Source organism: Mus caroli, unplaced genomic scaffold (assembly GCF_978045245.1).
Source record: "Mus caroli unplaced genomic scaffold, Mus_caroli_1 scaffold_17, whole genome shotgun sequence".
Taxonomy (NCBI): Eukaryota; Metazoa; Chordata; class Mammalia; order Rodentia; family Muridae; genus Mus; species Mus caroli.
In genome coordinates, this window is record NW_028227272.1 from 28,999,062 (window position 1) to 29,127,888 (window position 128,827).

At 43.4% G+C, this 128,827-nt stretch overlaps 3 protein-coding genes, 1 non-coding gene and 1 pseudogene across 9 annotated transcripts; 3 read left to right on the top strand and 2 right to left on the bottom strand.

The window, feature by feature from the left end:
* Nucleotides 1-790: 790 nt before the first annotated feature.
* Nucleotides 791-65,650, bottom strand: Pak2 (p21 (RAC1) activated kinase 2). 5 transcript variants are annotated; one of them, XM_021184745.2, is made up of 15 exons: nt 65,403-65,650; nt 33,879-34,086; nt 25,382-25,482; nt 22,674-22,821; nt 21,922-21,953; nt 20,529-20,636; nt 18,881-19,013; nt 16,363-16,426; nt 14,023-14,071; nt 12,921-13,033; nt 11,131-11,248; nt 6,885-6,984; nt 6,067-6,263; nt 4,580-4,717; nt 791-3,219 (listed from the first exon to the last, which is right to left on the bottom strand). In XM_021184745.2, the coding sequence occupies exons 2-15, from the start codon at nt 34,063-34,065 to the stop codon at nt 3,133-3,135; spliced, it is 1,575 nt and encodes a 524-aa protein (XP_021040404.1). In that variant the 5' UTR covers nt 34,066-34,086; nt 65,403-65,650; the 3' UTR covers nt 791-3,132. The 5 variants fall into 5 exon arrangements, with proteins under 5 accessions (XP_021040404.1, XP_029326325.1, XP_029326323.1 ...); XM_029470465.2 differs by lacking the exon at nt 65,403-65,650 and adding an exon at nt 65,148-65,282; XM_029470463.2 differs by lacking the exon at nt 65,403-65,650 and adding an exon at nt 64,942-65,037.
* Nucleotides 50,451-50,582, top strand: LOC115029642 (small nucleolar RNA SNORA17). The gene has a single exon (XR_003835207.1). It is a non-coding gene; the product is annotated as a small nucleolar RNA SNORA17 (small nucleolar RNA).
* Nucleotides 65,651-71,584: 5,934 nt separating the features above from the next.
* Pigx (phosphatidylinositol glycan anchor biosynthesis class X) lies at nt 71,585-88,258 on the bottom strand. Its single transcript, XM_085832490.1, has 7 exons — nt 88,141-88,258; nt 87,588-87,761; nt 85,110-85,173; nt 80,091-80,232; nt 74,803-75,016; nt 72,405-72,505; nt 71,585-71,806 (listed from the first exon to the last, which is right to left on the bottom strand). Exons 1-7 carry the CDS (start codon nt 88,256-88,258, stop codon nt 71,663-71,665), a joined length of 957 nt encoding a protein of 318 aa, XP_085688616.1. The 3' UTR covers nt 71,585-71,662.
* Nucleotides 87,843-95,917, top strand: Cep19 (centrosomal protein 19). 2 transcript variants are annotated; one of them, XM_021185080.3, is made up of 4 exons: nt 87,843-88,325; nt 90,974-91,051; nt 91,990-92,153; nt 94,760-95,917. In XM_021185080.3, the coding sequence occupies exons 3-4, from the start codon at nt 92,024-92,026 to the stop codon at nt 95,119-95,121; spliced, it is 492 nt and encodes a 163-aa protein (XP_021040739.1). In that variant the 5' UTR covers nt 87,843-88,325; nt 90,974-91,051; nt 91,990-92,023; the 3' UTR covers nt 95,122-95,917. The 2 variants fall into 2 exon arrangements, with proteins under 2 accessions (XP_021040739.1, XP_021040738.1); XM_021185079.3 differs by having other exon boundaries at nt 87,843-88,225.
* A 14,768-nt stretch (nt 95,918-110,685) lies between these two features.
* On the top strand, nt 110,686-110,993 carry LOC110311996 (large ribosomal subunit protein eL39 pseudogene; annotated as a pseudogene).
* Nucleotides 110,994-128,827: the final 17,834 nt, after the last annotated feature.

Here is a 128,827-nt window from a genome sequence, read left to right on the forward strand (position 1 = left end):
TGCCATTATTCCACTACTGGACAGCAGAGGCAGGTAGATAGCTGTGGGTTCCAAGCTAGACTCGTCTAAGCTAACCAGGACTATACAGCAAGACCCTGTCTCAGAAAAGAAGAAAACATTGTGTTATTTATGATAACCATGTGGGGGCGGGGGGGAAGTGTCCGCTGAGGTCAGACGCCAACGAGAAGGAATCCCTTCTCCTGATCTAGTGGCTAGGTTAAGCAGACACTACCCTTGCCCAATGCTCATGGGGCCCATACATTCTGACAATTTAATGATTGCAGATCTCAGTATGCTTCTAAGATTTTCATATTCAAAACTGGATGCAGCCTGTTTCAACACCTATCTTCTAATTCTAACCATGGTCTGATAAGGTATAAAGCATGCAGGTAAGAACACAGTGCATACACATGAGCTCATGAAGAGATATTTCTTGGCAGCTTTAAGCTGCCTGTCAAGGCACAGCACGTTTAGGACTGGTGGTCACTGGACAGACAGATGTCTGTTGAAGGGAACTCAATGCGTGCAGACAGAGCTGTGTGGCCATGGTGCAGCACGCTGCACTCACGCTCCTTCTAACTGCTGTGGGTGCTCTGCTATGGTGCTCTGTAAACAGTGCAACAGAAGAAGGAGAGAAGATGCCATTTCGGCCACCACAAAGTCTGCAAGGTAATAAATAAGTGGTAGGGCAAACAGTTCCTAAGGACACAAGAGGACTAAGGGAGGCTCCGATGGGGATTCTTACTCTAAGAGATGGCAAAAGAGGGAATACAGAGGCAAGTCTTAAAAAAAAAAAAAAAAAAAGAATCTCAATTCATACAATTGTCTTTCAACAGGATCTCAAAATTTTAATTTAAAATTAACTAATAAATCACAATTCTATATTGCTTTAAAGATTATTTTGTTTAAAAATGACACATCTCAAAATTACCCCTTACTATTCACTATTCCAGGTTAGTTTATCCAGGTCAGGAGAGAATAAACCACAGTGCAGCTCCCTTAACCTTGGAGTCAGGTTTGAATGACAGAGTCCGTCGCCAGCAATGGACATGCAAATAACCATCCAAGAAATTCTAAGTACAAACCCCAGACTGCTTCTGTTGTGGACAAGCCGGTGTGGAGTCACAGCCTAAGGAGGGGCAGCGGCCTGTGCCCCCGGTGCTCTCTGGGACTGAGGACGGAGCACCTTCTTAAGCAGTGCCACCATGTAGCTGGCTTTCTTCTATGCTGGCAGCACTGTCTCACAATCTATCCAGACAGCGGCTCACAAACAACGCTCACAGCCAGAACTCAAGAGGCAGCCTAGCTTCCCACCACAAAGAAACCACTTTGTTCCTGTAATTTAGTGACAGCTGTAGGAAAATACAGTCCAGAGGAAAAGGAGCTCACAAGGAAAACAGGCCAGTAAGTACTCTAGATGTTGACTTTCGCTGAAAGCCCCTAGTGATCTCTTCTTATCCCGTATTCTAATGGGAACAACAGGAAATGAAACCCTGCCCCTTCCCCAACCCAAAGAGTAAACTTACTCATTTATGATTTGTACTCTGCAGAATGGCAGGGTGAGTATGTGTCACATTCTTTGAAAGGGGATGGTGGGAACAAACCTGAACCAACCACAGGGATTTTCTTTTCTATGGCTGCGGGACTGTAGGATAGACAGCAATACCTCCTCACAGGCAAAACAACAAAGCAATACAGAGAAGCAGAGAAGAGGAAAGACAGGAGTGGGGAGAGGGCAGCTAACAGCTACTACTACAGGTCACAGACCTTTTATTAAATCTTTAAAATAAAAGTATTACTAACAATACGAACACTGCAGTTTTCTTTCTCCAGTTTGTTTTTGTTTTTTACAATGAATACCCTACTCATTTGGAAAAACAAACACTAAAGTACCCAACACCTCAAATGATCCATCAAGTACTGCGCTATTTCATCTGTCATAACCAGTAAAGCATTGATAATGGGTCAGGAACACTGTAGATTCGATGAGTCTTTACAGTTTACTTTCAGAAACTTCACCTCTACAATATTGACATTTCATTATTACAACTAGCCTAGAACTCACCAAGGTTCAAATCTCACCTGGTTTCTGCTAGTCCCAAATATTTTTCCTTTTAAATAGGAAAAATCTTTTAAATTTTAAATTCTGAAAATTCAATGGTTATTTCTTGCTCTAGAGGGTGGAGGGGGTGTATGTGAAATAAGGGTTGATTCAAAACTGACACCTAAAATCACAACATATACAGACACTTATTTCCAAGGAAACACAGGGAAGGGAGTGGCACCAAAGTCATACAGCCTGTGTCAACAAGCACAAATCACTTTGGTTCCTAAAGCCAAATATGAGGAGAAACAGGCAGAAAAGACTACAAAATAGTGAGAATATACAGTCAGTGGGATTTTTCTTCTCTGTATCAATGATTTAGTTATAAATATAGATTATTAGTCCTCTTTCTATACATGTAACAAATGTCAAACTTACTACCACAAAATTTCTAAAGCTGACTCTTTCACATTTGTTAAAAAAGGTAAAAAAATCACATACTTTCCCCCTTTCAGTTTAGGCTCTGAACTGAAACACTCCGTACACCAGCGGTCCTGACTTCTATAGGAAGCTAAGCATGCCAAGCTCCTTTCCCAATGTAAAGAGCTACATCAATCATTTTATCACATCTGCCTTGGATATAGGCATAAGAAAAACTCAGAAGTGACAACTTAGAAGGAATGGGTTAGAGGAAGGGAAGGTTACGAAGGAGAGAAGACCAGCAGATGAAATACTCGGAAAAACTCGAATCTGACATTCAAGTATGGGAAATCCCCCAGGGGAGACATGAACAGGATCTGCCATACTAAGAGTCATCACACAGTATGCGAATGTCAAGCGCGGTCTGCGGGACATGTAAGGCTAGTGATGCAGTCCACCGTTCCTCTTGGACCCTAAAGCAGGGGCTCGTTTCAAAGTCATAGCTCTCTTACTGCAATTTTCTCTTGGTCATCTTTAGAAAATAATAGTTTTTTTTTTCCTCCATGTGATGCAGACTGTCTCTTTAAACCCCTCAGAGTAACAATTTCATGTATTAAAAGACTTCTTTTAGAAAATGGATAAGGGAATAGGAGGCCTCGGTGACGATGTTAGCGGTTACTCTTCATTGCTTCTTTAGCTGCCAGGATCAGTGGCGTCAAGCTAGACAATGGTTTGGCCAGTTTCAGGAAAGGATGCTGCCAAATGGAAGGGAGAGAGAAAGCTTAGAGGTGTTTCTCATTTAGAAACTCTAGCCCCCAAATTACCTCTGGATCATTTAACAAACTAAAGCCCTCACACGCGGCACATCACTTTTGCAGCCCCAGGAGGGGAGAACCAGAGGTCAATGTCAGGAGCTCTCCTCTGTCACTCGTCCCCTTATTCCCTGACAGTTACTGAACCTGGTGCCCACTGATTGTTTAGGCTGACCAAACAAACAAGCCCCAGGGGTCTGTCTATTCCCTCAGCACTAGGGTTTATAGACATATATAGCCACACTTAGCTTCTTATGTGGGTGCTAGGGATGGAAACTCAAGTCCTCAAGTGTGTAGCAGGCACTTGGTCAACCAAGACATCTCCCAGCCCTGGTTTTGGCTGTCTGAGCTAAGTGTATATAGCTTATCCTGGCCTCTAACTCACAGCAATCTTCTTGCTTATTACCTAAGAAATTACCCCCACTTTTCTCCCTCCTTCTCCTCCTGTTCTTCCTCCTCCTCCCTCCCTCCCTCTCTTTCTACTTGTCCATTTTTTGAGACAAGTTTTCTCTGTGTAGCTCTGGCTGTCCTTTTTATTTTCTTCAATTACATTTATTTAGTGTGCAACTGTGTTTGTGTGTGTGTGGGGAGCAGGTTCTAGGGATCAGGCTTAGTGGCAAGTAATTTTACCCAGAGAACCATTTAACTAATACCAAGTAAGCGGCTAACTGCTTACCATCTACAGACTTAAGGGGCCGGAGAGATCCCTCAGAAGGCAGAGCACGTGCCTTATCTGCATAGAGCCCTAGGCTCAATCCCTAGCACTGCATAGGCAGGACGCTCAAGATCATTCCCTAGCTTTAAGCACACAGTGAGCTGTAGGCCAGCTGGGGCCACATATAAAGAAATGAATAAAGAAACAAAAATTAGTTCTTCAGAGTTAATAGTCATAAGTATACTCATGATAGAAATGAACAGGTCCAAGAGTGATTAATTACAGAAACTTACTACTATGATAAAAACAAATTATGGAATTAAACATGCCTTTTTAAGGGCCAAAGAGATGGTTCAGCAGATAAAGGCACTCACTAACAAGTCTGATGACCTGCATCCCTGAGACCTACGTGCTGGAAGGAGAGCACCAACTCTTGCAAGTCTCCTTCATGCAACTCTCCTCCTTCATGTGCGTGTGCACACACACACACACACACACACACACACAGAGACAGAGTTAAATTCTGAAACAAACTTTACTAACATAAGTGAAAGCCTGAAATGCAGTAGCTGTTGGGCTCCTGGCAGGTAAACAGGGAGACATCAGCCCCACCAAGGGCCTCCCCAAAGCCACCGTCACCAAGCTGACCTGTAACAGTTCCTTGGCAGAACCCCTTTTCTCCACATCCATTTCCAAACACCGATTTAAGAAATCCCGAAATATTGGGGAAAGTTTTTCTGGATTCTGAAGTTCAGGAGTTCCATTTGTTGCTATCAGGTATAATGCCTAAAAATAGAACATTTTGGCATATTAAGTTCTCTCACAAAATGACAGTGAATCAAGACTCACCCTCTGGCCTCTCTAAGCCTGTCCTCTCCAGTGGCAGTTTTGTATTTCCGTATGTAGGGACCAGAGGCCAAGGGCTTTAGCTCCTCACTGATCGTTGAGACCTTCAGCACCCACCTAACTCACGTGCCCAACAGCATATGGCTTTCTTCTTATTTCAGTGCAGGCGACCCTTTCTCACTCCATCACAAGAGCTCGTTGCGCTGGGATCTCTAATGCTACTCGTGTCCCAATCTGTGGTAATTTCAGCAGCTACAGAGAAGCAGTCACATTCCCGACTGACACTGGTAGCTGCAGTAACAGGTGCACTCCAGAGCTCATCCTTTGCTCTGTGGTGCCGCAACATCAGCAGCTATGGGACCCTTATCCTCCCAGGAAGGAGTGGTAGACTCTCATCCTCTCAGCTGCTGGAATACTCAGGTCAATCTACTCTCTGGTGTGAAAACTGGCTTTAACATTACCATTTAGGCATCTTATCTCAAGGATCTAACCTTTCCTCTGTCCTTGGAATATAGCAGCCAAGGTTCATCTGTGAGACCCTTTTTAGGTACACAGGTACCTAAATGTGTAGGAAAAGGCATCAAATGGGCTGGTATGTGACTAAATCAAGGGCTCTTCATTTAGCACTCATGATGCCGTGGGGTCAGCTCTCAGCACCACATACAACTGTGTGGTACACACATCTATAGATCCAGAACGTGGGAAGCAGAGGTAGGAAAATCAGAAATTCAAGGTCATTTACAGCTACAAAGCACCCACATACACTGTAACCAAAAAGAAAAAAAGAAAAAGCAATACAACACTTAAATACAGAAAAAGAAAGAGATTAGATTTTATCAGCCATATATAGTCAAAATTCTGGTACAGTAGTTGACACAAGCAAGTGCAAAGTATGCTTTTTTGGGGGGGGGGGAGGGGGGCTTCCGAGAGAGGGTTTCTCTATGTAGCCCTGGCTGTCCTGGAACTCACTCTGTAGATCAGGCTGGCCTCGAACTCAGAAATCCGCCTGCCTCTACCTCCCAAGTGCTGGGATTAAAGGTGTGTGCCACCATGCCCGGCTGCAAAGTATGTTTTGAAGAGAACTTTTTCTGGGTCCTGAGTGATGGCTGCCAAGTGGGACAACTTGAGTTAAATCCAAGAACTCACAAGGTAAAGGGGGAAAGCCATCCTCACACGCTGGCCTCTGGCCTCCATGTATGTGCCATGACAAACACATATGCAAAACATTCTTTTAACGAAGAAACCAACCTATGTTCCTTACAGGCAGGCTAGTGTTTTATTAGTCTTACCCGCAGAGGATTTTCGTTGAGGTATGGAGGCTCTCCTTCAACCATCTCGATAGCCATGATGCCCAGAGACCATATGTCAACTTTGGGACCATAGGCTTTCCGTGTCACCACCTCTGGTGCCATCCAGTACGGTGTTCCAACCATAGTACTGCGTTTGCTCTGTTCAGGAGTGATCTGGGCACAGAAGCCGAAGTCAGCTACAGAAAAGTAAAGTAGAGGATTAATGGTGTCAAGGAGAGCTCCACATATCCTCTCCAGAATACAGCAAAGCACCAGGGTTAGCTGAAGTGTCCACATATCCACCTCAGTAGACACGGCTGCGCTGCCACCATTCAACCTCTTCTCTGTAAAGAATGTAAAAATAGGGCTGGAGAGATGGCTCAGTGGTTAAGAGCACTGTCTGCTCTGTCTGCTCTTCCAGAGGTCCTGAGTTCAAATTCCAACAACCACATGGTGGCTCACAACCATCTGTAATGGGATCTGTTGCCCTCTTCTGGTGTGTCTGAAGACAGCTACAGTGTACTCCCATACATGGCATAAATAAATAAATCATTAAAAAAAAAAAAAAAAGAGCCAGGCATGGTGGCTTTGTTTTAATCTCAAAAATAATTCCCAACATTATTATTCTCCTTATTGTACATCTGCAGAAACAGACAAAAAGAAATCAAGTGACTTGCTCAGAATATTCATCAAGTAGTAACAGCTTTGCTAGGAACACAAGTTGCCCAGCTCGAACACAACACACATTTAACAAGCCGCCCACCTTCACACAGTCAATCACAGATATATTAATCAAACATCCCTTCATTGCTACTCACTAAGTTTAACTGAGCCTTCCATTCCCAAAAGCACATTGTCACTTTTGATGTCTCTGTGGATCACTTGATTAGCATGTAAAAACTCCAACGCCTGCAAACACTGAACAGAAAAAACAGCTATCAATGAAACAACCCAACAAGTCTAAGCGAGGTCACACAGAGCTGCAATGGCCTGAGTACTGCTCTTTCTAGTAGGAGACCCTCTTTTTTTTTTTTTTTTGTTTGGTTGGTTTTTTTTTTGAGACAGAGTTTCTCTGTGTAGCCCTGGTTGTCCTGGAACTCACTCTGTAGACCCGGCTGGCCTCAAACTCAGAAATCCGCCTGCCTCTGCCTCCCAAGTGCTAGGATTAAAGGCGTGAGCCACCAAGCCCGGCAGTAGGAGACCCTCTTAAGATTTAACATTTGTAGAGAAAAGATATTCTCTCATCTGCAAAGTTAAGAAATACAAACAAGTCACAACTTTGTGTGCACGTGATGCAACATGATTATGATCTAAGCACTGAGGCTCCAGGGCTGTACAAAGCATCACCATTAAAAAATAGCCTCGCCGGGCATGTGGTGCATGCCTTTAATCTCAGCACTTGGGAGGCAGAGGCAGGCGGATCTCTGAGTTCAAGGCCAGCCTGGTCTACAAAGTGAGTTCCAGGACAGCCAAGGCTACACAGAGAAACCCTGTCTCAAAAAACCAAAAAAAAAAAAACAAAAAAAAGTCTCAAAACCAACATTTTCTTCTATTGTCTGACCTTGAACTTTACTGTGTAGCAAAGGATGATCAGAACTCCTGATCCTCCTGCTTCAACTACCACAACGCTGGTATTACAGGGATGGGCTACTACACCAGGCTTATTAAATAATAATGCCTCATTCATTTTCTTGGTTTTGGAGGGTTGTGGGAGGTAAGGTTTTGTCCGATACCCTAAGCTGGCTTGAAGAGCCTGTAATCCTGTTGCTTCAGTCTCACAAAATACGAGGACTACTAGTATACTAATACTAGTACAGGTCACTGCACGTGGAGATGGGTTCCCCACCCAGTAAAAACAACATTTTATTTTACATTAGGTGTGGGAAGGGTAGTTTTGCACGAGTTCACTGCTTTCAGAGGTCAGAAGAGGAAATGGGATCCACTGTAGCTGGAATTACAGGGAGTTGAAAATAGCCAGATGTGGGTGCTGGGAACCAAACTCTGGTCCTCTGAAGAGCAGGAAGCAGTTTTAACCACTGAGCCATCTTTACAAGCTCCACTCCCACTGACTTTTAAAACTTAGTTTTCAGTGGCTTCACTTATAAACTGCTGACTGGGCTTATTCAACCTCTACGTCTTTTCAGGTTGAAATGACTAAAGCCACACTAAAGCATTTGGTAAGTATACACAGGTTCTTGAGAAATTATGTCAACCTAAAGTGCACTTGTGGTCAGGCATAAGGTAGGTATATATCTTTAATCCCACCACTCAGGAGACACAAGAGGGAACATTTTTGTGAGGCCAGATAGAGCTACATAGCAGGACCGTGGCACACAGGTACAAGAATGAATTGTGACTTTTCTCATTAGAAACTGAGATACTGCAAAGTCTAATTAGTGTAAGCCATGGAAAAAGTAGCAAAGATTCTGGTGTTTGGCTCAGGCTCAGGGCTTCAACGTGTAAGTTGATGCTCTCATACTTTCACTCTATGCACAGTCTAGACATGAGGGCTGGCAGCAGGGCTCAGTGGCACAGCACTAGCATGTAGAAGGCTCTGGGGCTCACTGCCAGCACAACAAAGACAAGATACGAGCCCTCAGTATAAAAGAGTAACTTTCCCCTGATGCCTCACACCAGAAAGCATCGAGGAAAAAAGACTAGGTCTCTCCCTTCCTTAAATAGAAGGAGATTTTAGGACAACTGGAGAGATGGCTCAAAAGCTAAGAGCATTGGCCACTTTTCCAGGGGATCTATGGTCACAGTGGCTTCACGCCAAGGAGATCCAATGTCCTCTTCTGGCCGCCTAAGGTACTGCATGCACACAGTACACTGGTATACATGCATACAAAATACCCATAAACACAAAATAAATATACATAAAATCTTAACAGAACAAAACTCTTTGGTCCAGTGCTCTTAAATGTGTGAGAAAAGTCAGTTGTATTTTCTTAAAAATTATTCTTATCAGAGTGGAACAAAATCTGTACACCATTTATAACCACTAAAAATCTGGGCTGGAGGGCTGGTGAGGTGGATCAGCTGGGGTAAGAACACTGACTGCTCTTACAGAGGTCCTGAGTTCAAATTCTAGCAACCACATGGTGGCTCACAACCATCTGTAATGAGATCTGATGCCCTCTTCTGGTGTGTCTGAAGACAGACATAGTGTATTTACATATGACAATAAATAATTCTTTAGGCCAGATCGGGGGCAGGGGGCAGCGCGCAGAGCGAACAGGGGTCCAGAGTTCAAGTCCCAGCAACTACATGATGGCTCATAACCATCTGCACTTATATACATAAAATAAATAAATAAACCTTTAAAAAAATCTGAGCTGGAGAGATGACTCAGTGGTTAAGAGCACTGATTGCTCTTCCAGAGGACCTGCAATTCCCAGCAACCACATGGTGGCTCACAACAATCTGTAATGCAGTCTGATGCCCTCTTCTGGTGTGTCTGAAGACAGCTACAGTGAATATATAAAATAAATAAATAAATCTTTAAAAAAAAAAAAACCTAAAAATCTTATTCCAAATACTTAACACCTCACTTAAGTGGAAAAAAACCAGACACCCAGTCAGGTTCTGGGATACAAATGTACAATCTGTTACAGTTCTAAAATGCTGGCAGGTAAAGAAAATCAAAGTGAATGGATGACACCAACTGTTAGAGCAACTGAGAAGAACTGCTGAAAAAACCCTAAACAAATGCTTATATGTTAGCCAGCTTTTAAGTGACCAAACATAAACATGCTCTTGAAGGGCTGTGTGCTGTGTGGAACAGGAAAGAGCTTAGTTGGTAGAGTACTGGCCAAGAACGGAGAAAGTCCAGGGTAAATCTCCAGTACCCTGTCACACTGGGCATGGGGGTAATCCTGTAATCCCAGCACTCGGGGGTGGAAGCCGGAGGACCATATGATCTTCCTCCCGCAGACTGTTTGAGGTCAGCCTGGACTACACGAGGCCTTATCTTACATACTAGTTGGTTAGTATTTTCTAAGAATCATGTTTTAAACAGCTTTAATAAAAGCTGAAAAAGAACAACTTCCTATATGCCATGTTTCCAATTCACACATATGTATTACTGTAGTTGCTGAAAGCTAAAGCCAAATCAGAGAGAGCACAGAATTGTCCTGTGAACTTAGCCCTTTGGCTTAAGCAAACAGTAGACCAGACATTCCCTAGTAAATATGAAGCGCAGGCCAGTGAGGCGGCTCAGCAGTATGTATGGGCTTCCTGCTGCCAAGCCTAACGATCTGAGCTCAGTTCCCCAGACACACATGGTGGAAGGTGAGAACACACTCCCACCAAGTTTTCTTGTGACTTCTATGTATGTGTCATGGTATGCACATGCTCACACATATGCATATACATATAACTAAAAATGTAAAATTTTTAAAATACTTAAGAAAACAACTAGCCTCTTTACTGTCAGTGGTCTTTCCTAAAGCCAAGGGCAATGCACAGGTGCTTCAGCAGACATCTCTTGTTTATCACATTGGCTCTACTTTTCACTACTGAATTACATAGTTTTTTACATATTTTTTTTAAAAAAGATTTATGTATTTATATGAGCACACTGTTGCTGTCTTCAGACACACCAGGAGAGGGCATCGGATCCCATTACAGATGGTTGTGAGCCACTATGTGGTTGCTGGGAATTGAACTCAGGACCTCTGGAAGAGCAGTCAGTGCTTTTAACTGAGCCATCTTTCCAGCTCTGAATTACACATTTTACTTTGGAAAGTATCCTATCTGGATGATATAAACTGTTATCATCATGCTGCTAAAGTCTGCCTGTGACTTCCGTACCTCACCGGACTAAGTCTTGTTCCACTGAAGGAAAGAGCTAAAGTTTTTTTTTGTTTTTCTGGGGACAGGGTCACACTATGTGGTCCTGGCTGGACTCCATGCTGAGCAGGGCTGAAGCTCTTATCTGATAAAATGATAGAGGAAAACCTTCCAGGATACAAAGAAAGACTTTCTGTCCACAAAAAAACCTTCCTTTTTTAAATCCTTGCAAAGCCCACATCTCCCTAATATCCAGAAGGAAGGTAAACCCACCTCTCTGCATACAGCTGCGATCTGCGCTTCGTCCATGCAGGTTTCTGTTACGACATCAGTGAGGGACCCACCAGCGAGGTACTCCATTACCACAAACAACTCATCTCCTACCAGGTAACTGAAAAAGAACACACGAAATACACACAGCTTTTTTTTTTTTTCTAAGTACATGGCTCTCTGCACTGAGGAATTAAAATGCCAAGCACAATAATGATAAAACCAAAGAGCCAACAGTTTGAGAACTAGGAACAGCACTAGACAGGAAGAATAGCACAAATTAAGATGTCCTCAGCTGGGTGTGGTGGCACATGCCTTTAATCCCAGCACTTGGGAGGCCATCGAGGCAGACAGATCTCTGTCAATTTAAGGCCAGCCTGGTCTACACAGTGAGTTCTCCAACAGCCAGAGCTACATAGTGAAACCCTGTCTAGAAAAAGACGAAACAGAATAAAACAACAACAACAACAATAACCCCCAAATTAACATGCTTTCAGCTAGGTGAGGACAACCCCAACATCCAGGAAACAGTTAAGAAGATCACTCTGAATTAGAGACTAGGAGGGCAAGATCCTCGTCTCAAACAAAACAAAACGTTTCAGAATCATTTTAAAGTTATAGTTTACCCACACTGTTTGAGTATATACGTATATATGTGTTATAAGAATAATCCAAGGGGCCAGGCGTGGTGGCGCACGCCTTTAATCCCAGCACTTGGGAGGCAGAGGCAGGCAGATTTCTGAGTTCGAGGCCAGCCTGGTCTACAAAGTGAGTTCTAGGACAGCCAGGGCTATACAGAGAAACCCTGTCTCGAAAAACCAAAAAAAAAAAAAAAAAAAAAAAAAAAAAATCCAAATTAACTTATGTGTTTGAGTGTTTGCCCTGCATATAGCTCTGTGCACCAATTGTGCATGCCAAGTGGCAAGCAGAGAGTACTGGATTCCCTGAGACTGGAAACAGTTGTGAGCCACTTTGTGGGTGATTAGAGTTGAACCCCAGTCCTCTATAAGAGTAGCTAGTGCTCTTTTTTTTTGGCTGCCCCCATGCCCTCCCACCCCCCACCTCAGGCTTACTCCTCTGCACTCTCTTTTAATCGGAAGTGCTATGCCTGCACCAAATAATCAAACAGCACATTTCTGTCCTTTCTAAAAAGACAGTAAGTACTAACAATAAAATTTTGTTTTTTGTTTACACATATGTGTACAGAGCTGAAGGAGGGACCTGGATGCCCTGGAACCACAGTCACAGGCGGGTACGAGCCACCATGTGAGTGCTGGGAACCACCCGTGTCCATTCAAGGGCTGTCAACGCAGCAGCTCTCCAGCCCTGTCGACAGATATTTTCATTTCAGTGTATGTTTGCTTCTTTTGTCATTCTTTATGACTTTTCATGTATATGTTTGCCTCAGAGAGTTTATGTGTACATTTGAGTGTTGGCAGGGCGTGGCTCCCTTGCAGCTGGCTTAGAGGCAGTTGGGAGCTGCCCTGCGAGACCTGACCCTCTCCATCCAGCCTCTCTTTCTCGTTTTTTTTTACATTTTACAATTTAATAAAATTTAAACACTTATGCACATTATATACTTGTAATTATAAAGCATAATGGATACCTTAATTAATCATGAAAAGCATTATAGTGCCAATAAGCCCTATTTTGATTATTCTTTCTCATTTTTAACTTTCATTCATTCTCGTTTTTAAAGACAGGCCCTTATCAGGCCCACCCTGCTCTGCGGTTACAGTGCTATTCACCAATCCTCAGGAGATCTCACCTTTAAAGAAAACACTCATATTTACCTGTCCAAGAAGTTAACTATGTTGGGATTCTTTAACTCTTTCATCACCAGAATTTCATTAATGATCAATTCCTTCTTTGGTTGTTTCTGTAAATTAATCTGCTTGATAGCAACCTGTAATAAACATATTTGAAACATCAAGACAGCATTCCTAATTCTTTAACAAAATTCCAAGCACTGATCAGTTGGTAATTCACAGGTACATCTCACAGAGCAAGGCTGTGCCTTACTCACAGAGATGTTTTACATGCATACAACTGATACACAATGTTTGGTGATACAGAGTCTAAATTATGCTTGAATTTGTATTTAAAACCTTTTAAACTTGATATTCTGTCTGTTTTGCCTGTGTGGGTGTGCATGTGCCAGTGGTGCACATGCTGAAACAGGGAACAAGGTCAGGACAATGAGTGCTCTTTCCCACGGAGCCATCTCATTGACCAACCCTAGATTTATCTTCAAGTTTACTAACTATATAAAAAATTAATTTTTAAAATTCAAAACTGGTACATATTTTAAAAATATTTCTTTTTTTGTGATACTAAACATATTCATTCTTTATTCACCTAACATAATAACTGCTGTGAAGACTTGGCAGATCAATTCTTTTTTTTTTTTTTTAAGACTTATCTATTATTATATCTAAGTACAGTGTAGCTGTCCTCAGACACACCAGAAAAGGGTGTCAGATCTCATTACAGATGGTTGTGAGCCACTACGTGGTTGCTGGGATTTGAACTCGGGACCTTTGGAAGAGCAGTCAGTGATCTTAACTGCTGAGCCATCTCTCCAGCCCCCTGGCAGATCAATTCTTATGCCAGCTCTAGGGCTAGGGAGATAGCTCAGCTGGTAAAGCTCTTCCAACCACTGAGATCTGAGTTCCTTCCACTCCAAACGCTGCTGTGGTGGCATGCACTCATAAAACCAAGGCTAGGGAAGTGCATGCAGGCAGACCCGCTGGCTTCCTGGATAGCCAGCTTCACTTATTTGGTGAAGACAGCCTCTGGTCACTGCACATTCATGTGCATGGAAGCATGCATCGATTCTCCTTTTCCCTATACAAAGAGCCAACATGCAAACATGCAGACTTGCACAGTAGCTACCTCTTGCCCCAGGGCCACATCAGTCGCAGTGAAAACTGTCCCAGAAGCCCTGTAGGAAAAGACAGAATGAAACTCAAGTTCTTAAATGATTGTATTTACACAATTCAAAGCTTTCAGGCTTTGAACAACTAAAGCAAGATTTAACACGTTATAGACTCAAGAGTTATGCAAAACAAAGAGGAAAATTCTTACAGCCAAGCCTTACACATGAAGTATTTCAGACTATAAAAATATAGAAAAAGCAGAACACACTTACAAATCTACTTCTGTGCTTAAGAAAAAAAGAAGTGGTGTGGTGTGGTGGTGCACACCTGTCAGCCCAGCTCTCAGGGGATGGAGACAGGGAATTTCAGGCCAACCTGGTCTATATAGTCTATACAGTGAGTTCCAGGACAGCCAGGGTATGTAGAGAAAGATCGTGTCACACGAAAAAAAAACAAAAACCAAAAAACAACAAAATCCAAAATATCCAAAACAGAAAACAAACCAAAAAAAAATAACCCTTTTTCTAAAAAACAAAGACCTACGGCAGGGTATACGTGCCTAGGACCTGCACAGAGTGTGAGGCAGGAGGGCGATGCTGACTCAGCGCTAGTTTGGATATCAGAGAGTTTGTCTCAAGAAAACAAAACTCAAACCAACCACCAAAATCAAATAATGATAAACCTGAGGGCTGCCTCCTACTCTTGTAACAAGACCCTCTGGTGTATATGTTCTGTGTATATCCTGGGTTTGATGTGTGTAGAAAGAGTATCCATGTCTGTATGGATGTAGCACATAATAATAATAATAATAATAATAATAATAATAATAATAATAATAATAAATTTGCTTAGGCAAGAAATAGAAGGTGGGACATCCTGGAGGAAAAAGAATTCTGGGAGAGAGCCAGGCAGGAGATTCACCTGGGAAGATGTGAGGAGACAGATGCATGGTATCTAAGTATAGGTAGCCAGCCACGTGACAGAATGTAGGTTAAAATAATTGGGTTATCTAAGTTATGATCAAGTCAGAGAAAAGACTAGATAAATGATCAAGGAATTTGTAAATATATTTGGAGTCTGAGTCTCTTTCTGGAAGCATGGGGCTGGGAGGGAGAACCAGACCTAACTTTACAGATGGGTACCATTCCTAGCCTTTTTTTTTTTTTTTTGAACTTCTAATCATAAAAAGACATGGGCATGTTTCTTAAGAAAATATATTTGGCTTTATTTTTAAGCTTCACAATATTTTGTCTCATGAATTTCTCTGCAATTTCAACACTGGATTTATAATTGTCATTCATACACATAAGAATTACTTTTGCTCATTCATCACTATTACTATGTAACTTATCTATTATTTGTAAAAATACAAAGGTTAAAAGAAGCCAGAGAAGTAGTTAAGTAGCAGAGCTCTTGCCTAGACGCATGTAGCTCTCTCTAGGTTTAATCCTCAGCATTGAAAAAAAAGGTGATTTTCATTTTCATTTTTTCTGTTATTAAAACCAGTGCTACAAATGAGACTTGTAGAGAGAATAAAGCAAAAAAAAAAAAAAAAAAAAAACAATACTGCCAAAAGCCTGCAGTAAGTATTTCAATTGTCTTTAAAATATACTATGAGTGTAATTTTTCTATCTATCTGATCCCTCACCACCTATGGGAAATGACATACAGCAAAAAGCAATGAAAACTCCACACAGTGACACAACTGTAGTCACAGCACCAGGGAAGCAAAGGATGGAGGATCACTAAGATTTAACTACACAGTGCATGTGGGGCAGCCTGGGCTACATAGGGAAACCTTATTGAAGAAGAAGATGATGATGATGGAGGAACTGAAAAGGAGGATTAGAATAGGGTCAGGGAAAGAGGGAGACGGGGGAAGAGAGGGCAGACAATGTAAAGCTACCATTAACCAGTGCTGGACTACGCTTATTTTTTTGAGACAGGTCTCACTATGAGCTAAAGCTATTCTCCAACCTGTGGCAATCCCTCAGGTAATGAGTTTGCAAGTGTGTATAATTACAGCCAACTTAGAAGTGCAGTTTTGCCGGGCGTGGTGGCGCACGCCTTTAATCCCAGCACTCGGGAGGCAGAGGCAGGTGGATTTCTGAGTTCGAGGCCAGCCTGGTCTACAGAGTGAGTTCCAGGACAGCCAGAGCTGTACAGAGAAACCCTGTCTCAAAAAACCAACAAAACAAAACAAAAACAAAAGAAGTGCAGTTTTATTTTACTATAAATACATAATATACATCCAACTGTGTTATGTATTTACAATCTCCCAGGCAGAACAGTTCTGTGCTCAGTGTCAGAGGGAGGTGCCATAGTGAATATGATGTCAGAAGAGAGCAACACTTACCCTTGCCCAATTTTTTCATATCTTGTGTATTTTTTCTTTGGGTCCCCTATGCTCACAATAGTTCCTGTTTTAAACAAAAATTAGAAATCAGTCAAGCAAACTTAATGCAAACAAAATTTGACAATTATTCATTTTAATAATCTACACTAATTATAAAAGTGTTTTTCCATACACCAAGCTTCAAAAATAATGTTTTAAATAATCAATACTAAAGACAAATAATTAGGGACTGGAAAAATGTCTCAATGGTTGAAAGCACAGAAACTGGGTCCAGTTCCAAGGACCCACATAGTGGTTCACATTGTCCCAGAACTCCAGTTCCAAGGGATCCCACACCCACCTCTGCCCTCTGCTGGCACCAGGTATGCACTCAGTACACATACATACATACATACACGCATACATACATACATACAACCATACCAAACACACACACACACACACACACACACACACACACGCACGCACAGAAAGGGCTTAATACACAGAATTTTAAAGTTGAGACTTAAGAATAAGAAGCAATAAAAGGTGGTTGCATTTTTCCATCAGTTGGAATGTTTGTTTGTTTGTTTGAGTCAGGGTTTCTCTGTGTAGCCCTAGCTGTCCTGGAACTCCCTCTATAGACCAGGCTGTCCTCAAACTCAGAGATCCACCTGTCTTTTGTTTCCTGAGTGTTGGGATTAAAGGTGTGCGTCACCATCGTTGACAAGGTTAGACTTCTTAATCACTTTCTTAGAAATCATGACATTTTAGTATAACCAATTGCCTTTATAAGCCTAAAACTCATGGGGTCCTCAGAACGGAGTGATATATTACTAATTTAAAAACCAAAACCAAAACAATACACAGCTGAAGATAACCTTGAACTTTTTACCTTCTTGCTTCCAACTCACAAATGCTGGGATGCAAGTATTCAGCGTCCTATCATATTTATGTAATGCTGGGATCTAACATCTCAGTGCATGCTAGGCAAGGACTCTACTGAGTGAGCTCCATCCTCAGCCCTTTTCTTAGACTATTATTTGTTTGAGATAGCTCTGACTGACTCAGAACCTACTTGTAGCCTAGGCTAGCCTTGAAGTCATACCAATACTCTTGGCTCAGTCTCCCAAGTACTGAGATTTCACATAGAGTCTTCATGCCCATCTAGGACTTTGATAAACTGTGAAATTACTTACTAACAGAAATAATAAATGAATAAATAGCAGAGTAACCCATAAGTGGCTGTTCAAATGTTTCTAGTCCATCTTCTACTTTTCTGTATCCTTATAAAAACTAAGTAGGGAGCTGGAGAGGAGGCTCAGCGGGTTAAGAGCACTGACTGTTTTTCCACAGGTCCTGAGTTCAAATCCCAGCAACCATATGGTGGCTCACAACCATCTGTCATAAGATCCAATGCCCTCTTCTGGTGTGTCTGAAGACAGCTACAGTGTACTCACATACATAAAAATAAATAAATCAATAAATCTTTAAAAAAAAAACAAACTTAAGTATACTGAAAAAATCTTTAATGTGCTAAGAGATACTAAATTCAGAAAACTGTGGAAAAGTCGTAATTTAAATTCAGATTTACTATTAGGTCAAATGGGAAAAAAAATGACACAGCGCTGTCACTTGCTCAAGGTAAGACATGAACATGTGACACTAAGTCACAGTAGTCTACAAGTCTGCACCGCAAGCCGGCCACTTCACTCTGAGCTATACGACAAAGTCAAGCCCACAGTAAGACAAAGCTGCAGAGGGAGCCACAGTAAAGAGGACGAGATTCCTGAGCCGTGACTCGATGGCAGTGCCGCTGCCCTGGCTTACTGCTTGAAGTAGCAGCTTTCCCAAGAGAAGGAACGTGATGTATTTTTACAAAAGGCTAGGGTACAAGCAGGTCCACACTTTATAAAGTACTGAAGAATAAAAGCAGTAACTTTATGACTTAAACACTATCTACATGGAGTCTTTCCCTGACCCCCCCTCTTTTTCCTCTTCCTCCTCCTTATTCTCCTCCTCCCCCACCCCCACCACACCAGTGAGTGCTCTTTGGAGCTGCTGGAGATTTACGAGCAGATATTATTGTTACCTTTTAATGTGTGACCTAAGGAAACAACAAAGACCCTACCCACTACAGACTTTATGCTGACGTCCATTACAGAAGGTCACTTCCTTTAGGAAGATTTGTGTGTTTACCGTGTTGTGTACGGAGATCAGAACACAGGGATTGGTTCTCTTCTTTCTACACTTGGATCCTAGGGATGGAGCTCAGGTCGTGAGACTTGGTGTTGTGCCCTTTCCCAGAACTGTCTTGCCAGTCCGTAAGAGACATTTTTATATAAGTTTGTACTGAGAAATTGTAAATGCACATACAAACATACAAAGCCCCTTTGACAGAGTTTCAAATTATGTCCTTTCCATGTGGTTGGCAGGGATCAAAGTTTTGCACACACTAAGCAAGTACTCCCAGATGAGCAACAAATATCCCCAGACCTGGGACAAATGTTTTTACAAAAATGAAGAACAGACTGCATACTTAATTTCTCCATAATCTCTTCATCGGTCATCTTGGCTTTCTTTTTCTGTTTGTCTGAAGACTTGGCACCACTGTCAACATTAGAATCACCAACTGGAGCAGGAATGGGGTCGATGACAGACCGTGTGTAAATCTGCAGAGATATACTTGATGAGACTTAAGGAAAAACATTTTCAGATGATCTTGGTAGCAGAAAATTCCTTGTTTCCTCCTCCCACTGTTTTGAAGAATGGGAACAGTACAGTCACACAAGGAACACACAGCTAACAGGCACAGTGGTGCATGTCTATAAGGCAACAGGTATAATGTGGTACACAGATATACGCATAAAATAAAAATCCTAAAAGAGCAAGCTAGGCATGGTGATACGCACTTGTATTTGGGTGCTTGAGAGGCAGAGGCAGAGGTCAGGAGTTCCAGGCCAGCATCAGCTACATAGTGAGTTTGAAGCCAGCCTAAACTACATGAGACCCTGGCTCAAAATGAACCCCAACATAATCTACTAAGAGAAAAGAATAGGGGTTTTGATATTGAAATAACTGTAACTACCTGCCCTGTAAATTTTACACAAATTCAACATTTCCCTTTCCTTTCAAGCAGCCTGTCCTGAGTCAGAAAGAACAGGCGTGTATCCCTGCACCAGTCAGAGCCGTCTGCTGAGCCTGCTCCGTCCCGCAGCAGCACAAGCATCAGTCAGCATGCCGTCTCACCACACAGCGGGAAGGGCAGTGCTGGAGAGTTCCTTAGTGCATGGAGCCACTCTTAAAATTCTCTTAGTTGGTGAGTTAATTTCTGTCTTAAATAATACCTCTTCATTGGACAGACAGCCTTTTGAGAACAAGATTAAAATATATAATCCAGGGAACAGCAATGATCTAAGTTTTAGATATAATAGTAACCTATATTGAGAAACCTAAAGAAATAAACACTCTTTAGAATGGGGAAAAATGTAGAAAGGAAAGCCTCATGAGTTAAGTAGTTTAACTTCTGAAGAAGCTGTCAATTGTCTTGCCTGTTTGCTATCTGAGAGATGGGGTCCAGCATATTAGTATGCAGCGCTAGCTGGCCTGAAACTCACGGACACTACCTGCCATGCTGGGATTAAAGTTGTACACCACCACACCCACTCAGGACATTATGTTTCAAAGTTGTTTTTATGAATTTTAATTTACTTATTGTGTTTTATGTGTGCACACATGTCCTAATGTGCACGTGGCAGTCAAAGGACAACTTGCAGGAGTGAGTTCTCTCCCTCTACCATATGGGTCCCAAGGATTAGATGCCAGCTGTCAGGCTTGCTGGCTGAGGCATTTCATCAGTTCCAAAAAGCAGGTTCTGAAATATAACTAAGTTTCTCCACAATACAGTATTATTATTATTATTTTTTTTTTTTGGTATTTCAAGACAGAGTTTCTCTGTATAGCCCTGGCTGTCCTGGAACTCACTCTGTAGACCAGGCTGACCTTCAACTCAGAAATCTGCCTGCCTTTGCCTCCCGAGTGCTGGGATTAAAGGCGTGCGCCACCACTGCCCAGCCACAACACAGTATTTTAAACTCAAAGGCCTTTTAACATTTTGACAGCAAGTTCAAGCACACACCAATTATTTCAAAAGACACACAGTTGCGGGTCATCAGCCTGTCACTCACTGATTTTGTATGATCTGGCCGAGGGGCAATGACGGGAGGAGCAGCGTCTTCATCGTCGTCGTCTTCCTCTGTCACTACAGCTGATGTCTCTGACCCCTTCGTGTTCAGCTACATTCATCACAGCAGCAAAAAGAGGATAAACCAGTAACATCAAAGGTTAAAATGGGGCTCCCCTATAAAAACAGTCTTAAAAGTTTATTTCTTCAATAGCTAATATAAAAACTACCGAACACTGGTTCCAATACAACCAATTAAAAAGTAAAGGAATATATACAGTGAGTATCACTTCATTTCAGTGGGAGGGGACTCTGCTAATGACTGATCCTGAGGTCTGTGTATGGTGTGACTGCTCTACCACTGAGTTATGTTCAGAGCTCCCGAGTACTCTGGGGCACTATTCCTGCCCTTTACATAAGCACACACAGTGCTCTGTTAAGTAAGTTATCTTCTTAGGACCAAACTGAAGTTCTCTGGACTCTGTAGATATAAACTCCATTTTGAGGAATTTAAAAGATCCAGATTCACCAGTTAACAAAGCAAGAAAAGGAGCTGACAAGTTTTTGGTTTTTTTTTTAAACTATTTAGAATGTGACACAATTTACCACACTCAGAACGGTACTGGTAGGGGTTATGGGGAGGAGAGACTATGCCATCCAGCTCACCATATTCAGGTTCAGTCTGGAAACAGTGGAAGAGTAATTCAACTGCAGTGGAAGCCATTATAAAGATTAGTTACTTTAAACTGCCCAACAAGCAAATCCTATCTACTTAATATGGTTTCTTCAATTAATCAAATGGCTAACTTAAGAAAGAAAGAAAGAAAGAAAGAAAGAAAGAAAGAAAGAAAGAAAGAAAATAAGAAAGGAAGAAAGAGAGAGAGAGAGAGAGAGAGAGAGAGAGAGAGAGAGAGAGAGAGAGAGAAAACAAAGAGGTATTTCTCTGATGGCTAATTTTACTTTATTTTTGGTTTTTTGAGATATGGTCTTGCTAGTCACCCAGTCCTTCAAATTCCCAGTGATTTTACAACCTTGGCCTCTTGAGAGCTGGGGTTGGAGACATGGCGACCACATTTACAATTGATCATAGCCAAAAGGCCGAGAAGCGATGGCTACCACATTTAACTATTTAAAGATCTATTTATTTTATGTATGAGTACATTGTTGCTATCCTCAGACACACCAGTAGAGGGCAACAGATCCCATTACAGATGGTTGTGAGCCACCATGTCATTGCTGAGAACTGAATTCAGGACCTCTGGAAGAGCAGCCAGTGCCCTTAACTGACGAGCAATCACTCCAGCCCCTTGTTCTTATATATTTACCAAGCAAATAAAAATAGACTTGTTCTAGGCAACCTAAATCAGAACACAAAGTATAATAAATTATTAACTTACTGCTGGTGTTCCAGAAGGGAAGCCATCTTTCTCTGAATGTGAAACAGAAAAGATATTTATTACCAAATTGAGAAAGAAAACTGAACTGGGAAATCACACACATACACACACACACACACACACACACACACACACACACACACACACACACACAAAGCAGCAGACAGGGTTTTATTATGTAGCCCTAGCTGACCTGATATTTGCTATACAGTCCCTGCTAGTTGTTGTTTCTCCCCCTACCCCCATCCGTATTTTAGATTTTATTTATTGCATGTATGGGTTAGGTGTATCCTTGGCTGCTGTGGAGCTAGACATACAGACCAGTATGGCTTTGAACATACAGAGCTGTCTACCTCAGCCTGCTGAGTGATGGGATTAAGGTGTTTTCCAAAACGCCGGATGAACAGCAAAGCACTGTCCTGTGAGAGCTGTGATTTATGTATAGTTAATCACTTCCACTACAGCCTACTCACAACAACCAACTCTAGAATGACCTTGTCTATACATTTAGACGCTTTGCCTTCCATTGCTGGAAGTCATTTAAAAGCATCATAGAGGAAAAGATTAAATAAGCAAAGAGCTCAAACATCCACCAACTCTATTTCTGGCAAAATGATAAGGTTAATATAATCTCCAGACATCAACACTCTCTAAAGGGCAGATTTATGCAGGAGAGAGGAGCGACAACAGCTATACTTCCATTGTTGACTGTCCCAGAAGGAATCTTCTATCCCCACTGTCTGGGGTCTTACCAGGAGGAGTGAAACTCAGGTACTTCTGTTTCACAGTGTTGGAGTCGTAGAACTTCAAGACATCCAGCACTGCCTGAGGGTTCTTCTTCTGCTCCAGTTTGGTAATGTTGGAGGTCTGCAACAGCCGTGCCCACTGTTCTGGCATGCCCTAACCAAAAGGAATCCATAAATGAGTTATGGTTTAATGCTCGAATAAAAACATTTCACAGGCCAATGACAATGCCTGCACAGCAGTGTTAGGGAAGGCTGTGAGCTGCTTCCCAGCTGTGTGGGTGCTGGGAACTGAACCAGGTCTTCTGCAAGAGCAAGTGCTAAGCCAGCTCTAGAGCCAGTACTTCCTTATTTTTGAAACAAAGTTTCAACTATTCCAGCTCAGCCTGGCCTGAAACTCAAAACAGTTGAGTCTCAGTTGCCTTCGTTGCCACAGCCGCCTTAGTGCTGGGATTACAGAAGTACAGTGGTTTTTATTTAGTTTTTCAGACAGGCTTTCTCTGTGTAACCCCAGCTGTTCTGGGACTCACTCACTCTGTAGACCCTGCTGGCCTCAAACTCAGAGATCTGCCCATCTCCCAAGTGCTGGGATTAAAACTGCATGCCACCATGTCCAGCCAAAAGTCTAGGGTTTTTTTTAAGGGACTATGTGGTCAAAGGTCGGACTCTAGTGTGGTCCTCCAGTACCTTCCAAATCTTGTTTGAGACAGGATCTTCTACTGGCCTAAAATGTTACCAAGCAGGTTGGGAGTGAAGGACCTTACCACAGCATTTGGCTTCTTATGTGAGTTTTAAGGAGGTGAATTCAAATCTTTTCATACTTGTGGGATAAGTAAGTATTTTGCCGACTGAGCCATCATTCTATCCCTAAAAGTCCATTTCTCTACGTCTTAGTTAGGGTTTTACTGCTGTGAACAGACTCCATGACCAAGGCAACTCTTTTTTTCTTTTTTAAAAGATTTATCTATTATTATATGTGAGTACACTGTAGCTGTCTTCAGACACACAAGGAGAGAGGGCATCAGATCTCATTATGGATGGTTGTGAGCCACCATGTGGTTGCTGGGATTTGAACTCGGGATCTTTGGAAAAGCAGTCAGTGCTCTTAACCACTGAGTCATCTCTCCTGCCCCCCAAGGTAACCCACGCCCCTCCCCAGACAGGGTTTCTCTGTGTAGCCCTGGCTGTCCTGAACTCACTCTGTAAACCAGGCTGGCCTAGAACTCAGAAATCCACCTGCCTCTGCCTCCCGAGTGCTGGGGTAAAGGCTTGCGCCACCACTCCCGGCAAGGCAACTCTTATAAGGACAACATTTAATTGGGGCTGGCTTACAGGTTCAAAGGTTCAGTCCATTATCATTAAGGCAGTATCCAGGCAGGCACGGAGCAGGAGGAGCTGAGAGTTCTACATCATCATCTGAACGCTGCTAGCAGAATACTCACTTCCATGGAGCTAGGATGAATGCCTTAGAGCCCACACCCACAGTGACACACCTACTCCAACAAGGCCACACCTTCCAATATTGCCACTCCCTGGGCTGAACACCTACACACACACCATCACACCCTGTATCTGTTTTTTGTAACTATAATTGATAGGCTTGGCTCTCAAAAGAGAAAACGGTCATTCAGTGACTAATTTCTTTGAAGGTTATTTCGTGTATGTGACTATTTTGCCTGAATGTATGTGTATGTCCACCTATATGCTTCGTACCCTCTGAGGTCAGAAACAGGTATCAGATACACTGGACCTGGAGTTGTAGATGGTTGTAAGCCACATGCTAGTACTGGAAATGGAACCCAGATCCTCTGCAAGAGCAATAAGTATTCTAAATTTCTGAGCCACCTTTCCAGCCCCAATCACTAATATTTTTATGACAAGCAAAAACCAGTAAGAATTGACAACTAACTCTAATCATGGTAATCAGTGTATAACCCCACACACTCTGATGCCTAAATGCAAGAGGATTCAGCATTCCAGTTTTTACTGGGACTTAGTGAGACTTTGCTTTAAACTATCTTCAACAAAAAAAGAAAAAGAATGATAACCACATAGGATAGAAAAGTTCAACAGCAGTCAGTGACTCCATAGTTATCACCCTAGCACATGGACGGCAGAGACAGGAGGACTAAATGAAGACGAGCCTTAACTACAAAATGACTTTTTGGGAGGCTACATAAAAGTCCTATCTCAAAAAACCAGAGAGAAAAATTGATTTCAAACCTAACATTGAACAAAATGCTTGAGTACCTCTTTTGGTTTCTTATTTTGACTGTGTGCCCATTGTCAGAGGTCAGAGGATCATCTCAGACATGGCTGTCTTCCTCCTTGAGACAGGTCTCCTGCTCTTACTACGTCATCATAACCACAGTAGCTGCCCCATGAGTGTCTTGTCCCCACTACACAGCAGGAGCACTACAACTATTTCATCTGGTTGGGTGCATGCTGGAGATTTGAACTCAGGTCCTCATACTTGCGCAGTAGATATTTCTTTCTCTCCTTCTTTTTGGAGACAGGGCTTCTCCATGAAGTCCTGGAACTATGTAGACCAAACTGGTCCTGAAGTTAGAGATCCACCTGCCTCTGCCTCCCCAGTGCTGGGATTAAAGGCGTGTGCCACCACTGCCCAACCAGTAAGCGCTTCTTTAAACTGAGCTATTCCCCAACCCTTTAGCACTTCTTTAAAGTCATAAACAAACCTCATTAGGTAAACTTACAGTGAACTCTCCCGTAACAGCATCAAAGCCAACATGGATGGTGTGCTCAAAATCAGATGGGGGAGAAATCTCTGGCCGTTCTTTTTCTTTCTTTTTACTTCCTGGGGGATGGGGAGAAAATTATCTCTTTAAACAAGGCTATTTATGGCATTTATTACTGCATTTGTAATGTCCTGAAACCAATTATGAATGAAATTATGATAGGAAACTAATTGATATACACGACATGCACCATGCTGGACACAATTTACGGACGCCTCTTGTGAAAGCGACCATCTTTCCCTCCCTCCTCCTCCAGCCTGCTTTTCTGAGACAGGCCTCATTCTCCAGCCCACACTGGCCTAAAATTCAGGGCAATTCTCCTGTATAGTCTAAGACTATTAAGGTTGAATACATGAGCCACAATACCTGGCTTACACTTTCCTTTTTATTACAGTTTGTAAATATTACATCTTTAAATTACCCAACTCTCCTTAGTTGTACTGTAAAAAAAAAATTGCAACATTCTTACAACATCAGTAACATTTTTTGCACATTCAAACACATCAATTCCTTCTCCTCCTCTAATCTGTAGCTCTTAAAACCAAGGATCTATTTCTGGATGTTCTGCTCTCTTAAGATCATCTGTCTATCATTATGCCAATCCTGTCTTGATTACTGTCATCCTTATAACAAACATTCAAAGTATAGTCTACGTCCTTTTTTTTGTACTTTTTTCAAATCTGCTGGGATTATTTCAGGTCCTCTACATTTCTATATGAAAATAACAATGTTTCACATTTCTACAAAAAGCCTCCTCGGGCTAGGACAGGAATTGCATTAATCTATAAATCAACTTAGAATTTATATACATCTTGCATTCTGATCCATGGCCAACAACAAATTGTGGTTGCTGGGAATTGAACTCAGGACCTCTGGAAAAGCAGTCAGTGCTCTTAACCATTGAGTCATCTTTCCAGCCCCCTGTTCGGTTAATTTTAAATACTCATACCAAGAATTATTACTCATTGTTCTTTGATCACTGTTTTCCTCTGATAATAATTTTTTCTTTTTAAATATTTGTTTGTTTGTTTATTATATGTAAGTTCACTATAGCTGTCTTCAGACACTCCAGAAGAGAGCACCAGATTTTGTTACAGATGGTTGTGAGCCACCATGTGTTTGCTGGGATTTGAACTCAGAACCTTTGGAAGATCAGTCGGCAATCTTAACCGCTGAGCCATCTCACCAGCCCAATAATTCTCTTGTTTCATGAATTTGTCTTCTTTCCTTAAAGGTTATGCTGTGTATACATGTATGTTGGCTGAGTTATTTGGCTTATTGGTTTTCTACTTAAGTGGAATGCTTCTTTTAAATTTCTATTTAATAAAATTATAGATTTTTGGATATAGATTTTTAGCCTTGGCTGGCCTCACAAGCATATGTCATCTGGTACTCCCTGTTGCTCTGGGCTCTTCTGTCTTCACATTTTCTTCAGATGTCTGGTGACTCTTTGCTGTCCACTTTTACAGAAAAACATTACATGATTAACTGGGAGACAAGCTAGATCAAAGATGAGGACAGGGTTCAGTGTGTCAGAAGTACTTTCCCCAGAGAAACCTTCCAATGTCTGCTCTGAGGGTTGGACAGGCAGAAAGTACTCTGAAAGCAAGGCAGACAAAAGTTTTGTGTGATGACATGGACCAAATCTTTACTTTTTATTCTGATGCTTCAACTTTCTAGATTTTCCAATGAGAACATACGTATGGCCTGCTAGTGCAGTGAGATGGTGAATCCTGACACAGGTACTAGATGTAGACTTAAGTACTTCCCCACTCTCCTTCGCTACAGTTTCTAAATCCTGAGCTAGAGAGTCTTAGACAAGAACATGGTTCCCTTCTTGCTCACACTCCACTTTGCAACCACTGTCTATCCACTTAGGCAGGTGTGGTCTTTCTTTCTACTGCAATCTTCTCAGTGCATGCTGAGAATTCCTGGGCCCTGATGCCTCTCTTCCTTTTATTTACCATTACAGTGACTTGAAAAAAAAAATGCCTTATAAACTGTCATTTTAGTTGGGTTTTCAGGTTTGGCATGCACAAGCATGTACACAGAGAGAGAGAGAGAGAGAGGGAGAGAGAGAGAGAGAGAAAGTATTTTAAAATAAAATATTTCAATATCTTAATACCCAAACTTATTTAATTCCACTTGTTTCTCACAAGGACTTGTCCCAGTGGGGAGAGCAAAGTGTTTGATACAGAATCTGAAGAATTAGAAATGTGGCCCATAGGTCAGGTTTAACCAAAAGATTCTACTGCAGTGCTGTCTGAGAGTCTGTACATACGACGGTAATAAACACGCCAGCACATGCTTTTCTCTGCTCACAATGACACTACTCATCTAGCACTCACAGAAAACAATACCACTTTTTGACCAGTAATGACACATTTCTGAAAAATGTCCATACTTCCTCTAGCCCCTCCAGGTACATATATTTATCAACAAGAGATGTGGCAAGAAGGCAGGTTACATCAATTATGGAAAGGAGTAGAGGGAAAGCAATTATTAAGCTTGCAAAAAATTTTGTCTTTACGAAAACACACAATTACACCTTCCCTATGCAACCTTTCATTTTCCACAGACTGACTCGAGTAATCGGAGGCTGGAACTTCTAGTTCTCTTTTTGTCCCTGTACTTACACTCATACTGCAAACAGGAGAAAGTATTTGCTGGCTATACACTAATAGCTTAATTTGTATACCGTTTTTGTAGAAATGACAGAGAAAGAAAACCTTGTGTATTAAGAAAAACATTTAAAAAAAAAAAAAAAAAGACCCTCCTCTGAAGCTTTTCTCCTGTTCTCCTGGGAACTTCCTCACCATTTCCCAATGTATATTACTGGGAAAGATGCTATATGTCCTTGATCATGGGTATCTAGTCCAATGTGGGCATCAACTTCAAGCTATATAAACTACACTGTCCCACACTATCCTAACAGTCCAGCCAGCTGTTTCACAGGGTGACCATCTGAGTTCCAGAAGATCACCATAGTTCTGATGGCCAGGTTATAAATAAGGAAGGCAGCTGGTATGCACAGAATGTTTCATAAATGTTAAGGGCTATAGAAAATGTAACAGGAAAACATGAACGTGACTAAGCAGCCCAGAGATGGACCAAGATACATTAGTCCAATCAAATAAAAATGATAGGCAAGTAAAGTGCCTCGGTGGGTAAAGATCCCTGCTGCCAAGCCTGACGACCTGAGCTTGATCCCCTGGACATGCGTGGTAGGAGGAGAGAACCAACTCTCACAAGGTGTCCTTTCACTTCTACACATGCACCCTGATTCAAAGCCACTTGCATGCACACAGGCTTAATGTAAATTTGTTTGTTTGAAACAGTACCTCTCACAATATCTTGCCCTGGCTGTCTGAGAACTCACAGAGATCTTCCTGCTTCTATCTTTGCTTCCTGAGTGTTGGGAATAAAGCTATGTCTCCACTCCTGGCCTTTTTTTTTTTTTTTTTCTTAAGATATAGTTTCTCTGTATAGTCCTGGCTCCTATGGAATGCTTTCTATAGACCAGGCTGGCCTTAAACTCAGAGATCTGCCTGCCTCTGCCTCCTGAGTGTTGAGATTAAAGGTGTGCACCACCACTGACCAAAAACAAGGAGGAGGAAGAAGAGGGGAGGAGGAGGAAAAAGAGGAAGAGGAAGGAGAGGGGGCTGGAGAGATGACTCAGTGGTTAAGAGCACTGACTGCTCTTTCAGAGGTCCTGAGTTCAGTTCCCAGCAACCACATGGTGGCTTACAACCATCTGTAATGGGATCTGATGCCCTCTTCTGGTATGTCTCATACATAAAATATATAAATAAATCTTTTTTTAAAAAAAGAGAAGCCGGGCGGTGGTGGCACATGCCTTTAGCCTTTAGTCCCAGCACTTGGGAGACAGAGGCAGGTGGATGTCTGAGTTCAAGGCCAGCCTGGTCTACAGAGTGAGTTCCAGGACAGCCAGGGCTACACAGAGGAACCCAGTCTCGAAAAAAACAAAACAAAACGAGAAAAAGAAGAGGAGGAGGAGGAAGAAACCCTAGATTTAGTGAAGAAATATATTCATGTTTAAAAGTATAAGTCCATTTTCCACGTTTGCTTGTCATAGACCATGGAAACTTCTTGAATCACTTCTGAAACCTATTTAATAGCAAAACAGCAGCAGTAGGAAGAGGCAGTAAAATCCCAAGCCATATGTTGACATGAAATCTTAAGGCTGCCTTTTTCTCCATTTCACCTAGCTGAAGTCACTGTGAAGAACAGCCTCATCTGAAGTTGAGCCTAGTGTCTTGCGATCCCAGCACTTGGCAGAATGAGCTGGAAGACCGCTGTGAATTCCAGAACAGGAAAGAGGAAGAAAGAAAACATTCATCTACTTGAACAGAAGACTCTTCTTTTCTTGTGATTTAGAATAGCTTCAAGCGAGAGAAACCAAACTTGTTCCATCACACACAAGGTATTTATTCTCAGGGAAGTAGGTGAAGTATAAACTAGTATTAACATTAATACTGGATTTCTGGGCAAGAAAGATGTTCACACATCATCTTTGTAACTCATCGGATATGAATATGCACACAGGCTGAATTATGGAGTGCAAAACTGCCTCAGTTGATGACTGTCCCACCAACTCAACACCTGCTATCTGACTAAGCTCATTGCCATTTTCATTATTAAAACTACCAAACTGGGCTGGTGAGATGGCTCAGTGGGTAAGAGCACCCAACTGCTCTTCCGAAGGTCCAGAGTTCAAATCCCAGCAACCACATGGTGGCTCACAACCACCCGTAACGAGATCTGGCGCCCTCTTCTGGAGTGTCTGAAGACAGCTACAGTGTGCTTACATAAAATAAATAAATAAATCTTTAAAAAAAAAAAAAAAACTACCAAACTGGTTGAGGGCTCCTGCAAAGCCGGACAGTTTCAAGGCAGTCAGTCTTAGACCTTGTTTCTGTATGGCTATTACCAGTACCTCAAATAGAAATGTGGTCAGTTCTCTTGTCCTGATTGAAATTCTGCAATGATTCCCCAGGGAAAAAAAATCTTAACTCCATACCACAGAATACCAGGCCCTTTGTGACCAAATCGTTCCCACCTTTTCTGCTGTGTGCAGTTCTGTGTGAATATCACACGTGTCTGTCATTATCAGGTGCCCTGCTGTTAAGTCACATTAGCCTGCAGTAAGTTCCATGAGTGCACATGCTCTTATGGCCTGGCCACTCTTCTCTAGGCACAGAACACACTTGGAATGCTGCTTCATTCCCACTCTTTAGTCTCAAGCTGTTTTCATTTCTGTAGGAAATACTCAAACTAGTCAGGCACCTTACACTAGCACTGCGGCACTTTTCATAGCTCACAATTACAAGCTACAACATCTGCCCACCTTGCTGAAATGAACGTAGGGTCTCACCATATGCTAGGCACTATGTTAACCCATGGGTTCTATAGTCCTAGCTCCACTAGCTTTTGGGCTAGAATCATAAGGGTAGGGACCATCTGCTGTGCTTATCATTTTACTCCTAGTGACTCAAACAGAGTATGCAAACATTAGTAGACAACCAAAAAGGATCCCTTCATGAACTGTTATAAAAAGTGTAATTCCATGGGGTTGTGTCAAACTGACAAGCTTTTCTTTTTGTTTTTTGTTTTTCGAGACAGGGTTTCTTTGTGTAGCCCTGGCGGTCCTGGAACTCACTTTGTAGACCAGGCTGGCCTTGAACTCAGAAATCCGCCTGCCCCTGCAGGCATGCAGCACTTTAATCCCAAATGCTGGGATTAAAGGCATGAGCCACAACCTCCCGGCACAAGCTTTTCTAATACAACTTAAAGAGTCAACTGAGTGAAACAACAACCTGGTGAGAGGAAATGTTCTATTTCATCAACAAGGGACCAATATCCAGAGTCGATGAGGAATTCAATAAGCAAAACAAACATCCTGAGGAAAAAAAGGATAAGTGACCTGAACAGATTCTTTTCTTTTTTGGGGGAGACAGGGTCTTACTCTGAAGCCTTGGCTGGCTAGTCTGAAACTCAAGAGACCTGCTTGCCTCTTCCAAGGTGTGTGTCACTACTCTCAGCCCTGACTGTTTGTTTGTTTGTTTGTTTTTTTGTTTTTTTTTTTTTTTTTCGAGACAGGGTTTCTCTGTGTAGCCCTAGCTGTCCTGGAACTCACTTTGTAGACCAGGCTGGCCTCGAACTCAGAAATCCGCCTGCCTCTGCCTCCTGAGTGCTGGGATTAAAGGCGTGCGCCACCACGCCCGGCTGTTTGTTTGTTTTTGAGACAAGGTTTCTCTGCATATCCCTGGCTATCCTGGAACTCACTGTGTATATCAGGCTGATCTTGAACTTAATAGAACTGCCTGCCTCTGCCTCTGCCAGTTCTTAAAAGAAGACATGTTGAAGCTGCATCAATCCATTCTGACTCTGACAGGTTATAGGATCAAATGTTATATTACCACTGAAGAATATGAACAATTCTTAATTTCTAATCCCAACTAATGTCGGATTTCAGAAGACTGCAGCCCCTATACTGTAATTTTTGATGTGTATGCTTAAGTAAGAGGACTATTTGTGGGAGCTGGTTCACTTTCATTATGTGTGTGCTGAGACTTGAACTCAGGCTTCATTCGTCTTGCCATCCTTCTATCAGCAGTGTCTTGGTCTCACTCTCTCTCACTGTCACACTGCACCTGCAATCAGGAACCTAGAAAGATGAATGCTCCTTCCCTTCACTCAGCTCCCCTTCCCCACTTCGACTGTCCAGGCCTGCAGCAAGGAGATATGCCACCCACAGCAAGGCAGGTGTTCCCACCTTGATTATAGATAAAGCTGACAACTGAGGTTAACCATTATAAGCAGGTACCCTCAAATATCACTGCTATAACTTAGTTATGGCTTGTTCTCTAATGGTTCACATCCTGCAGGCTTGATCCTCAGTCTGCAGTATAAAAAGAGTAAGGCACAGTTCTTTGTGCCTGGAATCCTTCATGTTCTTTGAGAGGTGGAAGCAGGAAGGCCAGCAGCCAGAAGACCTGTCTCAGCTACATACAGAGATTGATGCCAGCCTCAGCAATAGGAGACTGTCTAAACAAAACAAAACAAAAAAACCCCACAACAACAATAGACAGTATAGAAAGGTGGCTGGAACTTTAAGGGGAAGGACCTCACAGAAGGTACCTGGGTCATGACCACCTTCAGGATGAATTAATGTTGTGTCAGAGAGCACAATGACTTCTGAGTGAGCACATTCCCACAAAAGCTTGCTTCTGGATTTGAACACTCTCACAGCTTCCTCTTCTGAATCTTTACCATGCTGTGACACTGTTCTCATCTGACACTAGGGCTATGCTGATTGCAGTTTCTAGTTTCTACCCACCAGAAGCACAGATCAAATGAACAACAACCCCTTTTGGGGGAGTGGAGTAAGGGTTGAGACAGGGTTTCACTTACAAAGTCTTGGATGACCTGGAGCTTAATATGTAAAACAAGCTGGTCTAGAACTCATGAAGATCCAACTGCCTCTGCCTTCTGAGTGCTGGGATTTAACGTGTACACCACCACACCTGCATAAAGTACCCAGTCTTACTTTGTTAAAGCCACTCAGAATAGACTAGGGAAGTCAAAATGAAGGGCAGAAAATCACCATCTGCAGCAAGCACATTAAGCACAGTTTGATAAGGTAATCTTGCTATTGCCGGGTGTGGTGGCGCACGCCTTTAATCCCAGCACTTGGGAAGCAGAGGCAGACGGATTTCTGAGTTCGAGGCCAGCCTGGTCTACAGAGTGAGTTCCAGGACAGCCAGGGCTACAGAGAAATCCTGTCTCAATAAACCAACAACAACAAAAAAAAAAAAAAAAAAAAAGGTACTCTTGCTAGGTATGGCGGCACATACCCACAGCCAGGAGGATCAACAGCTTGGGCTAGACGGCAAGACTCTGAATGAATGAATTTGTTTGTTTTTGTTTTTTTTAAAAGACCAGATAACTCTAAATACTTCTAGGCTGGCTTTAAATTCCTGAGCTCAAATGATCCTCCTGTCTCAGTCTTTCAAGTTGGAGTTGAGAGTATGCCATCAAGCCCATGAGATTCTGTTAACAGAGCCTATTATCATCAAAGTGTTTTCATTCTTTCTTTATTTTAAAGATTTGTTTATTTTTACTTTGTATGAGTGTATGCCAGCATGTATGTATGTGCACCAGGTGCATGCCTGGTGTAGGTGGAGCCTATAGAAGCCAAAAAAGGGTGTTGGGTCCCCTGTAACTGCAGTTACAGACTGGTAAACTGTCCTGTGGGTGCTGGGGATCAAACCTAGGTCATTGCTGCAAGAGCAGCAAGTGCTCTCAACTGCTGCCATCTCTCCAGCCCTCACGTTTTCTTATTCTCATCTGAATTCACCATGAAGATATCAAGATGGGCAACAAACGTATCATAAGCCAATGTGAGACTTCTGAAATTATTGCAGCTGTTTACCTTTTTCTGTGCCAGAGAATATGGAGATGATTTTGTTCCTGGGTTTTTTTTCCTCTGGAACAGAAGGCAAAGGTTTCAAACTGTGATTGGCTGATAAAGGATCTTTTCCTCCGGTGCTAAAAATGGTACTGCTCATCCGCACTGGAGGTGCTGGGGGCTTGTCTTCTAGCTCTCCGTTATCAGACATGATTCAGAATTATGAAACAGCCTGAAAGAGACAACCCCAAAGCAGTCAATTAATCACAAGGTTAAAGACAGCATAGACAGCAATTCCCCCACCACAACTGCAAATTATAAAAAATGGGATCCAGTTACTGACATTTGCAAAATTTGGATAAAAGATCAAAGATAAAACAAATTTCATAAAACCAATCTCCACTAAATCGCCACAGAAACGTTTGAAGAACATGCTCACACTAACTCATTACAAGCAATTTACCTAAAGACTCTGAGATGATTCCAAAATACAGAAGAAATGTTTGTGTGCTGCCTCATTTTCGTCACCATGATACAAACTGAAATCACCTGGGAAGAACCTTTAGCTGAGAAACTGCCAACATCAGACTGGCCTGTGGATAAATCTGTGAGTGGTTTCTTAGCTAATGACTGATGTGGGAGGGCCCAGCTCACTGCTGGCAGTGCCCCCCTTGGGTGGGTCCTGGGTCACATAAGAAAGCAAGCTGTGCGAGGCACAGGGAAGGAACAAACTAATGAGTAGCATTTCTGCTTCAAGCTCGTGCCTCGGCTTTCCCTGATAACAGACTGCAATCTGTAAGCCAAATTAATATTCTCCTTCCCCAGGTTGGTTTTAGTCAGCATTTTTTATTTGTTTTAAATTTTTCATGTAATATGAGTGTTTCAACACAGCATTAGAGAAACAAATTACAACAGTTTGGATTTTTTATGATTTATTTTTACTGTATGTGCTATGTTTTGCCTGTGTGTGTGTGTGTGTGTACATGTGTGTGCTTATGTGCCCACGTACCAGAAGAGGAGGGTGTCAGATCTCCTGGAACTGGAGTTGCAGGCAGCTGTGAACTGCCATCTCCCCATATGCAGTTCTTTAGCTTATTATGTATTTTTAGAGCACTGATTGGTGTTTTGCCTGCATGTATGTCTGTGTGAGGGATACAAACTAACTATGTGGGTGCTGAGAATTTTCTGGAAGAGCAGCCAGTGCTCTTAACCTCTGACCCTTGAGACATCTCCCTAGCCCCCAGTTCCCTAGCTCTTAAACCTGCCAATCAACACTTCAATCTGAATGCACAAGAGCCTTGTGACTGATTTTGGTCTTTCGCATGAACTTTCCTAAAAGAATGTGTCACTAATCAAGACTGATGAAATGGAAATGAAAATACAAAGAATCAATGAAATGAAAATTTGGTTGTTCTCTGAAAAGAGTAAGATGATCAACAAACTCTTAGCCAAAATAAACAAAACAAAACACCCCAACAAAGAGAAGTTTAAAATTAAGAGACAAAGAGACATTATAACAAAGATCAATGAAATTCAGAAAATCATAAGGACATATCTTAAAAACTTACATTCCACTAAATTGTAAAATCTAATAGAAATGACCAATTTCTAGTTGTAGATAGCCTACTATATAATTAAACCGATAAGATAAATAAGTGAAGTAGATCTGTAATAAACAATAATATTGGGACAATTAAAAGAACAACTAAACCCTCCTAAGCAAAGTTCACACCCAGATCAGAGCTAAAGACATCCTCTTTCTCTGCTCTAATTTCTTTTTTTATTTTTTTTATTTATTTATTATATGTAAGTACACTGTAGCTGTCTTCAGACACTCCAGAAGAGGGCGCAAGATCTCATTATGGATGGTTGTTAGCCACCATGTGGTTGCTGGGATTTGAACTCTGGACCTTCGGAAGAGCAGTCGGGTGCTCTTACCCACTGAGCCATCTCACCAGCCCTAATTTCTTTTTTTAAAAAAAGATTTATTTATTATTATATCTAAGTACACTGTAGCTGTCTTCAGACGCACCAGAAGAGGGCCTCAGATCTTCTTAAGGATAGTTGTGAGCTACCATGTGGTTGCTGGGATTTGAACTCAAGACCTTTGGAAAAGCAGTCAGTGCTCTCACCCACTGAGCCACCTCTCCAGCCCTCTGCTCTAATTTCAATAGCACTTCAAGTCGTAGCTAGAGACAAGAGATCAGTAGTTTTCCTACACATTGACAGTAAACATTCTGAGAAAGCAGGGAAATAACCCCACAACTGTATACTGCCTCAAAACCAAAACAAAACAGTGGGATAAATCCAACCAAAAGAAGTAATAGACCTCTAAAATGAAACCTTTAAAACATCAAAGAAATTGAAGACACTAGAAGATGGAAAAAACCTACCACACTTTTGGATTAGTACAAGTAACATAAAATAGCCACCTGCCGGGTGTGGTGGCACACGCCTTTAATCCCAGCACTTGAGAGGCAGAGGCAGGTGCATTTCTGAGTTTGAGGCCAGCCTGGTCTACAGAGTGAGCTCCAGGACAGCCAGGGCTATACAGAGAAACCCTGTCTCGAAAAACCAAAAACCAAAAACCAAAAAAAAAAAAAAAAAAAGAAGCCAGCAAAAGCAATCTGTTGATTCACGGCAATCATCACATTTCTAATGCCACTCCTAACAGAAATAGGAGAATGAATTTTAAAGTTAAGAAAGAAGCACAAAAGACCTAGGGAACCAATGCAATCCTTAGCAAAAATAAGACTGCTAGAGGTAACACCATACCTGACGACTTCAGTTTACCAAGCCATGGTAACAACAACAGCATAGTACTGGCACAAAAACCAGAAATCCAGACCAGCTGAACAGAACTCAGATATGAAACTCCACAGCTACAAAACCTGGGGTTTTTAAGTCTCTTTTTTAAATTTTACTTTATTTATATAAGTACACTGTAGCTATCTTCAGACACACCAGAAGAGGGCATCAGATCCCATTACAGATGGTTGTGAGCCGGGTTGTGAGCAACCATGTGGTTGCTGGGAATTGAACTCAGGATCTCTGGAAGAGCAGTCAGTGCTCTTAACTGCTGAGCCATCTCTCCAGCCCCCAAAACATGATATTTATTTATTTATTTATTTATTTATTTATTTATTTATTTATTTATTTATTTTTGGTTTTTCGAGACAGGGTTTCTCTGTGTAGCCTTGGCTGTCCTGGAACTCACTCTGTACACCAGACTGGCCTCGAACTCAGAGATCCGCCTGCCTCTGCCTCCCAAGTGCTGGGATTAAAGGTGTGCGCCACTACACCCGGCTCCAAAACATGATTTTTTTTTATTATTATTATTTATTTATTTTATTATATGTAAGTACACTGTAACTGTCTTCAGACACTCCAGAAGAGGGCGCCAGATCTCGTTACGGATGGTTGTGAGCCACCATGTGGTTGCTGGGATTTGAACTCTGGACCTTTGGAAGAGCAGTCGGGTGCTCTTACCCACTGAGCCATCTCACCAGCCCCAAAACATGATTTTTGACAAAGATGTTAAGAATACACATTGGAGAAAAGACAGCCTCTTCAACAATCTGTGCTAGGAGAACTGATGTCCATATGGAGAAGAATTAGATCCCTGTGTCTCACCAAATCAACCTGAAATGGATCAAAGATCTTAATGTAAATTCTGAAACTGCTAGAGGGAAAACATTTAAGACACAGGCAAGGCACGGAGGCTCTGAACAGGACCCTTAAATTCTGAAACTGCTAAAGGAAAACTAGGGCAAACACTCAACACTGTTCTGAGTGAACTCTCACTCAGGAAATAAGGTCAACAAACGACAAACGGGACATCATGAAATGACAGCTTCTGTACAACAGAGGAAACAGTTAATCAAGTGAGAGGCAGCCCAGGTAATGAGGGGGAACTCATCCAGCTCGCTCTCTCTCTCTCTCTCTCTCAAGGTATATATGTCTCATAGAGGTTCAATAAAGTATATTCAGCCTTGGCTACTGCAACACAGTATCATCTATAAACTAAACAACTAAATCGCACACATACAAAAAAACCAAAAACTAATTTAATATTTTGGTTTGGGTCTCTTTCTATCCATGTGGCCCATGAACTGCAGGCTGGACATACCTGACAGAATATACAAAGAACAAAAACAAAAAAAAACCTAAATAACAACAACAACAACAACAAAACCAAACAGCACAATCAATTAATGGGCTAATGAAAATAACAGACAGTTGTCAAAAAATAAGGACCAGGGCTGGAGAAATGGCTCAGCGGTTAAGAGCACTGGCTGTTCTTCCAGAGGTCCTGAGTTCAATTCCCAGCAACCACATGGTGGCTCACAACCATCTGTAATGGGATCCGATGCCCTTTTCTGGTGTGTCTGAAGACAGCTACAGTGTACTCATATACATAAATAAACAAACAAACAAAAAAAAAATAAGGACCAGAGGGGGTGGCTCAGTAGCTAGTGGTGCTTACATTCAGGCCTGACAAACACTTTGATAGACTCCTATAAGGTGACAGGAAGAGAACTGAATTCCAACTTTGTCCTCTGGTACTGTGGCATTCGCAAACACATGGGCACAAAACAAATCTGAAATACAAACAGCAATAAACACATAAAGAATGTCCAGTCTCAAGACACCATCAGGAAAATGCAAATCAAGGCTAGGCTGAGATTCCAGCTTACCAGGAGTGAGAATGGCAGTCAACTAAGGGAACAAATAAATAAATACTATTAAGTAGTCCAAAGAAAATGCTTTTTTTTTAAAAATCTGAATTTGTTAACATTTAAAAACATATTTTGAGTAAACAGACTTACATCACATTCTTCTTTCCCTTTTGTACCCCAACTCCTCCCAGAGAGCCCCCTTCAAAACCTGCAATACCTTTTTTTATCATATTCTTTAAAATTTATAAAATATTATAACAATAAAAATGAGTATTATAAAAGTTGTTTGATATAAAACAACAATCAATTGAACAGTCTCATGTAGATGTTTGTCTACAGTAACTGAAAATACATGTTTTTCTCAATATGAATTTTAAATAACTCCAAATATACTAACTATATGACATTTTAAAATAATATACCACTATTAGTTTTTTAAATGAACATAAATAGATAAAAAGTCTTTTTGTTTGTTTTGTTTTAAGTAGAGCTTGAAATCTTGGCTCTTACTGTGGTACAAACACAAAATAACAGTTTTTGGACATTGGAGTTCATTTTAATAAGGCTGTACTTGAATGTCCCTTATATCACCAAAGGATTTTACCTCCATAGTAGATAAGCTAAGAATTGACAGTTCTGCTGTGCCAAGGAATGAATTGTAGGCATGATTTTTAGATACAGATTTCCTGCTACGGTCAAAGCTATTTGACTTGAGTGACTGTTGTCATTCTCAGCCCGCAAGGAACAGGTTACATTTATTTAAGAAATGGTGTGTGTATTAAGATGGTCTATCCATGAAGTCATTCATCAACTGTTTCAATGAACAATGGTTTTGCTTGGAGGGTGGCACAGATGTTAGGGTGAGGGTAAGATTCTGGTTCATTGGCTGTGGTGATTTTGAAAAGCATTCATCTCAGGATAGGAGTAACTTATGAGGTCCTCTTCTTCAAAATTGATACAATAATTATAAATATCAAGCAAAACCTTCAGTCTCACTCTTTGCTGTTCTCTTACAAGCTACCTCCCAAATTAATTGTCTACATTTCTTTTAACTGTATAAATAATTTTGAAATATGTAAGGTGTTCTGAAAACCATGGTATAGTGTAAAAACATCAAATAAACAATCCTACTAGTAGAGAGGCTGAGTTAGGAGAAGCAGGATTTCAAGGCCATTATGTGGCACACAGCAAGACCCTGTCATGTACAAACAAGCAGAAAGTGTATATGGATTGTACAATATTGAATGTATTTTTCTCATTACCAAATTAGAGAGACCACGGAATGACAGCTGGCAAGTTTCTAACTCCTCTGATTTTTGAATTTCAATCGATTAGGATATGTTGGTAATATTAATTTTCATATTAAGATATTAAAGAAAAGTGATTGTTACTTCCTGTTAATTTTCTTGTTAGAGGTGGAATTATGTTTGTGTGGGTTTGTTTACTTTCTTGTTTCTTCTAGGGTGTAGTTTCACTCCATGTGTTGGTGTTTTCCATCTATTATCCTTTGTAGGGCTGGATTTGTGGAAAGATACTGTGTAAATTTGGTTTTGTCTTGTTTTCTCCGTCTATGGTAATTGAGAGTATTGCTGGGTATAGTAGCCTGGGCTAGCATTTGTGTTCTCTTAGGGTCTGCATGACATCTACCAAGGATCTTCTAGCTTTCATAGTCTCTGGTGAGAAGTCTGGTGTAATTCTGATAGGTTTGACTTTATATGTTACTTGACCTTTTTCCCTTACTGCTTTTAATATTCTTTCTTTGTTTAGTGCATTTGGTGTTTTGATTATTATGTGACAGGAGGAATTTCATTTCTGGTGGAGTCTATTTGGAATCAAAGAGAATGCTTAAGCATTGCTGGTGGGAGTGTAAACTAGTTCACCTATTATGAAAGTAGTGGTGGAGGTTCCCCAAAACACTAAAACAAGAACTTCTGTAAGTCCCAGCCAGCTGTATCATTGATCGTTTTGCCAACAGACTCCATGTCAACATGTCACAGAGGCAATAGAAAGCCAGTGCTCACTGCAGCACTATTCAAAGGAACTACAGCATGGCATGGACCATAGGCATCCAACAAGAGGATCAGGAAAATCCGAGCTAGCTGACTCCAAGTATGAGTGTATAAAGGGACAAAAGGAACCAGCAGGAAAAGCAAGGAAGAGAGAGAGTACAAGGTATTATGGGGAGTCAAAGACTGAAATACAACAATGTACTTGCACTAAAACTTACAGGATGTGCTATGGATATTAAGAGTCAGCCTCTGAAAATCTGAAACAGGAAACCTGACTGGTCTGAGTAAGTTGATAAAGTAAAATGTAAGCATGCCCAAGAATCAGGGTGGCTGTAATGCCAAGACTGTCTGTCACCTTTTAATGCTCTGCTCAGATAGACAGGTGACATCTCTCACATAGCTATCTTGGTGGACATTTTAACTCTACTTGCATACATGTATAGATATATATTTTGTCTTTTAGATTTAAAAAAAAAATGTGTGTGTGTGCTTGTGTGAGTTTTGCCTGTGTGGGGTTGCCCGAGGTAGCCAAAACAAGACATCTGATCCACTGGAGTTGGAGTTACTGGAGGCTGTGAGTCACCTGATGTAGGTGCCAATAACTGAACTTTGTCCTCTGGAAGATAACTGCTAAGCTATCTCTCTAGTCCCCTTGTCTTTGTTATTTAATCTTCTTGAGAATGTGTATGCACACATTTGGAGGTCAAACGGTAACTTCATGGATAAGCCCTTGCTTTCCATGTTTTGAGCCAGGATCTCATTTACCGCTGTGCATGCCAGGCTATCTGGCTCATGAGTTTCTGAGGAATCCTCCCGTTTCCATCTCTCTTCTTGTTATAGGAACAGCAGGAATATGTGCCTCTATAGCTGGCTTTACATGGGTTTTGGGGATCCAAACTAAGGCCCTGACACTAGTTTGACGTGTTTTACCCACCAAACCATCTCTCCAGACCTATTTTTGCTTTTAAATCATCCATCCATCCATCCATCCATCCATCCATCCATCCATCCATCCAGGATGCACATGAAGGAGTACGTGTAGGCCAGCAAACAACCTGAAACAGTGAATTTGCTTCTTTCTGTGTGGGCCCTGAGGATCATCAGACTCAGGTCATGAGGCTTGGAGACAGCTACCCTGACCATCTGAGCTCTCATCCATCTTATAAAAACTGTGGAGGACAGCAGTGGAAGATCCCTACTTTACATAAATTCTGATGTAAAAACTTGTATGTTAGAAAACCAAACAACTCCTCAGTAAACAAGGTATTGAACGGTAATTGGATTTTGATCTTTTGTGAGAAAACTTTTATCTACAATAAAAATGAGGCCAACTAAATCCACACAAAATTTAAAATAAACTTTATTTCTTCAAGTTAGCTCAAATTCTAGGACTTAGAGAAAAGCAGCTATGACCTGAGCACCGAGAGACGCGAACATTCTTAACTACCCTCTGAGTCCCGCAGCTCTTCTTTCCTTCACACTCGCTCCTTGCTCTGGGGCATTACTTTGACACACGTTACCTGCCACATTTCATCGGCGAGTATCAAAAAGTAAGAGACTTACCTAAAACATGACACAGATCTAATCCTAGTACCAGACCCCAAGCCTTATAAAAACCGTGGAGTACAGCAGTAGAAGATCCCTACCTTACATAAATTCTGATATAAAATTATGTTAGAAAACCAACATTCCTCATGCTTTTTTCTATACTAATCCAGTGTGCTGGATGACTTCCGGAACTGAATTATAACTATGACAATTAGTCAATAACTTATGTCACTTTTCTCCCCCAAGTTCACTCAGCCCAAAGGGCAAGGACTGTGCATACCTTAGACAGGACTGCTGACTGACTCTGTTGACCATGCTCTGTCCCCCAGTGAAGCCTATCCTTCCTGAATGTAGCAGTCATTTTCTCACACAGCAGTTCACTAGACACAGAGAAAGCATGCCATATGAACAGGATTACCTTTGAAAAGCTTTGTACTTGCCCCTCACTGCTGACTTATGACCTTAGTCTCTTTCCCACAAAGCAGCTTTTTGTGCACTGCTTCTACAGACAGTGTTAAGTGCCTAAAAAGTGCCTAATAAGGTCCCAATAAAAGTCTTTAACCTTATATTTTAGACGAGTACAACAGACACAAAAACAACGCACAGGACTAGAGATGTAGCTTAGTTGGTAAAGAGTGCCTGCTTAGTGGTAGTCAATCCCTAGTACTGTACAAAACCAGACAAGGGGTGCATGCATCCTACCACAGAGAAGTTGGAGGCAAGAAGTTCAAAGTCATTCTTGGATGCAGAAAGAGTTGAACACAGGGCTGGAGAGCTGGCTCAGCAGTTAAGAGCACCAACTGCTCTTCAAAAAGTCCCAGCAACCACACAGTGGCTCACAGCCATCTGTGAAGAGGCATCTGATGGCTTCTTCTGATGTGTCTGAAGACAGCATAGTCTGTATACATACTGTATATATAGTACAGTATACTCATATTCATAAAAATGAATGAATGAATAAATAAATAAATCTTTAAGAAAAAATAATTGGCCGGGCGTGGTGGCGCACGCCTTTAATCCCAGCACTCGGGAGGCAGAGGCAGGCAGATTTCTGAGTTCGAGGCCAGCCTGGTCTACAAAGTGAGTTCCAGGACAGCCAGGGCTATACAGAGAAACCCTGTCTCGAAAAACCAAAAAAAAAAAAAAAAAAAAAAAATTGAACACAGCCTAAGATACATGACATCCTGTCCCCAAACAAAGTCAAACACACTTCATAATAAAATGATAATATAGCCTATATTGTTTTACCACTACTCAAAAATGCTGTATGAAAAAAAAAAAAAAAGCAAGTAAGTAAGTAGTGCCTCTCTCCAATCCTTTCACTTTTTGATACTTTTCAGTAACAAACAAGTAGGCAAAACAAAAAGTGTGCCAAAGCACACTGTACTCTCTAAGAGGCCCATTGTTTAACTGTGATGAGCCTCAACACAATTCCTCAATTGTGTTCTGAAGAAGACCAGAAGTAGCTAAATACATGACAGAAATAAGGAAGTGATGTCTGGACTCAGTCAGTCTAACTAGTGGAAATGAATTTATATTATCTACTGGGATCAGCTATGGCACAGAAGTGAAAAACACATTACCAGAAAACATGGTTCATGATTCAAAATTTTACTTGAATTTATGTTTTCAGGAGCTTACTAATATAATAACACTGACCAGAACTCTAACCATTCTTTCTACGCTGACACCATGGCATCCCAAACCGTAAGAAGCTCTGTGAGCCTAATTACTGATGAGAACAAGCCCCGACTACCTGCAGGTGTGGCCACACACTGAGTCAGAGGCTCCCACACTGGAAAGGAAGTGCGCACCAGAGAGTATGCCAGTCAGAACATCAGGCCAAGATGGCAAAGCTCCAAAGCAAAGACTTGATGCACAGAGGTGTAGAAACGCAGAGAGGACTTGTAAGGAACTCAGACAAACACAAGTTCATGGGACTAATCGAAAGATTTATTTCATGGGGCCAGGGAGATGGCTCTATGGGCAAAGATACTTTCTGCCAAGCCTGGTTCTTTCCATCTCCAGAATCTACATGGTGGAAGGAATGCCTACACCTACCTACAGATTTCTCCTCTGGCCTCCACACACATACATACACAAATCAAATAAATGTAAAAGTAAAAGTTTTAAAATTTTAGTATACAAACAAATGCTAGTAAATAAAACAAGATTTTAGTGAATCCAAAAACAAACTGAAAATAGATAAGAGTGAGTGGGCCATTTATTACAGCCCACTAATTCTCAACCTACTACATTGGGAGCCTACCTACTTTGGGAATTGAATATTTAGGACATCTGCTCATTCCAGTCAATCGTGCTTGCTCCGGTCAACTCTACTCGCCCAGTCCCTGCTCACTCCGGCCCAAAGATTTACTTATTATTATATATAAGTACACTGTGGCTATCTTCTGACACACCAGAAGAGGGTGTCAGATTTCATTATGGGTGGTTGTGAGCCACCATGTGGTTGCTAGGATTTGAACTCAGGACCTTCGGAAGAGCAGTCAGTGCTCTTACCCGCTGAGCCATCTCACTAGTCCCAAACTTCTGTCTTTCTGCCTTTATCTTCTAAGTGCCAGGATTACAGGTATGCTTGACCATGCTACTTTTTAAGGTTTATTTTCTATGTACAAATATTTGCCTGCATGTATATGTATATGTGAGTGAGTGTGCACCCCATACATGCCTAGTGCTGGTGGAAGTCGGCGGGGGTGGGGTTGCAGGGGGTCAGATTGCCTGGATCTGTAGTTACAGACTGTTGTGAGCTGCCAGATGACCAGAATTCACTGAGTAGTGACTGCTACTCATCTTGTCTTTACACATTCAATGGTAACTACAATGGGAATTTTCTGCATTGCATATTAAACATACTGACCAAATTATGGCACTGCCATTACATTACCTAATATGATGTATTTTATTCCTCTTCTGAGCTCTCTACTCCTGTGGGGAAGACACTAACTTTATAGATTTGCAGAGGGGGGGATAGAAAGGCTCCCAACATAGTCCAGGGTGGACCTGAACTTTCCACCTGCCTGCCCCAGCCTACAGATTGCTGGGATCACATGTGTACCACCATGTCTGGCATATCTTTTTTGCATTATCTAAAAGTACATAGCAAGGTATTACACGGACAACAAAACCTGAAAATGTTTTTCAAATAAACAATGCTAGCCAATTTAAGCAAACTGCTACCATTCATTCAAGTTGTATCCTTGAAAACAAAGTGAACCTTTCTGTTCAGACCCTTCCTTCAGTCACCAGGAAACTGATAACACTGTGACTTGCCTACTCTTTCACAAAGGTAGGGTGGGGGACGGCAGATATGCAAAGTATTTTGAAGTTTCACCAGCTACTTTTCTTGTTGCTGTAATAAAATACCAAACAAAAACAGCTTACAGAACGGTTTGCTGTGGCTCAGAGTTTGAATGTACAGTCCACCATGGTGGGGAGGGCATGATGGCAGGAAATGAGGCTGCTGGCCACATCACAGTCACATTCAGGAGGCAGAGACAAAGCGCAGTTCTCAGCTTCTTTTTATTCAGTCTAGGATCCTAGCCTATGGAATGGGATCCAGAGTTAGGATGGTTCTCCCCACAACACACCTAATCCAGACACCCCTCACACGTGCACAGAGTTTTGTTTTCATGGTTATTATAAATCCTGTTAGGGTCACAACCAATGTTAACTACCACACCATCTAAATTTCTATTACCAAATTCTTTTGTCTCCAAATAAGTATAATTATCACAAACAATTGCCTATAAAATTCAAGTAAAGGTTAAAGACGATCATTGATTGTCTCCCCCACACCCTCTTCCAAGACAGGGTTTCTCTGTGTAGCCCTGGCTGTCCTGGAACTCATTGTTAACCAGGCTAGCCTTGAACTCAGAGATCCATCTTTCTCCACTCCCTGGTGTGCACCAGCACCACCTGGCTGAGACTAGCTTGACTGAAACTACCATTTATAATTAATACCATTAAAAGCAGAAAGTTCCTAGGACACATTCTCAGTTCACTGTGTCCCTCAAATCTCAGAGTAATTACTGCATGGTACCCAACACCAAAAAAAAATGTCTAACCATGCCATCTCTTTATTGAACTGGTTGAAACAATTTGATTTGCCATTCATGTCTTTAGAAGGTAGAATTTGGGGCTGGAGAGATGGCTCAGCGGTTAAGAGCACTGACTGCTCTTCCGAAGGTCCTGAGTTCAAATCCCAGCAACCACATGGTGGCTCACAACCATCCGTCATGAGATCTGGCGCCCTCTTCTGGAGTGTCTGAAGACAGCTACAGTGTATTTAAAGCATACAATAAATAAATAAAAATCTTAAAAAAAAAAAAAAGAAAAAAAGGTAGAATTTATCTGAAAACATACTACATGTACATTGAGAGGAAAGGATACTTTGAATGGGAAACATTATTCAATGCACACTGCAAGTTTCAAGCCCCTGACTTACCCACCCTGACTGTCATCAGGCCAGCCCAACAGCCACTTCACTAAGCTGGACATCAAATACCTTACAACCCCAAGTTGAAGCTAGTTTTCCTGGAACTAGAAGACTGCTGAGACCAGTACATTTTGTTCATTGTTTAACTTAAAATCTAAGAACACTCCATGGAGCCTATGAATGCAGTGGGGGTACCTTGGAGTGTACACATAGCTTGGGAACTGTGGGCTTACAACATGTCTAAAAGGGGGAAATGTACTGAAAGATATTAAAGCCCTAGGTGGAAAGAAATATTAATGTTTATGAATTTACTCAAAATTGTACAGAATCAACATCCCTCAAACTGATCTAAAGATTCATTACAGTCTTCATCAATTCTATTCTTTGTGAGACAATGGGACCAATTCTAAAACATATAGGAGACCAAGGGAAGACCCAGTATGCCTTGGAGGAAAAATTATACAGATATGTAATTATGTTTAGCTCATCCTAATAGGAAAACGTTTTGTATTGTAAAGTTAGTTTCTGATATCGCATTACTTGTAGCTTTTCAGATTCTCTGGGCTCAGCTTGCTCAAGTTACTACCCCAGCAAACAGCTTTTTGTTGAGGTCAGGCACAGCACAGTAAGCAACAATTCACAATTCTGCCATGTTATGTTGCACCCACATAAACTGACTCTGGCAGCACACGCTGTGTTGGCTGGGACAATGCAGGAGCTACTGGTTACACTGCCCTTTAGCGGCTAATATGCACGCCTTCCAGGCCTCACTTCCCCTTCCTCACACTCCTGTTCTCGGGAATCTACTTCCTAATAAGGGAAACTTACATAAGCCCTCTGTCTCATCCTTTGCTAAGAGGGATCAGGCAAAGGAACAGGTCTACATCTACATACACACAAACACACTATCTAGCTATACTTCAAGCTAAAGACTGATGTGACAGTCAAAATTCTTTAAATGATTATAGAATACCTTTACATTAGAGACTGTCTTATGACACAGAAAGCACTTCCTAGAAAATTAATGTACAGTCTCCACAAGTGAATCAATGCAACAAGCTGGTTGATATTTAAAAGAAAGATTTTTAAAATGTACTTTGGATTAAAGAGAGAGAGAGAGAGAGAAAGAGAGAGAGAGAGAGAGAGAGAGAGAGAGAGAGAGAGAGAGAGAGAGAGAGAGAGAGAGAGAGAAGACAAAGAATCTAAGAAGTGGGGCTGGAGAAACCTGAGCAATGGCTCAGCAGTAAGAACACTGGGTATGATTCCCAGCACCCACTTGGTAGCTCACAACTACCTGTGACTCCAACTTCAAGGCATCCAGTTCCTCCCTCCTCTGGCCTTCTAGGGCATCAGGCACACACATGGTACTCACACACACATGCAGGAATTCAACAGACATATAAAAGAAAAATAAATCTTAGTAAGAACCCAATAAATAATAAACAAGTAAATGTGACCAACAGTTATTATAGAACTATAAATAGGCCCCCAGCAGATACTACTTCATGCTGTCAATACTGGCGAGAGCAAGAAGACTAACCAAGCCAGAATGGTGGCATTGCTTCTAACTCTGCCAGTTGGTAAGTGGAGGCAGGAGCATCAGAAGTGAAGGCCTAGGGCATCAGGCACACACATGGTACTCACACACACATGCAGGAATTCAACAGACATATAAAAGAAAAATAAATCTTAGTAAGAACCCAATAAATAATAAACAAGTAAATGTGACCAACAGTTATTATAGAACTATAAATAGGCCCCCAGCAGATACTACTTCATGCTGTCAATACTGGCGAGAGCAAGAAGACTAACCAAGCCAGAATGGTGGCATTGCTTCTAACTCTGCCAGTTGGTAAGTGGAGGCAGGAGCATCAGAAGTGAAGGCCAACTTCAGCTACACAGCAAGCTGAAAGACAATACAAGACACCAGGAATAGGAGTCTGCTTAAGGCCGAGGAGGGGAAATCTCAGTAAATTCAAGGCCAGCCTGATCTACATAGTCAGTTTCAGCACAGCCAGAGCTACATAGTGAGACCCTGTCTCAAAAGAAAAAACAACAACAACACTGAGACATAATGGTGGTAAATTGATGAACGACATTTTGAGGCACTTTCTACCTCTGGTGTTCATACAACATATTTTGTATAACTTCACTGACAGATTCTCATATAGACAAACCTAGACAGTATTTTTATCTTCTTCAGATGACCATTACATTTCTAAAGCAAGGCACAGGAGCATGCCTGTAACGCCAGCTGCTTCAGAAGCTAAAGCAGGGGGACTTCAAGTTCCTGGTCAGCAATGAGTCACTGCAATGAACATTTGCAAGTGAAAGTGTATGGACAGGGGGTATACCATGGGACATATTATAGCTTCTACGACGAGATGTTTTCTGTTTGTTTTGTTTTATCTATGTGTGTATGTGTGTTATTTCAGGGGGAAAGTAGCCAGAGCAGAGGGCTGATATGAGGGGACAGAAGGGATGAGTGGGACTGGGGTATATAATGTGAAACTCACAAAACAAGATAAAAGCAAGCAAACAGAAACAAAAACCTCCAAAAAAAAACAAGTTTCAGGTCAGCATGAGCTACACAGTGATACACCTGTTTTCATTTTGACATTTATTTAATTTTATTTCTTTGCCCAAAGCTATGTGCCACCATACCTGGAATAATAATAATATAGAAGAGGGCTAGGAAGATAGCTGAGTGGTTAAGAGCACAAGAGATCAAGAAGAACGAAGACCAAAGTGTGGACACTTTGCCGCTTCTTAAATTGGGAACAAAACACCCATGGAAGGAATTACAGAGACAAAGTTTGGAGCTGAGATAAAAAGATGGACCATCTAGAAACTGCCATATCTGGGGATCCATCCCATAGTCAGCTTCCAAACGCTGACACCATTGCATACATACACTAGCAAGATTTTGCTAAAAGGACCCAGATATAGCTGTCTCTTGTGAGACTATGCCGGGGCCTGGCAAACACAGAAGTGGATGCTCACAGTCAGCTATTGGATGGATCACAGGGCCCCCAATGGAGGAGCTAGGGAAAGTACTCAAGGAGTTGAAGGGATCAGCAATCCTATAGGTGGAACAATATGAACTAACCAGTACCCCCCGGAGCTAGTGTCTCTAGCTGCATATGAATCAGAAGATGGCCTAGTCGGCCATCAGTGGAAAGAGAGGCCCATTGGTCGTGCAAACTTTATATGCCTCAGTACAGGGGAACACCAGGGCCAAGAAGTGGGAGTGGGTGGGGGAGCGTGTGGGGGACTTTTGGGATAGCATTGGAAATATAATTGAAATAAATACCCAATTAAAAAAATATGGGCCGGGCGTGGTGGCGCACGCCTTTAATCCCAGCACTCGGGAGGCAGAGGCAGGCGGATTTCTGAGTTCGAGGCCAGCCTGGTCTACAAAGTGAGTTCCAGGACAGCCAGGCTGTACAGAGAAACCCTGTCTCGAAAAACCAAAAAAAAAAAAAAAAAAAATGGAAAAAAAAAGCACCAGAGAGGTTGATTCAAGTCCCCCCCCATCCACATGAGAAACTCCAGTTTTAGGGGATCACATGCCCCTCCTCTGGTCTCCATGGGCACAGCAATGCACAGACACCTATGCAGTTAAATCACTACACATAAAATAAAAATTTCTTTTAATTTATGAAAAAATAACTAGGCTCTGCAGAATAAACCAGTGTTTCTACAACAATTTGAAAAAGTTCGCAGCCGGGCGTGGTGGCACACGCCTTTAATCCCAGCACTCGGGAGGCAGAGGCAGGCGGATTTCTGAGTTCGAGGCCAGCCTGGTCTACAGAGTGAGTTCCAGGACAGCCAGGGCTACACAGAGAAACCCTGTCTCGAAAAACCAAAAAAAAAAAAGAAAAAGAAAAGAAAAAGTCCTAACTCTGCCCCTAGAGGTGTGCAGGTGTGACTGCTGTGTGGATGTGCATTTGTAGGTAGGTGGCAGAGAGGAGAGGCTGTGTCTACTCTCAGTGTTCTGACCTATAATCATCTGAATCATTAGTAGCCTAACATTTCCTGAAAAAACTGAGCCTGAGATGACCATCCTGTGCCAGGGGGACATGGACAGGGAGCTTGCCTGAGATGACCTCTAATCCAGTGCTGGGCAGGCCGTGGGAGGCCAGGCCATATCCAAGATAATCCCTGTTTGCTACCAGTACATGAGCAGGGCATAGCACTTCTGAGATAAACCCAGACACTCAGAGACCCCAAGCACCACCAAAAGGAGCAAGTAGGTTGGTGGAGAAATGAAGAGAAAGAGAAACAGAAGGATGTGGGCACAAAGGAGAGAGGCAGAACTGGAGACTGGAGGGGAATGAGGAACAGCCTGCCATTGAGTAGCTGGTGAGAGCATAGTGGGGGCCTGGCCTATGCTGTCACTAGGGGCCATGCCTGGGTGCATGGCCCTGCAGCAGCAGAAGTCTGTTCCCACCAAAAGCCAGGCTGATGTCCCTGCTCTGGGTTGCTGCTTGAGGACATGCTGATGTCTGAAGGCTGGGCAGAATTGGCCCCACCCCTCATCTGGGTATCATGGGAGAGTTGGCTCTAGGGGCATGAGAACAGAAGAGGTGACCCTGTCTCTAGCCAGCTGTAGTACTAGGGAGAGCAGGCTCTGAACATTTTAGGAGTTGGAGGTGGGCTGACTCAGGATATGAGCATGGGAGAACTGGCCTGGCCACTGGTCTCCCATGTGATGGCATGGACAAGGGAGATACCCTCCTACCATCTCACCCCTTACCACCTGCAGCAGGTGGGAGACCTGACCCTGGTATCATCAGAGCAGGCCCTGCCCTCAAGTCTGATGTGTTTAGGAGGAACAAAGGCAAGCTGGCCAGAGGGCATGAGTGTAGAAGAACTAGCTCCACCACTTGTCTGCAGTGTGGTGACATGGGCAAGGGAGAGATGACCCCCCCCACACCCCTTGCCACCTAAGGTTGCTTGTTAGAAGAAGTCATCAGAGCAGGAGAGCTGTCCCTGTCCTCCACCTACTGCAGCACTGAGAAGAGCACTCGAGAGGTGCAGTCCCTGCACCTTGCCTGAGTAGCACAGTAGAGCTGGGCCTGGATGTGGAGATTATAGGTGAACTGGCCCTGAGGGTAGGAGAGCAGGAGAACCAGTCCTACTGCTTGTCTGCTTGGTGGTGGTGCAGATGAGGGAGAGATGCCTCTCTTCCCCTCCATCATCCCTTGCATCATATGGCAAAAGGGAGAACTGGCCATTGCCCTTATGGACTGTAACATTCATGAATGGGCCCTGTACCTCACCTGGGCAGCAGGGTAGAGTTGGTTCTGGTTGGGGGAGGGGATGCGCTAGTGAGCCTGCCTGCAGGGGAGCAGACCCAGATCCAGTGCTTTGAATTGGCCCACCCCAACATCTGCCCCATTGAATAACTGCTGGAATATATGAAGGGGCCGACCCTACAGACCCAAAACTACAGGATCTCCATGATACAGGACAACAAACAACAGGATATCCTTGAGGACTCCTCTCTGAAGAGTCTCAGTGAGACTCTAGTATTGATGGACTAGCAGAAGCTGAAGGCCTTGCACCAGACCAATGAATCACTGCAAAAAGCCACTTTGCAGGAAAAGAAATATGGATAAAAGGGTATACTATAGGACACACACTGTAGCTTCCACACATAGTTTTCTCTGTTGAGGGGGAGGCTGCAAGGACAGAGGGTGGGCTCAAGGAGAGGGAGAGAGGAGCGGACTGGGGTGCACAATGTGAATGAGATTCACAAAGAACCAATAAAAAGCTTCTGAACGTTCTAAAAGTGACTTGAATGATGGGGTATCACTGGAACAACCACACAGCTTTGGAAAGTGACAGTGCCACTTACAGATTCTGCTATGTTCTGGAAAAGAGTCATTTTTATGATTGTGTCTTTCTGTATTTTATTTCATCTTTCTTTTTTCTTTAAGACATGGTCTCACCATGTAACTCTGGCCGATGTGAAGCTCACTACACAGACCAGGCTGTCCTCAAACTCACAGATATCCACCTGCCTCTGCTTCCCGAGTGCTGGGATTAAAGTTGTGCACCAACACCACATCAGGCTGCTGTCATAGTTCGCTGTACAAAGTGTTGTGTGTCCCATTTATCTAAATTTATTCTTCTAGTAATTAGTGACAAAAATCATTAAAGTAAAAATATGGGGGCTGGCGAGATGGCTCAGTGGGTAAGAGCACTGACTTGCTCTTCTGAAGGTCATGAGTTCAAATCCCAGCAACCACATGGTGGCTCACAGCCACTCATAACGAGATCTGATGCCCTCTGCTGGTGCGTCTGAAGTCAGCTACACTGTACTTATATATAATAATAAATAAAATCTTTAAAAAAAAAAAAATATGGGACTGGAGAGATGGCCCAGAGATTAAGAGCACGGGCTTCTCTTCCAGAGGTCCTGAGTTCAATTCCCAGCAAACACATGATGGCTCACAACCATCTGTAATGGGATATGATGCCCTATTCTGGTGTGTTTGAAGAGAGCTACAGTGTACTCATGTAACAAAATAAAAAACAAAACAAAAAAAAAAGGTAAAAATACTTAGTCTTTTTTTCTATTTTTAAGAAATTCACATTTTAGAAGATGATTTTTAAAATCATTTGAGTTTTCATACCTTGCTCTAATTTCCAATTCACAAATTCTCTATACCTTTGAAAATAGATTTCTCAATTCACTCTAGCCTATCACTTATTCACTGCTACCAGGTATCCTCACATCCATTCTTTCCTCTCAGAATCTCCCTCACAGGGCAGGCAGTAACTTTAGAAATATCACATGCTTTTGGTTCCCTTTATAAAAGCCTTTCAAGGGGTTTGGGATGAAGTCCAATGACACCGTCTGTCCCGGCTTCTCCTCTGTCCAAGGCATGTCCTTTTAGTGTCTCCCTAAGCTTTACGTACATCCATTCTTTAGTTTTTCTACCTAAACATTTACTTGTGACCTTCCTGAAAAGGCTTTCTGCTTAGTGATTAACCACTGCCCCTCTAGAACCAAGGGGGGAGTCCCTGGGTCATAGGACTTTTCAGTGTTAGAGTCAGAGGCCTCAGGCAAACTCGGAGGAGCTGATCGCCTTACTCTACCCCAATGCTATCCAGTAAGTACTCATCCTAAGCTGTGGCCTAACTGCCACACTCCCCAGGAAACTACCAACCTCAGCCACGGCATTAATTTTCTTCTAACTTAATACTACAGTGAATGTATATTTCTTCTCTTATTACTTATGAGTCCCACAAGCACAGGCCCAGTGAGTCATCTGATTAACTAAGCAGACTGTTCACTCAGACTCAGGCCTTCAGCCCCTGCAGGTAATGAATAGTGTCTGCTGGGCAGGCCAGATGGCTCAGCGCGTGACAGCACCTGTTTACCAAGCCTGACAACCCAAGTTCAACTCCCAAGACCCACATGGTAGGAGAGCACTGTGGATTGTGTGCTTAAGCATACAAGAACAGACACACACACACACAGTAAAACAAAAAAATTAATTACCTATAAAGTGAATATGTATGAAAGGATTTTTATGTTCAATAGTATTAGAGTTGAATAAAGGGCTTTTTTGTTCTTTAGGATGAAGAAGACCCAAATATTAAGACATATCACTATTATTTAAGGTAATATTCTAGAAAACCAAGACAGGGCTGGTGAGATGGCTCAGTGGGTAAGAGCACCCGACTGCTCTTCCGAAGGTCTAGAGTTCAAATCCCAGCAACACATGGTGGCTCACAACCACCCGAAATGAGATCTGACGCCCTCTTCTGGTGTGTCTGAGGACAGCTACAGTGTACTTACATATAATAAATAAATAAATAAATAAAAAACCAAGACAATAAGAAATGTCATTATCTTGATCTTAACAACTAATCAAACTGACAGATCAGAAGCCTCACGCTTTCACCACTTCATGTTCAAGACAAAACCCAGGATCTTAATGCTCTGGCTTTGCTTGGATGTTACCTTACTCATCCAAGTTGCAAGCAGCAGAAGGTGGGACTTAAGCAAGAAGAACAAGTATGATCTAGCTCATGAGACAGTAAGGTCAGAAGGCACATGGTGGTGGCAGGGGCAGAAATAAGGCTACATCTGCATGCAGCTCCTGGGCAATAGGAAGCAACACCTTCAAGTTTGTGAGGAGTTAGTTTTAATAGTCTTTTATACTGACAATAAAAGCAATATAAGGTCATTCATCTTAAAAACCTCACACACTACAATACGGTCTTACAGACCACACCCATATTCTGGGGCAAGTCTTCCTGATCACCCCTTCTCTTAACCCTCTCTGAGGCCTATTTAAGCTGTCTAAAAATAACCCTTCATTATCCTACTTTCCAGAAATAACCCTTCTAATATTTTCACACTAGAGTTAAATGACACTACTTAAGGATAAAGATTCTTGATTGATTGATTCATTCATTCATTCTTTCATTCAAATATTTACTTAATCTGGGCACTGTGTCTTTAATAATCAGCACTTGGGAGGCAGAAGCAGGTGGGCCTTACTGAGTTCAAGGTCAGTCCCTGGTTTATAAGCTTTATAAGCGTTCCAGACTAGACAGAGTTACATGGTGAGATTGTATGAAAAACAACAAAACACTAATGTATTTATTTTGTGCACAAGTTTGCTCAATATTAGGGTGAAGATTTAGTCCTGGTTTTGAGCACAGACCATGGCAAGGCTAACCGGAGCCAGTGAACACGGTGGAGAAAAGGCTCCTGATGGTACACACATTAGCCAGAAGTCACACCTGGCTTTTAAAAATTAAGGAATGTTCCAGGTATGCAAAGGAGACAGCAAGTGTAGATAAATTCTGCAATCCACACTGTGAATACCATTTTTTCTCCTTGGCCTCCATCCAAGCTTCATCCTCTCAGAATAAAACATGACCAACAATGAAGTTAAGTGAGAACACATAAGTAACAAAGATTACTAAAAACTAAAAAATGAACAAACACTTTGAAATCTAGCTTTCCTTAAGTTTGGTCAAACTCTAAATGGCAATTCAAATATAGGAAAGGAAAAAAACCCAACACACACAAACAGAGGGTGGAAGAGGCAGTAAACACCTAAGCACAGCTTCATGCAATAGCAAAGAGGAGTAAATTGGGACAACACGGCCTCTCCAGAAGCAAGCTAGTTTACCAGACTCGCCCTACTGACAAGCTGTGAGTGTTAGTGTTGTGTCTCTGTCCTGTCTCTGTCTCTCTCTCTGACACACACACATACACAAACCAAACACGGCAGGGATTGTAGCGCAGTGGTCAGAATGTGCTGCGCATATGCCGTCTTAGGTTGGGTAAGGGGAGCAACCTAGTAAATACAATCATCAAATCTGGAAAGTCACATGTTTTAGAGAAAAAAACGATTGTTTAAAGATTTAGTTTATTTTATTTTAATGTATATGTATGTCACTGTATGAGTGAACAACATGTAGATGAAGTGCCCATTGAGTCCAGAAGACGGTGTTAAATCTGGATGAGGGTTTTGGGACCCAAACTTTAGGTCTTCTGAAAGAGCAACAAGCACTCTTTTAAGACTGCTCTTCCAGCCAGGCAGTGGTGGCGCACGCCTTTAATCCCAGCACTTGGGGGGGCGGGGGGGCAGAGGCAGGCAGATTTCTGAGTTCAAGGCCAGTCTGGTCTACAAAGTGAGTTCCAGAATAGCCAGGGATACACAGAGAAACCCTGTCTCGGAAAAAAAAAAGGGGGGGGGGTGTAAATAAATAATAAAAAGACTGCTCTTCCAGAGGACCAGGGTTCAAGTCCCAGAATCCACATAGCAGCTCACAACTACCTGGAACTCCAAGATCTAACCCCTCACACAGACTGTTACATGCAGGCAAAACACCAATGTGCATAAAGTAAAAATAAATAAGCTGTTAAGAAGGTAACTTCATAGAACATGGGTTCAATAAAATTTAAAATTATCTTTTACAACCTATTTTTTAAACACCCATTTCAGAATAAAACAAAAACCATAGAAGGTTATTCTTGAGAGTATGTAACCAAGGCCAGGTGCCAACTCTCTATCCTTCTGCCTCAGCCTCCCCAGTGCTGGGGTTACAGACGTGTGTGGTTACAGACGTGTGTGCTATCCAGACTACATGCAACTTAAAAGAGAGAACAAAACCAAAATGCAAGAAAGACAAAGCTTAATAATATATTGAGTGAAAAGGAACAGAGAAGTTTTTAAAACACAATCCAAGACAGAACAGAGCAAAATAGCACATATCTATAATGCTAGCTATCCCAGCACTAGGAGGGTGGCGAGACCAGGTCAGTAGGATCAAAAGTTCAAACTCATCCTCAGCTACATAGGGAGTTCTAGGTCAGCTTGGGCTACATGAGACTCCTCAAGAAGAAACTATGTGGACCACCAAACAGACAGCATACACCAGCTGATATGAGATCCCTAACACACATACAGTAGAGGACTTCCAGGTCTGTGTTCCTTCAGAGATGATGCACCTAACCCTCAAGAGACTGGAGGCCCCAGGGAGTTTAGAGGTCAGGTGGGGTGGGGGGCTGGGGCATCCATGTGGTGATGAGGTGGGGTGGGGAGAAGGTGTGGGATGTGGAGCAGTCGGAGGGTGGATAGGGAGGGGCAGGGAATGGAATTTGGAGTGTAAAAAATGAATTACAAATAAAATTAAATTTAAAAAAAGAAAGAAAGAAAATACGTGAGACTGGTGAGGTGGGTAAAAGTGCCTGATGCAAGCCTGACAACTTGAGTTCATCCACAGAATCCACATGGAGAGAACCAGATTCTGCAAGGTGCCCTCTGATGCACTTGTGCCCCCACCAGAAACAAATACCAAAAATAAGCATAGATGCAAAAATATTAAATAAGACAATTATTTTACTAATAACATACTATCTATAAAAAAGATCTCAAAAAATGCAGAACCTACTTGTCACCAAACAATACTACATTATAAAGTCATCAGTTAGGCGAGTGAGGAGACAAGCCACAGACCAGTAGAATGTTCACAAAAAAGTTCCTGATATAAAGACTATACATGAAACACATACAAAGAACCATTACCCAGTGACAGGAAAATGAACAACTCTATTAAGAATGGACAAGGGCTGGTGAGATGGCTCAGTGGGTAAGAGCACCCGACTGCTCTTCCGAAGGTCCAGAGTTCAAATCCCAGCAACCACATGGTGGCTCACAACCATCCGTAACAATATCTGGCGCCCTCTTCTGGAGTGTCTGAAGACAGCTACAGTGTACTTACATATAATAAATAAATACACCTTAAAAAAAAAAAAAAAAAAAGAATGGACAAAATAGCTCCTGAGACACCCTATCAAAGATGATATACAAATGGCACAGCAGCAAATGAAAAGATGTTCAACATTACACATCACTGTGAGATTTTAAGAAACAATGAACAAGCACATACTGCTAATACATGTTTTAGAAAAGATAAAATCTACATGCTTGCAAGGATGTGGAACTCAAGAAAATACAGCTTTGAAAACTGTACTGAAGTTTCTCATGAAAATAAATATATCACTGCCACAATCTAGCTCCTTAATTTAACCCCCTCAGTTGAAGAGTTAAGTCCTCATGAGAAGACATTCAATGTCGCTAGTAATTACGACAATGAAACATGTCATACACAGTAAGATGGCCACTATGAAAAAACTTAAACACAGCCAGAGGTGTCTGTGGTGGTGGTGCACACCTTTAGTCCCAGCACTCAGGAGGCAGAGGCAGGCGGATCTCTGAGTTCCAGGACAGTCAGGGCTACACACAGAAACCCTGTCTCCAAAACAAAAAATTTTTAAAATCCTCTTGGTAGGGAAGATGGGTTTAGGGTGTGTGTGTTGGGGGGGGGGGGTGTTACAGGCGCCCACTGCCAAGCCTGACAACCTGACTCAATACAACCCACATGGAAAGAACAGAGTCCCACAAGTTGCCCTCTGACCTTCACATGTCCCTCCCCACAATGTACATGCAATATTTTTTAATTTTAATAATAAAAAACATTAATCATCTTAGAGGAAGCACATAAACATGCCTATGTGCAGATATATGGGAAACTCATTAAAGGCTCTCAAGGCTCAGAATTAGAGTCATAAATGAGCACAGATCAGAGAGTACCATATACTAGAGTAGCTCATAGCCGTTAGAAAGACGAGGCATCGGGGCTGGAGAGGTAGCTCAGCAGGTAAGAGCACTGACTTCTCTTCCGAAGGTCCTGAGTTTAATTCCCAGCAACCACATGGTGGCTCACAACCATCTGTAATGGGCATCCAATGTCGTCTCCTGCTGTGTCTGAAGACAGTGACAATGTACCTACATACATGAAATAAATAAATCTTTAAAGCTGGGCATGGTGGCGCACGCCTTTAATCCCAGCACTCGGGAGGCAGAGGCAGGCGGATTTCTGAGTTCGCGGCCACCCTGGTCTACAGCGTGAGTTCCAGGACAGCCAGGGCTACACAGGGAAACCCTGTCTTGAAAAACCAAAAAACCAAAACCAAAAAAAAAAAATCTTTAAAAAATAAATGAAAAAAAGAAAGATGAGGCGTGACCGTATTATGCATATGGAAATCAATATACAAGGCTTCTTTTTTTCAATGTTAAAATCAAGATAAATAGGCCACTGTAGGGGCTGGTGAGATGGCTCAGTGGGTAAGAGCACCCGACTGCTCTTCCGAAGGTCCAGAGTTCAAATCCCAGCAACCACATGGTGGCTCACAACCATCCGTAACAAGATCTGGCGCCCTCTTCTGGAGTGTCTGAAGACAGCTACAGTGTACTTACATATAATAAATAAATCTTTAAAAAAAAAAAAAATAGGCCACTGTAGCTCAACCTATAATCATAGTACTTGAATGGCTCAGAAAAGGGGATGACCATGAGTTCAAGGTTGGCCAGGCTACATACATACTCACTGTCTCAGAAACACCAAACAAAATAATTAAAATCAAGGAAAAAAAAAAATCACACCCTAAACAGAGGCTTACTTCTAAACTTCTTTTTTTTTTTTCCGAGACAGGGTTTCTCTGTGTAGCCCTGGCTGTCCTGGAACTCACTTTGTAGACCAGGCTGGCCTTAAACTCAGAAATCCGCCTGCCTCTGTCTGCTGAGTGCTGAGATTAAAGGTGTGCATCACCATGTCTGGCTACTTCTAACTTCTTATTAAATAAAATAACAAAGGGGAGCTCAGCAATTAAAAGCACTGAGTGCTCCTACAAAGGCCTGGTGCTTAATCCCCATCACTCACATGGCACCTGACAACTGTCTGCAACTCTAGTCCCAGAGGACCCACTGCCCTCTCTGGCCTCTGAGGGCACCAAGCGCATAGGGTGCACACAGACAAGAGAGACAGACAGACAGGGAACACTAAGACACATAAAATGAAATTAAGAAAAATGTTTAACTGTTAACAATGGCTCGGGGTGGATACATCAGAGGAATGGAGTTAGAATGGGAGGAAATAGCAATTTTCAGCTTTTACTCTAAATAATCAAGTTACTTGAACCTTTATGTACTATTTTCAGAATCTATTTTTAAGATAAGAAACTCTATTCTACATTGTTATGGTGGTTACTGCTGACAACTGAGACTAAAGTAATTTTTGTACTGCTTAATAGTGTCTATTATTTTACACATTTTTTTGTTTTTGTTTTTTAAGATTTATTTATTTGGGGCTGGAGAGATGGCTCAGTGGTCCTGAGTTCCAGTCCCAGCAACCACATGGTGTCTCACAACCATCTGTAATAGGATCCTATGCCCTCTTCTGGTGTGTCTGAAGACAGCTGCACTGTATTCATATACATAAAGTACATCTTTAAAAAAATTACTTATTATTTGTAAGTACAATTATTATATGTAAGTGCATTTAATTATTTTTTAATCTAGCTAAATGGCGGTGGCCATGCCTTTGCCCCCTGGTTGCATGATTCCAACCTCCCCTAGAAAGCCATTTTTGAAGCAGGATTTAAGTAGCCCACAACAAACTCAAATTCAAAACTCTTTTGTTAGCCTCCTGAAGGCTGAAATGTCAGTCTTGTATCATATTTGGCCAGAAAATATTATTATTATTATTACTATTGGTGGAGCAGAATCTCCTGTATTAGGGCTTACTGAATTCCCCACCAATCGAGGAATGGGGAGTGGCCTTCCTATCTCACGTGCTGGGCCCACAGGTATGGACTATCTATCACAGCTTTGGTTGCTATTACCACTGTGCCCAGTTTTAAAAACAAATCTAAGGGGTTTTTTTTTGTTTTTTTTTTAAGATTTATTTTATTTATTATATGTAAGTACACTGTAGCTGTCTTCAGACACTCCAGAAGAGGGCGCCAGATCTCGTTACGGATGGTTGTTAGCCACTATGTGGTTGCTGGGATTTGAACTCTGGACCTTCGGAAGAGCAGTTGGGTGCTCTTACCCACTGAGCCATCTCACCAGCCCCAAATCTAAGTTTTAAAGTATCTCTAAAGTCAGACTAAAAACTACTCTTGGCTATTCACTTAAAGCACTCCACTTGCTCAGTATTTGTATTATCTCACTGATCTAAACAGCTCTATGATACTGGCATTTACAGTATTATTTTTACATCTAACAGATGAGCAAGCAAAATCAGTATCTTAGACCAGGCTTATCAACAGTTAATCACGGAGCTGGGAGAGGCTGAGGTAATGCCCTATGCAACCCTGACTAACTACTGGCTACTGATGGATTCTGGTAAAGGCACCACCAGTCTTCAGTTGTGTACTCACTGTGCCTGCTCGCCAGGCTCCAATGTGGAGCCCCACACTGCTGGTCACTGGAGAAGAGGGGATCTTTACTGAGAAGTCCATCAAATGGAGATGGAGGCATTTTCTTTAATGATTGATGAGGGAGGGCCCAGTCCACTGTGGACAATGCCACTCCTGGGCATGTGGTACCATGTTATATAAAAAGCGAGCTGAGCTAGCTAGCTGTGGACAGCAAGCCAATAAGCACTGCCCGCCATGGTCTGTGTCTCAGTTCTCATCTCCAGGTTCTTGCCTGAGTTCCTGCCCTGACTTTCCTCAATGATGCACTGACTACAAACTACTCTAAGATGAAATAAACTGGTTTTAGACATGGTGTTTAAATTATCACAGCAATAGAAAACAGACACAAGGGCTGGTGAGATGGCTCAGTGGGTAAGAGTACCCGACTGCTCTTCCAAAGGTCCAGAGTTCAAATCCCAGCAACCACATGGTAGCTCATAACCATCTGTAACAAGATCTGACGCCCTCTTCTGATGTGTCTGAAGACAGCCAGAGTTCAAATCCCAGCAACCACATGGTAGCTCATAACCATCTGTAACAAGATCTGACGCCCTCTTCTGATGTGTCTGAAGACAGCTACAGCGTACTTACATATAATAAATAAATAAATAAATAAATAAATAAATAAATAAAAAGAAAACAGACACAAAGCCATGGTCAAACAGACAGAAACCCTGCTGGCTAAACTTAATGGATCTCAAAAAAATAAAAAAGACAAAAAAACAACAAAAAAAAGTCCATTACATATATCATAACCTATGATATATATGTAAGTAAAGAGACTTGTAAGGGAGGGAGTTCTGACAGATGGGAAGTTAAGGGTTACAATAATCAGAATTCCCTTCCTAAATACATGTATGAAATTGACTCAAAGAACAAACTCAAAAAAAAAAAAAAAAAAAAAAAAAAAAAAAAAAAAGAAAGGCATCTTGCCCAAGACTGATTAGAAGAGCCAACATTCAACCTCAGGCCTGCAGCTCCTGGGACACACAGAGTAAGTCTCACTACACAAGCCAGGAAAGAACTTTACAATACTGAATGAATGTGCAGGCTAATTACCAAACCAGGCGCACACCTTTAGTCCCAGCACTCACGAGGCAGACACAGGTGAGTCTCTAAGTTTGAGGCCAGCCTGCTTTACAGATTGAGTTCCCGGCAGCCAGGACTACAGCGAGAAACCCTGTCTCAAACAAACAAAAAAGAAAGGAAATGAAGCAGGGAGACTAATTTTGATCACAGAAAACAGCATTTCGTGATTATAATTAAGGGACATTTTTACCTTCTCTCTCTGCTCTTTACAGAGGCTTAAAAAATAAAAAGGAAGGGCAGGCAGGAGAGGTGGCTCAGTTCTGCACCCAGCACCTAGGCAGCTCACGACTGTCTGCAACTCCAGTCCCAGGAATCTGGCCTTCATAGGCACCCACATGGTACATATACACACATGCAGGCAAAACACACTTACACTTTTTTTTTTAAAGATCTTTAAAAAGTTAGGAATTTCACCTCCGAGAACTCAGAAGCACAGCCTGCAAGTAACAACTCCCCTCTAATCACAACAATCAGTTAACTCAGTAACTAGCAGTGCTTGAGGAGAGAAAGACCTGATCTACTCTCAAGACTGGAACACAGTCCAATTTGAACCAAATCCAGAAAACTGAAAGCACCGAATACTGAACATTATTACTGTGATAGCCAACACTGATGACGATAGTAAGGATTCAGCCATGGCTACTAGTTTTACACTTGGCAATTATTTCAAGCTCCTGCATTTTGTGAAAGTATAATTCAGAGTTTAGCTAACCAGAACAAGTTTTAAGTTTCCTCATTTAAAACATGTAAAACTAGCCTTCATCATGTCCACTTGGAAACTTGCCTATCATAAAAATCAAAGAAACACGAGAACCTTTTATCAGACATATAGCAACTAAAAACTATCACTTCATGAATTTAGGTTTCAGGACTGGGATCACAAAGCCCAGGAGAATTAATCTCTTTCTCTCCAAAGGTAAATTTGGAATCAAGGCCCCAAGATAAGTGAAATACCCAAGAATTCTCTTTTTAAAAACATGTCTGCTTGCCCAACACAATGTTAATCTCACTGACTAGGATTCTGATGCACATCTTAAATCCAGAAGTTTGAAACAAACCTGGGTATCGGAGAAAGAGACAGTCTCCAAAGAAAAACAAACGAGACATTCTGCAGGCACAGGTTTGCAATCCCAGCTACTAGGGAGGTTGAGAAGAAAACACCAGTTCAAGGCTTACCTGGTAGGGAAGAGATTCAATACCAGCCTGGGAAACTGAGTGAGACTGTGTGAACCGTGAAGAGAGGGCTGGGGTTGTAACTCAGTGATGGAAGGAACACTTGCCTAGTATCCCAGGGAGGTCTGTGGTTCAATCCGGTACAAGGGGTTAAAAAGGAGAAAGAAACAGCAGAAACTAACTTCAAGGTACTTTTTCATTCCCTGACATCTCTCCACCTAAGTCCCCCGTGTCAGGGCAACTCACTAACCTAAGAACAACCATAGACCAAGGATGGCAGTGCTTGATACTAATCTATTCCCCCACAGCCTGGTAGAGGGAAAGGTAATAATATACTAGTGAAAACAAGAAGAAAACATCTTTAATTTAGGGCAACCTCTTTTACCCAAAAGTTACATTTTCTATCTAACTAAGCAACAATATAAAATTCAGTTTCCCTGATGTAAATGTACAATAGTGTCCCTGGCTAATTAATTTCTAGAAGGATCTAAAAAGAGAGGCTACCAAATAATCCCAGCACACAAGGCTGAGACAGGAAGAGTGTCACAACAGCCTAAGCTGGAATGAGGCCCTGTATAGGAAAGGCAGAGGATGGGTGTAAAAGTATACGAAAAAGGCTTCCTTCACACACACCAACTGAAGAACTGGGGTAGAGACAAGCAAGAATGTTCTACAAATGCCACAGAGCTTCTGGCAAAGTTGACATGCCCTAACCTGTTTTAAAAATTACTACTCACTGCCTTCATCCCAACCTAATTTTATTCATACTATTCTTTTGGATAGCTCTACAAAAAAAAAAAAAAAAAAAAGCCAAAATCCCCAGAGCAAATTCTTGTATATTTATTTCAATATCCTGCCTACTTATAAGAGCGGAAGAGTCGAACACAGCAGGGGAAAAAACGTGACGTGCACAACCTTCATCCAAAACACAGCTCGTCGTGGTCTAATTTTGGGCCTAACCGGTTTGGTTGTCTTTTTTTAAAAGGTTAGAAACGAAAAGCTGGAAAATCTACAGGTCACTTGTAAAGAAGAACCTGCCGGCTATCGAAGGGAGTTGGTGATTTGTCAAAGAGGAAACAAATCTCACTTCCACTCTACCTTATGAAGACGGGATGGAGAGAGCCTCCCTCCCATCAAGCCACAATAGCAATTATTTAACACACTTTTGTCTTAGACGACTTGATCTAGAACTAATCAAAAGGTTGAGTCCATTAAGTTATTTGCAGCAACTTTTTTTTTTTTTGTGAGTGAGGGCGCGCGTGTTTCAGACACCCAAACATGGTGAAAAGCCAACCTCAGCCCAAGTTAACCTTAAGAAGCAAATATTCACCTCCTAGCTGAAGATCAAGCAAAAACCGTAAGATCCTTAAGTTCTGTTCTTAAACGCAGGCTCCCAGAGCCCGGCAAAAACTTTTTCCTAATGTGGAGAAGGAGGAAGAGTTTACAGACTGAACTTAAGGAGCTCGCGACAGGATTCCCGAGCGACGAGACTGCAGAGAACGCAGCTGGTAAAGGAGGGAACATCCAGGAACAAACCCGAGTCGTCCGGTGCAGTGCCGGCGGGAGAGAAGGGCAAGGACGGCCGGAGTGACCAGGGTCCCCACAGCCCAGCAAGCTTCCTCTCGGCCGAAGCTGAGATCCAGGGCGCAGACAATGAGCCACCGCCCGGAGCCGCGGGCCCGCCCGCAGGTGCTGGCGTCCCGGGCCGCTGGGCCCAGGCCGCGGAGGCGGGAGGAGGGCGGCGGCTCGGCCCGGCCCGGCCCGGCCCGGGCGAGCGGCGTCCGCACTTACCAGAGAGGAAAGGTCTCCGCCCGACCCAGGGCGGGCTGCCTGGCCGACGCGGGCGAGCACTGCGCTGGGGCGCAGAGAGGGAGGAGGGCAGGGCGGAGGGGAGCGGCGCGGGGCGCGGCCGTCGCTACCGAGGCCGTGAGGCGCAGAACCCCTTGGGCCAGGGAGGGGAGGGCAGGAGCCTTCGGCAATGGCGACGGCCCGGGCCGGAGGGGAAGCGGAACAACCGCTGCCGCTGCGCGTGGCCACAACCCTGGGGGAGGGCGGCGGCGGGGGCGCGGGGCGGGGCCGTAAGACAGCCCCGCCCTGAAAGTGGCGTCATGACCCGAGGGGCGGGCTTTCACAGGGCGGCTGGGAACCGTAGTCTAGTCATCTGCTGGGGCGACTCTGGACAGTGGGCATTACAGAGAAAACCTGTCCCTCATTTAATTCAGCATTCTGCATTGTCTGCAGTCACGTTTTACCTACTGGCGATGCTGACGGAGAACAGCTGATCCAAACATATTTGTGTATAGAGGGTCTTTGTTTCTGAGAATGTATCCATTCACCAATTGGCGTTTTGTAGGGAGGGATGGGTTTTCGAGTCCTGGCTGTCCTGGAACTCACTCTGTAGTCCAGGCTGACTTTGAACTAGAGATCCTCCTGCTTTTGCCTCCTGAAGAGGCACTGCCCAGCTCACTTTGTTTTTTTGTTTTGGTTTGTTTTGGTTTGTTCGAGGCAGGATTTCTCTGTATAGCCCTAGCTGTCCTGGAATTCACTTTGAAGACCAGGCTGGCCTCGAACTCAGAAATCCGCCTGTCTCTGCCTCCCAAGTGCTGGGATTAAAGGCATGCGCCACCACTGCCCCGCTTTTTTTTTTTTTTCCTACAAGTTTAACCAGATTAAATTGAACCAGATTATGCTGCTAAATTAGGTCCCCCCTCTTTGCAAACAAAGATTTTTTTATTTTTCTGTATTTTATCAATGGAGGAGTTAATCCATGTACTCTTATTCCACAACTACGTCAATATCTAATATCTACAAAAGACCATTTAGGCACCAGAGATGAACATGCTTCACCTAGTCTTTGTAAAGGTTAAAAACATGAAAACGGTGGTGGTGCACGCCTTTAATCCCAGCACTCGGGAGGCAGAGGCAGGCGGATTTCTGAGTTTGAGGCCAGCCTGGTCTACAAAGTGAGTTTCAGGACAGCCAGGACTATACAGAGAAACCCTGTCTCGAAAAGAAAAAAAAGAAAAAGAAAGTACTGTAGTACAAGATACGATGAAGCAAACCTGTAATTCCAGCACTCAGGTGGCTGAGGTAAGATGAGGAATTTGAGTACTGGGAGGTAGAGGAAGGATAAGGGGACAAGAATGGTTACATAGAGAGTTGGAGGTCAGATGAACTACATGACACCCTATTCTTTGCAGCCTATCAAATCTACATTCAGCCACCTGCTAGTAACATAGGATGTATGTTTGAGTAACATAGGGCTGTATGTCACTTTACATGGATGTTGGCTGCTTACCTCTATTTTCCTATAATTAGCATTGAACATGGATTATCAAAATAAGTAGCTTTTCTAGAATAATCCTTAAATCCATTATATTCCAATTCATTAGAATTGCGAACAATCATTTTAGTTCCTAAAGCATATAGCATTCTCCAAAATAACTAGCAAATAGATATATATTCTTGGAAAGTGACTGGGATACGCATCAATCACCTACCACCACTCCTAGGTGAGGTGAGCAGTTTTTCTGTTTTCTGCATCCAAAAGAACCTACCACAACTCTTTAAGAAAAATAAATAATAAAAGTGGAACAAACCCCGGGAAAGAATCAATAAGAAAACAATATCCATTCTCTAGGCCTAAACAAAAAAAAAGGACCACACACAAAATTACAAAACTCACCGAAAATACAGACCATTTATTTAGTGTCAATAATATAAAGTGGCCAAACTCAGATATGTATCATCTACTGATCAGGCAACAAGAGTCTTATCAAAGTTGGTGTCAATCATGTTTTTCTTGCATTTCTCAACACCCCTATAAATGAATATAGTACTAGATTGTATAATAAGACACAATCTTAAATATTAACTTAATGTTTTATTTTTACTTATTTTATGTATATGTATACACTGTCACTGTCTTCAGACACATCAGAAGAGGGCATCTGGTCCCATTATAGATGGTTATGAGCCACCATGTGGTTGCTGGGAATTGAACTCAGGATTTCTGGAAGGGCAGTTAGTGCTGTTAACTGCTGAGCCATCTCTCCAGCTCCAATTTTATGTTTAAACACTGATGAAATTTGGTTCAACTGAACAAAGCTAGTATTTTGTTCATCTCTCTCAGTTCCCATGCCTTCTTTCTTTTGAGCTTCAGAATAGGAAAGAGGCAGTGCTAAGGCCTGGTAAGACCCCAGAGCAGTGGCTCTCAGCCTTCCTGATTGCTGCAACCCTTCAATACTCAGTGGTGAGCCCCATCCAAAGTTATTTTCATTGCTACTTCCTAACTGTACTTTTGCTACTGCTATGAATCGTAAAGCAAATATCTCTTTGGGAGTCATGACCTGTTGTGTCCGGCCAGCGGCTCACATGTCTGGGTTCTGTTCTGGCAAGGCATCTTGGAATCTGGAAGAGAAGAGGGAGCTAGGCGGACGAGAGAAAGATGAAGCTAAGACAAAATTCTGATCAAGCTGGGTCAAAGAAAACGTGAAACACTCATCTGTCTCTCTTAGAACTGCTGCATCGAGAAGAGGGATGTGGTGCCACCGACAGGACAGTGACTCTGACTGGAATTGCAACTTGTCCTTTTTTCTTGGCATTGCGGGTTTTGCCAAAAGAACTTTTTTGTATCAAATATTGATGTGTGGAAGTGAAGGAATTGGTGGTGAGCCAGGAGCGTCTGAGATACTGACTGTCATTTTTGCACATTTTTGAATACTTTGTAGGCTGGCTTTGTACAAACTTATTCTCTGGTTTCTTGTATGTTGTAAATAATTAGACCATAATTTCATTATAAATAAATGTATAAATATTCTGCTAAAAAAATTCTGATCAAAGCTCAATTTTAATGTCAGCAAACACTGCTTTATAAAGAAGAGGGGAGGCCCATTCCTAGCCATGCAAAGTTCCTTTGAAGTAGATAGGTCAGCCTTCTAGTGGGAACTTGCAAAGTAGCAGTTCGGTGCTAACTCTGGAAAATTCTTGGAAGAGAACCGGTTCAGCCTCAGGCAGGTTGGGCCTCAGGCAGGTAGTGGCACATCAAAGGAGCAGCACAGCAGGTGGCTCTGCTTAAGAGGCAGATGGTCACAGCCAGCCTTGCTAGGCTGGAAGGAGGTAACATTGACCCACAAGTTGAGAACCACTCCTCTAAAGACCAAGTCACCACTCACAACAAGCCAGCTTACAATTCCCTTCACTCACCAACACCTGAAATCTAGGGTAACCATGTGTGGACAGGCTTAGCTCCTGCTCAGAACAGCGGAGGACCTCACTGCAGAGGGCTCTGAAGTGGCAGGAAGTGCACCAAAGGCAAACCGCACATCACTTACAACTTGTAACGTGTAGAGATGAGGAATTGGACTCTGTCATCAAGACCACAGATGCTTCTGGTAGTGTCACCTTGCACTACCACAAGTCTGTAACTGGGACGAAAGGACAGCAGAATGTCCTGGATGCCTTGATAAGTATTATCTCAGGATGCTAAATTCTCTGTCTCTCTCTGTCTGTCTCTGTCTCTCTCAGAGTGGGTTGGTTGAGACTCGTCTCACGTACTATGTAATCCAGGCTGACCTCAAATTGGCTATATAGCCAAAGCTAGTTTTGAAAGCCCGATATCTTTCTCTCCAAGTGCTTGAGATTACAGGTGTGAGCCATCACCCCCAGCCTGCTCCCCACTCTCAATAACCTGTTTTTACTTGGGTTTTTTTTTGTTTTTTTTTGGGGGGGGGCAGGGCAAGGTCTCATTAAGTACAAACACACTAAACAAAACCCACAAAATCCTGGCTGTCCTGGAACTCACTTATGTAGACTGAGTTCATAGATTCACCGGTCTTTGCCTTTGGAGTACTGGAACTAAAGGTATGAGCCACTATGCCTGGCTTGAAAAATTCCTGATGGTTGTCCAACACTGGTGAGTCTAGTGGAGTCTGCCTCTGTGAAGGCACAACTGTGCCTTTTTGTGATTCTATTTTTCTATTTGAGCAAGCTGGAAGTTTAATTAGATTTCCAACCAACCAAGGTTCTGCATTCAATTCTTAAATCCTATTTAAATATTACTGTGGCTTGAAAGAAACAGTGGAGTTTGAAGTAATAGGTTTTGCCTGAGTTTGCTCATTTAAAAAAAAAAAAAAACCCACTTTGGATTTTAATTATGATGTGGGAGTTATGGTAACAAACATTCCGATGTTTACAGACATTTCCACTCAAGTAAATAAGCACACTAATATCACCAGTCCAAAAAGAAAAAAAGGAAAGGTAATCCCATTTCAATCTCACATTATCAATCTCATAGCTAATGTTTGTGAAACAAAATTATTTTTCTTTATAACATATATCTATATATTCCATGTATTAAAATATATAGTTTATACATATTTGAAATACATACATACAAACATACACACACATACTTTTGTGGGGTTTTTGGTTTTTTGGTCTTTTGGTTTTTCGAGACAGGGTCTCTCTGTATAGCTCTGGCTGTCCTGGAACTCACTCTGTAGACCAGGCTGGCCTCGAACTCAGAAATCTGCCTGCCTCTGCCTCTCAAGTGCTGGGTTTAAAGGCGTGCGCCACCACGCCCGGCCCATATCCTCTTTTTGACTTAGACTTCACAGTAGAAAACTACAGTCAGGTGCTACCACACCCAGTTTGGAATTCTTTCTAATATAAAAAAACAAAACAGGTATGGAACTCGATTAGTTTGAAACTTTATAGTCATTTTAAAGATTTCTGATGGTGGCACACACTTTTAATCACAGGACTTAAGAGGCAGAGGTGGAGGCAGAAGCAGGAGAAACCCTGTCTAGAAAAAACAAAATAAAAAAATAACAACAAAAAAGATTTTTAATATTACTAACTTTATGGTACTGGGTTGCCCCTTCTAACATTTAAATCAATAAGGATTGTTGTAACAAATCAAATCTTATATGTAAAATTATGAATGGTTTATTCTCATAAAAACACTAAAAGACTACAGCAGAGTAAGAAACTGTAAGTATGTAAAGAGTTATCAGCTCCCTTCACTCAACACAAAACAATGTCAATACGCTCAGACTCTTGCTTCTGCCTCCCAAGGGCTGGATCAAAGGCATGTACCACACTAGGCCAACATTCTTATTCTAAAGGGGTGTGTGTGTGCACATGCGCATGACTGTAAAGGCCAGAAGTCAACATTGGCTAGTAGGTGTTCCCAGGAGCTATCCACTTAATATTTTTAGTTTTTGATCCAAGTCTCTGGGACCTGGGGCTCACTAATCAGTCTAGGCTGGCTGGCCAGGCAGCTCCTGGGATTTTCCTGCCCTCACCTCTCCTGACCCCCCACCTCCACACTGCAATACACCCATCCACACTCCAGGACTGAAACTGTAAGCATTCACCATATACAGTGTTTTACAGGGATGTTGGGGAATGGATTCAGGCCTTCATGCTCACGTGGTGAGCACGTCACTGATCTGTCTCCCTTAGCTGTAGAGTGTGTTTGTTAATTAACCTGTAGCATTTAAGTCCCTATTTTGTTTCTACCAAGTGTAACACTAAATCAAGACTATTTGTTTTTTGTTTTTTAAATCACCTGAGAATTGCATTTTTTGTAAATAATTATCTAAATTACTTTATTCTTAATTATAAAGGTATCTCCATGTTTAGTGTGAATTAAAATGTTCTATTCGCAAAACAAGAATAGACACTAATAAATAATGAACTCATTTTTCTATAGCAAATGTAGACAGTCACTTCTACGTATGAATTTAACACAATGAAACGTTCTCTACTAGACTACCAAAGAACACTTGAACGTTATATAACAGAATACTAAAATTTTCAATTATCTGACAATGACCCCAAATTTCCTCTGGGAAACAAAACATTTTTGTTGTTTGTTTTTCCAGACAGTGTCTCACAATACAGACCAGGCTGGCTATGAACTGACAGAGATCTGCCTGGCAAACACAATTTTAACGATAAATGAAGACAAACTAATCAGTTAGTTCTGAAAAGAGCACTCTTGTCTCATTTATTAGGTTCATAGAAAACACTTAGCTGTACAAAACTTACAGGGAAAAGTGGCCATATTTGAAAACAGCTAAAAGGATCAAAGTAGCACACAGAATGGTAATGAGCAGCGTCACAGAACACACTAAAGAGGTATGTATAGTCAGTCCCACTGGAACCTGCACTGTCAAACTCTTAAGGATCTGTGGAGAGAGGGGAAGAGAAAATTAGAGGCATTCAGGTACACGGATCACCTACATCAGGTGCCTACCAAGAGGGGCACAAAGAGACCAAGAGCCAGAAGGTGTGGAGACAGCTATAATGTTCATACTTCTGCACATGGCTGTCACCTCTACCTGCTCACAGCAGCTGGAGTTACCTCTAAGGCCTCACTGCTACTGAAGGAGCTCTGGGCAGCTGATCGCTGCTAAGGGAGCAAGAGTCACTGTCCTGGGCTCCAACTCACTGCGTAGCTGAGGACACCCTTACACCTTAAACCTCTAGTCCTCCTGTTGAAGGAGACCCAATAGGTTTGCACTGCTTTTCCTTGCCATTTCACACCTTGACAAAGGGGGCCAGCTATGTTGTATTCTGAACCAATGAGGCAAGGGACTGCCCTACACCACCAGCTCCCGATTTAAATGATACTGACTTTACCTACTGTGGCCACCGTTAGCAAATAAACAATATTAAAGCAGCTAGAGTGTTCTGTATTGGAATACAATGTGCTAACACTTTAAACACAGCGGACAGACTTTGAAATGAGGCAGTGCTATTTGAGAGCAGAGTAAAGCGTCTTACTGATTTGTACTGCATGCTTTTCCACCGGCAGATCTCCCCACTCTTCGGAGCACAAGGAGCTGCTACTTCTGACTGAGCCCAGCATTTGAAAATTGGAAACTCTGAAAAAGAAAATGGGGGGAAGGGGAAGGACAAGATGTCAGAAAACTTGTATTTAGATTCAAGGCTATAGCTGTCTTGTACTTCACCAGGAGTTATTCCTGGTAGGATAATGATATGAGAATCCAAACATTTCAGCACACACTGTGGATGGTTGGGATCTGTGCTGGTGTGCTTTCTTAGGTCGATCCATGCCTAAGATGTGAAGTTGCAGCGGTGATCACAGAATCAAACATGGCTTGTTAACTAATTCCACTAAAAATATGTTACCTCTTTTTGAAGGATCACTTCAGAAAAACAGACCTATTGTTTCAAAAACCTGTTCTGAAGTATCTGAATTATATTCAGAAAAGTAAGAATGCATCCTCGGTACACACACAGCCTGATAAATTTCCATATCGAACATTCATTCCTATGAAGAACCTCAGATCAAAGCAGACAGTAGCAGAATTCTGTGTCTTCTCAGGAGAAAAACTGCTTCAGAGTTCATTTAGATAAGAAATGGTGTCATTCTGCTTTTCTGAAGGTCCTGAGTTCAAATCCCAGCAACCACATGGTGGCTCACAACCATCCGTAACGAAATCTGATGTCCTCTTCTGGAGTATCTGAGGACAGCTACAGCGTATTTACATATAAAAAATAAATAAATAAATCTAAAAAAAAAAAAAAGGGCTGGTGAGATGGCTCAGTGGGTAAGAGCACCCGACTGCTTTTCCGAAGGTCCAGAGTTCAAATCCCAGCAACCACATGGTGGCTCACAACCATCCGCAACGAGATCTGGTGCCCTCTTCTGGAGTGTCTGAAGGCAGCTACAGTGTACTTATATATAATAAATAAATCTTTAAAAAAAAAAAGAAATGGTGTCATTAAAGGGAACAGAAAACATGACTGGAAAAAGAACGTGAGCAGAGAGAAAAGTCTTAATGCTCACATCAGAGACAATGTAAGATTAAAATCCCCTCTCCACTTAGTTAATAGTAACAACACTGTTGGAGACCAGGAAAAGTCAAAATCTCAAAGAGCTTTTTAAACCAAAGAACAGGCCTCGATGCTGAGGCTCTATGAAGAAATAATCAAAGAACAGGACTTTTAGTCGTAGTTTGCTGTTTGACAACAATTTCATGTCGCCTAAATTAGCCTTGTACTCACCAAGGAGACAAAGATGGTCTTCAACTCCTGATCCCAGCTGCTTCTACATACTGAGTTTTTAAAGTATACAAGCACCTAGTTTTTTCCCCCTTATATTTTTGCAAAGGGAGACAGACCCAGGCATGGTGTTGTATACTTTTAATCCCAGCACTCAAGAGGCAAAGGCAGGCAGATCCCTGAGTTCCAGGTCAGTCACCACTACACTGAGAAACCCTGTCTCAAAAACACCAGGAAATAAAGATTCCCATTAAGAACTGAGGGCTGGGGATGGAGAGGAGGAAGGGTCAGAGGTTAAGAGCATTTCCAACTCTCCCAGAGAACCTGAGTTTGGTTCCCAGCAAGCATGGTAGGTGGCTCACAACTGCCCTTAACTGCAGCTCCTCCAGGGAATTCGACACCAACTTCTGGGCAATCTGGACACTGTACTCCAAGGGAGGCCCCCATATCCACACACAGACACAAATATCAATACAATTTAAAACATCTTAGCATAAGAGAAGAAAGTGTTAGAGTGAGCTCATTGCTATTCCTGGAGCACAGAGGGGACAGACACATGGAATAGCTGTGGGTGGGGGAAGGTCTGTTTCTCTTTTAATAAAAAAAAAAAAAAAAAATTAGAGCAGGGCAGGGGTAGTACAGGCCTTTAATCCCAGCATTTAGAAGGCAGAGGCAGGCTTATCTCTGAGTTTGAGGCCAGCCTGGTCTAAAGTGAGTTCCAGGACAGTCAAGGCTGTTACACAGAGAAACCCTGTCTCAAAAAAAACCAAAAAATATTACATTGTGTGTGTGTGCGAGTGTGTGTGTGTGTGTGTGTACATGTGCACCATGCACAAATGTGGAGGTCAGAGGAGAGTTTGCAGGAGTCCATTTCTCCTTCTAGCATGTGGGTCTTGGGCACCCATGGAGGTGGTCAGGCCTACCCACAAGCATCTTACCTGCTGAGCTATCTCACAGTCGGTATCTGCCTTACAACAATCCCCTACATCCCGTGTGTGTGTGTGTGTGTGTGTGTGTGTGTGTGTGTGTGTGTGTGTGTGCGTGTGTTTTTCTCTGGGTTTAAAACTGTAACAAGAAAGTCACAAAGGAAGGTGCATTTGCCATCACCGTCCTTGACTAGACCCTCACACCTTTCCTCATTTTCAACCCTCACCTTGGTCACAGTACATCAGTAAGTCGGGGTTGTTGACCACAATGAGGGTGTCTCCATCTTTCCTATGTGGCCGGTGATAGCGATAGTGCACAGGTAAAAAGGCCTGGAAGCAGTCGATGCACTGTGCGTCCTGCCGGGCATAAATGAGGACTGCAGATTCATTGGACAAGTAGTTAGGGGCTTCTACATTAAAACTTTCTGTTAGCATCACTGCCTGTGGGAGAGAAAACAAATATCAATCGGGGGAAAAAAATAGGAATGAAGAAAACTAAAAAAGACAGAAAGTAAACCCGAAGGGAAGATTGCTGTACACACAGGCAGAAGCAACAGCTGGATCCTGCCAGAGGCCATTCCTCAATTGTATGGAGAGAACACAGGATATGATGCAGGACCAGGGAACTATTGACAAAAACCGTCCAGCTTGTGTTCGGTTAAAATGACTGGTGCCATCCCAGCCGCTTCCTGTTTTTTGGTGAAGTTAGGTACTGAGTAAGACAGAACAGTGCAGGCAGGAAGCCAAGCAAAGGTCAGAACTTTATAGGGCACCCGTGCACGCATGTGTACAGTGTGGAAATGTGGGAAACAATTTATTTTCGAGGTGCTGAGGCTCAAGACCAGGGCTTTATACACTCCAGGCAAGGGATCTCCCGCTGGGCGACATATAGCCACTTTCAAAAAATTACACTCTCTCTCTCTCCTTCCTCCCTCCCTCCCCCCACCACAAGAGTGTCTCACCGGTTAGCTAAGGCTGGATTAAAATTTACTCTGCAGCTCAGGCTGGCCTTTAACCTGCAATTCTCCCGCCTCACACTTCCAAGTGTTAAAAAACTGCAGGTCTGAACCGAGACTCCCAAACAGGAAATTACATTAAAAAAAAAAAAAAACTCGGAGATGGTTCCATAGATAAAGGACTTGCTAAGCAAGTCTGACAACTTGACTTCAAACTCTGGCATCTGTGGTGGAGGACTCAGTTGACTCCACAGAGCTTCCTGCTGGGCTAAAGAGAAGGCTCAGTGGCTAAGAGCATCTGCTTCTCTACCTTGTAGACCATCCTTCGAATCCTAGCTTCCATGATGGATACGCACAAATGCCTGCAAACTCTAATTGCAAAAGACCCAACCCCCTCTTCTTGACTCTGTGAACATCTACACACACATGTGCATACACTCACACAAACATAAAAAAAAAAAATCACTAATAAAAATATAAACAAATCTTTTTTAAAAGTTGTAAATCCCCAACCTTTACATGTCTGCCATGGGATGCACACCTACACACAACAGGAAATAAAACACATGCTAGAGAGAGAGAGATGACTCAGTGTTTAGGAGCTCTTAGAGGGGACTTGAGTTTGGTTCACAGTGCCCATATTGGTCATCTCACGACCGCCTATTAATTCCAGCTCCAGGAAGTCCAATCCCTCTTGTGCCCTCCACAGGCACCCACACATACATACACATATCCACACAACACATACACACACATTTAAAAATAAAATAAAGCTTTAAAAAATAAAATAAGGGCTGGTGAGATGGCTCAGCAGGTAAGAGCACCCGACTGCTCTTCCAAAGGTCGGGAGTTCAAATCCCAGCAACCACATGGTGGCTCACAACCACCCGTAAGGAGATCTGACTCCCTCTTCTGGTATGTTTGAAGACAGGTACAGTGTACTTACATATGATAAATAAATAAATCTTTTAAAAAAAAAATAAAATAAGCTGAGCAGTGGTGGCACATGCCTTTAATCCCAGCACGCGGGAGGCAGAGGAAGGCAGATTTCTGAGCTGGAGGCCAGCCTGGTCTAGAGTGAGTTCCAGGACAGCCAGAGCCACACAGAGAAACCCTGTCTCAGAAAAAAAAAAAAAAAAAAAAAAAAAAAAAGAAAAGAAAGAAAAAAATAAAATAAAATAATTATGTGTTTTTAAAACTGTGCTAAAAGTCCAGCATAGTGATGCACACCTTTAATCCCAGCACTTGGGAGGCAGAGGCAGGTGGATTTCTATGAGTTCCAGGCCAGCCTGGTCTACAGAGTGAGTTCCAGGCCACCCAGGGTTACACAGTGAGACCCTGACTCAAAAAACAAAACTAACCAAACAAAAATAAAATGTGTTTAGAACCATTTTAAAATAAATATCCTAAGCCAAGCAAGGGGCACCATATCTATAATCCCAGCACTTAAGAAGCTAAGCCGAGATGATGGCAAGTTCAAAGTTAGCCAGGGCACATAGTGAGCAAATTCCAGGTCAATCCAGGCTACTGTATCTCAAAAAAAGGGCACATGTTCTACACTAAGAGAGAAAATACAGAGATGCAGAGGCTTGTTATACTGGAAATCTGCGTATTCATATATATTCCTGGCTGGTCTGGAACTCTATATAGACTAGGCTGCCTTCTAACTCACAGATATCACCTGCCTCTGCCTCCTGAGTGTTGGGGCTTCAGGCATGTGGTACCACAGCTGGCTTTGGCTGCATTCTGATATATGAGTATCTGTAGTATAATAGAAAACAAAATTATTACAGATATCATAAGCAAAAACTAGTGAAATTCTGTATTATATATTTATTTAGCAATATTCATTCATGTGACACACACATATGAATATGCACACATGTACATCCAGGGATAGTGGATGTGTGTCCCTATCCAGGGATATGAAGAATGTATCTGGATGTATGCATAGGAGTGCACACACACATCCTCATGCACTCCTCCCTTCTCTTTACATTTTCTTTTTTTTTAATAGCTTTTGGGCCACCACTGCCTGACTAATTTTTATATTCATTTTCTTTTAAGATTTATTTATTTTATTTTTATTTTTTTTTAAAGATTTATTTATTGATTATATGTAAGTTCACTGTAGCTGTCTTCAGATTCACCAGAAGAGGGCGTCAGATCTCGTTACGGATGGTTGTGAGCCACCATGTGGTTGCTGGGATTTGAACTCTGGACCTTCGGAAGAGCAGTCGGGTGCTCTTACCCACTGAGCCATCTCGCCAGCCCAAGATTTATTTATTTTATATGAGTATACTTGACTCTGTCTTCAGACACACCAGAAGAGGGCATCAGATCCCAATACAGATGGTTGTGAGCCACCACGTGGTTGCTGGGATTTGAACGCCATCTCTCCAGCCCCTCTTCAGATTTTCTATGCGAAGTTCTGACATACCCCGGAGAAACCACGAGCATTAGGTTGCAGCGGGACCTCAGAAGTGACCACGTTAAACCACTGTTTCGAGAAGAGATTTACCAAGTATTCAGCCACTACTTCAACACTTCATGGCCACACGGGAGCTCATTACTTTACAGCTCATCCTACCTACTGTTAAAAGGCTATTTGTTTTCCTAAATGGAAACTTTATGTGCCGGCCTTTAATACCAGTTGTTCTTGCCAATAATTCTGTTCCCTATTACACAGGCATCAGATCCTCCAGGAGCTGGAGTTTACAGGCAGCTGTGGACTGGAAACCAAAGGGCAGCAATCACTGTTACCACTAAGCTATTTCTCAGCCTCTTCATTTGCTCTTTTTTTTTTTTTTTTTTTTTTTTTCGTTTTTCGAAGACAGGGTTTCTCTGTGTAGCCCTGGCTGTCCTGGAACTCACTCTGTAGACCAGGCTGTCCTGGAACTCAGAAATCCGCCTGCCGCTGCCTCCCAAGTGCTGGGATTAAAGGCGTGTGCCACCATGCCCGGCTCATTTGCTCTTCTTAAAGAGGCCTAGCTGAGATGTATGTGTGTGTGTGTGTGCACACTTGCACACACATGCACTTGCACATATACATATAACACACCATGTGCACATTTGGGTACCAGGAGAACAACCCCAAGAGTCAGCCCTTGCCTTTCAGCTTATGTGGGACACCTGCCTCGCTGGATTGTGAGCCTCTGGGGGTCACCTTCAATCCTCCTCTGTCTCCCTTCTCTCCACACAAGCACCTGGATTTTACATGAGTTGTGGGGACTTGAACTCAGGTCTTCATGTTTGTAGAGCAAATGATTCCATCCACTGAACCTTCTCTCCGGACCCTTATTTACTTGAGATCTTTCATCTTTCTTATATATTCAGTCACTCAGCACTATGAGTTTCTTCCTAAGCAGTTTTAGCAGCAACCTACTAATTGTGACGTACTTTTACTTTTCTTTAATACACTATTTTTCATTTCCCCTATTATGTTACTAGCCTCCAAGTACTTGAGGTCTGGAAGATGTCTCAATGTGTAAAATATTCACTGAGCCGGGCGTGGTGGCGCACGCCTTTAATCCCAGCATTCGGGAGGCAGAGGCAGGCGGATTTCTGAGTTCGAGGCCAGCCTGGTCTACAAAGTGAGTGCCAGGACAGCCAGGGCTACACAGAGAAACCCTGTCTCAAAAAACCAAAAAAAAAAAAAAAAAAAAAAAAATTCACTGAGCAACCTTGAGGACCCGAGTTCAGCTTTCTAGAACCCATATAAAAGCCAGACCAGTCCTGCTCTCTGTAACCCTGGAGCTGGTGAGGGATGGGAGGGGCGATAGTAGATTCTGATCTGGCTGGTCAGTCAGTCTAACCAAAAGGACCACGCCCCAGGTTCAGTGAGAGGCCATGGCAAGACTAGCAGGTGTGTCCTTACAGAGGGAGGTGGGGGAATCACAGGGCTCACAAGGGGAGGAACAGGCTTTTAGGTTTCAAAAGCCTCCACAACCCTAGTGTGTGCTCTGCCTCCTGCCTGGGTGTGAGCCCTCAGCCGTTGGTTCAGCAGCCTGCCATAGATTCTGGAACCGTAACTCCAATTAAACTTCCATTTGTAAGTTGTCTTGGTAATGGTGTTTTATCATGGCAATAGGAGAGTAATAGAGACCCAGCCACAAAACAGAAGAGGGAGAGATAGAGGACACATCCCATGCCAGCCTGTGGCCTTCACACATGCACATACAGTACATGCACGTACGGCAGGTCTGCACGTACACGCACACAGCAAACACAGGAGCAAAATGCCTGTGTCTTTCCTATTACCCAAACTGATCACTCTTTATTAACCTTCATCTTCTCAGAGACCGAGACACACGTGTATACATTCACTTGCTTAGTCACTGACCTATGAACTATACCCCTGCAAAGCATTCAACTCCCTCAGGTTGGCTTGGTCCTGACAACTGTCACTCATTTGCTTAAGGATATGCCTACGCTATTGCAAAAAAGTACTTTAAGAACTGAAATAGAACTACAATGTTGCTTTATCTATCATCTTACTTTAATCCACACCATAGTGCTCCTATGTTAATTTCTCTACAAAAGTTCCCCAGTATCTGTACCTCTGTTAAGTTTCTTTCTCGTAGTGAAGCCAACTCATAGGGATCCACAAAGAGTCCTGGTGGAATGGAATGCTTAATTAGGAGCCGGCAGGTCTGTAAGTCCTCAATGCTCTCTCCAAATTTCACTTTTATTAAAAGGTCTCTGTAAGACAAGGATATTTAAAGTAAATCTTCTCACTCAGTTATTAAATAAAAAAAAAGATTTATATTACAGTCATAATATAAATATAGACACTATATTTCTAATTCATTTTCTAAAAATTGATTATCATGTCAAATGAAATACTAATAACATAGGAGATCACCCATTAAATGTTTCATAACTCATGCCATAAAGCCACAGCAAAGTGCTAGTGTGAAAACAGATGAGGATCAATGTGAAGGAATAAAATCCAAAAGTAGTCACACCTATGTTAATATTTCCCAGAGAAGGACCTGTATGATTGGTGGGGAAAGCAGTGTCTTTCAATAAGGGTACCGACATGGGTTCTCTGTGTAGGAAAAGACTGTTTACTTCAGAAGTTCTACAAGCATTAACTTAGGAATGGAGATGGCTCAGTGCTTAAGAGAGTGCTGTTTTTGCAGAGGACCTGAGTTCTTTCAGACCCATGCTAGGTTTGCTCACACAGCCTGTAACTCTAGCTCCAAGAGACTAGAAGCCACTCACACATTCCCACAGGCCCACATATTCCTGCACTCATGTACACACACCTACAGGCACACACAGCTGCACACACTTACCCACAGGTACACATATATACACACCTGCACTCATACAGTATAGCCACAGGCATGCACAGCTGCACACACTTACCCACAGGTACACATATATACACACCTGCACTCATATAGTATAGCCACAGGCATGCACAGCTGCACACACTTACCCACAGGTACACATATATACACACCTGCACTCATATAGTATAGCCACGGGCATGCACAGCTGCACACACTTACCCACAAATATACATATATACACACCTGCACACATATACATATACTTACAGGCACACACACCTGCACTCATGTACATATACCTACAGGTATCACACACATACACACATACCTGGACTCATGTACTCAGTAGGTACTCATATACCCACACACACATACACACAATGAGTCTTTTTGCTTGTTTTTTTTTTTTTTTTTCAAGACAGGGGATCTCTGTGTGGCCCTGACTGTCCTAGAATTCACTCTGTAGAACAGACTGGCCTCCAATTCACAGAGATCTACCTGCCTCTGATTAAAGTGCTGGGATTAAAGGCAGGCACTACTATCCTTGGCTAAAATAAACTTCTTTAAAAATTAGTTTAAGCCAGAAGGTTATCTTGAAAAACAAAAATTAAATTAAAAATTAATTAATTAATTAATTAATTAATTAAAAAAAAAAAGCCGGGCGGTGGTGGCGCACGCCTTTAATCCCAGCACTCGGGAGGCAGAGGCAGGCGGATTTCTGAGTTCAAGGCCAGCCTGGTCTACAAAGTGAGTTCCAGGACAGCCAGGGCTATACAGAGAAACCCTGTCTCAAAAAAAAAAAAAAAAATAAATAAATAAAATAAAATAAAAAAATTAGTTTAAAATAGGCTACAAACTGGGGGAAGAGAAAACGTACCTACAATTTCAGCACTCAGGCCAATGCAGAAGGATCTCTGAAACTTTAAACCCAGTTTAGGCTATTTGGTGAGATCTTATCTCAAAACAAGCCTAACACCAACATAAAATAAGGTGTGTAATTGTCCCAGCTCTTTGTCCAGAGGCAAATTCTGGACCACAGTGCAGAGGAGATCCAAGTACAGTATGGTGCTCTGCTTAAGGAAATAGCGAAACAGGTCATCAGAGACCAGAGCGGCTGGAAGCCACGGCATTAAGTCCAGAAAAGAGCTTATATTAAAATTAAATAAATAAAATTTAAAAATCCAAATAGAAATTCTTGGATGCTAAGATGAAAGTCCAGAAGCCTGAGCAAAAAAGTGACCAAGGAGCTGGGACCTAAAGCATTCCAAAACTTCATTCGAGATTAGAAAGCATTCGTTCTGACAGGTCACCACATAAAACACAAGCATTCAGTACAGACCCCAACAGGATAAGGGCTCAGATAAGTTAGCCTCAAAGTGAAGACCTCCGTAACTCTGTAACTAAACAAACGAAAGGTTATAGGATCAATCGGATAAATAAAAGCCTTCTCTGACAGCAGGAAGAGCCCAAGAGTCTCTAAAGGAAGAAAACAAGCACTACAAACAACATCGCTTTGACATGGTCAACATTCATCGCATGCTCCTGACCATGTAGAGTCAAAACATGAACAACAGCAAGAAAAATACCAGTCGCCAGGCGGGGGTGGCTCACACCTTTAATCCCAGCACTCAGGAGGCAGAGGCAGAGGCAGGCAGATTTCTGAGTTCGAGGGCAGCCTGGTCTACAAAGTGAGTTCCAGGACAGCCAGGGCTACACAGAGAGACCCTGTCTCAAAAAAAAACAAAAACAAAAAAAAAAAACCAAACCAAACAACAACAACAACAAAAGACCAAAAAAATACCAGTCAACAGCTAGAGGCCGGCACGGACCTGCTGTTTCTGTCTCCATGTGAAAGTGCTCTCTTTAGATCTGGTCAGCAAGAAAGTCACTACCAGGTGTGGCCTCTTGGGGAGGTTAGGAGTTTTGTTTTGTTTTTATTATTTAGTATCTGTTTGTCTACTCAACACAAGCTAGGGTCACATGGGAGGAGGCAACTTCAACTGAGAAAATGCCTACATCAGATTGGCCTGTGGACAAGTCTGTCTTAACTGATGATTGACATGAGAGGGCCAGCCTAATATGGGCAGTGCCATCCCTGGGCAAATGTACAAGACAGCAAACTGTACAAGCCATGTGGAGCAAGCCAGTCAGCAGCACTCTTCTACGGTCTCTGCTTCAGTTCCTGCCTTCAGGTTCCTGCACTGACGTCTCTGGACTGTGACCTAAGAGTTGTAAGATGACAGAAACCTCTCCCTCCCTGTGTGGCTTTGGGTTCACAGTGTTCAATCACAGCACTAGAAACCCTAACGTAAGACATACTTCAACCTTGTACCTCCAGAAACAGGAGCCAGAGCAAACCTCTTATCTTTATGATATTATGAAATGGAAGGGCAAGTATACCTTAAAAGTCATAAAAGGGGCTGGAGATGTGAGTCATAGATTAAGAGCTTTTGTTGCTTGTACAGAAGACCAGGGTTTTATTCTTTTTTTTTTTTTTTTTTTTTTAAAGATTTATTTATTTATTATATGTAAGTACACTGTAGCTGTCTTCAGACACTCCAGAAGAGGGCGCCAGGTCTCGTTGCAGATGGTTGTGAGCCACCATGTGGTTGCTGGGATTTGAACTCTGGACCTTTGGAGGAGCAGTCGGGTGCTCTTACCCACTGAGCCATCTCACCAGCCCCCTAGGGTTTTATTCTTAGCACCCACATGGCAGCTCACTACTGTCCGTGACTCCAGTTTTGGGGTATCCAACACTATCCATCTTCTGTCCTACATGGGTATCAAGCATGCATGTGGTGTACACACACACACACACATAGGCAAAACATACACAGAATAAATAAATCTAATAAATTTAATGTATCTGTAAATATACCTAACATGTCCAAGGATTTAAAGATAAGCAGAAACTTACTGAGGGAAAGGGAAGTGTTTTGGATAATTATTTATTTTATGTGTGTGTATATATGTGCGGGCATGCCCTTGCCATGGCTAACATGTGGAGGTCACAAGACAACTCGTGGGACTCAGCGCTCTCCTCCCACCATGTTAGTCCTGGGGCAAGCACCTTTACCTGCTGCGTCATTTCACTGCTCAGGTCTGTTTGCTTTTCATTTTTTAAAGACTTGACTGTAACTTCAAAAGATGTACAGTAAAATTTCTGAATGCCTAATTAAAAGCAATTAAAGACTGAATCATGAGAGACCAAGGAGTCAGAGCCACCGAGAGCAAAGTGTGAAGCTGGAGCACGGAAAGAAGAAAGACTAGGGCTGGAGAGATGGCTCAGTGTTTAAGAGCACTGGCTGCTTTTCCAGAGGTCCTGAGTTCAAATCCCAGCAACCACATGATGGCTCACATCCATCATGAATGGGATCTGGCGCCCTCTTCTGGAGTGTCTGAAGATAGCGACAGTGTACTTACATATAAATGAAATAAATAAATCTTAATAAATAAATAAATAAATCTTTAAGAGGGAGAGAAGAGGAGGAAGAGGATGAGGAGAAGGACTGGTATCGAAGAAGGAATGGAAGCAGTAAACGCGAAGTAATAGCACACACTCTAGTGACTACTTAAATGGAAAAAAATCCACACTCATAAACCAGGCTGGCCTCGAACTCAGAGGTCCACCGCCTCTGCCTCCCAAGTGCTGGGGTTAAAGGCATGGCCACCACACCCGGCTTGTCTTTCATTTCTTAATTTAAGAGTCTATGCATCAGGAATATTATTAACATGGCAAGAAGTAATCTTCTTTAAAAGGCAAGATAATTAATATTAAAAATAAAAGCAAAATAAGCCAGCAGTTGGAAGGCTAAGTCGGATCAACATAAGTTCCAAGCCAACTTGAGCTACACAGCAATACTTTGTCTTGAGAAAGAAAAAAAAAATTAAAAAAATGAAAACATATAAAATTAAGTAAAATTACACATATATGTGTACACAGTAAGCAATTGTTAATCCACTGTGATTTTAATCATTTAATCACTTCAAAGTATGAACCACTTATGACAAATCTGTTACTCTGTAACTTTAAGAAAGCCTGGCTCAGTGGCATACATCTGTAATCCAGCCCTGGGGTGGATGAGAGGAGGATCAAGAATTCGAGGTTATCCCAAGCTACATGGCAAGTTTGAGGTCAGTCTGGGCTATATGAGATCTCGTCTCAAAACAAACAAGCAAAAAAAAAAAAAAAAAAAAAAAAAAAGGAAACAAATGTTCAGTTTATCCATAATTATTCAGCAGTTGTTTAATATAAGTAGAAATCAGTGGGCAACCTACCTGTGGAAACCATCTTTCAAAAATTCTTGCCTTAAAATAATTTCAGAACAAGTGGCCCTTACACCTATAAAAATCAAGACATTACAAATGAAAATACACACAGGGAGAGAAATCTTAAATAGTTAGAAAATAACTACTCTAGTCGGCTTTACTTGCTAGAAAAGTCTAACCACCTAACAGCGCAAGGTAAAAAATTTAAATGTTTACCAAACACATGAAACTCAAGAAGAACGAAGACCAAAGTGTGGACACTTTGCTCCTTCTTAGAATTGGGAACAAAACACCCATGGAAGGAGTTACAGAGACAAAGTTTGGAGCAGAGACAAAAGGATGGACCATCTAGAGACTGCCATATCCAGGGATCCATCCCATAATCAGCCTCCAAACGCTGACACCATTGCATACACTAGCAAGATTTTGCTGAAAGGACCCAGATATAGCTGTCTCTTGTGAGACTATGCCGGGGCCTGGCAAACACAGAAGTGGATGCTCACAGTCAGCTATTGGATGGATCACAGGGCCCCCAATGGAGGAGCTAGAGAAAGTACCCAAGGAGCTAAAGGGGTCTGCAACCCTATAGGTGGAATAACAATATGAACTAACCAGTACCCCGGAGCTCTTGTCTCTAGCTGCATATGTATCAAAAGATGGCCTAGTCGGCCATCAGTGGAAAGAGAGGCCCATTGGTCGTGCAAACTTTATATGCCTCAGTACAGGGGAATGCCAGGGCCAAAAAGTGGGAGTGGGTGGGTGGGGGAGGGTATGGGGGACTTTTGGGATAGCATTGAAAATGTAAATGAGGAAAATACCTAATAAAAAATATTTTAAAAAAATTTTTAAATGTACGCAGGTTGACCTCCATAGAGATCTACTTCTGGCAGTACATCAGTGAGGCTGAGAATCTCTGCCACTGGAGTCGGCTTGGCAGCTTTCCATGATGTAATAGCTGTGCCTCTGAGGAAGACCAGGCATTTAATACATGTAGAAGCAGTCAAAAAAGTACACACAAAGGACTTTGTTCATGTGATTTTTTTTTTTTTTTTTTTTTTTTTTTTTAGACAGGGTTTCTCTGTGTAGCCCTGGCTGTCCTGGAACTCACTCTGTAGACCAGGCTGTCCTGGAACTCAGAAATCTGCCTGCCTCTGGCTCCCAAGTGCTGGGATTAAAGGCGTGCCATGCCCGGCTTGTTCATGTAATGTAAGACATTATCCTGGCTCACCAAATCATGTCTGATACGTGATACAGCAACACAGCAACTTCTGTATTCTTATGTGTCTACAAGTCTGGGAAGATTGTACACTGATACTTTATGAAGATGTTGGGAGAGGCTTTTTTAAAAAAAAAAAAGGCAAGAAAATGAGGGGCACATGAAGATTCAGTGAGTTCACTTACACACTTGGAATAAGCAGAAATCTTCATAAAATGATTCACTAAAACTATTATTACTCAGTGACTAAAAGTTCAAGACTGGTGAGATGGCACCACCTTTGGTCCCAGCACTCAGTTTCGTCTACATACCAAGTTCCAAGAAAGACCATTTCTCAAGTATCAAATATTAAGAAACAAACAAACCTTAAAGGTTCAGTAGCCAGGTACCCTGCTCTAAAACACTGGCAAGAAATGTGTGGGAAGAACATTAAAATAGAGTGTGAATCACTGATAAACCTGTTACTCAGCAACGTGAAGCCAGAATAAGCAGTTGGGAGACGCTTGAGGGTCCTACAATATAAAAGCGAGTCAACAGTTGCTGGGGGCAAACTGCAGAGAAAAAGAGATTGGCGGGGGGAGAACTATGTTAGGACTGAAGAGCTGTCTGGAAGTCGCTTAGTGAGTTCCAGGGTTGCAGTTTTCAGGAGTCACCCATTTTATCTTTCTACTGATGCAGCTTCTTTTGAGTTATCCTTGCTTCTAGTAAGTAACCCCTCACCCATATTTCTAATAGTAACCCCAATTAAAAAAAAAATCATTGGTTTACCAAACTGGACACTGGTACAAAGGTTACCTTTCTGGAGTGAGCAGGTTGTGCATGTGTGCGCGCGTGCGTGTGTCCCTGGGAAGTGTGTGTGTTTGTGTGCGCGTGTGTTTCCCTGGGAAGAATGTCACACAACACATCACCTCACCCACCCCCTTCTCCCATGCACGCTGTTTGGGTATTCTCACACTTCGCTGGATGCCGAGGGTTCACTGCCTCTCAGGCAGCACAAAGCATCTTCAGGGGAACCATAAGCATCCCAAGATACTTCATGGCTTGCTGTGCTTGTTTCGTACTTGGGTCACAGCGTGGCCAGTCCCCGCCTTGGAAAGACAAAGCCCGGCTCTGAAGCCCCGGATGGGACCCCCAGCAAAGATCACAAGGAGGGAAGGGCGCACAGGGCCTTTGTTGCTAACTTCCTCTGGCCTCGGGTACCCCAGGCGCCGCGGGTGCTCCCCACCTCCGCCCCAGCTCCGCACACACTCGCTCAGCCCCCTGACCTTTACCAGCGCTGAAAGGGGCGTCGCTGAAGTCCGCGGCGAGCCTGCCGACCAGCCAGGCTGCCCAAAGGAGCAGCCAGGCCACAGCGCCGGCAGCCAGGACGCCGAAGCCCGACGCCCGAGAGGGGCGCTCGGGGCAAGCTGCGGTCACGGAAGGAATCTGAGCACGCCGAGCGTGCGCTCACCTTCCCCGGTGACCAGGACAGAATTCGTCTAGCACTTCCACCCTAGGATCACCCTACAACTCCAGGTTCCGGAGAGGCCAGCCCCCTGGCCCCGCCCCTCGTCATCCCGGCCGGGGCGGGGCGAGAGGCTGCGCAAGCGCAAACTGAGCGCCTTCTGTTGCCTTGGGAACGATCCTCGGGGCGCCTAGGTGGGCCCCTGGACCGGGCGAGCTGCTTTAGGACCGCACTCCCCGCGCTCAGCCCCGCTTCCTGCCCACAACCGGATGCGTGCGGGCTGGGCCCCCTGCCTCTGAGTTCACTCCATGGTTACTCCTGTAGGCTATGGCTGTCGCCGTTTCCTGCAGCTTCAGGCTCCACCTCGCCTCAAAGTCGACCTAAGCGCTCCTCTGTGCGGTGCGGTAGGATGGAAACCACCCCCTCACTGCTGTTCAGATGTGCACTTCCTGTACTTCTTCGAGGGTAAGAAGGGTCGCCTTGCATTGCTGAGGACATCAATCGGGAACTCAGTATTCCCTTCGGTGCTGTGGGGAACAAATCCCTGATAGGAAAAGTATATCAGGTAAAAATACATTAGGTAAATGTAATGTCATTCCTCCCAGTTGTGGAATGCGTTAGCTGACCTAGTGCTGGTGCTGAACGGCAGTCAGGTTATGAGGTCTCCAAAGTGGGAGGATAGTGTACTATAGCACTACAAACATGCTAGTAAGAAATATGGACAAAAAAACAAAACAAAAAAGGCCAGGTAGTGGTGGTGTATGCTTTTAATCTCAGCACCCGGGAAGCAGAGGCGGTCAGATCTCTGAGTTTGAGGCCAGCCTGGTCAACAGAGTGAGTCCAGGGCAGCGAGAGCTTCACAGAAAATCCTGACTTGAAACAACAACAACAATAATAATAAATTAAAGGGAAAACTCGGTAGTGAAGACCTTACGTTATAATTGACTCTATTCACAAGTGTGGCCCTTTGCTTGTGTTTGTAGACCATATAGTGTCTGGAAAGTTTACTGACGTCACACTCTAGTGAGGTGAACTGGGAATAGTGTCTGGGCATTGACTCAGATCAAAGGCAAAGCCCAGCAATGTGAAAGGCAGCTCTTATAATAAAGAGGCTGACCTCATAGGAGTAATAATCTCACATCTGTCAGTAGGGGTGAGAATACAGACTGTGATCCTATATGATAAATCGCCCTAGCAACCATAATATTTGCATTTGATACAGGAAACCGTATGTATGAGATAAAACTAAACTGTAGTCTATATATGTATTTATATTGATGCATATATGTATGTGGACATACAGATAGCTAGAAAAAAGAATAGAAGTTAGATGAACGTTTCATTTTCTCTTTCTCTCACTTTTATTCCTATTTTTCTATGAGGAACAAATATAATGTTAATTTCTTAAACAGTGTACCTGTAGCTGACCTCCTACAGAACTTAAGTTTATGAGGATATTATTACCTTATGTTATCTTACCTTAACCATCTCAACATTTGCACATCATAGCCACTATGTGATTGTAAGAATCTAAGCAATTCTTATTTTTTTAAAAGATTTATTTATTTATTTATTATATGTAAGTACACAGTAGCTGTCTTCAGACTTACCAGAAGAGGGCGTCAGATCTCATTACAGGTGGTTGTTTGCCACCATGTGGTTGCTGGGATTTGAACTCAGGACCTTTGGAAGAGCAGTTGGTGCTCTTAATCGCTGAGCCATCTCACCAGCCCATATCTGGGTTTCTTATACCTGGAAAAATACTATAGTAGGACAAGTGAGCTGAGGTAAAAGCCACACAAACATTACCCCCCCCCTTTTTTTTTCTTTTCTTTTTTTTTTTTTTTGAGAGGTAAGGGAACAGAGTTCCCAAACAGCTGTCCTGAAACTCAGGGCAATCTTGCTGTTTTGGTCTTCTGAGTTCTGGGATTACAGGCATAAGGAACGATGCCTGTTCAGATCTGCCATTTTAGCTATTGATCCTTATGTTGTCGCCGATCAGCTGACTGGGGTCAGTTTGCTCTAGCTGGATAGAAATCATGAGTAGGAGAAGTTCCCAGGCCCTTGAGTGTCCAAGGCCTGGACTAGCAATGTTAGATGATGACAGTTCCAGACACTGAGAGGTAGGGACTTAGGCCTCCTGATTTAGATGCTAGTGACGCATAGCTCTGGGTGCTCAGGTCAGATGCTATTGGCATCCATTTGGCAACCATTTGCCAGATACTGTAATGCCCAGCGTCCAGCAGCTGTGAGTGCCACCAGAAGACAACATCTGCTGGACTACAGTTCCTGGGGCCCTTGAATGTTGAGACAGACACTCCATTCCTGCAATGGCTAGTAGTTTCGCTTAAGGCCCAGAAGCCTCCTGAAACTCTTTAGCACCTTGCTCTCATCACTTCCGCTGCCTCTACTCCAGTGTTCCCACTTTGGTTACTTACTCTCTGGGACCTTCTGTTGCCCTCTTGGGGCTTCAACTGCTACTGTCAGGATGGAAGCTGCTACCAGTGTGCCGGTTTTACCGTGTCTTCTTCCTTGTGCTGATAGCTCAGTCTGGTCTCCTAACACTAATGATCAAAAGCAGGAAAGAAAAGGCCACTTTAACTGTCTTTTAATGAGCCTCATGCTGTAACATGGAACACCCGGAGCAGCACAATGAGGGCATGTCCAGGTGACTCTGGAAGTGAGCAGCCAGATGTGAGGCAAGGATGTTTGCAGCAATCATGACACAACCCCTGATGCCGAGGGATACTGTGGTCTGCATCGGAGCCACCCGATGACTGCTCCTCTGCCTAGGTGAAAGCAGAAGAACTACTAATGCGCACGGAGGCTCCTGCTCAGCATGCTGCTCTCTAAGGCCTGTGCAGGCTGGTGGAGTGCTCGCAGTGATGGCGGTCTTCAGCTGCGCCTATAGTATCCTTGGAGAAACAGAAACAGAGAAAGAAAATCAGAGTCTGGACAGATAGGAGGAAAGGAATGACTGCCCCACCTCAGGCTGCTCACTATACCAGAAGAGCCTGTGAAAATGTTGCCCTACATGGTCTTAAAGAAGCCTCAAGGCAAACTAACAATTCTAGCAACAGTTAACAGTACTTCATATTATTTAATAATGTGTAACAGCATTTAACTCCTGCCCCAATGCCCCAGGAAGATAGATAGTAACCTTGCTTGTATTTATACCCAGCATTGAACAAGATTACCCTTACTATGTTCCAGACCTGTACTGAGAGCTTAATGAAAATGGACACACTTCCTGCCTTCCCAGAGCAAACAGACTAACAGGGAAGATACCTGGTAAGTAGAAGTAACCTCCTGATAAATAAAAGAACTGGTGGGGGTAGACAGTGGTGGCGCACACCTTTAACCCCAGCACTTGGGAGGCAGAGGCAAGTGGATCTCTTAAGTTTGAGGTCAACCTGGTCTACAGAGTGAGTTCCAGGACAACCAGAGCTACACAGAGAAACCCTATAAGAAAAAGAAAAAAAGAAAGAAAGGAAGGAAGGAAGGAAGGAAGGAAGAAAAGAAAGAAAGAAAAGAAAGAAAGAAAGAAAGAAAGAAAGAAAGAAAGAAAGAAAGAAAAAGAAAGAATTTGAAAAGCACAAGGTGATTAGAGCTGGTCTAGTGGACTTCTCAACACTAAGTGTTTATAAAATCAAAAGTTATAAAATCAAAAATTATAAAATCAAAAACCAGGGGTGTAGCATAGCCAGTGCAGTGCTTGCCTGTTGTGCTTGAAGCCCTGGGTTCCATCTTGAGCAAGCCGTAAACCAAGGTTAGTAGCATATGCTGTAATTCTAACACTGGCAAATAGAGACAGGAGGATCAGAAATCCAGGGTCATCCTCCACTCCATAGCAAATTCAAAGCCAATCTGGACTACATGAGATACTGTCTGGTAAAAGGAAAAAGTTTAAAGGAACGTATACAAAGAGGCTGAATCAGAAATCCTTTAGCTGAAACATCAAAATTATTCTGAAGGCCAGTGGGTCAGTTCTTGGGCTCCCAGGAGGTTAGTGTGTAGCTAAGGGGTCCAGGCTGAATGGCATTACCGACTCAGAGATCCAATGAACTGAGGCGAGCCTGGACCAAGACTCACACTTTGTAAGAATACAATCCTGGGGCTAGTCCACGGCCAGACCCACTGAGGAGAAGGGAAAAGGTTTATTCAGCAGCTAGCTCGATTTGGTTGTCAGTCTTTAGGAAATTGTTGTACAGCTGTCCTATTTGTATCAGGTTTCTTCCAGTTTACCCTGAGTTACACGAGAAGATGAAATACATTGCCAAGAAATGTGGAGTTAGGTTCCAGCCGCCAGCTGTGATCTTGATTTATGAGAATGAAACCGAAGGAAAGAGCCGCCAGCGGATCATGCCTGTCCGAAACTTTTCAAAGTTCTCAGGTACCCCTGTTTTATCTTGCCTCCTGGCTAGTTCTCTATTTATTTCTATTTATGTATATGTGTCTATGTGCATGGGTGTCTACAGAGACCTGAAGAGGGCATCAGATTCCTTGCAGCTAATGTAACAAACCTGATTGTTGCTAAAGTTGGGAACCCTGCAAGTGCTCCTAACCATTGAGCCATCTCTCTGGCCCTTGCTGTCTGTCTTAAATATTAAGTCACTTAATAAAAGTAACCTGACACCATCAGGTATAACGACATACACCATAATAATCCAAGCAATGTAGACAGCTAAGGCAGGAAAATTGCAAATGCAAAATAAGTCTGGATAACTTGAGATAACCTGTCTGAAAATTAAAGCAAAAAACCAAAAATGTTTGGGTTGGGGAAGGATGTAAATTAGTTGTGGTGACTGACCTAGTGGGTGCAGGGTCCTGGATCCAGTCCCACTGAGAGGGAAAAGGAAGGGGAGGGAGGGAGGGGAGAGAGAGGGAGGAGCAGATATTTTAATTTTGTGCAGTGGAATGGCAGGTTCCTCAGAGTTAAACAGCCCTGGGTTTAAATCATCAGGGACTGGCCCTGGAGCTTTGTGAGCTCACTGACTGTTCTCAGTTTCTGTGCTGGTATTTTTAGGTCAACCTGACTAGAGTCATTCAGGAAGAGGGAATGTCAAGTGAGCAAACCCCCAACAGACTGATCTGTAGCAGACCTGTGGTCCATTTTCTTGATTGATTACTGATGTGGGAGGGCCCAGCCTACTGTGGGTGGGGCCACTCCAGGCTGATGATCCTGGGTTCTATAAGAAAGCAGGTTGAGCAAGCCATGGGGAACAAGCCAGGAAGCAGCACTCCTCCGTGGCCTCTGCATCAGCTCCTGCCTCCAGGTTGGTTCTTGCCCTGCTTGAGTTCCTGCTTTGGCCTTCTTCTGTGATGGGCTGTCATATGAAAGTGTAAGTGAAATGACCCTTTCCTCCCCAAGCTGCTTTTGATCATGGTGTTTTATCACAGCGATAGAAGATCTAATGAAGACCATCTCCCCAATCTATACTTTTTAACAGTTACAGAATTGGTGATTTAATATTTTAGAATAGTTATATGAGTTAAATGATATACTACTGTTTAATGATACTAAATTTCCTTCTCTCTCCAAATATTTTTTATTTGTAGATAGCATTTTATTAGTGTCACACAGCTGCCTTTTAAGAACTATGCCTTTTTTTTTTCCTGGCAGGAGGGGTAGGGGCTTCAGTCCCAGCACTCAGAGGCAAAGGCAGGTAGATCGCTGAGTGCGAGGCCAAACCTACTCCTACAGAGTGAACTCTAACCCAGCAAAGGCTACATTGTCTCTAAAACAAATAAAAACCATGCCATTTTTTATCTTTAGACATTTTCTTCAGTTGAAAGTTTTTAACATCTCTACTAATTAATTTTAGGTTAAGAAAGTAAAAAAGAAAAAAAGATTCCTTCCTTTTCTCTCCTAACACCAAAGTTAGGTTTGTTTATTTATTTATTTAAAATGTTGTATTTTGGGGCTGGAGAGATGGCTCAGCAGTTAAGAGTACTTGCTGTTCTTTAAGAGGACTTGGATTCGATTCCCAGCACCCACATGGCAGCTCACAGCCATCTTCCAAATCCAGCTCCAGGGAGTCCAGCGCCCTCTACTGGTCTCTGCCACCACTGCACATGTGGTACACATAAATACATTCAGGCAAACACTCAACATATAAAGTAAAAATAACCCCTTTTAAAATTTATATATATATATTTTTTTTTTGAGACAAGATCTCTCTATTTCACCTTGACTGACCAAGAACTCATGAGTATCCTCCTGCTTCAGCCTCCTAATGCTGGGATGAGAAACAATTATAAACCTATACCACCAAACCCAGCCTGTTGTATTTTTTTGCTTTTAAGGTAGGATCTAGTTAAGTAGTCCAGGCTAGCCTCAAACATTCCATCCTCCCAACTCTTCCAGATGCTAGGATTACAGGCATGTGTGTGTTATATGACAAACTTCTCCTAGGTTGAAGCAACATATTTCTGTGTATTTATCCCATGACCAATGTGTGAATATCATCGAAGTTCAATTTGATGAACCAACAGGCTTTACTGGGGTTGCCACAAGAGTATGGGTGGGGTTACTCACAGGAGCAGAAATCACCAAGGCCACCCCAGCATCGGTGACAGCTCACTGCTGGGCCTGCAGGCAGCTCAAGAGGATAGAGAGTGCCTTTTGCCTAAGCTGTTTGGCAGGTCTCAAGAGTCTATTGAGACTGTCCCTCAGCAGTTTTTATTGTTTATCCTCGGAAAGGGAGGAGCCTAGTGAATCTGGTCCGTTTTAGGGATTTCCTGGAGTTCTTTTGAGTTGCTTACTTCTTGTCTGAAGGAACTTCCCTGTTGGGTGGAATGTTTCAATGTGAGTGGGCTGCCACGTAACAGCGTGTGTAACTGAGAAGGGTTAAAACTCAGTTGATTATAAAAGTAATCGATTTGTAAACCCCGTTAGCCAGTGGGCTACCTTGGAGCCAGTGACCTCAGGGTTTTAGTCCTTGCAGTGGTGTGCCATGGGTGTGATGTGTGTTCTACATACGCTTTCCTCCCTCCTAGATTGCACCAGAGCTGCTGAACAGTTAAAGAATAACCCACGGCACAAGAGTTACCTGGAACAGGTGCCCCTGAAGCAGCTGGAGAAGCTGTTTGTTTTTTTGCGAGGTTCCTTGCAGGGGCAGAGCTTGGCAGAAACAATGGAACAGATTCGGCGGGAAACGACCATCGATCCCGAGGAAGACCTGAACAAACTGGACGACAAGGAGCTTGCCAAAAGGAAGAGCATCATGGATGAGCTTTTCGAGAAAAATCAGAAGAGAAAGGACGACCCCACTTTTGTGTATGACGTCGAGGTGGAGTTCCCTCAGGACGAACAGCTGCTGTCCTGCAGCTGGGACACAGCGTCAGTCGATGACTTCTGAGGAAACGCTCCACGTTTCCACAGAGAACAAAGATCAGTTCTAGAAAACACTGAAACTCTAGCGATCTATAAAACCAGGACACTTCCATGTGCTACGTAGGCCTATGAGAAACACAGAAATACAAGGTGGGAATCTGCCTTCAAGGCGTTGGCAGTCGACAGCGAAGGGAACTCAAGGACTTGTAAAAAGATTTTTTAATAATATTACTCAGGAAAAAGATAAGAGCCAGATTTTGACAAAGGGGAGGGTTTCCCTCAGCGGAAAGGGGCCCATGCTTGGCCCTGAAATGCTGCAGATGTTTTTGTAGAAATCAAGATGAAGCAAAGAGGGAAGGGTGTGGTGAAGAGACAAGAAACGGGAGAATCCGAGAAATGGCGAGTAATTATAGTTTGACAAGACTGGAATTAACCTGTGTTCTTCAGGACTCTATGTGCATTAATTCTGGGGTAGACAGGAGCACCTGTAAATGCAAACGTCTCACAGCTACGAGTACATGTGGCGGGTGGCAGGCAATTCTACTCCGCAATGAGGAAATATGTTCTCACGCTACTATGAAACCCAGAGCCACTTCCTGCGAAAGGCTGGTTTGTACAGTGGGAAGTCCTCCCACAATGAGTGATAGGTATAACTGTTCAGACCTGTTTGTGAGTTTAGATGTACAAAGCTCTCGGCCTCACAAGTCCTCTGTGTGCAGATGTGTTTGTTCTTACTAGAATATTATCTGATTGATAGAAATCGTATGTTTTCTACAAGGAAACTATTATTCATGGAATAAAGCTGTGACTGTAAGTGATAAGTCTTACTGGCTTTCCTTTCCTTCAGTCTGGTGTTTTGTTGGCCAGGTTTGGGGGTGTTGGTGTTTGGGGGTGTTGCTGGTTTGTGTGTGTTGGCAGACTCTAGAGTGCCTTTACCTGTTGGCTTAGAAGGAAATTTCAACCAAAGCCAAGAATTCTACGGTTGCTACTATTAAATATTTCTTTTTTTGTTTTTTGTTTTAAAAAGGTTTATTTCATGTATGTGGGTACACTGTAGCTGTCTTCATACACACCAGAAGAGAGCATCAGATCCCATTACAAATGGTTGCTGGGAATTGAGCTCAGGACCTCTGGAAGAGCAGGCAGTGCTCTTAACTACTGAGCCATCTCTCCAGCCCCCTATTAAATATTTCTTAATTACATTGTCCTCTTCCCAGTTATATGCTAGGTGCTAGAGAGTTTTTATAGTTTGATCAGTCCAACATTAGCTTTAGTATGATGGCACATGCCTGAAACCAAAGTACTCTGCACTAAGTAAGGCAGGAGAATCAGAGTTCAAGACTAGCTTACCCTACACACTGAAATCCTGTCTTCAACAAGACAGAGGTATCTTTTGTTTCTGATAATGAAGTACAGAAATAGAGGAGATAAAATTTCTAAAAGGATACCACACTGATGGGAAGATTAGTGTGTGTACACGTATCAGTTGTTTTTAAAAAATGAAATTGATAATTTTTAGATAGACATGGTAATACCTGTAATCCCAGTGCCTGGGAGGCAAAGGCAGGCCAGCTACAGCTCGAGCAATAAATGAGGCCAAGTGAGGGAAGAAAATAAACCTTAATACAATCCTCAAGGCTCCTTGTATCCAGGCCCTCTAATCTCCTCCCTTTCCTCTTCTCCTGTTCTCTCCACCACATACACCCTACCCTAAGGTGGGACTGGCAGCTTGTAAGGAAAGATCCCATTACAGATGACTGTGAGCCACCGTGTGGTGGCTGGGAATTGAACTCAGGACCTCTAGAAGAGCATTCAGTGCTCTTAACCGCTGAGCTCTCTCTCCAGCTCTTTAACTACATTTTTTTATGTAGATAAATGTAGTTATCTCTTTATTTAATGTGCATGAATGCATAAGTACCTGCATATATTCATGTGAACCACATATGTGCCTTGTGCCCTTGGAGATCTAAAGAGGGCCTTGGATCCTCTGGGACTGGAGTTCCAGACAGTTGTGAGCCATCATGTGTATGCTAGGAATTGAACCCAGGTCCTCTGTTAACCACTCTTAACCACTGGGCCATCTCTCCAGCCTCCTTTTTTGAGACAGCATCTCACTGTACCTGAGGCTGTCCTCAGTAGGCCTCATGTCTCAGCTTCTCAGCTGCTGGAAGCTGGGAACCACAATACCCACTATATTTTTACCTAAGAAAAGCAGGAATGTGGGCCTGGAGAGATGGCTCAGCGGTTAAAAGCACTGGCTGCTCTTCCAGAGGTCCTGAGTTCAATTCCAAGCACCCACATGGTGGCTCACAGCCCTCTGTAATGGGATCTGATGCCTTCTTCTGGCCTGCAGGCACATATGCAGGCAGAATGCTGTATACATAACAAAGAAAAGCAGAATGCAGGCCAGGCAAAGGTGGCACTCACCAGGCAGAGGCAGGTGGATCCCAGAGTCCAAGGCCAGCCTGGTCTATAGAGCGAGTTCCAGGACATCCAAGGCTACATAGAAACCCTGTCTCAAAAACCCCAAAACAAACAAACAAACACCAACCAGAAGCAGAATGTTTATTGCTGCTAAAACAGAATGTGAAAGAAACAAACCTACCAGCAGAGGGCAGTATTTGTTTTTTAACCTATCAAAGCGAGCCTTTCATCCTGTAGCACAAGGCTGTCATCTGTTTGATGACATAATCAATGTGCCTCGGTTGACATCCATGGGAAGCCTCGCTCAGCCTCTAGATGCCTTTTCATAATCTGAGTTAGAGTCGTTTTTTATTCGTCTAAATCATTTCAAGCACTGACAGGATGCCAAGCGCTGTCTCTGTAAATGGGAACACAGAGGATGAGAAAGCTCACATTTCAGTAGGAAGGACTGCCCATAAAAATATCATTCGGTTGTCAGTGCAGCAGACAAAGCAGGTGAGGCAAGGTCAGTCTTTGCTGATGTCACCACTGACGCCATCACCTACCACAGATCCTGAAAGGCTGAGGAGGAGAAGACGCAAGCCCAAAGGAGCCCCTGTATGCAAATCAGTTTCATAGAATTAGAACACTGTATGACCAAGTCACATTTTATAGAAAATTATGCTTGGGCTGGTGAGATGGCTCAGCAGTGAAGAGTGCCGACTGTTCTTCCAGAGGTCATGAGTTCAAATCCCAGACAACCACATACATAGTGGCTCACAACCACCTATAATGAGAAACATATTAAAAAATATTTGGGCTGGAAGGAGCCGGAGCAAGAGGAGGAGAGAAAGAAAGAAAATTATGTTCAAACCAAGCTTGGAGGTGCATGCTTGTAATCTCAGCACTCAGGAGGCAGAGGCAAGTGGATCTCTGAGTTCAAAGACAACCAGGACTACACAGAGAAACTTGTCCCCAAAAACCAGAAAAACAAACAAATGGCAACAACAACAACAAAAAAAACCCCGAAATGTATGCTCAATAGCTTCCCAACTTTTTATCCTTGGAGTTCTTTCCCGCCTCTGACTTTATTTTATTCTCAGGCTGAAAACCTGGCATCCCATAGGGAAGGGCCCAACGGTTCTGCTTTCCCTTCTTCCAAATCCTAGGCCTTTGGCTGTCTGCTGCCGAGCCTGGCACCTTCTCCTGTAACACTACAGGCTCTGGCCTCAGCATCACAATCACATCTGTATGATTGGTCATCCCTGAGGAAAAACCAAAAAAACAAAAACAAAAAACCTCCTGAATTAATAGAATACTCATCAGCTCTTACACGGGTAACAGTTTTATTTTTAATAAAAATAAAACTAATTCATTTAATTTAATTAATTTAAATTAAATATTTAATTAAAAGTGGGGATGGAGAAGAACATCAGAAGACCCCTCTCAGGTCTCTCCTTCCTCCAGGCAGATTCATGATTCAGACTGGAATCAGCTTGGCAGTTGGTCCCCTATCCACCGAGTCATCTCACTGGGGCTTGCCCAGTGCAGAGAGTGAGAGAGCCATTATCAACCTGTCTCACACCTTCTCAGACTTCTGAGTACAAAACAGACTGCTTTCTCAAGACACGACCTTCAAGCCTCTAACTCAAGCTAGTGGATTGCAATCTTTTTTTTTTTTTTTTTTAAAGATTTATTTATTTATTATATGTGAGTACACTGTAGCTGTCTTCAGACACTCCAGAAGAGGGCGCCAGATCTCATTACAGATGGTTGTTAGCCACCATGTGGTTGCTGGGATTTGAACTCTGGACCTTTGGAAGAGCAGTCGGGTGCTCTTACCCACTGAGCCATCTCACCAGCCCGTGGATTGCAATCTTGAGGATGGTCAGACTCACCATCACAGCACAGAGAGATCCCTGTCTCAGGGATTCTGATTCATGAGCCAAGGGGTAGGACTGAGACTCTGCTATCTAGCAGTCCTCACCCCCCACCACCACCGCCACACCCTCTGCCCCCGCCCCCCCCTGCAACCTCCCCCCCAACCACTGTGCTAGGCTTTTGTTCTTCAGTTTTGGAAACCCACAATCCATCATTCTGTTAACTCCACCACAATCCCACTGTGGCTCTCTGAAACACTCATAATAACGTAATTCTATCAGATCCAACCTTCCATTCAAACCGTCCCACAGTCACAACCCTTGGACATCGTGGCTCCCAGGTTCACCCTTATGCAGGCACTGGGCATGTAGAAGGCATTGTCACTAAAGAGATTGCACAGAAGAAGGACTGATGGAGGCTAAAGCCTTTAAGCACATCTTTCCGAGTGCTGGGAATAAAGGCGCGTGCCACCACCGCTAGGTATGATGGTTAGTTTTATTCGTCAATTTGACCCAATCTAGAATCGCCTAGGAAGGGAGTCTGAAGGCGGAGCTGCCTACATTAAGTTGGCCCTCAAGCTTGTCTGTGAGGGATTTTCGAGACAAGGTTTCTCTGTATAGCCCTGGCTGTCCTGGAACTCACTTTAAGATGGAGACCGGGTTGAGCCAGGAGGTGGTGGTGCACGCCTTTAATTCTAGCACTTGGGAGGCAGTGTCGTCTACAGAATGAATTCTAGGACAGCCAGGGCTGCACAGAGAAACCCTGACTAGGTTCTGGTTTATTCTCAAAGGTATATTTATCTATTTAGAATGCAGAGGAATGAGCATTGCTGACCCCAGAAAACTGGAGGATACACTGGGCCAGTAACGCGGTGGTAAAATGATTCCATGGGAGGGGCCTGTCTGCTGCCAGAAGCATTAGTACAACCGAGCAGCACTTAAGCTGGAGTACTACAGGGAGAGGCAGAGTGCAGCCATCCGGGAAATGGGTGTGTTTACTTAGGCCTGGGGCAGATTAATCTACTTCTTCTTTCTGTGGAAAAAATTGCTCGCTCCTGCAGGGCGCGGCAAGAACTGACCCCAGGAGGAAGCTTTGCTCAATAGGAAGTGAGCTCCAATGCTAAAATGGGGAAGCACTGTGTTCCTCCAGCGAGAGGATCCTGAGCTGAAAAGGAGTGAGAAGCGAACTCGAACAGCAGGGAGCCCCTGTAAACAACTCACGTGGCCTCCAGGAAGACATCGCGAAATCAATGGTGGAGCATCTGTGCCGTGGCATACTGGATTAAATTCCTCTCTATTCCTTCCATAAGGTGTCCTTACAAAAAACAATTAAGGAGATCGTTTATTCTAGCTCACAACCTCAGGCTACACTACAGTCCATGGAGGTTCCGGTGGCAGAGGCTTCCAAGAGCTCAGCTGGTCACATGATAACCAGAACAAGGTACTCACGCACGCTTCTCAGCCCAGTCTTTACTGTCGGGCGCCCAGCCCAGGAAACGGTGCCGCCCACATTGGAAGGGAGTCTTCCCACCTCTAGTAAGATTTCTGAGTTCGAGGCCAGCCTGGTCTACAAAGTGAGCTCCAGGACAGCCAGGGTTATACAGAGAAACCCTGTCTCGAAAAACCAAAAAAAAAAAAAAAAAAAAAGAAAGAAAAAAAGAAAAGAAAATCCCTCACAGACAAGCTTGAGGGCCAACTTAATGTAGGCAGCTCCGCCTTCAGACTCCCTTCCTAGGCGATTCTAGATTGGGTCAAATTGACGAATAAAACTAACCATCATACCTAGCGGTGGTGGCACGCGCCTTTATTCCCAGCACTCGGAAAGATGAGGCAGGCAGATCTCAATGAGTTCGAGGTCAGCCTAGTGTACAGAGTGAATCCCAGGGCAGCCAGGAATACACAGAGAAACCCTGTCTTGAAAACAAAGACTAACCATCACATATGACCTGGATACCCTAGCAAAAGGGGGGGGAGGAGCCAGTGGTAACCCGGAAAGAGCTTCGGGATGGGATCCAGGACTAACTTGCGAAAGCAACTTGCCGACTGACAGCAGATTCTAAACCCTTCCCATCACCTACCCCACCCACCATACACGCAAGTCCCAGGACTGCAGCCAGCTGCAGAAGGACTGTGCCAGAGTAGGGCTTCACCATTTAAATGCAAAGACTTGGCTCCCGCCCTTTCGGTTTACCTAAATCCCATCTCCAGACTCTTTGTGTTACTTCTGTCCCTCCCTGGTTTGCCTCCCTCTCCCATTCCCATATACAAGTCCAATACTGAGCTTTTAAAAGAAGAGAAATGACCTGCCAACGGGGTTGGAGTTGTAATGCCCTTCCCCTGAGCCTAATTCTTCAAGCTCCTTTCCACCTAACATGGTTGGCGGAACTTCCAAAACCCAACTGCTTTTCCCCTTAATTAAACTCAATTAATCAATTTACAGCTTTGTTCAATCTTGAATTCTTTTCCTGTCTCTTCACTTGCCCATGCCCCCGTAGGCCTGCTCTTATAAATTGCTGTTGGCTGGATTCTGTACCTCTCCCAAGGCTTGGACTTTGATAATATCCCCTAATGGCAGGAAGACGTGGATATGTTCCACATATTAAAGTTCACTAAAGCATCAAAAATAAAAAATAAAACAGAGGAACTGCAATTCCTGTGAGTAGGTGGACGGCTTCTGACACTTCCTCCTGGGTGTAGTGGACACTGATGGACAGGAAGCACCGGGGAAGCAAGAAAATTAACCATTTATTTCGTGGTTTTCTTTTCACCGTTTCCACATATTATCGCCCCCCAACCCCCTAGCGCGAGCACCTCCCGCCTTGTCCACGCAGTTCTGAGCATTGCCACCAGGGGGCAGGAGTGTTCCGGTGACTCTATGTCTTAACCCGCCAGGTTTGGGCTTTCCTTGAAATCCTTCAGGTTAGAAACTCTGGAGTAGGTAAAGTACAGAAGGAGATTTAGCATTTGGTGAACGTCGGAGGCGGGGCTAATCCGTGAAGTGTCTTTAGAGATCACTGGAATTTATAACTTATTTCTCCATTTTCTTCAAACCCCTCTTATTAAAAGCAAGAATGCATTAAGAAAACATCAGATGTTCCTGCAACTCTCTTTCCTGTTTTATTTCATTTACTTTTTATTTATGTGTTTGTGTGTGAGGTACTTCCAGAGGACATAAAATCACCTGGAACTGGAGTTACAGGTAGTTGTGAACTGACAGATATGGGCACTGGGAACTCAACCCAGTCCTCTGTAATAGCAACAAGTGCTCTTACCCATTGAGCCATCTTTCTAGCTCTCCACTGTACTCTCCACTTTTAGAGAGAGTCCTGTGTACCCCAAACTGTGCTCAACCTCACTTTGTAGCTAAAAATAACCTTCACCTTCTGATCTTTCCCGTCGCCCTCTTTTGTGCAGGGATTGCAAGCATGCGACACCTGTAAGAATAGTTTTATTTGGTGCTGGGATGGAGCCCAGGGCTTCACGAACGCTACGCGAGTACCCTACCGAGGGAGCCACATTCCAGCCAAGGTTTTATCATTTCCAGTACTACCTGCCTGTAGTGAATATCAAAGAGGAAGGCTTAGCCACGTCTACTAACCTTGCCATTATGTCTCCCATCGAGTAATCATTTTCATGGTGGTGTTTGTGTTGTTACAACTTTCTTCTAAAACACCACCAGAATCCACCGGCTGTAAGTGGGTGTGGTGCGTTCCTTAGATTAGATCTCGACACTGAGCTAGCAAGATGCCCTAAACCAGTCAGTGTGCTCACTCTAGGAGTGGTTAGCCAGGCAGGTCACCACATGCTTCAGAGAGCTCTGGGACCAGCAAGGTGGATGTGAGAGATTTTTCACTGGGGAAGGTGGTAGTGTCTAAGATGTGTGCCTTCTCTGGAAATATTGAAGACCATGCCCTGCCAAGCAGGGTCACAGTCCCGTTACCCACAGGCTGTAGACTGAATGGCATTCAAGCCTGTTCTAAATGGTTCTACAATTCACTGCTGGCTCAGAAAGACTTTTGTCTTGGCCTTAATTAGGACTTGATAGAGTGACAACCTCCTCCTCATGGAAGAATTGGGGGTGGGGGGGACAACAGGGGAGGCAGTGCCTGGAAGGACAGACGCCTGAGGCCTCATAAGTCCACAAAACATATCTTATGGTAATTTTGTTATGTATCTGATAGCAAACATTTTATACATGTGACCAAATTTGGGACGTTCTCTTTTCTTGCAGCATCAGGGTGTTGGGTCAGTAGACCCTAACATAAGCAGCCAATTTGCCATAAGCTGTTTCACATACACCTTGTTCACACAAAACTCTTCCTAATAAATTTATCTTCCAGGAGCGAGGTGTCTTCGTGTTTTAGTAAGAGAACTTACTTCTAGCCGGGCGGTGGTGTCACACGCCTTTAATCCCAGCTCTCGGGAGGCAGAGGCAGGTGGATTTCTGAGTTCGAGGCCAGCCTGGTCTACAAAGTGAGTTCCAGGACAGCCAGGGCTGCACAGAGAAACCCTGTCTCAACCCCCCCCCCCCCAAAAAAAAAAAAGAGAGAGAGAGAGAGAGAGCGCGAACGAGCGAGAGAGAACTTACTTCTCTACTTTCCTGCTGTTCTGAAGACCATTCCCTACAGCATGCTCTATAAACAAGGTGTGTTCAATATTGAATAGCCCTTTGGCAAAGTTTCCCTAAGCTAGATCATAACGCTTAGGTAATTCTTTTTTCTTCTTCTTCCTTTCTATTTTTTTGTTTTTTGTTGTTTCATTTTTGACATAGGGTACATAAGGTGTCACTATATAGCCCTGGCTGGCTTAAAATTGCTACATAGAACAGGCTGTCCCAGCCGGGCATGGTGGCTGCTGGCTTTAATCCCAGCACTTGGGAGGCAGAGGCAGGTGGATTTCTGAGTCCGAGGCCAGCCTGGTCTACAAAGTGAGTTCCAGGACAGCCAGGGCTACACGGAGAAACCCTGTCTCAAAAAAAATAAATAAATAAAAATAAAAAATAAAAAACAAAACAAAGCAAAGTAAAAAAGAATTAATGTCTCTTAAATATAAGATAAAACTGCAAAGAAAGTACATTTGCATGCTCATCAGAGGAAGGCTAGGTTTAGCCCTTTCTTTTTCTTTTTCTCTAGGGTGATGTTCTTATGGCTTCCTCCAAGTCCCCAAGCATCAGCCTCATGAACTGTGACTCCTTCCTTCACCATGTCCACATTTGCTTTCTAGTGTGTTGTCTACTTTCCAGTTCTCCATCAGTGCTATCCCATAGTCCTTTTCATTTTATGGAAGTACAAGAAGGGACACCTGCTTTAAACGTCCAGTCCGATAAATGTACACCTGTGCAGTCACTGCACACTTGCACCTGACAGGTGCCTTGCTTCCTTTCAGTCAAAGTCTAGTGCCCCACAGGCAGCAGCCACTCCAAATCTGCCCACATTGCTCCCATCTTAAACCCTGTTGGCTCTTGCAGTGCATTCTCTGGCGGCTGATGTCTTTGCTCAACACAGGACGAGACTCAGATACCAGCATACACTGACATTTTACTATTTTGCTGTGTAGCATCCCGTTGACGACTGTGCCACAATTTGGTCATCTTTTCATCTGTGTCTGTCATGTGAGGTCAGGTACCCTTGGAGGCCAGAAGAAGGTGCAGGGTACCTCGGAGCTGGGAGTTACAGGTGGCTGTGAGCTTTCCATGTGGTTGCTGGGTGTCAAATCTGAGTCCTCTGGAAGAGCAGCCAAGTGCACTTAAATGCTGAGCATCTCTCCAGCTCCAGTGTCCAACTGACAGTGGTGAACAGATTTTATACTGTTGCCAGTTTAGCGTTATTGTGAAAAATGTCAAAAGTTCATAGAAATGTCTGTCAAGCTCCCGCCCCCTTGTATATACAATGGAATTGCTGGACTATAGGGTATATACATACGTATATGCATATTTGCTGTGATGGTTTGTATATGCTCTGTCCAGGGAGTGGCACTATTAGAAGATGTGGCCCTGTTGGAATGGGTGTGGCTGGTTGGAGTAGGTGCATCACTGTGGGTGTGGGCTTTAAGACCCTCATCCTAGCTGCCTGGAAGTCAGTATTCTGCTACCAGCCATTCAGATGAAGACGTAGAACTCTCAGCTCTGCCTGCACCATGCCTGCCTGGACACTGCCATGCTCCTGCTTTGATGATAATGGACTGAACCTCTGAACCTGTAAGCCAGCCCCAATTAAATGTTGTTCTTGTAAGAGTTGCCTTGGTCATGGTGTCTGTTCACAGCAGTAAAACCCTAACTAAGCCATTTGCTTTAGTAGATATCACAGAACTCCCACAAACTGCTTCAATTTGCCTTCCTCTCAGACAAGAATGGTTCTACATCCTCGGGAAATCAGTGTCATGGAGCAGAGACTGAAGGAACGACCATCCAGAAACTGTCCCTCCTGGGGATCCATCCCATTTACAATCACCAAACCCAGACATTGTTGTGGATGCCAATAAGAGCCTGCTGACAGGAGCCTGATAGAGCTGTCTCCTGAGAGCCTCTGCCAGTGCCTGACAAATACAGAAGTGGATGCTCACAGCCATCCATTGGATGGAACACAGGGTCCCCAATGAAGGAGCTAGAGAAAGTACACAAGGAGCTGAAGGGGTTAGCAGCCCCATAGGAGGAACAACAGTATGAACTAACCAGTACCTCCAGAGCTCCCTGGGACTAAACAACCAACCAAAGTGTACACATGGTGGGACTCATGGCTCTAGCTGCATATGTAGCAGAGGATGGCCTAGTTAGACATCAATGGGAAGAGACTATAAGGGCGCCTTTTCCTGATTCTGACCATTCTGTGTGTTTTTTGGTCAGTTTGATATCCTGTTTTTGAGATACAGCCCTGGCTGACCTCAGACCTGCAGCGATCTTCCTGCATCCATCAGCCTCCTGAGCGCTGGGGTTATAGCCGAGAGCCACCACACTCTGCTAAACACTGGAATTGGAGAAATGTTCCGCATTTACATGAACTCGGCTGCTCTCCCCAAGGACCCAGATTAGACACCTAGCACCCACATGGGAAGCTCACAGCCACCTTCAACTCCAGCTTCCAGGGACCCCGCACCCTCTTCGGGCCGCCAAGGGTACCTGACCTCACACGGCAGACACTCACAGATTAATAAGTAAACATTAGGGTGTTTTACTGACTTTTGTTGTCCTTTCATTGATTATCTAAGTTCCCTGTCTGTGTTGATAGTGATTCCTCCATGGAGCCACAGGTTATGAACCTCTTCTCCCAGGTCAAGACTTTTTAAGTAGTGTCTTTAATAAATAACCGAAATTACTTATTTTTATTTTCTGATGCGGTCTCACCCCACTCCAGAGGCCAGGTATGCTTAGATTTGCTGTTTAGCCCAGAGTGACCTTGAACTCAAAATCCTCCTCTGCTTCGGTCTTCCAAGTAATAATCTCACTTTTCTCTGGGGTCAGGATGAGCGTGCACACGAAGACATGCGCACACAGAGGCCACGGGTCAGCTTAAGGAATGCTGTGCATCTTCTTTGAGACACAGTCTGTCATTGGCCAGGAGCCCACCAATTAGGCCGGATTTGGATGACTGGTGAGCCCCCGGGCTGCTCCTGTGTTCACTTCCCCAGCACCAGGGTGATCTGGACATGGCGTTGGGTCCATGCTTGCAGGGCAAACACTCCAGGCTCCATCCTGTTTACTGCACCTCCATCCTGTTTACTGCACCGCCATCCTGTTTACTGCACCTCCATCCTGTTTACTGCACCTCCATCCTGGCCCCTGTGCTTTCTTTTCTTTTTCTTACTTTTCTGAAACAGGGTTTCTCTGTGTAGCCCTGGCTGTCCTGGAACTCCCTCTGTAGACCAGGCTGGCCTTCAGCCTCCTGAGTTCTAGGATTAAAGTCATGTGCCATTGTTGCCTGGCTCATGTCCTTTCTGCCATTTCCCTCTGTAGTGTCTCATACTCTTCTGGGCTCTGGCACAGTTTTTGTTAGATTTATTCCTAGATAGTTAACCAATTTTGTTTTGTTTTGTTTTGTTTTAGATAGGTCTCTACCTAGACCTGGCTGTCCTGGAACTCACTATGTAGACCAGGCTTGCCTCCAGCTCACTGAGATCTGCCTGCCCCTGCCTCCCAAATACTGGAAATAAAGCTAGGAACCACCAAGCCAGGCTTTTATTTAGCAGTCTTTAAAATATCATTTTAATGATGTTTTAATATTTTACTCTCTCTTGATTATAGAAATGTATAGACAGAGTTTCCTTTTTAGCCTTCTATCTAGCAACATTGTTAAATTCATTCATGGATTCTAATACTTTGTCAGTCCTTTCAGAAGTTCTATGTATGCCACCATGTTATTATGACTGTTTCTGTCTCTCTTTCTCTCTCCTGAAGCAGAGCAGTACTATGTTGTACAATCAAACATTGAAGGACTTGGGAGCTGGAGTTTAAGTTTAATATCTGGTGGGCTCAGAAATCATTTGTAACTGCAATCTCAGCAGATGGGACGCCCTCTTCTGGCCTCCTCAGGCACTGCATGCATGTGGTGCACAGGCATACATGAAGAAGACACACACACAAATTTTTAAAATAGAAAGAAAAAAAACCTGGGACACTCAAACAATTCTCCCTGCCTCAGCAACCTGAGTCAGTGGGGCTGCAGGCTTGTGCTAGCTTCATCTATCTCCAGATTTTGTGCCTTTTCTCCTTGCTTTATTTACAGTAGTCGCTTGGGGCTCCAGCACACACACTATGGTCTTATTATCATGTTTCTGATATCAGGGCAATGAAATGATATTTCAGCATTAATGTATTAAGTTTGGTACCTATTGGCTTTTAAGAGGTGCATGTAACTTGTTAGAGAAAATGTTACTGTTGGTTTCCTAAGCAGTATTACATAAACAAATGTTATATTGTATCCAATGCTCTTGACACACTGAGATAACTACAGCTATTCTCCATTAGCCTGCTAATGTTAAATTTGCATTCTCTAATTTTGGATAAGCCTGGCATTCCTAATCAAGGTATTGTGTCTTTTTTTTTTTTAAATATAATTCTGGATTTGATTTGTTAGCATTTATTTAGAGTTGTATGGGGGCTCATGAAAGGTATTATTCAATAACTTCCTGCCTTTGCAACATCATATGTAGTCTCATATAAGGTAAAGACTATGCTTATTTCAAAACAAGTTGGATGAGGCATGGTACACACCTTTAGTTCCAGCACTGGGTAGGCAGAGGCAAGTGGCTCTCTGTGAGTTTGAGGCTATTCTGGTCTACATAGTGAGTTCCAGGACAACCAAGGCTGTATAGAGAAACCCTGTCTCAAACAAAAAAGGTAGACTAGGCATGATACATAATCCCAACACTTGGGAGGCTGGGGCAGCAGGATTGTTAGAGGACAATCTAGGCCACATAGTAAGTATTCCTTTCCCTACTGTCTTACTCAGGGTTTCTATTCCCGCACAAACATCACGACCAAGAAGCAGGTTGGGGAGGAAAGGGTTTATTCAACTTACACATCCATACTGCTGTTCATCACCAAAGGAAGTCAGGACTGGAACTCAAGCAGGTCAGGAAGCAGGAGCTGATGCAGAGGCCATGGAGGATATTACTTACTGGCTTGCTTCCTCTGGCTTGCTCAGCTTGCTTTCTTATAAAATCCAAGACTACCAGCCCAGGGCTGGCACCACCCACAATGGGCCCTGCACCCTTGATCACCAATTGAGTAAATGCCTTAAAGCTGGATCTCTTGGAGGCACTTCCCCAACTGAAGCTCCTTTCTCTGTGATAACTTCAGCTTTTGTCAAGTTGACACACACAAAAAAAAAAAAAAAAAAACACCAGCTAGTCCATCTACTATTATTTAAATGTTCTTGAAGAATATGTTTCTTCCTTAAATACCTAGGGTGGCTGGCAAGGCCATACAGACATGGAGTTTTCTTTGTGGGAAGTTTTTATTACAGATTCAGTTCACAGCGAAATCTAGATGGTTTGTTTTCTCTTTGTACCCATTTTTATTTACTTGTATTTTCCAAAGAACCTGCTAATTTTATCCTATATTGTCCAAAAGAATCAACCCTTCATCTCTCTCGCCCTTCCTCCCTTTCTCACTCCTTACCTTTCTCTCCTTACAGTGTAGGTCAGGCTGGCCTCAGACCCATAGAGATCCTTCAGCTCCTGAGAGCTGGGATTGAAGGTGTGTACCACCATCTTAAAATTTAAGACTTAAACAATGGCAATACACAAATCATTCAACCTAATGCACAAAGATATATCATCTTACTAGCAATATTCCAGTGTTCATTTCTCTTCCTCCTCCTCGTCCTCCCCGTCCTCCTTTTTTATTTCTTTTTTTGGGGGGAGGGGGTTGGAGAGGTTTTTTGTTTGTTTGTTTGTTTTGGTTTACATTTTTTGTTTTGTTTGGTATGATTTGGTTTTGGTTTTGGCTTTTGAAACAGGGTTTCTTTGTGTAGCCCTGGCTGTCCTAGAACTTACTCTATAGACCAAGCTGGCCTGAAACTCAGAGACCCACCTGCCTCTGCCTCCTGAGTGCTGGAATGAATGGTAGGCATCCGCTTACCTGACCTGTTTTTTTATTTCTGATATTAGTATTTTGTATATCTTTAAGACAGGGTTTTGCTATGTAACCCCACTGGCCTGGAACTCATTACATAGATCCGGATAGCTTCAAATTCCCAGAGGTCTGTCTGTCTGTGCCTCCCAAGTGCTGGGATTAAAGGCATGTGCCACCATAACTGACCAGTAATTCATATTTTCCACTTGATAAATAGAAAAGTTTTAAGAATAGTACAAAAGTTCCTGTGCATTCCTTACCTAGTTTGTTTCTGTAATACGTTTGTCAAATCTGAAAAACAGCATCGGTGTACTGTTAACTGCATTGGTTAACCCCAGCATAAACTAGATTTTACCAGAGTTTCACTAGGGACTTGTTCAGAATCTAATCCAGAATACTATATTGCATTTAGTTTAGTTTCTTTCTTTCCTTGTTCTTTATGACCATGATAAATGTAAGAACTATTGATCTGATAGTTTATAGAATACCTCAGTTTGGAGTTATTTTATGTTTTTCTTATGACTAGTCTGTGTTAGAAATCAGCAGTGCTGGACAGTGGTCACATACATCTTTGATCCCAGAGCTCAGGAGGCAAAGGCAGATCCCAGAACACCCTCAAGGCCAGCCTGATCTACAGAGTAACTTCCATGACATCCAAGGCTACACAGAGAACCCTTGACTTAAGAAAACAAAACACGCTTTCTCTTCTCCATTCCTCCGCCATTGTGTCCGCTATTCTTGATTCGGCTTCTCGCTATGTCTTCTCACAAGACTTTCCGAATCAAGCAATTCCTGGCCAAGAAACAAAAGCAAAATCTCCCTATTCCTCAGTGGATCCGGATGAAAACTGGTAACAAAATCAGGTACAACTCTAAGAGAAGACACTGGAGGAGAACGAAGCTGGGTCTGTAAGGATTCACACAATGGCAAGACTGAGGATTTATACTGAATTGTCATCAATCAGTCCTACCAGATGGATTTCAACATTTAAACCTGGAGACTTTTCGTGTCTTAAATTAGGATGTTTGTCCAGTAATAAAATATAGAACCTTTCAAAAACAAAAAACAAAACACTCACAAGAGATTTATTTTCATTATTTATTTGAGTGTGTGCATGTGTGTGTTCATGCATGTATAGGCCAGAAGAGGGCAGGAGATCCCCCTGGAGCTGGAATTACAGACTGTTGTGAGGTGCCCGCGTGTGGGTGCTAGGAATCTGATTCAGGGCTCCCTGGATGAGCAGGATGCACTCAGCTACAGAGCTGTCCTTCTCTTTTACTATTCTGTTCTTTTTTTTTTTTTTTTTTTTTTTTTGGTTTTTCAAGACAGGGTTTCTCTGTGTAGCCCTGGCTGTTCTGGAACTCACTTTGTAGACCAGACTGGCCTGGAACTCAGAAATCTGCCTGCCTCTGCCTCCCGAGTGCTGAGATTAAAGATGTTCGCCACCACTCCCAGCCTAATATTCTGTTCTTTTGAAATGAGTCATTATTAACTCCAGTCCTGTACTTAGGAAACTGAGGAAGCTGGGTGGAGGAGGGGAGCAGGAAGGGTTCAAACTTCACCTCAAGGGCATTGTCTACATTACCAAAATTCTGTAAAGAAGATTTCCCCCTCACATTTAAAAACTTACTTATATAATGTAAACGGACACAGAGGAAAGCACAGGGGAGTGAAGACTGGGTTTAAGGGTGAAGAGGCCGTGGTCTGGTATCAGGATAAACTGCTATTGTTTAATTTCTTTATGATTCAGAGAGCTTGGACTCAGGTACCTGTGTGATGACTAAATCTGTGACAGTTTGGTGTTCTGTGTCACCCAGCTTTGGAACTGAAAATAAAAAGAGGCAACTGCGTTACATTACGAAGCAAATGCACAGATCACACAGGAACAGAAACTGACGCCTCTCTTGGGACCTCACTGATTAAGAAATCTCAAGGGACGGAAGAGGAACGACATTACTACACACCTTCCCTGCTATTGCCCACATATGACAGAGTACCTCGGCCAGCACAAGTCAGTTCTCGGTTTTCAAGGATGCTGAGGAGTCAAACAGTGCAGGGACCAGAGATGCAGACAAGGAGAGAGGATTTATAAGTGACAACCAATAAGAAAACCAAACAAACGAAGCCCCAGCCCCAAGCTGTGTGTATCCCCAGAGCTAAGCAGCACTTGGCACAGAGCTGGAGATGGGAACTGTAGATGTTTCCTGAGTGAGTGAGTGAGTGGCCATTTCCTCCTTGGCAAACAAAGAAGGGCAAGGAATCAAGGATAGTTCCGTGTGTTCACACATAAAATAAGCCGAAATAACAAATGCATGCTCCTAAAGGTTGATGCACCTCAGGCTCATGCCGCTGAAATCACAGAAGACCCCGTGTTTCATGTAACCCTCGGTTTGAGGATGTGCGGGTGGGCTGACGAAGCGATTTCTCTAAAACACCACTTGACCAATATCAAGAAATCCGTGGGCTGTTCTCTGGGGAGTACCCTTTGTCATGCTCAGTAACGTCTACTCTTTCTGTAGCCCTGTCCTCTCTGCTTAGTGTCCGTTGATTTGGGAACTGGGGAAGGGGAATTCCAGCCCATCTGGGAGGCACTTAAGATGGGGGGGTCCATTTAAAAAAATCTGTTTTTCTACTCTTAGCCCCTTAGTCCTGGAATGACGACTCTGAGACTAATTATTTATAATTAGATGACTTTGCCATAAGCTTTGGTTTATTCACAGAGTAGCTCATAAGTTATTGAACCCATTCAAACTATTCTATGTCTTCCACATGGCTAGCTATCTCTCCTTCAGTCCCAACCTGCTTCTTCCTCAGTGTCTCCCTACAGTGTCTCTCCATGAGACTCTTTATTCTCTCACTATTTCCCAGAATTCTCTCCCTTCCAGTGTCCCACCTCCTGGTTCCTGTCTCAGCTCATTGGCTATCAGCTTTTTTTTATTGACAGGTGTCGCCTGTAAGAGAGTCTCTCTACATTTCATGCTGGTGATTCTGTCACGGGTGGATCCTGGAACTCTCACAGAAGGGTAGGGCTCAGACCCATCGGATCGGTCTCAAGTGTACTGAACTTTTCAGCAGGATGCAGTTTCTTGTTGAGCTAGGTAAACCTCTTAAGAAGTTTGAGAAGCAAGATCATCTAGGTGTTCCCACACACCGGAAAGCTCACAGTATGTACAAGAAGATAAAAATAGTAAGTATAGAGAGTAAGACTAGCCAAGTATGCAAGCTATAGCTGTAATCCCAGCATCCAGCAAGCTGAGGCAGGAAGATTGCTGCCTGTCAAGGCTATAATAATTCCAGACTAGCCTGCACTAAAGTGTGAGGTTCTGTCCTGGTTGGTTATTTGTCAACTTGACATAAGCTAAAGTCATTTGAGGAGAAGGAACCTCAATTGAGAAAGTGCCCCCAGCAGATTTGTCTGTGGGCAAACCTGTGGTGCTTTTTTTTTTTTTTTTTTTTTTTTTTGATAGATGTGGTGAGTTCCACTGTGAAGTGTGGTACCCTCCTTGGGCAGGTGGTCCTAGGTGCTATAAGAAGAAATGCTGAAAGCTACTAGAAGCAAGCCAATAAGCAGCACTCCTCTATGGCTTCCGCATTAGCTCCTGCCTCCAGGTTCCTACCCTGCTTGAGTTCCTGTCCTGACTTCCCAAAGTTATACACTGCGCTCTGGAAGTATGAGCTGAAATAAATCCTGCCCCTCCCCCCATGTTACCTTAGATCATTTTATTACAATAATAGAAACCATAACTGAGACAGATGCTGTCTCAACAACAAAAGCCAAGGATGGAGAAATGGCTCAGTGGTTAAAGTGCTGGTCCAGCAAATCCGAGGGCCTGGGTTTGGATCTCCAGCATTTGAACCAAAGGCAGGCATAGTAGTGCATTCCCATGGAACTCGTGCTAAGGATGTGGATACAGGAGGATGGCTGGGTTCCATGTGAGACCTTGTCTCAAAAGACAAAACAAAACAAAAAACAAAACAGTAAAGGATTACAGGTAGAAGCAGTTGCTACTCAAGCATGGTGGCCTGAGTTGATCCCCAGAACCCATAGTAGAAGGAGAGCACTGGATTCTGAAAGTTGTTCACCAGGTACAAACATGGCTGTACTCATGTGCACAGCATACACACACACACACACACAAACAACAACAACAGCAATAATAATAAAATTACTCTTTAAATATTAAGAAGAAAAGTAGTTGAAGAAGTTAGGAGACCATTTCTGGTCTCCAAGCACAACACACAGGAACACACACACACACACACGTAACAAAATAAAAACAAAGGTAGCCTGCTTACCCACATTGGAAAATCGAGCCTGCCTAAAAGCAATATCATCTTGTCATGAACTCACAAGAACACAACCAAGAACATCGGTGTACAAGAACAGGGAGAGCAAGTGTGTCTTAGAGACAGGATCTCTGGGTGGAGAAGCGGTATGAAGGACACCAAGCCAAGCACCTCGGGCATACAGACTGCTCGAGCCGGACTTTAGCTCATGAGTAGAAGCCAAATAGACAGACCAGGCTACTTTCTGAAAAGGATGTTCGGTTTGCTGGAATGACTTCGTCTAATAACTGGGAAATTTCCATGCGGCACAGACAGATTCAAAGGATGCTTAACCTTTGCGTGCAAACATCCTGGCTGGTAGTTTATAGGCAGACCCACACTGTCCCAGGGCTGCAGGGTTTCCTTTGCAGCTGGCACTGTCTTCCTGCACACACATTCAGGCCAGGCAGTTCTATTTGGGCCTTTCCCCTCATTCTTCCTTTATTTTTATGGGTGTCGGTGTCTTGCCTACATGTTGTCCTATTTGCCTTGTGAATTCCTGGTGCTCACTAACATGGAGAAGAGGGCTTTGGATCCTCTGGAACTGGAGTTACAGACAGTTTGGAGTTGTCCTGTGGCTGCTGGAGATTGGACAAAGAGCCAGTGCTCTTAACTGCTAAGCCATCTTTCCAGTCTGTGGGACAATGGACCATGCCAGGAAACTTGGTAAGGTTGCGTGGGTCTGAGACCCCGGCACCCAGGTACCCACCTAAGAAGGTAGGGGTCTCCCTGATCCCCACTAGATTCCTGGCCTGGAACACGGGCCACACTTCTCTCATAAGAAAGGATATCTGTGGTCACATAGCCCAGAACAGAGTTCTCCATGCTAATGAGGTATTTACATGGGCCCCGAGGGTTAAACCAATAGGCTTCTCTCCTTGGACTTTCTTCCCCGCCAATGGTATTCAATCTCTGGTCTGCCCTGACGAGGTGTTATACATCCATTTTCCACAATGAACAATCAGTAAATTGGAGCCAAGGACTGTCTCTTTCATCAAGAACTGCTGTGGGGAGCATGAGAAGGCCTTCACCTACCCAGCCGCACTCCCTAAATCTCCTGCAGAAGGCCTGTCTGCACTCCCAGACAACCCTCCACTAAGCTAAGGACCCAGCCCTCTACAGCAGCAGTGAAGGGTAAACACGATCCAGGGTCTCTGTGTTCTGCCTCCCCAGCAGAGTTTCTCACACCCCAGTGGCTGGGGAGAACATGGATTCACACCCATCTGGAGCTGATCTTGCACAGCTTTGGACAGTAGGGCTGCAATGGCTGACAGACCATGAGGATGGAGTAGGAGTAAGAGCTCACCAGCTCCTGTGAAGGATCAGGCTACAGAACAGGAAATCTGACGCAAAGGCTAAGGCAGCAAAGCAGACAGGCACGGTGTGAAGATGGAGATGTCTAGCTTTCTGGCCCTCTCCTGTCAACCATTAGATATCTGATGGGGAATATTAGATATCTGAGCCAGTGCTTCAACTGAAGGGACCCTTGGGTCGCATCATGTTGGTTTGTTATACACTGAGACCTAATGGATAGATATTACAGAGCATTTGACAAACTTCCATTAAAGTTGGTCCGGAAGTCAATAAAATATAGTTGGTATTTCTGGCTTAAAAAAAAGGGGGGGGGGGGGCGGACATGGTGGCGCACACCTTTAATCCCAGCACTCGGGAGGCAGAGGCAGGCGGATTTCTGAGTTCGAGGCCAGCCTGGTCTACAAAGTGAGTTCCAGGACAGCCAGGGCTATACAGAGAAACCCTGTCTCGAAAAACCAAAAAAAAAAAAAAAAAAGGGGGGGGGGGAGGAAGAGAGGAAGAAGAGGGGAGGAGGAGGAAGAGGAAGAGGAGGAAGGAAGGAACAGGAAGGGGAGGAGAGGGAGGAAGGAGAGAAGGAGGGGGAGAAGAAGGGAAGAGGGGAGGAGGAGGAGGGGGAAGGGAGGGGGGAGGAGGACATCTTTAGAAACAAAACTGCAGGAGCTGGTGGGAAGGCTCAGACTGAAAGCTCATCCTGCCCTTCTACAGAATCAGAAGTGGGTTCTTAGCACCCAAGTCAGGAGACTCACAGCTGCCTGTAACTCCAGCTGCAGGAAACCCAAGGATTTATTCTGGCTTCTGTGGGCACTCACACCTACATGGCACTCAAACACCAACACTCACACACTTAATCAATCAATATCCAAAATTTAAAATCTTAATAAAAAATATAAATCCCATTAGCCAGTCATGATGACGCACTCCTTTAATCCCAGCACCCTGGAGGCAGAGGCAGGTGGATCTCTGTATTTAAGGCCAGCATGTTCTACAGAATAAGTTCAGGACAGCTAGGGCTACACAGAGAAACCCTATTTGGGGGTGGGGGGAATCCCTTAAACAAAGAGAGAGAGGTAAAACCTCGGGGTGCCTGGGTGAGGGGACAGGAAGGCAAAACTTTATGCTTCTAAAAAGTTAGAAATCTATGTGGCGTTTTCTTCTCTAATCAAGCATTAACATCGAAGCCGGATTTTCATTTTGCTGTCTCTCTTCAGAGAAAAGATGCTCTACTCCCTGAAACAGGAACTAGAGGAAGCTGATACCACGCAAGATCTAGTTCAAGAAAGCCAGGGTTGGCCTGAAAGCAAGCGTGAAGCGTCTCGCACACCCAAAATGTTAGGAGCAGTGGCCCCAGTGTGAAAGGTCTCCCATGGTGTTAAGAGGGGAGCAGGGGCCAGGCATGTGGCCCGCCAACATCTTAGGGGGGACAAAGGTGGGTTCTGAAGGATAAAATCTCAGAGAAAAGCTAGACATGGACAGGCTCTTCTGAAAGGGATAGGATAGCAATGCCGTGAGAAAGAAAGGTATTTGGCTTGGTTCTCACGATAAAAAACAACATCTAAATACCCTGTCACTCGTCAGCAGCACCTGTGGACCCGCGTCCAGAGATCAGGATGCTGTCCTGCTAAATCCTATGAAACAGCTCATGGAAGCAGAGATGTTTCCTTCCAAGGCTGAGAAGCAGAATCTGATATTAAAATGATTCTGCCCAACTCTGCATGGCGTTGGAGGTGGAATGGAAAGGGTGAGGGGGAAGCATCGAGGCTAAGCAGATTTCTTTGACAGTCTCGCCCTTGCTGTATACCTTCATTCTTAAGTTCTTCAACTGTGTGGTCCGTTTGGCTGCTTTTCAATGTGGAGAAATTATCATCTGGTTCTCCACTGACCAGAGGATCTGGCATAGGGACGGTGGCCTGTTCCTCTAAGTCTCCTGGAAAAGAACCAGCTGTGTGCTTCTGGAGCCTGGCATCTTGACCTGGCCAGAGCTTTCCTCTTCCTCCTTCCCCCCGTGTTTCTTTACTTACCGTTGCAGTTTGCCGCAGCACTGGTAAGAACAGGAAGTGCCAGGTTTCCTCTCCAGGGCTTCCGTAGAAGGGATGTGCTTACCACATCGAAAACACCAGCCGGAAGGAGAAATGCTCACACCCTCTAGAAAGCATGGCCCTCTCTGCCCACCCTACCCCCACTATAGCCATGTACCTCCTCTATGCCCTCCCATACTGGCCCCACCCCACCCCCAAGAGCCTCAGAGCCATGGGTTTGGGCCGTGGCAACACTCAAGCCAACTTTAACACCACTGAAAATTGGTTTGATGTTTATAATCCCGGCACTCACGTTAGGCTTGAGGGGATTGGTTGGATGGTTCAATTTATGGGTCACGTGCTTGGCAGCAAATTTAACAACCAGAGTTCAATCCCTGGAGCCCACAACAAGAGAAGGAGACAAACTCCACAAACCGACCTCTGACTTCCACACAAATTCCCTGGTGCACGCACACACACACAAATTAAACATGTTTTTTAAATGGAGGAGGCCAATGCTGTCCGTGGTGTCACTAGCTATAATCCCAGCACTTAGGAGACAGGAGTTAGGGAAGATCAGAGATGAGTTTGAAGCCAACCTGGGTTATGTGGGACCACCATCTCAAACAAACAAACAAACAGAGAGATAAATGGAAAGACGGACTGCCTGTAAACTCCCTCCAGGCTGTCCCCACGTTGCGATGGTGCCTCTAGAGTCCCAGTTGCAGTGGGTGACAACTGCTACTCCGAGCCTCCTTACCTCTGCCCCATATGAACCTTCTCCTTATTTGGCATTTAATCAGTAAACGTGTGTTTTTCAGGGGCCACTGTTTTGATATCCAGGGCCGACAGTTTGATATACTTGATAAAGATGGTAGGGTGCTGAGATGGCTTTCTGTAGCACACTGATAACATCTTGACCTTAATTCCATGTGATCTTCTGCAAATCTTATCTGTTCTCAGCCCAGTGTTTCCCTCAGATGAAGTGGAATTATATAAAACATTAGTACAGAATAAGTGTGAGAACTGTTAGTGGTGATGGAAGTCGAGATGGCTAGTGGGGAGTTTTTAAAGCTTCTGTTAGTTTAATGGAGTCTCCTGTTTTGAATTCAGTCTCCTGAATTTCCCGCTGCATTCCAACTTCACCGTCATCACGGACTCTGTGGAACAGCGAGATCTCTGTGCGAAAACTCCTCAGAGAGCACCTTGGGACACGCAAGACCACCACACTGTGATGTCAGGTTGCTGTGAACAACAGTAGTGTCCTCGTTAAAAAGAAAGTGCTTTTTTAAAAATAGTTTTATGTCTTTTGCTTTCCCTTTGTCTGTTGATGAATATTTTTGCTCCAGATACCATTACAGTTGGCATTCCTTCTAGGCTCTGCCCAGTAGTTACCTGGCAACAGCCAGGCTCCTCCTTACTCTCTCTGCTCCTTCTCTTTCTGACTCTCTTCTCTCCCTGACCCCTCTTTCTCCATGTGTTCCTGGACTGCCTCTCTCCCACCCCTCTCTTTCTGTCTCTCTGTTTCTACTCTCTTCTCACTTCCCCTTCCCATGCCTTAAATAAACTCTATGCTATACTATACCTGTTGTATGGTTGGTCCCTCGGGGGAAGGGATGCCTCAGCACAGGCTCGCTAAGGCACACCTCATCATACCTCTCTCTACAAAGCACATCCTTGACTTTTTAAAAAATATATAGTGTTTGGTGCTGAGACTTGGATTTAGAAACTTTCAGGTTCTCATTTCCCGAGTCTCAGATTTACAAACTTGCAAGTACATATTTCCCAACGACACATGGACTTTGCAGACATTGGAAATTCTAGACCTCCATCTAAACCCTGGAGAAGTGGTAAGCTTCCATTCCACTGGTCAGCGTAAACGGCCCCTGGTCCCACGAGAGGGCTGTTGAACTCGAAGCCACTCTCTGATGTCCTTGAGGATGGAGTTATTCACAGTCATGACCGTTCGTTCTAGGACATCTTCCCTTGGGTGCGATTTTTCTCTCTGCTTGAGGCAGTTTCTTTCTCACTGCTGGGAAATCCTAGGCCTAGGTAAACCATTCTCTTGGTTGTCATAGTTCTTTCTCTGGCCCCCATTTCATCGCATGACACCCTGATGATCTGGCTTGGCTGCCGATATTCCTAGCTATCACATGAATCCTCAGGAGGCTGGTAGAGATAATTGACAGCTTCTACTCTCAGTCCAAAAGAACTGTCTTCACTGCTGCTTCCAGACTCCCTGCTGGGATGTCTCCCACTCTTAAAGGCTTCCGAATTCACAGGCTAAATTTGACCCCAATACCCACTAAACAATACCTCTAAACAGCTGCTTAATGGCACTTTAAGAAGAAAACTTGCACAACTCTCAGTAGAGATCCAAAAGATGGAAAGATTTCTATGTAGGCTTTTCCCCCATCTAAGTTCCCAATCACCTTATTCTTCCCTCTCGCTCCCAGACCCCTTCCCCTTTGACTTTTAGCCCCAGTCTCCAGATCTTGTTTAGGACCTAATTCACTCTGCAACGGTGCTTCTCCCACACTTCCTGTAGGCCCTGCCTACCTCCACCGCTGCCAGCTGCTCCAAAGAGCAGTCTCCGGTTTCTATTTGCACAGCATGAAGCAACTGACCCACTCGGCACAAACTTCTCCATGCACGGGGACAGAGGTTGCTTTTGGTGACAGTGAGAGACCGCCTGTCTGCCAGACAAAACATTTCAGTTTGTCTCTGCTGATCCGCCATCTTTGTTATGGTCAGATAAGGTTTTCATATGTTACCACGTCAGCACCATTTTACCTAAGGGTGGCCATAGATGCAGCCCCATCTTTGTTATAGGCAGTCTTGGGACTATCTAACATTTTTGTTATGGGCAGTTTCCACCTCACTGTCTTCCCACTTGAGCTTTCTATCCTGCCTTGATAAATAGTAATTTTAACATTAATGTAAAGATTTACAATGGTAAAAAGGTTAAAGATCACTGCTTTAAGATATGTTCAGCCTTGTTTTTGCTACTGTCATTAAGTTACAATGTGTTTTCTATATTTGCTAGATACATTCTAGAACAAATAATTAAACAAACAGATTGTCTAGTTCAAATATACTTAATAGATACTGGCTCTCAATCTTGTCACAAATCTGTTAAATATAACATTAAATGTTTAAGCTTATGATGACAGAGACTCCCAAATCCTAATCTTAAGCCCCCAAGGTCTCCGAGAAGCTATAGGCACAGCAATAATATTCTACCTGAATTGCAGTATGATAACCACTGAGAAACGCTACTCCTTTGCCTTACTCACTGTCAGGGCAAGACCTAAACTGTGGACAAACAGGGAACCCCAGACAATTAAATGTCTCATATTACCTAAGACAAGGTGAGTCATTTCTCCCACATCTCTGCTCCACAGGAAAAAGCCTCTCATCTTCTAGGCCTGGGGGTCAGACCACCTCTGCCCCAGCTGCGATGGAGGAGGCTACAGGGACCTGGGAATTGTTTAGGAGGTAGACTATTGACCAACGTCTGTCATTTTAAATAATATATGACATCTAGGTTATAATTTGTTCTTCCCAGATTTCTGATTACATTGATGGCTTAGCTTAGCCATCAGCTTGACAGCTTGACAGCTAGAGAACAGACCTCTAGCTCCTTCCACCACCATATTAGCTCATTAGTCAATCTGTTAAGACTCAAACTAGTTAAGACTACCGTATCTCTTATCAAAAAGACACATTTGCTTTGCTCACAAGCTTCATGATAAAAGATACACAAGTTCAGATATAATGTTTCACAGATGTAATCTTCTATTAGTTCCTTAACTAAACTGTTTCCAGGGACTAAATGCTTCATATTTCCTTCCCTTGTTATGCCACTGACCTAACGTTAACCAACAGATGTCTTGTAAATTAGCCTAAGTCTAGTAAAACAGTCCACTCTACAATCCAAAATTTATAATCACAAGTTCAATTTTTTTTGTTTTTGTTTTGTTTTGTTTTTCGAGACAGGGTTTCTCTGTGTAGCCCTGGCTGTCCTGGAACTCACTTTGTAGACCAGGCTGGCCTCAAACTCAGAAATCCACCTACCTCTGCCTCCCAAGTGCTGGGATTAAAGGCATGAACCACCACGCCTGGCCCACAAATTCAAATTTTAAGCTTCCTTTGTCTTTTAACTATAACTTCAGATGTTTCCCATGCTAAATCTATATGACCAACTATCATATTCCCAAGGTCAAGGTTTTGAGTTTCCATTAATTGTCTTTTAAATGTAAACTTAAAATGTTTCTCATTATGCTAAATGTATATACAGTCTTCTAGACAGAGGGGAAAGTTCTTGCTCCTTCGGCTCCACAAAAGGTTTAGTCTTCCCTAAGTTTATATTAAAGATTATTCATGCTCTTAACAACTTTACCTCTTTTATAAACTTATAAGCTCCAGGAAACCCACTCAGATACATCTCTCATGGACCAAACAGACGCCATCTGGACAAGTGCACCTGCCACTCAATAGCCGATGTTTCTGCCTATCACCTATTCCAGATGGTGAGATTCCTCTCCTGTGCCCTGGGACTGGGACTCCCCTCATTCTAACCATCAAGACCTAAGGGTTTCAAATGTAACACCAAAGAAAACGTTTTTTTTTCCCAAACCTACCAAACTTTATTTTCTGTCTCATTTATATGTATGTGTGTGTTTCAGCATCTTGCCAAATCCAGGCATTTACTCAAAATCTACATGCATAACAGCTCCAGAGAAGCAGCCACAGATGCCCCAGTTTGCTCTCACAGACACGTCTTCTGGACCTGGTCCTTCCTACCCACAGATGGTCCCACAGTCTCTGTGTTGCGGGAAATATTAAAAAACAACCTGCATGTTCCCGAGCTTGAACCAGCAACTCTCTGTCCCATGAGGCTGGCTGACTATGCACTGGCAGGCAATGGTTGACCTGTTTTTATCTTACGGAGTCTCTCTCTGGCTCGGAGCTCTGAAAACATCTCCACCCAGTTCGCTAAGTTCCCACTGGCGGGTTGTTACCACGCTAGCCCCGTGCTTCAAATCCTTCATGGCCTTTGTGGTGCACATCAGGCAAACTCACACTTTGCCACCGTACCTTTCTCTCTTAAACCCAGATGAGTCACCAGGTGAAGGAAAACGCAACACAAACTTAGTTCAAAAAGAACGGTAACTCAACCTCTGGGCACAACAGCTAAAACCTAATCTTGTAGCCTTATTAAAATCTGATTCCTCCAATGGCAAATCTTTGTGGATCCGCCATGATACCTGGAAACTCTAGCAGCTATGTCTTACCCTTATTCTGTCCCTGTTCCAAAGGACCTAACTCTCTCCTGCTTCCTCTCTTCCTCTGTCTAACCCAGAAGTCCTGCCTACTCGCCCAGTGATTGGCTCCTTTATTCATTAGGGGACTGGTTCACAAGAAGTCACCTGAGTACGTGTGACTCACTCCTTGTCTGCAATCCCTTCCTGGAGAGCAGGCTTCAAAATACAAACAGCACCAGGTCCATCCACAACAGTGTTAGATGATCCTGGGCCAGAAAGCTGGCTGTATGGGTAGGCAGCTGTCTCTACAATGTGTCTCAGTTCTGGAAGCTGTGTTAGGTTTCCTATATATTTTCAGTTAATGTTGGTCATTCTCAGATTTCTGATGGGGTTGAAGGCTTATAACCTCATATCCAATTCAGGCTATTTAAATCGAGAGAACAGATTTGAGAGAATGACTCTAGATTGTATGTCATCTGAAAAACCATCCTCTCAAGGCTGTTCCTCTCTAAGGAAATAGCCTGGGTTGGCTATGAGACTATAAGTTTCAACTCCGTTAGAAATCCACAGAATGTGACATTTAATGTTATTTAGTCACTTGTTGTTGAGACGAGTCTGCTCCTGACAGCTTTCCCTGTCTTGGATTCAAAGAAGAAACTGAACATCTATGAGTTACTCCAGTTGTGGCAAGACAGTCACTAGGCAACTATTGCCTCTTTTTATCTACAGACATAATATTGTCCAAAGAAAGGACACAATTACAGGTTCAGGACAGCTTGATTCTGACGAGACAGAGTAAGCTAGTCCTTAATATCCTGTTTCTCTCAGTCTGTCAAATAATCCTGGCCAGAAGGCTGAAGACCGACGCTCCAATGTTTTGAAGTAAGGGACCGTCCAGGTAATTAGTGGTCTCTATAAATTGGTTAAGTTTTGGAAGCTGTGTTAGGCTTCCCATATATTTTCAGTTAATATCAGTCATCCTTTGATTTCTGATGGAGTTGAAGGCTTATAGTCTCATAGCCAACCCAGGCTATTTACTTTGAGAGGAACAGTTTTGAGAGGATGGTTTTCAGATGACATACAATCTAAAGTCAGGACATAGCCAGGTGCAGAACTATAGTCTTTTAAGTTAGGATAGATGACAGAGGTTATATTTAATTAACAAAGATGATGGACTGGGTGTTAGGTCAACCTTATACCATATAATTTACATATGGTTACTGGAGTGTGGGACTGCTGGTTACAGGGGATTATAGCAGAGAGGGAACTAGTGACTCCTTGTCCTGCAAGTCAGATGCTGCGGGGGGGGGGGGGGGGAGGGCACTGGGGGAGGGGCTAGCTCTAGAGAGTTGTGGTGGGAGAGGCAGAAGCACAGGAGTATGGCTTGGCCCTGTGGAGAGTTGGCAGGTTCCACTTTTAATAGTACCAGCAATACCCATGCCCTAAGTAAACTCTATTCTATACTATACCTGTTGTATGGCTGGTACCTCATGAGGAAGGGATGCCTCAGCATGGGCCCACCAAGGCATGCCTCCCACTTCACCATACCTGGCACTACAAAACATATACTCTGCTTTAAAAAAACACGACAGTCACACCCTTTCTGTTGTCCTTTCTTTACCATCCCCACCTCCTGACTCCTAACCCCACCCCACCCCCCGCTTTTGGACCTTTAGTCGCCCCCCCCCATTTCTCTTTTCACAGGACCATGCTCACACCTGCACATAAACACACTCCCAATCAAACCCCTTCAGTTTCTGTTCTGTATATGAGAAAGAATGCGCTGTGGAGTGTTCTGTTTTATTTTGTTTGTGTGTCTGTGTCTGTGTGTCTGTGCCTGCCTGTGTGTGTGCTCACGGAGGTCAGGGTATTGAATCCTCTGGACCAAGGGTGTTGTGAGCTGCCTGGCAAGGGTGCTGGAAACAGCTCCAGTCCTATGGAAGAACATCATGTGCTCTTAACCACTGAGCCATTGTTAGGTCTCGGGAAACGCATATGTCCGTAAATGACAGTCTTGGCTTAACTCAAACTGGACTGTAGAAGGATTTCTGGTGGTTAGATGAAAGCCAGCATTCCTCAGAAACTGTGAAACAGCTTTTCTGTCCACCAAAGGGAGTAATTTCACCTGCCACTGGCAAAAGGAACATATGGCTTTCCATTGACACATCCCTGTGGCTTGCATATCAAAGCCCATGCTGGCCTCCAGACTCCCTCAGTCCCTATTCACAGGATCCCATTCTGTATCCCAAAGCCCTCACTAACACCCTGGCCCTTCTCACCTCCCCTGGCCGCTCACAGGTTTCCCTCCCTGCAGCTATTCATCCTCCTTATAACCTGAGTGATTTCCCCACACCCTCCTGTCCTCCCTAGCCCTGGCATGTCCAATCTGCTTCTTGTTCTCTTTGCTCTGGACTCTTCCAGTTCCTCTGGATGCTCTTTCTTATCTACAACAAAACTGCCGCCGTTTAGGTTGTTTCTTTACTGTGTCCCTCACACAAACCGTCTCTCCAGCCACAAGTTGTATCTTCCAGTAACACCTGTTTGGTTTTGGACCCTTGTACAAAGGCGTACTGAGGTGCATATTTTCTTCTCTCTCTCTCTCTCTCTCTCTCTCTCTCTCTCTCTCTCTCTCTCTCTCTCTCTCTCTCTCTCTTTGGTTTTTCAAGTCAGGGTTTCTCTGTGTAGCCCTGGCTGTCCTGGAACTCACTCTGTAGACCAGGCTGGCCTCGAACTCAGAAATCCGCCTGCCTCTGCCTCCCAAGTGCTGGGACTAAAGGCATGCACCACCACTGCCCTGCTCTGAGGTACATATTTTACATATCAAAGCAGACCTGTCCTCCTGGTCCTCCCAGCATCCTTCAGTCCCTATCTGGCATACCCTGCCCCCAACCTTGAACTTTCCAGCCCAGCAGCTGGGCTGCCCTTCTCCCAGAGGCTCTTCCCTATATAATCCAGACATTTTGGTATCTCTTTCTCTCTCTCTCATTCTCATTATCCTCCTCCTTTTTCTCCTCTTCCTTTTCCTTCTCTTCCTCTTCCTCCTTCTCTTCCTCTTCTTCCTCCTCCCCTCCCTGTACCCTTTTCTAAGAGTACACTGTAACATTCACTCAGTACACTGGAGACAGGAGAGCCTCAGGGCCTGTTACCAGAATTCTCTGGTGGGACCCCAATGGCTGTTTGCCTTAGATCTCCTACACAGCCAGACTGTGGGTAGGAAGTTGCCAGATGCCAGAGTACTCAGATACAAGAACATTCAGAATACAGGAGAAAATGCAAGGCTTATTTGTTGGCACAATTCACGGACATTCAGATTTTGACAATCAGTCACAAAGCCAAAGCTGGAGGTCTTCCTAGAAGCACAAAGTGAGTTATTAGAGATTTGCTGAGGTCTAACAAACCCGGTTGCAAGGAATTGTATGGCCCTTAGTTTGATTGATTCCCTTTGGTCATCTATCCATTCACCCTCACTGTTTGTTTATTCAGTGTGCCAGATCATTCCCTCTGCAACTCCAGCTCTGTGGTCCACCCCACCTGGGAGGCTGATTTGGCTGAATTGGAGCCTCAGCAGCTTGGAGGGGAGACATGGGAGGTCAGGGATTTCCAAACTTCTCCCTGTGGGTGTTTCTTGGACTGACTGCACACTTCTCTCAGGGTGGTCTGTTAAATTCACATCTCTGCCTGGCATCTAGGCAGATCCTCTAAGCTCTCCTGGTCCCTACCCTAAGGGCTTAGGGATGAGTGGAAGTTCTGTGTCACCAGCCCGACTAGGTGCCTTGTCCTTTCTGGGATGTTTTTCCCTAACTGCCCCCTTGTAAACCCTCCCTTGGGAGTGCCTTGGGGCTTTGCTCTTGCTTGAACTATCTGGTTCCTATGGGTACCCCAGTGGTAAAGTTCTGTACTTAGTAATACCAGCTTGGAAAACCCTACATTTTGCATCCAAAAGCCACAGAATGCTAAGAAGACAGGCAGAGCCAGGAAGACCAACCCTGAAGGTAGCTTCCCTCTGACTCATTATGGGTGGACTTGAGGAAGGAGGTGGCATATCTCATCATATTACAAATTGACTTAAATGTTACCCAAATTTACCATGAGAGATGTTTCTAGCCAAAAGAGTGTGAGAGTGTGTTGTGATGGCTAAGGGGAGCTGACAGCGGGGCTAAGGAAAAGGGTGTTGATAGGTTATTTGTCCTCCGAAGTGACGAAATGAGCCAATTCAAGCTAGATTAGATTATATTAAAGGCAGGTTTATCAGGAAGATGCTCTCAGATGAGTTCACTGGCCCTAAGGTTTGAGACCAGTGGAGTCACCATAGGGAGAGGGAGGGGGGAGGAGAGAGAGAGAGAGAGAGAGAGAGAGAGAGAGAGAGAGAGAGAGAGAGAGAGAGAGAGAGAGAGAGAGTCCTGCTCCTGTGGAAGACTGGGGTTTGGTTCCCAGAAGCCACACCAAGTAGATCACCTGCCACACTAGCTCCAGGGGGTCTAAAACTTCTATCCTCCACTGCCTCTTGTGCGCGCGCGCACACACACACACACACACACACACACACACACACGATTAAAATTACAATTATCCTTTCTTGAAAATGCACCTGCACTAAGCACACTTCATGAAGAAGCCTTCAGACACTAGTGATAGAACAAACTCAGCAGGGCGGTCATGGCCTTCTGAAGCCACAGACAGTAGCAGGGATCCCAGATTCTGACACTGGTCCTGCCAGGATGGTTCCTAAGAATAGTGGTCACATAGTATGACTTAAGGATCTTCAAAGGGCCTCCTCACAGACCCCAAACGTCTCCCCAAAGGACAGTAATTCCCTTCGAAGTTTCCATCATTTGAGTCAATCCCTTACGCCAAGAACCTACTTCTAGAAGCTCTCTGCTAAAATGCACATGCCCGCCTAAAACTGGGTGGTCCTTCTTGGCTCCTCCTTTTGGTCTTTACAGCATCTTTCTTTTTTCCCATGTTTGGAAAGCATCTGCAAGAAGCACAGCCCACTGTGGGGAAAACATCCCACCTAGAGGCACATCATGTGTTCAGTGTGCATCCTGTTGGCAGCCAGGCATGGGACCTACAGTCAGTTAACCATGCCCTTGCTCCAGGCTATGCATCAGCTGGTAGCACAGGAAAACTTATGGGACATTTATTGGACAGTAGCTGGAGGCTGTGACAATGGCCTGTGGCCCTGGCAGTAGCATGAACTGTGGATCCAGGATTAAGGGATGGCTTTGGCCACATTCTCAAAATCACTGCTTTTACCATGGTGGCACCAATGGTAACACACCCTCCTCTGCCCCCACCCACCTGAGAGCAATCCTCAGCCTCCCCAGAGGGTTCAGAACTTCCCAGGATCCTTTGGTTAAATTCTCAGGATTTAATCAGGTAGAATCAACCATTCATTGGGAAATCCTCAAAGCACCAACTGACTAAAGCCTGGCACACTAACAACTCAAGACCAGCCACTGATTAAGTTCCTTTGTCTAAGAGGCTAGTTATCTCTCTGGAAAATAGCAGGGCCCCTGGAATGGCTCTTTTTTTTTTTTTAATTTATTTATTGTTATATATAAGTACACTGTAGCTGTCTTCAGACACATCAGAAGAGAGTGTCAGATCTCATTAGGGATGGTTGTGAGCCACTATGAGGTTGTGGTTGCTGGGATTTGAACTCAGGACCTTTTGAAGAGCAGTCAGTGCTCTTAACCACTGAGCCATCTCTCCAGCCCGTGGAATGGCTCTTATTAGCGGAAATAGCACAGGGGAGGGGGAATGGTTTGGGGGGAGTGATTAGGAAAGCCTGGTTTTGTGAGCAGTGGCTTGAGAGAGCTTGCCTAGCAGGGCTGGACAGAGGCTTGAAGGCAGCATAAGGGCATGAGGCACTAGGCCAGGGTCGTGCACGATGAAAGGAACGGTGGGTGACTAGAAGGGCAAAGTCTAACACCATCTAAGGGTTACCACTGAT

What these genes read in the sequence shown, in the direction of transcription:
- Cep19 (XM_021185080.3), top strand. Translation starts at nt 92,024, where the DNA reads ATGAAATACATTGCCAAGAAATGTGGAGTTAGGTTCCAGCCGCCAGCT. An exon ending in AAACTTTTCAAAGTTCTCAG is followed by an intron (nt 92,154 to 94,759) that starts GTACCCCTGTTT and finishes CCTCCCTCCTAG; the next exon opens with ATTGCACCAGAGCTGCTGAA.
- Pak2 (XM_021184745.2), bottom strand. Translation starts at nt 34,065, where the DNA reads ATGTCTGATAACGGAGAGCTAGAAGACAAGCCCCCAGCACCTCCAGTG. An exon ending in CTGTTACGGGAGAGTTCACT is followed by an intron (nt 22,822 to 25,381) that starts GTAAGTTTACCT and finishes CCTTTTGGTTAG; the next exon opens with GGCATGCCAGAACAGTGGGC. An exon ending in CCTGAGTTTCACTCCTCCTG is followed by an intron (nt 21,954 to 22,673) that starts GTAAGACCCCAG and finishes TTTCACATTCAG; the next exon opens with AGAAAGATGGCTTCCCTTCT.
- Pigx (XM_085832490.1), bottom strand. Translation starts at nt 88,258, where the DNA reads ATGTCCTCAGCAATGCAAGGCGACCCTTCTTACCCTCGAAGAAGTACA. An exon ending in CCGCACAGAGGAGCGCTTAG is followed by an intron (nt 87,762 to 88,140) that starts GTCGACTTTGAG and finishes GGGGAAGGTGAG; the next exon opens with CGCACGCTCGGCGTGCTCAG. An exon ending in AAAGCATGCAGTACAAATCA is followed by an intron (nt 71,807 to 72,404) that starts GTAAGACGCTTT and finishes CTCTCTCCACAG; the next exon opens with ATCCTTAAGAGTTTGACAGT.